This window comes from Silurus aristotelis (assembly GCF_946808225.1).
Source record: "Silurus aristotelis genome assembly, chromosome: 12".
Lineage (NCBI taxonomy): Eukaryota > Metazoa > Chordata > Actinopteri > Siluriformes > Siluridae > Silurus > Silurus aristotelis.
In genome coordinates this window covers 25,380,223-25,486,828 of record NC_139585.1, presented here as the reverse complement: position 1 = coordinate 25,486,828, position 106,606 = coordinate 25,380,223, and the positions used below count along the sequence as shown (strand labels likewise).

General features: G+C 38.1%; 5 protein-coding genes across 8 annotated transcripts; all 5 read left to right on the top strand.

Moving 5' to 3' along the window:
- The first annotated feature begins 5,618 nt into the window (after positions 1–5,618).
- On the top strand, positions 5,619–8,783 carry cd79b (CD79b molecule, immunoglobulin-associated beta). Its single transcript, XM_083557047.1, has 5 exons — positions 5,619–5,852; positions 6,261–6,575; positions 6,700–6,818; positions 8,173–8,226; positions 8,633–8,783. Exons 1-5 carry the CDS (start codon positions 5,777–5,779, stop codon positions 8,738–8,740), a joined length of 672 nt encoding a protein of 223 aa, XP_083413173.1. The 5' UTR covers positions 5,619–5,776; the 3' UTR covers positions 8,741–8,783.
- A 7,023-nt stretch (positions 8,784–15,806) lies between these two features.
- LOC310734931 (interferon a3-like) lies at positions 15,807–17,090 on the top strand (the record flags this gene model as incomplete). The annotated part of the gene is made up of 5 exons (XM_083557410.1): positions 15,807–15,938; positions 16,247–16,318; positions 16,418–16,564; positions 16,774–16,851; positions 16,974–17,090. 5 exons carry the CDS (start codon positions 15,807–15,809, stop codon positions 17,088–17,090), a joined length of 546 nt encoding a protein of 181 aa, XP_083413536.1.
- Positions 17,091–21,659: 4,569 nt separating this feature from the next.
- On the top strand, positions 21,660–32,394 carry LOC310734930 (interferon a3-like; the record flags this gene model as incomplete). The annotated part of the gene is made up of 8 exons (XM_083557409.1): positions 21,660–21,715; positions 24,617–24,821; positions 30,554–30,620; positions 31,205–31,326; positions 31,551–31,622; positions 31,722–31,868; positions 32,078–32,155; positions 32,278–32,394. 8 exons carry the CDS (start codon positions 21,660–21,662, stop codon positions 32,392–32,394), a joined length of 864 nt encoding a protein of 287 aa, XP_083413535.1.
- Positions 32,395–35,564: 3,170 nt separating this feature from the next.
- Positions 35,565–55,780, top strand: plekhm1 (pleckstrin homology domain containing, family M (with RUN domain) member 1). Of its 4 annotated transcripts, XR_014536119.1 has the most exons (14): positions 35,573–35,720; positions 37,926–38,016; positions 42,573–42,814; positions 43,983–44,501; positions 44,795–45,293; positions 45,422–45,587; positions 48,932–49,548; positions 49,641–49,899; positions 50,181–50,326; positions 50,654–50,847; positions 51,563–51,626; positions 53,460–53,617; positions 54,230–55,591; positions 55,632–55,780. XR_014536119.1 is itself a non-coding variant. In XM_083557084.1 (13 exons), the coding sequence occupies exons 2-13, from the start codon at positions 37,963–37,965 to the stop codon at positions 54,336–54,338; spliced, it is 3,027 nt and encodes a 1,008-aa protein (XP_083413210.1). In that variant the 5' UTR covers positions 35,565–36,329; positions 36,682–37,962; the 3' UTR covers positions 54,339–55,780. The 4 variants fall into 4 exon arrangements, 3 of the variants coding, with proteins under 3 accessions (XP_083413210.1, XP_083413211.1, XP_083413209.1); XM_083557084.1 differs by having other exon boundaries at positions 35,565–36,329; positions 36,682–38,016; positions 54,230–55,780; XM_083557085.1 differs by having other exon boundaries at positions 44,801–45,293; positions 54,230–55,780.
- A 2,051-nt stretch (positions 55,781–57,831) lies between these two features.
- arhgap27 (Rho GTPase activating protein 27) lies at positions 57,832–89,122 on the top strand. Its single transcript, XM_083557088.1, has 18 exons — positions 57,832–58,112; positions 61,181–62,095; positions 79,852–80,319; positions 80,752–80,976; positions 81,096–81,176; positions 82,602–82,709; positions 83,014–83,085; positions 86,549–86,616; positions 86,730–86,817; positions 86,926–87,027; positions 87,122–87,220; positions 87,356–87,458; positions 87,847–87,969; positions 88,048–88,146; positions 88,236–88,313; positions 88,397–88,525; positions 88,615–88,720; positions 88,883–89,122. Exons 2-18 carry the CDS (start codon positions 61,238–61,240, stop codon positions 89,055–89,057), a joined length of 2,982 nt encoding a protein of 993 aa, XP_083413214.1. The 5' UTR covers positions 57,832–58,112; positions 61,181–61,237; the 3' UTR covers positions 89,058–89,122.
- The last annotated feature ends 17,484 nt before the right edge of the window (positions 89,123–106,606 follow it).

Here is a 106,606-nt window from a genome sequence, read left to right as displayed (position 1 = left end):
GTACAAGGGGATTTAAATCTCAAACAAGATGTTTTTATTTGAAGAAACACCTTTAAAAATTTACAATGAAATAAATAAAATAAAAACACTACAGTCTATGACTTGACTCTAATGTGAGTTATGCACTTTCACAGCAAAAACTGTTATGATGTCATTGATATGATGTCATCTGTTATGATGTCATTTACAATACTGAGTGAAATCGTCACCAGGTTACGTATGTACAGCTGCTCTGACTTTCTCCACGGACTTGTCCTGTGGAGGTATGTATCCAGTGCTGGCACAGTCGATTTTTCTTTTCCCAGTTAGGGGATAGTAAAGGAGGAGGGCAGAATGCCTGCAAAACAACAGGTCATGAGGGGGCCGCAGGCATCTTAGGTAAATACCTAATACCTAATACCTAATACCTTAGGTTTGGGGTACAGGATAGCACTGGCCATGCCAGGGGGCAAACTCCAGGAGAGACGGGGCCACAGAAAAAGCCTGTAGGTCCCCAATCCTCTTAAGGGAGGGTATCTGGCTCAAAGGAGGGCTCAGATAGAGCCGCCAACACAACGGCAAGTCCCACACAGACACTCTGGAAACTTGTCATGAGGAGGTGTTTCCCCAGCAACTGACCTGCTGACAGGGTACAATAAGCCTCGATAGCAGACACGTAAATCTTCAGGGTCGACGGGGCCGACCCTGCGGCAAACTGTTCCTGCAGGAACTCCAGAACCGAACCAATCGGGCAGTTAACTGGGTCCAGCTGGTGGTGCTCACACCATGTAGTGAACAGATGCCATTTAGCAGCATACAACCTCCTTGTGAAGGGAACTCTGGAATAGAGAATGGTCTCAACTACAGTACCTCAGTAGAGAGACCAGCCACTAGGAACTGTGCCCTCTCAGGGGCCACAGCTTTCATAACTCTGGGCGGGGGTGAACCAGAGTTTCCCCTGCCTGTAAGAGGAGCTCCCTCCTGGGAGGAGGGACAGCAGGTCCGCAAACCAAGTTCTGCCCAGCGAGCTCCCTCCTGGCGGATTCTCTCCAGAACTCCCGGGAGAAGCGCAATGGGGGAAAGGTGTACAGACGTAGCCTTGGCCACATCTGCACCATGGCATCCAGCCCAGCGGGCAGGAATAAAGGGAGCCTGCGGGAGGGAAGGCTGCACTCTAAAGCACTCTTGTGGCAGAGCTAACAGCCTGGCCTCCCCCTCTGCCAGGATGTATATTCGGAGGGAGCCAGCGTCTTGCGCTTCTGGCGCTTTCAGAACAGCTGGAAAGATCGCCTGCAACTGTATTTGCTTCCAAAGCAGGCCCAGGTCCCCTTCATCCCCAGTGGGGATGAAACGAGCGACCCGGTGGAGGGAAACGGCGCTCTGTGAAAGAGCTAAGAGTCTGACCTCCTGGTGGTGCCAAGAAGGTACGGCCACCGCAAGTGTGAACTGCCCACCCTAAAGAAGGGTGCCCTGCACCACTGCACGTTTGTTCACGAAAAAGACCACCGTCAGATTGGCCGACCCCTTGGACTTGGGCTTAGAGTGTCGCCTAGGGCGTCGCCAGTGGGGTCTGGGTAGCAGCGCTCTGTTGCTGAGCAGCCCCCCATGAGAACGACAAAGAAAGTATCTCTAAAATGCCGTTGACTGTGCTTTCAACTCCTGAGACCTGTCGACTACCTCGCTTACAGCGTGTTGCCGAACAGGCCCGAAGTCACTACCGGGGCATTCAGCAGGAAAACCCTATCCCCATCAGGAATCTCTGACAGGGAGAGCCACAGAGGCCTTTTTGTGGCCACTTAGGCTGACATAGAGCGACCAACGGCCCGCGCCGTTTCCTTGGTGGCTCTAAGGGTTAGTTTGGCAGCACGCAGTTGAATCCCTCATCCAGCTCTCACAGCAGATCTGCCTGGTACGAGATCGACCTGGACTGCAACACACCCATAGTGTGAAGGCATCCCGTGACCTGACCTGCTGTCGCGTAGGCCCTGCCTTCCAAGGTCAAAGTGGCTCTCAACAACCTTGTAGGCAACACCGGGGCCTTCACCGATGCAACACCTGGGGAGAGATAGCCAGCAAGCGTCTCCTTATCCCTGGGCATATCCCCATAGCCGCACTCCTTAAACCCCACTACATTTGCGTATAGCAAATGCAGGGGAAGTGCACGTGGCACATATGGGGTCTCCCAAGACCGAGACACCTCGGTGTGCAGATCGGGGAAAAACGGTAGGCTCCGGGGCGGAGGCTGTGCTGCGGAACGCAGGAAACGCTCATCCAGCTTGTTGGGAACGCGTTGCTTCCGCTTCTCATCAGGCCAAACTATCTCTAGAATAGCGATGGCCTGTGTCACTCCCTTCAGGAGCTCCTCGAACAGCACAGGCTGTGTGGAGTCTGTGGGCCCGCTAGCATCCGAAAATTCTTCTTCCTTGGAGAAAGAGATTCGGAGCTCCGTGTCACATGCAACAGAAGAAAGGCACGCCTCAGTGAGAGCTTTCCCCAGGGTACGGGAGCTTGGCGTGGCAGGGGAGACTGGAGAGGACTCATCCGTCGGTCGGCCTGCAAGCCCCACAACCTTCAGCGCCGCTTCGCCTCGGCAAGAGCAGGACCTGAGTCACGAGGGAGATCACTCACCTCGAAGAGTGATCTTCGGGAGCGGAGTGTGGAGTGGAACTGAGTATGTTCCACTCCCAAACAAACTACACACACCTCATGTGTATCTCCCTGGTAATGAACCAGAGGCAAGGAGGGACACACATGCGGAAGTTTGTTTTAGCCGTGTTGCACAGTATCACACACAAATCGCTTACCTGAATAACAGAAGCTGATGTTGCTCCTATCGCACTCCCATTTTGTAGCTTCCAATGATGTCACGACTGCCTATTGGCCAGATTTTACACATGATTCAGAGCATGAATGATGCGGAGGCGTTCTCAAAGCGGTTTGATGCAGCTCAAGTTCCTGAAAGGAAACGCAAATGCAGAATCAGAATTCAGTATGCACATGCATTGAACAACTCAAAACACTTTGATTGGACACTGCATTCTCAACAACAGTGTGCGAGTGATTATTGTTGCTTTTGGTTTGTTCTCCTTCTATTAGTCAATCAGTACAGAAGTTTCGAGGGCATGTTTTTTTTCCCCCTTGCATTATTTTTATTTATTTATTTTTTTTACTCAATAATGGACATGATTTAAAATGTAACTTAGTATAATACTTCAAACAAAACATTCGTAAGTAAAAGTAAAATTACATATTTTAGGATTGTAAAAAATACCCCCAAAATGACTCCATTACAGTAAATGTATTTCTACTTTCCCCCTCTGTTTACCATGGTGTATCACTTCCACTTTGCTGAACCTTTACCTTCTGCCAACTCACACCTACCTACACAAACCGTATCTATTTTGGTACATCCAAGAAAGCAATGGAAATAAAATCATTCCTCCTCCGCTCATGAACTACATAAACCCTGCTGATTAATGTGAGAACACAGCAGCATGCAGATGTTCTCATTGCCGGCAGATAAACTTTACTGGCCTCTTCCTGTACTCTACAGAGCAGAGTTAACTCACAAGTCACGGATCCTTTGTATGCAATGCAGTTTATATTTGGGTAGTTGTAAAAAGGTCGGGTATTCACTTTATTGTACATAATGCATAATTCTGTAATGTAGAATTACATAACAGCATACTTCGACATTTAAAAAAATATAAATGGAAAAACTTTCCATTACACTCTTAGAAAAAATTATTCCTTGCTTATTGGTTCCATGTGAAAACTAAAAAAAGATATATTATATTATTTTGCATATACCATTAAGCTAGCAGTTTACCTTTCTATTTTTCTTGTATGAAGTAACAGACTGAAATGGCAAACTGGAATACAAACCACCATTCGGTTAGCTTTGTCATAAAGTTATTTCGGAACAGCACAAAACTCATATGAACAAATTTATCAGCATTAATTAACAGAATAAGTTGACGTAGCTCAAATATCCTAGAAATCAAGCAAAGCAGTCAATTAAAAATCATTACATAACTATAAGAAAATATGTCTACAATGTTCTATGTTTAGTTTAAGCATAGCTGCTTGCTACAATATTTCAACAGGAAATGTATTGAATATCAAAAATAAAAAGCTAATTATCTGAAACTACAATACGTATTGAATATATTATATATTATAACTTTTATTAATAAAAGTTTATGAGCAAACAGTTTATAAACAAGACTGCCACATAATTGCTAGAGTGAAAAGACTGGTGTGAATATTCCTATAATTAAATCTCCTTTTAATTTTTTTCCACACAACAGTCTTAGAATTTAATGAAGAAAAAACACCCAGTGAGCTGCTATTCTACTGACAGAACTTTCTTGTTAATATAAGAGGTTGATGTTGATAGTAAGTTATGTACAAGTCAGATAACCACTCTATAGCTTATAGCATTTAAGTGTGCTCAGGGTGCTCAGAGATTTAAACTCACAACCTTCTGATCAGCAGTCAAACATCTTAAACACTAGGCTACCACTTCTCCAGTTGTAGAAGATGTCGAACCTTGATGCAGATGGGCTCCACAACAACATAAGACAATATCAGGATCTGCTTCTGGAATGTTTTCTTAGTACACATGTAGCCTATTAACACCAAATCTGGTTAGAATGTCACAGTCAATTCAACTCAGTTCAGTTCAGTTCAGTTCAGTTTGTTTCCTATAGTGCTTTTAACAAAGCACCCAAAGCAGAGAAATATAAAAATGAATTATAAAATATGAATTTACCTGTTAATGCTTATAAGTGTATCCTTAATAAGCGATTCATAGGCTACTGTGTCAAGCAAAAACTCCCTGAGATGGTCTGAGGAAGAAACCTTGAGAGGATCCAGACTCAAAAGGGAACCGGTCGTCATCTGGGAGGCAACGACCATCCATTCAAAATACAGTAGTTCCATCATTGGTCAGTGATTGGTCCTTAAACGCAGAACTGTTCATGCAAGTTGCAGTCCTATGGGATTGTAGCAGACTGATGATATTAATTACAATCCACCACACAAATCGATTACAAAGACAGTTCATTGGTCAACCACAACCTATATGATAAACATTTTGAAGATGATTTATTATTTTTTTTTGGCCAGGTATACGCAAACTCTTACCAGTATAGTGTATCAGTAGCACTTTTTCCTTATTTCACTAATTAAGCTTCAACAACTATGCTTCGTAATTGTTGCATCTCTAATTCTCCCAGAGAGTGTGTTAATGCATTATTTGTACTTTTTTTTATTGAGGAACAATCTTTGAAAAATAAGGAATTAACCTCACTAGCCTTTTTACATAATATTCTTCATTTGAATACAGTGTAGATGCCAGAGAGAGTGGTATAACCCATGTGACTTGCAAAGAACTCAATGAACAAACAGAAAGATTTTTAAAGTATATCTCCAGTATACTGCATTAAAGATGTTTTCTATACAACTATTGTCTGTCCTGAAGAAAAGGCTTTTTTTCTAGGTCTATAATATGACATTTAATTTCCTTTGACCACTGCCAGTGTTATATTTTTTTTTCCAGATTATGACTAAGACCTTACGGCTGAATGGTTCCATTTGCATCATGCTCAGTTGTCTGAATCTAACGATGACTGCTTACTGATATCCACCCCTTTATAGTACAAGGAGGTCTGTACTGTACATGTATCTTGCTCTGTCTTTCTTTCTTCATCTCACACACACACACACAAAAACACATTCTATTCTGTATGAAATTCATCTTATACACCCAGCTGTGCATGTCTGAGTTTTCTGGATGACAGGTGGACTGGATGAGATCATGAACTGCGTACTCTTGGGTTATTTTCTGCTGCTGTGGGTGAACCTCTCGGGTAAGTGTGCAAATAAATGTCTATGAAAAGCTTAGTTTTTAACTGTGTTTTTTAAAAGCATCAAGTAAATCAAGTCATTTTGGTTGCATTTCGGTTTGGTGCAGTATTTGTCTTTACTTTATTATTAAGAGTTGTAGAAAGACAAAAATGTGTTTTGCATATAGTAGATGTGTTGTTTTCTCTCTTCTACTTCCTCTCCATCTGTGCACAAAAGAGGAAGTCAGAAAAATGCTTCAAAACATGGCTGTGTATCTTTCACCATTTCAGGAATATTGGTGTGGATTAAAAGAACGTGCGTTCTGTGTAATTCCATGTGAAATGAATTCCATTGACGTCCTCAAAATGCATACATTGAACCTCGTTAAGATGATGATACACCTTTTTTTTCTCCCTCTGTCTCAAATCCAGTCACGGCTGATTATCAAGTTAATCAGAAACCTAGGTTTTATGGCGTCAAAGTAGGAAAGATGGTGGTATTGACCTGCTCTGCGTCGGATCTCACCCTTGAGAAGTCAACAGTAAAGTGGTATAAGATCAAAAAATATGAAGAGGACAAACTGTACAGTGGCCTCAATAATACATTTCAGGATCCCAGAGTTAAGGAGAATACGAAAGAAATACAGGGGGAATTACTCTTTAAAATGGTTGAAGTAAAAGACAGCGGCATTTACTACTGCAAGATAAACGACCAATGGGGGCCGGGATCAGAGCTCCAAGTGATCAGTAAGTGTGTACTGTCATGATAAACCAAAAATACAATATATATATAAAATATCAGTTTTTTTTGTTAAAGATTATTTTCTAAGACAATTTTCTTTTTACACTGTTTTATTTTCGTCTCCATCAGGAGGAAACAAACCGGAAGTGATTGAATGGAGGAACTACAGGAAAGACATCATTATTATCCTCCAGGGTTTTCTCCTCGTATTGTGTATAATCCTTCCCAGAGTCTGGTATTACAGACTGGTAAGGGTCACACTAAAGCATACGCACACAAAAATCTTCTTGTGGACATCATCTCCACTATTTGTGTAAATGGAATGTTTGTTGAATGTTTGTTGAATTATTGATCATTGAATATATGTAATATAATTCACCTTCAGCATATTTTCTTTGTTCGTCTGGATTATTATTGTGACATATTCAATTGTCTTTCATAAGAAACATGGGCATCAAATATAAATATTTATACATTATAACTTTATAACCTTTTATATAGACTTTTAGCAGAGTCTTTTAAAATATGAATGGGTGTGCTTTTATATAAACATATATATGCATATATTTTTGTTGAGTTTTCAGTACAGTACATGTACAATTACCCTTGAAAAAGGACCCATCAAAAGGAGAGAGACAAAACCTCGCGATTTTTTGTTACTCGCAAGGGGTCATAGCACGTAACCCCCGTGAGTATCGAGGTTGCAAATTGTATATATACTCTGCAACCTCGATATATATATAAAAGTTTTAAAAGTACACCTGTTTTAAAAGACTCTGGTAAAAGTTAAAGAACTGGCTACACTTATTCACTCAAGTTAAAGTAAAGAAGTTTGGGCTCTGACATGTACGTAAGTAAAAAGTAGCCATTATCACTACCTGTTTTCATGTCACACTGGTAACTGGACCTCAGATCTGATTAATATATTAATATATTAATACCTTTATATTAATATATTAATATAAAGGTATTGCAAATTTTGAACTAATGAATGTATTCGGGCTTAACATCCACCATATAGAAATGCAGACCAGGTGATCAGGTGATCAGAAATGTCTCTGTTCTCAGTCATGTTTACATCGCTGACTCATTCTGTCTCAACCATGTTAGCTATACTTCTTGTTGCCTTGCTCGTTGTTAGTTTTGCAGGTTAGCCTACATCTGTGGTGCGTGATAGCCAGGAAATGATACACCAGTGATAGGTTGAAAAAGCCACACAATGAAAAGAAATAGGTCGATTAGCTAAAAACGACGGCGGAATGAGAAGAAAAAATATCGATCGTATCACCAGTTAGATTAAAAAAAAAATTTACAAGCCTGGTTTAAAAATGTAAGAAGTAGAAAGTACAGATATTTGTGTGAAAAGTACAAATTTGTGTAAAAGTAAACATTTGTCCAAAAAATAAATAGTGAAGTAAAGTACTGATACCAGAAAAATCTACATAAGTACATTAACAAAGTATTTGTACTTCGTTACTTCCCATCTCTGATATACACATGTGTATTGCATGTAAGGTCTGAATGTATATATACTTTACATGTGCCCTCTTTCTTTCTCTTTTTCATCTATCTTCTCTTTCTATATCTTTTTCTTTTTCTCAGGAGCAAAAAGAGGAGGCCATTTATGAAGAGCCTGAACATGATCACACATATGAGGTGCTGTCTTTAATCCCTATGTTAGAATTAGTGAGATGCAGTTAGATGTGTACTGAGAAGGGTGGAAAATAGCATTACACTTTTATAAATGCCAGCTCGCCATGGAGAGTTTATAAAGTTAGTTCGACATTCTGCAGTCACTGTAGCGTGTCTTACAGGAAAAGGAAGTGTTAAGTACTAAAAAAGAGAATACAGAATATAGGCTGCTATTCTTATTCATGCCCACCTTTTCAATTCTCTTCCACTATCACTCCATTGATGCTTATTCAAAATTTGTATTTTTGTTCATTACCATGATTCGTTTTTCATTGTCAATTTTTGTCTTCACTTTTTTCCATCTCGGTCTAACTTTTTCACTTTTGCTTGCCTCTCTCTCGGTCTTGCCTTCTTTCTCAACATCTCACAGGGTTTGGAGATCGAGCATTGCGGAGACCTCTATGAAGACCTAACTGCATTTTCTCAAAACCCTGATACCGAGGCATCCTGGGAGATTGAGTGCCCAGAACAGGAGTGATTGAAGTTGTGATGCAGAGAATCACATACATGATTCTATTGGAAAAAAAAAAAAAAAAAAAAAAAAAAAAATATATATATATATATATATATATATATATATATATATATATATATATATATATATATATATATATATATATATATATATATATATATATACACACACACACACACACACACACGTATATATATATATTTTTATATATATATATATATATATATATATATATATATATATATATATATATATATATATATATATATATATTACACAAAGTATTTTATTTTTGTACTGTACCTGTACTATGCTTAATATTTCTTTTACACCTTCTCTAAATAACAGTGTATATAATATAATCAGCCTTGTACTTCCTTACCTTTGTATTCTTTTCTTGAATTAAACAGTAAGACATGTTTCTTTTAATTTCCTAATTTTTCATTTGATGGTGCTGTGTATATGAAAACTGAAATTATTTTTTTCACCTTTTTTGTCATTTTAATGGAAATGGAAAGGACCTGAGATATGAGACTTGTTTCACCAGAATAAAGACATGTGGCTGTGTGTACTTTCATGTCATATCTATTTCTAAACATGTGACCAAGATGGTCAGGAGATTTTCCACAGCAACAGCTATTTATGTGTTTTAAAAATGCTTACTTCCATCTCTGCTCAGGTCACTACAATGTTAATGTACAGTGTATCAGTAAATGCAAAATGCATGCAGTTGTATAGCAACAATGTAACTGTGAGGGAGTGAATGATTATACATCCGAAGTTGCTAAGAAATGCTTTTAAATATATAGGTATTCATGAATCTTTAGTGCAGCAGGAATTTTTTTTACCTTTGTAGATACCTATATATACCTGAGCTAAGTGATAGGAACACTTATGTAAATGTGATATTTTATAACATGACAAAATTAGAAAAAGTGATAAATAAATAAAATATTAATGATAACAGTCTAAAGTCAAATGTGATTAAAAATATAAAGTAATAATTCAATTCAATTCATTTTATTTGTATAGCGCTTTTAACAATGAACATTGTCTCAAAGCAGCTTTACACAGATAATGTGGTGATTAAACGTAAATATGTTCTTTGTAAGTATGTTTGTCCCGGATGAGCAACTGTGGCTAGGAAAAACTCCCCGAGATGGCATAAGGAAGAAACCTTGAGAGGAACCAGATTAAAGAGGGAACCCATCCTCATCTGGGTTGCACCAAATGTCCATTTGAAGCAGATATACAATGCTGCGGGGTACAGTGATGATGATCAGAAGCAAACTGTATTCCTGAGTCAGTGTAGCAGACTGTTGACATTAACTACAGTCCAATCCATCCTTAAAGCACCCGTTCTACTCCGGAATTACATGGAACCACCCAAGGTGTTGATGAGAGACCGTCCCAAGCTGGACAGAAGTGTAAAGATCCACGGAGGGGAATAACTTTAACTATTTTACTTCTTAAAATGACATACTTTACTTTTCTAGCTGTGATGCAGTTAATGGTCTGTGCAAAAGCAGCCTCTGCAAATGTCTTTCCTGTATCTTTCTTATATATGCAAACTTTTTCATACATGAGAGCCACTCTTCAGTATTCAGTTCCACTTCTCCGTCCTGTGTTCAGCTTTTCAGTGCACTAAAAGATTGACAGTCAGCGGAGTGCCATCCAGTGGTCAAGTCTGCTGAACTACTTGGGTTTTTTGTTTTTGCTCAATGCTACTAAATGACAGTATATTTCAGAACTGTTTCTGAAAGACAATAATGTGCATTAATATGATTTATGTTAGGAGTTATACCTCAGCTGGTTAGAGTAAGAGCAAAGCATTAAAACATGTAAATGACTTGAGGCATTATTATTATTATTATTATTATTATTATTATTATTATTATTATTATTATTATTTATATTATTATTATTATTTTTATTATTATTATTATTAGTAGTAGTAGTATAATACCAAGAATATGCTTTCATATATATATATATATATATATATATATATATATATATATATATATATATATATATATATATATATATATATATATATATATATATATATATATGTTTATTTATGGAACTTACACAGTTTATTAAAATAAGTGAACAATTGTATTTATTTATTTTTTGTAATCGTGAAGTCCAAATTCAAAGTTTATTTTAATCTGTCACATATATATTTATACACAGTATGTATAATGCTTTTCACTTCTGCGTCGTTACATAAACTAGAACCAAAAAAATAAAAACTTAGGATAGTGGTGGTTCACTGGTTAAAGCTCTGGGATACTAATCATGAGATTGAGCTTTCAAGTCCTAGCACCATCAATCTGCCCCTATTGGGCCCTTGAAGCAGGTCACTTAACCCTATGTGCCCCAGAGGCATTAAACCATGGCTGACCTTCATATTAAGTTCTGTCTGTTAAATATTATGTTGATAATAAAGCTCATTTACTTTTTTTTATAAACCTTTTTGCTAACATTAATTGCAAAACTGGAGCAAAAGTATAAATTCCCTGCATAAATATTACTCCAGAGACATATTTGAATCATTTATGCAATTCAGGGTCCCTGAGAGTTTTCTCCTTTTACACACACAGTGAAAGTACCTTAACTCCAGGAAGAGCAACAGTCTATGGCTGTGGTCTTAGGACCAGTTCTTAATTAATATTATGCATTACAATATAGTAAGAAGTTTTATTTATTCCTTAATGTAGTTTACTGTTTTTAACCAGGTTGTTCAACAAGATTCTGGAAGGTGAGAGGATGCCTGAGGAATGAAAAAGGAGTGTGCTGGTACCAATCTTTAAGAATAAGGGAGATGTGCAGACCTGCAGTAACTACAGGGGAAATCAGTCACACCATGAAGTTATGGGAAAGAGTAGTGAAAGCCAGTCTCAGAGAAAAGGTTGAGAAGAGCCTGGAGGGGTGGAGGTACGCGCTGGAGAGAAGGGGAATGAAAGTCAGTAGGAGTAAGACAGAGTACATGTGTGTGAATGAGAGGAAGGCAGTGGAGTGGTTTGGTTGCAGGGAGAAGAGGTGGAGAAGGTGGAGGAGTTTAGGGTCAACAGTGCAAAGTAATGGAGAGTGTGTTAGAGAAGTGAAGAAAAGAGTGCAGGCAGGGTGGAGTGGGTGGAGAAGAGTGATAGCAGGAGTGATTTGTGACAGAAGAGTATCTGTGAGAGTGAAAGGGAAAGTTTATAGGACTGTGGTGAGACCTGAGATTTTGTACGGATTAGAGACAGTGGCATTGAGTAAAAGACAAGAGGTGGAGCTGGAGGTAGCGGAGCTGAAGATGTTGAGATTTTTCGTTGGGAGTGACGAGGGAGGGACATCGCATGTAGGACGTTTTGGAGACGAGATGAGGGAAGCGAGATTGAGATGGTTTGGGCATGTGCAGAGGAGGGACATGGGGTATATCGGTAGGAGAATGCTGAGGATGGAGCCACCAGGAAGGCGAAAATGAGGAAGATCAAGGAGGAGGTTTATGGATGTGGTGAGGGAAGACATGCAGGTATTTGGAGTGAAAGAGGCAGAAAGAGGACAGGAGGGTATGGAGGGTATGTGGCGACCCCTACTGGGAGAAGCCAAAAGAAGAAGAAAAAGTAGTTTACTGTTTAAATATTGCTATTTTTAATTAATTAATTAATTAACTTATCTCTATTCATTTTCTAAATGCAAACTGCTGATGATAAAACTGTAGGCATGACCAGATCGAATCTACGTCATAAAAAACGCACCCTTCCATTTAAGAAGTATTTGGAAGCAGTGTGACGCATTGTTCTCGGTCCTACTTCTCTATTCTTTTTTAGTATAGTAAGATCCAGTCACCTTTTTACCTTTGTGTGAGATTGGAGCTTGGAGGAAACTCCTACCAAAGAGTTGCCCTGAAACAGAAACAGAAAGAACACAAGCTTACCCACCGAATGTTACCCACCAAACTAAAAAAAGATATTCCTTTATTCGTCCCACAGTGGGGAAAGTTCTCTGTTGATGATCATGACGATGATGATGGACATCAAAGTGGTTTGCAGTTTACCAGTGAAGTCGGTGAAGCTTGCGCACAAGCAATCAAGGATTCGTAATTGATTTTCATTTTCTATCACAAAAAACTAACCTGGAATTCGGTCCACAAAATTCAACAAATGAAAAAATTCTATGTTACATCATCTCCTGGTTTAATGGCCCTTACACCTGATTTCACCTGACTGAGAAGGTCCTAATAATGCAGGGGCATTTATATATTTAACATATGCCACCGAACAATATATAATTTTAATATTTATGTATTACTATATTGATAATACAAATGAACAAATCAAATTGTATGTGTCACATACACTTTCATACAGAGTACGACGTGAAGTGACATGCTTTTTTACAACTGTCCAATACTGAAGAATGTACATGTAAATAGAAATAGAATATTAAAAGAATATTCTCTCCTGATCTTCAGTGGTGTATATATACATTTTTATTTATATAATATATTTATGCAATAATAATGCATTGTACAATAATATTGTAGACATCCAAATGATAAAGGAACACATATGGTATTATGTAGTAAACAAAATTTGTTAAATAACTCAGAATATGTTTTATATTTCCGATCGTCCATTTGTAGCTCTATCTATTTTTAATTCCAGCTTGGCAAACTCATTGTATTCTTTCATGAGTTTCACAAGGTAGTCATCTGGAATTTCAGTTCACAGGTGTGTTAAGAGTTCATTTGTGACATTTATTGTTTTCGTAAAGTGCTTTAGAGCATCAGCTGTCTTGTGCAGAGGAAAGAGTGAGCACAGAGTCTATGGTTCTATTAGTGCTACTAAACCTACTGTACAAATCCATATTATGGTAAGAAACACTCAGAAAGGATCCATCATTACTTTAATCAAGGTCAAGATCCCATGGTCTCTGCAGTGGTCAGTTCATCTGAGTCAGCTACCTTCCATGATATAAGTGGTGGGGTAAAATGTATCTGTAGCATATTAGTATTTTCAGTGTCTAGTGCTTTGTCAATTATCCTTAAAAAAAAAAACCCAAGAAAATAACAAACACTGCCACAATTTGACAAAAGCACAGATTTTGAAATAACACTGTCGTGAGTGTTTTACTTGTTTATGAAAAATGTGTAACGTTCATTGATTTGCCACTAAACTAAAAATTTCTTCAATAAGAATTTCTTTAAAAAGAAATACTTTAATAATTACAAAAAAAAGTTTAGTTAAGGCATTAAATAATGAGATATAGCCATCACATTTTATCAGGTGTAATCATTATGGACCCAAAAGATCATTCATATAAGTCAAAATGAAAACTTCTTCAAGAAGGTAATTTTCCATAAAAAAAAAAAAAAGACAGGTGAAGGACCACAAGGATCTTCACTCACTCTGCCTGAAGATCTGGAAATGTCCCTTAAACAAGGGTGACCCATAGTCCCCGCAATGGCCAGTACATCTAAGTGAGCTACATTCCAGGATATAAGTATTTAGGTAAAATGTTAGTAGCATGTTAGTATATACGTATATGTGTCCAGTGATTTATGTCAACATTTAAGAAAATTACGCACTGGCACAAAATTTACAAAATACAAAAAAAAAGATTTTGAAATGAAACTTTGTCATCAGTGTTTCACTTGTTTATTAGAACCGTGTTACTTTCATTACTATGACAATATTTGGACTGATCAGCTTTCCCATGAGAAAATTGCTGTTTCACATCCAGTGCATTTCTTGTGAAATTTGCTTCGCCAGTGGCTTTCATGCTTATACCTAAAAAACTGTACATCTGTTCAGAAACTGTATAAATAAAAGGATTAACCACATTCTAAACCTTTCGAAAATGAAATATGCATATGAGAATTTCACATGGCATCTGAAACCTGTAGAAACAGATGCATCAGGAAAATCTTGGTTAATGTAATTTGCTTAATGTAAAGGTTTTTAATCATATCACATAGAAAAATATCACATAGACTATTTTTCTTTTTACCATATTTTAAAAAATCTCGTAAATAATTAAATATAGTGGTGGCAGAAATTATTGACCGTTTTTCTGTTAGAAGACATGGACATTTTATTAAGACACATTGCATCATGGAATCTATTAATGATTAACAGATATGAAATGAACACCTGAGAGTCTCTAGCAGAAAGTTTCAAATGTCTGGATCTTCCAGCAGGACAATTATCCAAACCATACATCAAATACAACACAAAAATAATTGATTCTAGGAAAGGGAATAAATCTAGAAAAGAGCTGGAAAGATTTTATTCCATGAAAAACAGAACTCCAAAAGCGGGTTCATGATCTAATGAGAACTTCACCTTGCCGACTTGCTTCCGGTTTCAGCGTTTACCTTCACTAATAAACTGCAAACCACTTTAGTGTCCATCATCATCATCATCATCATCATTTCTGTGGGGTTTCACACCAGCTTTCTGTTTCTATTTCAGCACAACTTTTCATTTTCCTCCGCGCTCCGGGGGGAATCACACACACAGGTAAAAAAAAGTGACTGCATCCTACTGTACTAAATAGTATGGAAAAGTAGGACGCAGAACAAGGCATCACACTGCTTTCAAACACTGCTTAGTAAGGAAGGGTGCATTCCTTATGACGTACTCCGACTTGGTCACGCCCACAATTTCATCATCAGCAAATTGCGTTTAGAAAATGACACGCAAATAAATAAATAAACAAATGAACAATAGTTATATTTTAGACAATAAAATTCATTAGTAAAGAAATAACCTGAAATTATAAATTCTCATATTTACAACACTATATACATCACACACACACACACACACACACACACACACACACACACACACACACACACACACACACACCCTCAGGTATGCAGTATGCAGTTTTATTAACCAGAAAGTGACGAGCCAAAAATTTGCTTCATCAGATTCCCTTTTCATTGTTTGCATTGTCACTTTCTACTTGTTCCCTATAAATTAGAGTTTTAACAGAGCAGAAGATGGAGAGAGTAAAGTGTAGAACACTTCACAGTACAGGAAAGTAAAGTGTGTAAACGGGAAATACAATGTCTCTAGGTTTGGTGCAGCTTTGGCTCATCTTGAGTCTGTGCAGTTTGAGCTCAGGATTGAACTGCCGATGGATCAGTCTTAAATTCAAGCAGCACCACGAAACCAGTTTAACACTGCTTAGAGAAATGGTGAGATCTATCTATCTATCTATCTATCTATCTATCTATCTATCTATCTATCTATCTATCTATCTATCTATCTATCTATCTGTCTGTCTGTCTGTCTGTCTGTCTGTCTGTCTGTCTGTCTGTCTGTCTGTCTGTCTGTCTGTCTGTCTGTCTGTCTATCTATCTATCTATCTATCTATCTATCTATCTATCTATCTATCTATCTATCTATCTATCAGGTGGATATTTTGTTGGCTGCTACATCAATGCATGGTTTTTGTGTATAATGTGAAGTAACATTGGACTCCTTTGTGGTTTTGTTTCTACAGGGAGAGGAAAATAGCGTTAGCTCCATCCCGGATAACTGGCATCACTGGTTCTTGAACCACAGCTATTCTCAGGTATTAATGACGCTGTTCACACACAGAAATTGTTGTTCTGCTCCTGTAATACTGTATGTACTTTTCCTTCATTTTCATCTCCCTCCTTTTTTTAATCAGCCAGAGAAACAGATCTGGTTCATAATTCAGACTCTGGACGAAGTCTCTCGTTTATTGGAAGAGTCCGAGTCTGTCTCCTGGAACGAGGACAAACTGGACACTTTCTTACATATGCTGGATCTGCAGGCTAACGGACTACGCTCATGTGTGAGTGCTGCTTTTCTCAGTGATTAATTAAAATCTATCCATCGAGTGTGAAATAAATGGTTTGGCTTGTAGCTCATAATAAACACATAGAATCAAAATTCAATTTAAATCTATTCAATTATTTTTTTCCTCCTAAAACTGAATCTGTGTGATACACGATGCTTTTGAATCTAATGTATTTTTTTCTAAAACCCTGGATTTTTTTACAGCTCGAGCACAGGATGAAAAAGAGCAAAAGATTGCCCTTATACTTCAAACGACTACGAGATCTCAGCAAGAACAACAAGGTCAGCAATCATCTCCACATCCCTTCTTCATACACATGCTAACAGAAGCTGAAAGATATTTCATGTTGTGTTGATCCTCGATATGGCAGACATGCTAAAATATTGGAACTTTAATTTTACAGCAGGAGAAGAATGAGGCCTGGGAGACGATCAGAAAAGAGCTGCTTCAACTCTTTGGAATATTCGACTTTTTCCCTGCTGTCTCTGGGACTCAGCAATCAGTTAAAGTTGTCCAGTGATGACCGTAGAGAAAAGCTGCTGGCTGTTTTGAAAGACTCAAAATCAGAAACTGCTCAGATTTTGATTGAATTGGATTTTCCTGCACGTGTCGATCACTTTGAATTAAAATGCACTCAAAGGAGTTCAATTGTTGAATCATTCAGTGTTGCTTTTGTTCAAAATCATAGTAGTGAATTACATTTGTGTTTTAGATCACAATTTCAACTGTTACATGATGTTTACTCTTGTTATTTATTCAACTCTTTTATTTATTTATTTATTCAAGAATATTTTTGGAGTCTGTTAAATTATAAAACTGTGATTATGCTTTAGTTTTTTATTTCCTTTTGACTGTTGCTTTTAATATATTTGTGTATTTATTTTCAGATTTTTTTATATTCCTGCATCTGATATACAAAAATGCAATTCTTGTAAATGTGTAAAAGACGTGATATCAATATTGTGACACTTCCCCTGCTAGTGACAATAGAATTTTTAATTCTATTACAATTGTAACTTTTACATGAAGTTTACTTTTACAATTTATTTAATTATTTGGGTTTATTTTCATTTATTTTAAAGGTATCATAATATTTTGATTATGTGTTATTATTTTTTTAATTTACTTTGGAATGTTGATTTTAAAGGATTTGTGCATTTATTTTAAGAGATTGATTTATATTCCTGCACCTGAGATACAAAAATACAATTCTTGAAAATGTGTAAAAAAAAAAAAAAAAAAAGAAATACAATGTTGTGACACTTCCCCTGCTGTTGACAATAAAAACTCATATAAAACGCCAAAATCCATGTTACATTTTATTCATGTATCAGTAAATGCTGCATTTTATAATGATAAAGTTGGGAGTACAAAAATTTCCATGACACCACTGGCCATTTAGTACCATTTGTAAATATAATGATATTAATTAAAAGGATATTCTGTACACTCACCAATCATAATAATAGGAACACTTGCATGACTCTTTTATTCAAAGATTCATTCAGCCAATCATGTGACAGTAGCACTATCTATGGTAGCACAAAGCACAAACCCATTGGTCCCTGAATTGTCCTGTTCATCTGAGTCAACTACATTCCAGGATATAAGTATTTAGGTAAAAATGTGACTGTAGCATGTTAGTATTTACAGTGTTCAGTGCTTTATGTCATTTATGTCATCAAGATAATTACAAACACTTTTACAATTAGACAAAATGTGTGTTTTCTTTTTTTAATCAAGTCAAGTCAAGTGGCTTTTGTTGTCATTTATTTTTTTTTTTTTTTTTTATTCAACTTTTTTTTATTGTTCAACAGTCCAAACTTCAAAGTACATCAACACAGCATTCAATAGTTATCTTTGCTATTACACGTTCAGCCACTAGTCACTATCAGTGGAATACAATCATAATAAAAGCACACGGAAATTAAACAGTTGTTAATCAGTCCTACTTATTCAAACCATTTTTTTATGTTGCCAGAAATGATCCCATGTTTTCTTTATTACTCCCTCGCTATGCAGTTTCCCCAACATGCTCTCGTACAAAGCAATTTCAATCATCCCATCAATCCAATCTTTCAAGTCTGGGGTTTTGGGGCATTTCCAATTGGGTAAAATCATCCTGGCAGCTGTAATACAACCAATCTTAATTAGAGTAAACACATTCTTTGCTATGTTGGGTACCACTGATTTCTCTCCTAGAAGCCATAGTCTTGGTTCCATAGGTATGTTAGATCCAATCCACTCTTGCATTATTTCCAGATTTTTACACCAAAATGGGTGAACTAATGTACAGCCAATCGTTTTCATGGATATCTATGCCCAAATCCTTTTGCCAAATAGTTTTCAGGTTCTTACAGGTTCTTCTTCTTGCATTTACATTAAGCATTGATTTGTAACACATAGAAACTGAAGTGGCAACTGACGATAGGTATAAACAGGGTTATCACTTGTATTAGATTTGCTCTTGATACAGTGTCTAATCTGCAGATATTTCCAAAAATGTCCTTGGTCCCCAATGTTATATTTTTTCACCAATTCAGAGTATGACATAAAAATTCCATTTTCATACAGATCACCAATTACAGTTACCCCTTTAAGATGACATTGTTCCCAAAACACACTTGTTTTACCTATGCAAATTTCAGAATTCCTCCATTGTGATGCATACGACTGTCTATAATGTGATGTCTTGCACAGTTTATGATTTTTGCTCCAAACATGTCTTGAGTGCATTGTCACAGGATTCGAGTCCCATTGAGCTCCAGAGCATTGTAAAAGAACTTTAATGGGATGAAATGGTGAGGCCAGTTTCTGTTCTATCTTGATCCAGTCCAAATCAGAATCTGTCATTTTAATCCTCTGTCTTTTTCCTTCCCATAAAAAGTCCTTGATCATTTTGTCATACCTTTTTAAAGATAGGGTCTGAAATGTTTACAGGTATCATCATGGATATATAATTGAACTGTGAAGCTATAACCATTTTGACAATATTTACTTTACCCCACAAAACAGTTTCAGCTGTTCCCACTTGTTCATGTTGGTTTGTTTTATCTTTGACAGCAGTGGTTCATAATTCAAAATCATTATATCCTCCAAGTTCTGTGTTAGTTTAACCCCAAGGTATGTCATACCTTTTGGAATCCATTTAAAACCGAATTGGGTCACTGTATGGGAGTGACATGTTCTAGATATTGGCATAGCCTCAGATTTCTCCCAATTTATTTCGTATCCTGATCCTCTTGTATATAATTGAATAACACTTATTAATGGAGGTAGAGATTTGAGAGGATCATGAGATAACAACAAAATATCATCCGCATATAACATTAACTTGTGCTCTATCCCCTCCCCTCCCCCCCTCACTCCCGTAATGTTCGGGTCTGCCCTGAGCATAATGGCCAGAGGCTCTAAAACCATTGTGAATAATAACGGGGACAGTGGACATCCCTGACGAGTACCTCTTAAAATTGTCAAAAATTACGAAGTCATACCATTTGTCATCACTGCTGCTCTAGGATTCTTATATAATAAACTAACCCAGGACCAACTCCTTGTCTTGTAATAATGCAGTATTCAAACGTCATCTTCCCTTTCTACCCGCTTCTGTTTTTAGGGCTATATCCAATTCCACAGTTGCATGATCCGACAATACTATTGCTCCAATTTTACAGTTTACTACCTGATCAGTGATAGAATCTGAAAGTAAGAAGAAATCTATCCTAGAGTGAGATTTAATGGCAATGAAAATAGAAAGTATATTCTCTTTCTGTTGGATTGACCAGGCGCCAAATATCAATCAATCCAATATCCTCTGTTAGCATATGAAGATCCCTGATATTTACTCTTATCCAAAACCCCATCCATAACCTGATTAAAGTCCCCAGCCAAAATTATTTGCCCTCTTTGTCACCAAGAATCTTGTTTACTTTATTAACAAAACCCGGATCTGTCTTATTGGGGGTATATACATTGCATTGTATCACTCTTACTCCATTAATGAGGGTTTCTATACATATAATCCTCCCCACATAGTCTTTAGTTTCTGTTAACATTAAGAAATTCAGCCTCTTATGTATTAGGATCATTACTCCATTTTGTTTGCTCATAAATGATGAATAAAATACATGCCCCACCCAGTCTCGTTTGAATTTGAGTGCTTCGTTACCTGTTACATGACTTTCCAGCACAAAAGCAACATCTACCTGTTTATGTTTGAGATACGACAGAACTTTTTTTCTTTTCATTGGACTTCCACACCTGTTAATATTCCATGTTATAAACCTGATGTGACTACCTATGTACGATATAAATTAATCGCACGTCATCGTGCGTGTAACCAGATATGTTGGATGACTGCCCCCTATTGGGGAATGGTATACTAAACCGTGATGTACATTCATTCAAATTTAACAAACGATAGTTGAACATTTCAAACACCAAATCTCCCTTCAGCAAAATGCCATTGCTCATCAGAAAGTAACAAATTATCAAACCGTCTACCCAAAGCTTAACAACAAACAAAATTAAAAGAAGAGACAACAAAAAAAGAGCGGCCATATCAAACAACGAGGACTGTCCTAGTCCAAACACCTCAAGATTACGGTCAGTGAGGTGCCGAATCAGCTATCCGAATCAGCTGACGCTTCTCAGCATCCTCCGCGAAGCGGCGAATTCCCTCCATTTTCTGGCTAACTCTCTTGACATGTCGGGGAAGAAAATCCGATATCCCTCCCATTCGGTCATTCCCTTTTCTCTGGCCGCTTGCAATACCTTCTCCCTGGCTGACGAACGTAGATACTTGATCAAGACTATTCTCGGTGGCCGATCTGTACTGGGCCTGGTAGCGAAAGCGCGTTGTGCCCTCTCAATTTCGAAACTCTCCATCCGGATAGATACCCAGTCCTTCCAATAAGATTTTATAGACGCATTTGACCATTCCACCTGCCTCCAGCCCTTCTTTCAGACCGATCATCCTCACGTTGTTGCGGCGGCTTCTGTTTTCTAGATCTTCAATTTTGTTCCCCATAACTTCCACGCGTTTATCATGCCCTTATCGAGCTTCGAGGTGACGTCTTCCATATTAGAGATGCGGCCCTTCGCTTCGTCCAGCCTTTCTCGGATTGCATTCACCGAGTTTTTAGGGTCGGTAACAACCTCTTTGTTACAACCCGTCGCTACTCCTCGTAAAGTAGTGCTAATTTTGCTTATTTTGGATAATACGTTTTCCATCATTGAACCTTGTTCAGTCGGCTGAGGTGATGGCGACTTGTGTGCCGGCAAAGTCTGCCTGGTTGTCATGCGGCTCGTTGTTGTTCCCTTGAAATATTTAGATGTGGACGTCGACATTTGCGGTCCAGACCACTTTTTTTTGTTTCACAAGTGTTTAATCACCAGGGACATTATCTTTGAGAAATAAACATGGAGTAAATATGGTTGAATAAATTGAATATATTGGTGGGCCGATGGAGCTACACATCTATGCTGCCATCTTTCTCTGCGGTCCCACGCGACTCCCCTTTTGTCATTTCTACTATACACAGTGGTACACAATACACAGTAAAAAAGAGACAACGTCCCTCCAGAACCCTGGTGCTACACTAAACAACATAGAGCTACAAAACAACATAAAGCTACATCGAGTGCAACCCAGTGCAAACAGTGCAGACGAAAAACAGTACAGACAGACAACACAAGACAAAACACATAACCCAAGATATCACCGACCAGTAAAACCTACTGTTTACTCTGAATATACAGTAATGCGCAAAGAGAACTGTAAAAACTATACCCGGGAGTGAATATAAACAGACACAATGCAGTGCAAATAACAGCAGATAAACAGTGTAATTGCGGTCAAGTATAAATAATAATAAATAAATGATGGTGGAATGGATTGAGATGAGTAATGAGTGTTTGTTAAGCTTAGGTTGTACAGTTCGGTAACACACACTTGAGTGAGTGAGTGAGTGTGTGTGTGTGTGTGTGTGTGTGTGTGTGTGTGTGTGTGAGTTCCATTTCAGTTCTGTGTATTGAGGAGTCTGATGGCTTGTGGGAAAAAGCTGTTACACAGTCTGGATGTGAGGCCCGAATGCTTTGGAACCGCTTTCCTGATGGCAGGAGGGGAAAGAGTATGTGTGACGGGTGTTTGTGGTCGTCCACAATGCTGTGGGCTTTGCGGATGCAGCGTGTGGTGTACATGTCCATTATAAAGGGGAGAGAGACTCCGATGATCTTCTCGGCTGTCCTCACTATACTCTGTAGGGTCTTGCTATCCAAACGGTGCATTTCCCAAACCAGGCAGTAATGCAGCTGCTCAGGATGCCCTCAAAGGTCCCTCTGTAGAACATGGTCAGGATGGGGGGAGGGAGATGAGCTTTCCATAGCCTTCTCAGGAAGTAGAGACGATGCTGGGCTTTCTTGGTGATGGAGCTGGTGTTAAGTGACCAGGTGACGTTAATTACGCTATCGTCAGTGTTTCACTTGTTTATTAAAACTGTGTAACATTTATTAATATGCAAGAAAAATAAAAATAAAATTTTCCTCGGGCTCTTTTCATAATCAGGAAAAGTGTGAAAATTAAATATACATCAAAACAACATCCTTTAAAGGTTTCATAATGACAATATTCGTGTTGAGCAGCTTTTCCTGTAAGAAAATTGCTTCCTGACATTCAGTGCATTTCTGGTGAAATTTGCTTCACCACTTCCACCCAAAGACAAAACTGTGGATTTTATTTTGCTTATGACTGAGAAAACTGTACGTGTTCAGAAACTATAAATTTGGGGTTTAATCACATTCCAAAACTTTCAAAAACTTAAATATGCACATGAGAATTTCACATCGCATTTGAAACATGTAGGAACCGATGCATCAGGAAAACCTTGTTTAATATGCTTCATGTAAAGGATTTTAATCATAATATTCTGAAATAAGAATATCACTCAGACCATTTGACAAACATTATAAATTAATAATAAAGTGGGAATTTTATTTATTTATTTATTTATTTTACAAATTAAAAAAAATATATAAAACGTGATAATTCAATATGGTGGAGGCTCTTTAATGATACAGGACTCTATTAATGATTAACAGATATGAAATGAACACCTGAGAGTCTCTAGCAGAAAGTTTCAAATGTCTGGATCTTCCAGCAGGACAATGATCCAAACCATACATCAAATACAACACAAAAATAATTGATTCTAGAAAAGGAAATAAATCCAGAAAAGAGCTGGAAAGATTTGATTCCATGTCAAACAGAACTCCAAAAGCGGGTTCATGATCTAATGAGAACTTCACCTTGCCGACTTGCTTCCGGTTTCAGCGTTTACCTTCACTAATAAACTGCAAACCACTTTAGTGTCCATCATCATCATCATCATCATCATCATTTCTGTGGGGTTTCACACCAGCTTTCTGTTTCAATTTCAGCACAACTTTTCATTTTCCTCCGCGCTCCGGGGGGAATCACACACACAGGTAAAAAAAAGTGACTGCATCCTACTGTACTAAATAGTATGGAAAAGTAGGACGCAGAACAAGGCATCACACTGCTTTCAAACACTGCTTAGTAAGGAAGGGTGCATTCCTTATGACGTACTCCGACTTGGACACGCCCACAATTTCATCGTCAGCAATTTGCGTTTAGAAAATGACACGCAAATAAATAAATAAACAAATGAACAATAGTTATATTTTAGACAATAAAATTCATTAGTAAAGAAATAACCTGAAAATATAAATTCTCATATTTACATAACTTTATACATCACACACACACACACACACACACACACACACACACACACCCTCAGGTATGCAGTACTGCATAGTTACAGTGGTATTTGGTTTTATTAACCAGAAAGTGACGAGCCAAAAATTTGCTTCATGAGATTCCCTTTCCATTGTTTGCATTGTCACTTTCCACTTGTTCCCTATAAATCAGAGTTTTAACAGAGCACAAGATGGAGAAAGTAAAGTGTAGAACACTTCACAGTACAGGAAAGTAAAGTGTGTAAACAGGAAATACAATGTCTCTAGGTTTGGTGCAGCTTTGGCTCATCTTGAGTCTGTGCAGTTTGAGCTCAGGATTGAACTGCCAGAGAAACAGATCTGGTTCATAATTCAGACTCTGGACGAAATCTCTCGTTTATTGGAAGAGTCCGAGTCTGTCTCCTGGAACGAGGACAAACTGGACACTTTCTTACATATGCTGGATCTGCAGGCTAACGGACTACGCTCATGTGTGAGTGCTGCTTTTCTCAGTGATTAATTAAAATCTATCCATCGAGTGTGAAATAAATGGTTTGGCTTGTAGCTCATAATAAACACATAGAATCAAAATTCAATTTAAATCTTTTCAATTATTTTTTTCCTCCTAAAACTGAATCTGTGTGATACACGATGCTTTTGAATCTGATGTATTTTTTTTCTAAAACCCTAGATTTTTTTACAGCTCGAGCACAGGATGAAAAAGAGCAAAAGATTGCCCTTATACTTCAAACGACCAGAACAACACTGAATGATTCAACAATTGAACTCCTTTGAGTGCATTTTAATTCAAAGTGATCGACACGTGCAGGAAAATCCAATTCAATCAAAATCTGAGCAGTTTCTGATTTTGAGTTTTTCAAAACAGCCAGCAGCTTTTCTCTACGGTCATCACTGGACAACTTTAACTGATTGCTGAGTCCCAGAGACAGCAGGGAAAAAGTCGAATATTCCAAAGAGTTGAAGCAGCTCTTTTCTGATCGTCTCCCAGGCCTCATTCTTCTCCTGCTGTAAAATTAAAGTTCCAATATTTTAGCATGTCTGCCATATCGAGGATCAACACAACATGAAATATCTTTCTGATTCTGTCAGCATGTGTATGAAGAAGTGGATGTGGAGATGATTGCTGACCTTGTTGTTCTTGTGATATAAATATTGTGACACTTCCCCTGCTAGTGACAATAAAAATGTTTATTCTATCACAATTTTAACTTATACATGAAGATTACTTTTACTATTTATTTAATGATTTTTCTTTCAATAATTTTAAAGATGTCATAATATTTTGATTATGCGTTAATTTGATTTGATTTACTTTGGACTGTTGATTTTTAAGTATTTGTGCATTTATTTATTTTAAGAGATTGATTTATATTCCTGCACCTGAGATACAAAAATACAATTCTTGAAAATGTGTAAAAAAAAGAAAAGTGATACATTGTTGTGACACTTCCCCTGCTGTTGACAATAAAAAGTCAATTAAAACACCAAAATCCCTGATACATTTTATTTATGTATCAGTAAATGCTGCATTTTATAATGATAAATTGGGGGTACAAACATTTTTATGACACCACTGGCCATTTAGGACCATTTGTAAATATAATGATATTGATTAAAAGGATATACTGTACACTCACCAGTCATGATAATAGGAACACTTGCATGCCTACTCTTTTATTCAATTATCCATTCAGCCAATCATGTGACAGTAGCACTATCTATGGTAACACAAAGCACAAAACCATTGGTCCCTGCAATGGCCAGGTTATCTAAGTCAACTACTTTCCAGGATATAAGTATTTAGGTACAAATGTGACTGTAGCATGTTAGTATTTACAGTGTTCAGTGCTTTATGTCATTTACAGTGTTATGTGCTTTATGAACGGAGATCTTGAAGAGAGATTTCAGGATCCTGGTGGAGACAGTACGCAGCACAACGCCCACAACGAGGATCATAGTGTCAGGACCTCTTCCCACTTACCAGCGAGGGGCTGAGAAGTTTAGTAGACTTTTAGCACTAAATGAATGGTTACAGTCATGGTGTCGAGAGCACAAACTTCTCTTTGTTAATAACTGGAACTGTTTCTGGGAGCGTCCTAGGTTCTTCCGCCCTGATGGCCTGCACCCCAGCAGAGTTGGAGCAGCAGTGCTATCAGATAACATCTCTAGCTACAATTTGTAACGCCTCTCTTAATGTTAGTCAGAGATTAGGATTCAGTTTTAAATCATTTGAAGTGCTCGTTCTTAAAATTGTACTTTCAGACATACATAGAAAACTCGCTCTGGTCACCGTGTACAGACCCCCAGGGTCCTACGCTGATTTTCTTCAAGAGTTTGCTTGTTTTCTTTCAGACCTCTTGATTAATTTTGATAAAGTGCTGCTTGTAGGAGATTTTAATATTCACGTAGATGATGCAAATGATGCTCTAGGATTATCATTTGTCGACTTATTAAACTCTTTTAGGGTTAAGCAAAACGTCACCAGACCAACTCACCGTTTTAACCACACACTAAACTAGACTTAAAAATTTTCCCACGGAGCAGACGTCACTGATAAAGATATTTTACCTCAGAGTGATGACATCACAGACCATTATCTTATACTGTACACACTACCGGTAGAGCAGTTTAGCCGTGTTTCACCACGTTATCGACTTGGTAGGACTATTGTTCAGACCACTAAGGACAGATTCATAAATAACCTGCCTGATTTATCTGTTTCTCACTAAACCCATAACTGCTAATAATCTTGATGAAATGGCGAACAACATAGACCTTATCCTCACTAGCACATTAGACACTGTTGCCCCCATCCGGTTAATAAAGTTTAGAGAACAAGCACCTGCACCATGGTATAATAGTCATATGCATGTCCTCAAGAGAACAGCCTGTAATCTGGAGAGAAAATGGAGGAAAACATAATTGGAGGTATTTAGAATTGTGTATAAAGACAGTATGCTCAGCTACAGACAGGCGCTAAAAGCTGCTAGAGCTGAACACCTGAGTAAACTCATAGAAAATAACAAAAACAATCCCAGGTTCCTTTTTACTACAGTGGCTAAACTAACTACAAATCAGGGATCTGAAAAATGTGTTCCATCACAGTTTAGTAGTAAAGACTTTATGAATTTCTTCACTGGAAAAATAGATAACATTAGAAAAACAATTGTGGCAGTTCAACCTCTGAAACCATCTCCTGACACAGTGTTACCTTCAACTCCACAACTCCACGGTTTTACATGTATAGGACAGGAAGAGCTGTATGATGTTATTATCAAAGCTAAATCAACAACATGTCAGTTAGATCCGATTCCAACAAATCTACTAAAGGAAGTGTTATATGCAGCTGGTGAGCCTCTTCTGAATATTATTAACTCCTCACTATCTTTAGGTCATGTTCCTAAATCCCTCAAGTTAGCAGTTATTAAGCCCCTCATTAAAAAACCTAATCTGGATCCAACAACGCTATCGAATTACAGACCAATTTCAAATCTGCCATTTATGTCTAAGATTTTAGAAAAGATTGTCGCTGCCCAGTTATGTTCCCACTTGCAAGAGAACAATATCTTTGAAGAGTTTCAGTCAGGTTTTAGGCCCCATCATAGCACAAAAACTGCTCTAGTTAAAATCACTAATGACCTGTTTTTAGCTTTAGACCAAGGCTTCATCTCGCTGTTAGTTTTACTTGATCTTAGTGCTGCGCTCGACACTATAGATCATGATCTTCTCCTCGATCGCTTACAGAATTACATCGGCATTCAGGGACAGGCATTAAGCTGGTTTAAATCCTACCTGTCCGATCGTTACCATTTCGTAGATTTAAATAGAGAGCTATCCAGGCTAATGCTAGTGAACTATGGTTCAGTTCTAGGACCCCTGCTCTTCACAATATACATGCTTCCCTTATATATATTATAATATTATTAGAAGGCATGGAATAAGCTTCCATTGTTATGCTGATGATACCCAACTATATATCTCATCTAAACCAGGTGATACAGCTCAATTAACTCGGATAACAGAGTGTGTTAAGGAAATAAGAGATTGGATGACCCATAACTTTCTGCTATTAAATTCTGATAAGACGGAGAATTTGCTTATCGGCCCAAAAACTTGTATACAGAAGCTCCAGCATCTCAACCCGCATTAAGACAGATGTTCTGTTACTACTAGTTCAACAGTAAAAGACCTGGGAGTTATTTTAGACAGCAACTTGCCTTTTAAAAATCATATCAACCAAGTTACAAAAACAGCCTTCTTTCACCTTAAAAATATTTCTAAGCTAAGAAATATGTTGTCTATATCTGATGCAGAGAAGCTCGTGCATGCGTTCATGACCTCCAGAATAGACTATTGTAATGCATTACTAGGTGGATGTCCTGCGTCATTATTAAACAAGCTTCAGTTAGTTCACAATGCGGCAGCAAGAGTTCTTACAAGGTCAAGAAAATATGATCACATAACCCCAATCTTATTCCTGCACTGGCTTCCTGTTAAGTTTCGAGTAGACTACAAACTACTGCTACTCACTTATAAAGCACTAAATGGTTTGGCTCCCATGTATCTCTCCAGTCTTTTAACACGCTACAATCCGTCACGCTCCCAGAGATCTCAAAACTCTGGGCTTCTAGTAGTTCCTAGAATAGCAAAGTCCACTAAAGGTGGTAGAGCATTTTCACATTTAGCTCCCAAACTTTGGAATAGTCTTCCTGACAGTGTTCGGGGCTCAGACACACTCACCCATTTTAAGTGCAGATTAAAAACATATCTTTTAAGCAAAGCCTACACATAACATGCGTCTCACATCATAACCTTGTGCTCCAGAACATCTGATCAAACGCACATTATCAACTTGTGCTGTTAATATCATGAACAGCAGCTACGCTAATTCCTCTCCAGTGCTTCTCTTTCTCTCCCCAACCCGAGGCTTCCTGAGGTTTGGCCAGCTCCAGTCACGTCCCACCTCGTAAAAATTATGGACTTTAAAGAAGTAGATGCCGAAATCGCAAACATCCTGAACCATCTAGAGACGTACCAGTGACAATTGGATCCCACTACATGTGTGGAGTTTTGACATTGGACCTCCTGGAGTGTTTAAAGGCTCTGGCATGGAGAAGCTGTTGCTGGATCTGTAATGATCACAAATGTTAACCTCAGTAGCTCCTACTTTTATACCAAAGACTCTAGAAAGAACATTTACTTATAATCTTATACTCCAGTACTCATGTTAGTTCTTACTCTCCAGTGTTCTGTATTGTTGAAAAAATTTATGTTCAAACTCTTGATATCACCCAAATGAGGATGGGTTTCCCTTTTGAGTCTGGTTCCTCTCAAGGTTTCTTCCTCATAACCTCTACGGGAGTTTTTCCTTGCCACAGTCACCACGGCTGCTCATGAGGGATAAATGCACACCGTTCACCTTGACTGTTGATTTCTGTAAAGCTGCTTTGAGACAATGTCCTGACATTCCTGACATTCAGTGCATTTCTGGTGAAATTTGCTTCACCACTTCCACCCAAAGACAGAACTGTGGTTTTTATTTTGCTTATAACTAAAAAAAATTTACGTGTTCAGAAACTATAAATTTGGGGTTTAATCACATTCCAAAACATTCAAAAACTGAAATATGCACATGAGAATTTCACATCGCATGTGAAACTTGTAGAAACAGATGCATCAGGAAAACCTTGTTTAATATGCTTCATGGAAAGGATTTTAATCATAATATTCTGAAATAAGAATATCACTCAGACCATTTGACAAACATTATAAATTAATAATAAAGTGGGAATTTTATTTATTTATTTTACAAATTTAAAAAATGATCTAAATGTTGATAATTCAATATGGTGGAGGCTCTTTAATGATACAGGACTCTATTAATGATTAACGGATATGAAATGAACACCTGAGAGTCTCTAGCAGAAAGTTTCAAATGTCTGGATCTTCCAGCAGGACAATTATCCAAACCATACATCAAATACAACACCAAAACGGTTGACTCTAGAAAAGGGAATAAATCTAGAAAAGAGTTGGAAATATTTGATTCCATGTCAAACAGAACTCCAAAAGCGGGTTCATGATCTAATGAGAACTTCACCTTGCCGACTTGCTTCCGGTTTCAGCGTTTACCTGAACTAATAAACTGCAAACCACTTTAGTGTCCATCATCATCATCATCATTTCTGTGGGGTTTCACACCAGCTTTCTGTTTCTGTTTCAGCACAACTTTTCATTTTCCTCCGCGCTCCGGGGGGAATCACACACACAGGTAAAAAAGGTGACTGCATCCTACTGTACTAAATAGTATGGAAAAGTAGGACGCAGAACAAGGCATCACACTGCTTTCAAACACTGCTTAGTAAGGAAGGGTGCATTCCTTATGACGTACTCCGACTTGGTCACGCCCACAATTTCATCATCAAATGACACGCAAATAAATAAATAAACAAATGAACAATAGTTATATTTTAGACAATAAACTTCATTAGTATATACATTCATAACTATATACATCTCACACACACACACACACACACACACACACACACACACGCACGCACGCACGCACGCACGCACGCACGCACGCACGCACACACACACACACACACACACACACACACACACATCTCCTTAGGTATGCATAGTTACAGTGGTATTTGATTTTATTACCCAGAAAGTGACGAGCCAAAAATTTGCTTCATCAGATTCCCTTTCCATTGTGTGCATTGTCACTTTCCACTTGTTCCCTATAAATCAGAGTTTTAACAGAGCACAAGATGGAGAGAGTAAAGTGTAGAACACTTCACAGTACAGGAAAGTAAAGTGTGTAAACGGGAAATACAATGTCTCTAGGTTTTGTGCAGCTTTGGCTCATCTTGAGTCTGTGCAGTTTGAGCTCAGGATTGAACTGCCGATGGATCAGTCTTAAATTCAAGCAGCACCACGAAACCAGTTTAACACTGCTTAGAGAAATGGTGAGATCGATCGATCGATCGATCGATCGATCGATCTATCTATCTATCTATCTATCTATCTATCTATCTATCTATCTATCTATCTATCTATCTATCTATCTATCTATCTATCTATCTATCTATCTATCTATCAGGTGGATATTTTGTTTGCTGCTACATCAATCCATGGTTTTTGTGTATAATGTGAAGTAACATTGGACTCCTTTGTGGTTTTGTTTCTACAGGGAGAGGAAAATAGCGTTAGCTCCATCCCGGATAACTGGCATCACTGGTTCTTGAACCAGAGCTATTCTCAGGTATTAATGACGCTGTTCACACACAGAAATTGTTGTTCTGCTCCTGTAATACTGTATGTACTTTTCCTTCATTTTCATCTCCCTCCTTTTTTTAATCAGCCAGAGAAACAGATCTGGTTCATAGTTCAGACTCTGGACGAAGTCTCTCGTTTATTGGAAGAGTCCGAGTCTGTCTCCTGGAACGAGGACAAACTGGACACTTTCTTACATATGCTGGATCTGCAGGCTAACGGACTACGCTCATGTGTGAGTGCTGCTTTTCTCAGTGATAAATTAAAATCTATCCATCGAGTGTGAAATAAATGGTTTGGCTTGTAGCTCATAATAAACACATAGAATCAAAATTCAATTTAAATCTATTCAATTATTTTTTTCCTCCTAAAACTGAATCTGTGTGATACACGATGCTTTTGAATCTAATGTATTTTTTTTTAAAACACTGGATTTTTTTACAGCTCGAGCACAGGATGAAAAAGAGCAAAAGATTGCCCTTATACTTCAAACGACTACGAGATCTCAGCAAGAACAACAAGGTCAGCAATCATCTCCACATCCCTTCTTCATACACATGCTGACAGAAGCTGAAAGATATTTCATGTTGTGTTGATCCTCGATATGGCAGACATGCTAAAATATTGGAACTTTAATTTTACAGCAGGAGAAGAATGAGGCCTGGAAGACGATCAGAAAAGAGCTGCTTCAACTCTTTGGAATATTCGACTTTTTCCCTGCTGTCTCTGGGACTCAGCAATCAGTTAAAGTTGTCCAGTGATGACCGTAGAGAAAAGCTGCTGGCTGTTTTGAAAGACTCAAAATCAGAAACTGCTCAGCTTTTGATTGAATTGGATTTTCCTGCACGTGTCGATCACTTTGAATTAAAATGCACTCAAAGGAGTTCAATTGTTGAATCATTCAGTGTTGCTTTTGTTCAAAATCATAGTAGTGAATTACATTTGTGTTTTAGATCACAATTTCAACTGTTACATGATGTTTACTCTTGTTATTTATTCAACTCTTTTATTTATTTATTTAAGGATATTTTTAGAGTCTGTTAAATTATAAATCTGTGATTATGCTTTAGTTTTTTATTTACTTTTGACTGTTGCTTTTAATATATTTGTGTATTTATTTATAGATTTATTTATATTCCTGCATCTGATTTACAAAAATGCAATTCTTGATAACGTGTAAAAGACGTAAAAAGAGTGATATAAATATTGTGACACTTCCCCTGCTAGTGACAATAGAAATTTTAATTCTAGCACAATTTTAACTTTTAAATGATGTTTACTATTACTATTTATTTAATGATTTGTTTAAATTTATTTTAAAAGAATCACAATACTTTGATTATGAATTCGTTTTTTTATTTACTTTGGTAAATGTTGATTTTAAAGTATTTGTGCATTTATTTATTTTAAGAGATTGATTTATATTCCTGCACCTGAGATACAAAAATACAATTCTTGAAAATGTGTACAAAAAAAGTGATAAAAAATTGTGGCAAATCCCCTGCTTTTGAAAATAAAAATTCATTTGAAACACAAAAATCTCTGTTACATTTTATTCATGTATCGGTAAATATTGCATTTTATAATGATACATCTGGGAGTAGAGCAAAATCTAAAAGACTTCTTAATAGACATCGTCATCATCAGTATAAACTATTTTCTGTTGCTACAATCATTTCTACGACTGCAACTTTAAGAATAAGGGAGATGTGCAGACCTGCAGTAACTACAGGGGAATTAAGTTGATCAGTCACACCATGAAGTTATGGGAAAGAGTAGTGGAAGCCAGGCTGAGATAAGAGGTGACCATCTGTGAGCAACAGTATGGTTTTATGCCGAAGAAGAGCACCACAGATGCCTTATTTGCTTTGAGAATGTTGATGGCGAAGGATAGAGAAGGTCAGAAGTAGTTGCATTGTATGTTTGCGGATTTAGAGAAAGCGTATGACAGGGTGCCAAAAGAGGAGTTGTGGTATTATATGAGGAAGTCAGGTGTGTCAGAGAAGTATGTGAGGGTGGTGCAGGATATGTATGAGGACAGTGTGACAGCAATGAAGTGTGCAGTAGGAACGACAGACTGGTTCAAGGTAGAGGTTGGACTGCATTAAGGATCGGCTCTTAGCCCTTTCCTGTTTGCAGTGTGATGGACAGGTTGAAGGATGAGGTCAGACAGAAGTCTCCGTGGACTATGATGTTTGCGGATGATATTGTGATTTGTGGAGCAGTGCGGTTGCAGGCAGAAGAGGTGGAGAAGGTGGAGGAGTTCAGGTACCAGGGGTCCACAGTGCAAAGTAATGTGGAGTGTGTTAGAGAAGTGAAGAAAAGAGTGCGGGCAGGGTGGAGAAGAGTGACAGGAGTGATTTGTGAGTATCTGCAAGAGTGAAAGGGAAAGTTGTATGGTTTAGAGACAGTGGCATTGAGAAAAAGACAGGAGGTGGAGCTGAAGGTAGCAGAGCTGAAGATGTTGAGGTTTTCGTTGGGAGTGACGACGATGGACAGGATTAGAAATGAGTTTATTAGAGGGACAGCGCATGTAGGACGTTTTGGAGAGAAGGCAATGGAGGCGAGATTGAGATGGTTTGGACATGTTAAGAGGAGGGACATGGGGTATATCAGTAGGAGAATGCTGAGGATGAAGCCACCAGGAAGGAGGAAAAGAGGAAGATCAAGAAGGAGGTTTATGGATGTGGTGAGGAAAGACATGCAGGTACTTGGGTTAAAAGAGGCAGATGTGGAGGACAGGGGGTATGGAGACAGATGATCCGCTGTGGCGACCGCTATTGGGAGAAGCTGAAAGGAGTAGAAAAAGAAGATTTCTACAACTGCATTGTCCATTTAGGATCACTTCTGAATAGTGTCGTCTTTGTTACTTTGATTGAATTGCGAATGCTTTGGTACATTCATTTACTTGATTGTGTACAAGTGTCTGCTGTTCCCGACATTATCAGTTGTTTATGTAATTTTAATCAAAATAAATTATGCTGGTTTCACCTGAATGTTTCTCAACCCTCAAAACATCTCGGCATCAATTCATTGCATAAGTCGTTGACTGCAAAATGGTTAAACCAGTTGTCAACATCCGTCATCTAAAATTTTTAATTAAACTTATTTTTTTTGTGTAAATGTGTTGAATTGCTGAATTGTGCAGATGAATCTTGAATGTCACTGTGAAGGCGAGTGAATGGCATCAGATCGACCAATAATCAACCAGTTTTCTAAAACAGGTCGAAGGTGAATCCTGTGAACCTTCAGTTGGAGAGTGAATACAGACAGAGCAAAACAAAGAATTATACATTTTGAAAATGGATGAACAACTGAGAAACAAACAAACACTTGTATAATACAGTAATATTGTAAATCCTGTTTGGTCTCCTGCAATAAACAGAAATCAAAAATCCAATCAAATAAATGAATTTGTGCTGCTGAAAGTCATAGAAGCCAAACAGAAGACAAATATTCTGCATTTTCAGTGACTCTGATCCAAACCATAATTTATATCAAGAAATCCTGAAAAATGCATCATCATACTGACAACATGACTTAACATTTTGATGATTTTTATGTAGAGGACAGGGGAGTTTTGATGTAGAGAAGAAGAAGAAGAAGAAGAAGAAGAAGAAGAAGAAGAAGAAGAAGAGAAGAAAAAGTTGTTTAAAAAATGACTTTTCATTCTGATGGAAATGAGATTGACACATACTTACTTTTGAGGGCTTAACTGATGATTTTAAGAAAAGTTCAGGCTTTTGCAAGAAATCAATGTATTGTGCAGTTTGTACAAAGTGTTCCGAGAAATGTACTTACTGGTACGCAAATATTAAGGATCATTCTAGAAATGCTCCAAGGCAACCGAGAAAAACTGTAACTATGTACAATATGCGTGTGTGCGCGCGCCCGCGCAACTGTGGGCTGTTCTGCGATTGCGCAACAGGACCGCTAGTCAACAGGAAGCGCGTGATCGTTCCCATGATGCCTCGGCACAGGTCTCAGCTGAGCCGCGGACACATTCCGGCGGACTCGTGCTGGCGGTGTTAGCGCTCTGCTCGGCGTCTCGACACCACCGGAGGCGATGAAATCCTCCTCGAGCACGGTAAGGGGAAAAGTTTCATAGCGGTACACGACGCTCGGCGTGCACCCAGTCGGCGTGGACACGACCGCTCAGACTAGAACCAGGCAACAGGCGGATTTATACCCTCCAGGATACTGTCTTTACACTTGTAGCGCGTTGGTGATCTCATGAGCTTTCTCGTGTTCTGTAAGTTTACTAAGAGCACGTTATTGAGTCGGTGCAGTAGTCAGAACATCCTCAAACTGTGTTTCTCACACCTCATACTCATAATTAGTCAGGACATCCGTCACTTGGGTCACTTCTCTTAACTGTGTGGTTTGAGGAAGGATTATAATTCTGCCATTATTTCTGTATCTTGTTGCACAGCATTGTTTTTTTTCCGCATCCGTGTTTCCCTTATGCTCTTTCCGGCCTCCTGATTGGTTAACTGGTCTGTAGTCGTAATGTCTTAACCAATCCCAAAGCAGGAGGCGGGACATTTTCTGTCCAATCCTAGCACGAAAAAATAGACATATAGGTGAAACGATCTACTTAAATTTAAAAAACAAATTCAATTTGATTCCTTTGACATTTTGATATAAAACACCAAATCCATTTCGCTCCTATAATTATGAACAAATGAATCTCTTGGTGGTGGCTCCAGCGGTTAAGGCGCTGGGTTACCGACGGAAGGTCAGGGGTTCAAGCCCCGGTATCGCCAAGCTGCCACTCTTGGGCCCTTGAGCAAGGCCCTTAACCCTCTATGCTCCAGGGGACCCTTACGAGAAAATAAATCAAGGACCGTGACGTCGGAGCGACATGGGGCCGCCTTCCCGTGGGCTCACCACCTGCAGGAGAGACCGTAAGGGACCGGTGCTGAGAGGATTGGGCAGCAGTCGAAGGCGGGGGCCGTGACAGCCCGATCCCTGGACACGGAGAAGTTTCTGGGGAATCTGCTTAGACTGCTGCCCCCGCGACCCGAATTACGGATAAGCGGGAGAAGATGAAAAAAAAAGTCTCTATAAGAGCATTTCAGAATCAGGTTTATTGGCCAGGTGTGTTGACACACACAAGGAATTTGGTTCCAACCGTTAGTGACTCTCAAAGTGCAAACATAAATAAAAACTATACATTCAACTTAGACTATACAAGACAAAACAGACAATGTGAGACAATAAAGACAGTATGAGTATTAAATAGGGATACAGATTATATGACAGATCAGTAATGTTTATAAAGTGTGAATGCATGGTAGTGCATATGACAGTACTGTGCGTCAGGTATGATAGAGTTTACTATAGAACAGATTCAAGAAAAAGATGAGCAATTTTTTTTTTTTCTCAAACCCATCAAAAGGATAGGAAGACTCAAAAAACCAAAACAAACATTCGTTCATTTTGATAAACGAGGGGCAAAGAAGAGTCACTAAAATGATCCAATCTTCATATTTTAGTGACTCGTTTTTTTAATAGATAGAAACATGCATGAATAGATATATTTAGAGATGGAAACATGCAAGGATGGATGGATGGTTTTGTAGAAGAATTTATGTAAATTGGTGGTCGAATGCACTTCTACTCTGCAGTGGAGGTAGCTCGTCGTCTTCTTTTCTCTGGTTTAATTGTAACTTTTGATGGTTTTGGCTACGTGGACACATTTAAGTTTCTTGAATATTTTTTTTTTTCCGGATTGACTGACCTTCATTTTCTATTCATGTAAGGAAGTGAACTCTTAGACGTTCCTGTTCCTTGGACGTTTCTGGTTAGCGTAACTTGCACACAAAAAAAAAAAATATTGGCGGTACATGGTTTATACACAATGATATTGCAACATTTGTTCTTTATTCTTTTAGTGACTCTGTTCTTTAAATCTCATTCGTCAAAATGAAGAAATCTTTCATTTTAAGTCATTTAGTTCATTTTCTTCTTTTGAAATTGTTATAGGAACAAAATGGATTTGTGTTTTATATGTTTTTAACTAAAGCACCACTTCTGGTCCTGGGTTCAAATCCCAGCTGCCACTGCCAGGCCCTTAAGAAGGGCCTTTATCCCACAACTGCTCAGCTGTTTGTCTGATATAATGCATACGTTTGAAGTTGAACTTGAGTTGAGAAAACTCTCAGGAATTCCTGCTGATGAATCAACCGTACTTCCTTTTGCACAATAACTCATCCCCGTGATTCCATTTATTTCATATATGATCAGTCCAAGTGCAAAGATTTAACATTGTTCATTTCTGTCCCTGCAGTGTGTCAGATAGGAGTAAGAAGACCTTGAGAGGAGACATGCTCGCTACACAGCTAACTGACTCTGTTCCCGATGCTGAAAACGGCAAACAGGTTTGACATATAGTTATACCGCTGCTTGTTTCATTCCCGACAGTGATCCTCAGTATCAACTTTGGTCTAGTGACATGCTGGGGCATTGCTTTAGGAGGCCAAAGGTTCGTCTTGCTATGACAGGAGATAAGAATTCCACTTGTCTGCGGATGTCTGCTTTAATTGTACTGTTTGCAAGATACCGTTTTACAAGTGAGTGGTATTTGGTGAAGTGGCTGGAAACTTTGTAAAACTGCTTTGGGACAGGGTCTGGTGTTAAAGACGCTATATAAAATAAATGAACTGAATACATTTTATTACACACACACACACACACACACAGACACACACACATTGTGCCAGGGCTGCAACTAGCGATCATTTTGATAATCGGTAAATCAGCTGTTAAATTATATAAAACTAAAAATGTTGAACAAGATGTTTTGCTTATTATAACTATATACAACTGCAATTAAAACTATGTATAAAAGTGTACTTTAAAAAATGCAAAAGCCACGTATTGAGTTTTAACTTTATCTTCAATTTAGACATTTTAAAAACTTATTGTGTTTTTTTCTTTCTGTAAAACAAAAACAAAACCAAAAAACAGCATTTGAGTATGCAAGGTGAAGCAAACTGTGCAAGCATTATTTTTAATAATTGCAGATGGCAAGTTGACAAGCATGCCTAAAATAATAATATCAAATATAATACAACATTGTATTGGGTTTTGTTGAAAGAAATACACAGATGTTTTGTTCAGTTGTGAAGCTGTAAGCATCTAGAATATATAATTAATTGAATTTAGTATCATATTTAAATGATGCATGCATACATTGAATATTAAATGCAAGCATTTGAACGTAGTAAAGTATGTAAAAAGAGAATGGAGCCTAGAAATGCAGTAAACTAACAGGCTTGATAAAAAAAAAAAAAAAAAAAAAAAGTTTGTTGGTGTACAAATGCATAAGCATTCGCTGAAAACCGCAACATAGACTACAAATGGAATCGTTTACTTCTGCTGTTATTTGCTGCTTCCAGATTTAGTTTTCGTTCACACCGTTATAATCGAATCATCACTACGTCGCGAGTGAGGTGATAATGCAACCCGACGCTCTGCGAGTCACGACAGAACAGATCCAGTGCAATTGTCCAAAAGTTACAGTTTACACAATAACACTTCATTAAACTACACCATTTTTACATGATGAGGATTCTACAGTTTTTGCTCACCGTGCTGATGTTTCGATTTCATCCGTGCATTTCACGTGCTCGTGCATCACTGTGGTACTTCCATGCCACACAAGCACCACTTTGCATAACTTGTAGGTTAGTCTATTTTGTTGAGAATAATATAAAATATTACTATAAAAATAAATGCGCACGTGCCTTGAAAGACTTTTCCTGCTGTTGGTTGACCTGAACTCTCCGCCAGTGTTATGTGTTTGTGGGTTTCTTGGCTTTGTTCTGCCGAACAGTTGATCACCACAGCAGTTCGGACACCGACAAAGAGCTCGAGAGATCAACACTTGGTTTATTGAACATCTGGAGGCGAAACTTGTTCATTAACCACAGCAGTTTGAACGCTGCATCTCATCTCTCTACACTCTCACAGTAACTCTCACACAGACTCTACATTATTTATAATCTTAAATTTCCCTCCATATAATTGACTAGAATTTATTCAGCAATGTATTTTATTATTAGCATAGACATACAGAATTACCCCGGTTACCATAGCAACGACTCAAACAAAACGTTTTTGAGTTGCTCAAATCTCACCAAACACAAGATAAACATCATCCACGTATGAAGAAATGTTCCAGACCTTCCGCTAAGGAAGTAATTGTAGACATCCAGACTGTGATGACTTTACGGCTTCTCACGTGGTTTCGCTCTTGGTCTCAACCAGATAAAACACATCTGGATACGGCACTTTAGGTACAAGTGTAATGTTCGGAGTTAAAAGTTGTCGCCTAGTTAATTCTATGTTATTCTCTATTTTATTTTTTAAGCTTTTATTAAAAATGTTAAGTTCTCTTTTTAGCTCGACTTAAAAAGTTTAAGTTCAATTCTATAGCACTTTTTTTTTACAAAGGACATTGTCTCAAAGCAGCTTTACAGAACATAAGAATTATATACTTTTTTTTATTTTTATTTAATATAAGTAAATTATGTGTATTTATCCCTGATGAGCAGCCTGGGGTGACTGTGGCAAGGAAAAACTCCCTTAGGTGGTATGAGGAAGAAACCTTGAAAGAAACCAGACTCATTTGGGTGACATCAAGAGTGTGATCTAAAAAACGTGTTAGTAATTTTGTTTTGACATTAGTGAAGGGTCGCGTATGAACTAGTGATGGAAGATCGGACCATTTTATTGACTCATCAAAATGATCGAATCTTTTTTTGAGTTGTATAATTAATTTGATCAAAAATACAATAAAATGGTACATTTTCAGTGAGCAGATCCCCAATAAGTACTTTGACTTTAGTCCCAATAATAAAAAAAAAATTTATTATAATTTTATCGTATTATTATTATTTATTTTTTTTAATAAGCCTTGCTGTCCCTTCTAATCAGACCTCATACTAGATCTAGCCAACGTTTTGTAGGAATTTAAAATTATGACTGTAACCAGAGGATGAACTAATTAGATTTTGGAACTGATCCAAGCTGGGTCATGATCACAGCAACGGGAAAATGTCTGAAATAGACCTTTCATGGCTTTCTTTGAGTTCCATGTAAAATGTAATGGTAGTTATGGAATGCACATTTATAACAATGCCTTTTTTTTTTTTTTTTGTCTATGGGAAAATATTTCCAACTTCACACATACTTTACAAGTTTGTAGCAAAGATTGTGACACGCTGGATTAGTTGAGTCATGTGATTTGAGATTGTTGTCTGTGGCACTGTCTCCAGGACTGGTTAAGTGATTGTTTTGCTTATTTAGACCCGTATGGCAGTTTTGGTTTGCTAATGGTTAATCCTAGACTACATTTCTGTGGTATTATTAGCTTTCTATGTTTAGTCTTACAGAACCATGTGGGTGAAGTGTAAACTAATTGTAATATTGTGCTAATTTTCTTGCAAGATAGGAAACTAAATGAAAACAGTGCAACACATTATTGAACCAAATGCTATTCAGGTGAATTACATTATTAATAATGTGAATAAACAGTGACACATTGGTGGCAACACTCATAATAACATAATATTCTTTATTTCCTTCCGAGGTGTAAAATTAATCATCGGATGGCCAGTTTTTAATCCATTCGAAAGTAAAAACCAAAGAAAAATGTGCATTGTAGGCATAAATCTATTCAGCTTTTAACCACAACTCCCTGTCTTCAAAAGAGGTAAACATATTGATAACACAGTTTCTATCTTCTTTCATTTCTCTATGCACAAACAGTAAAAAGTTTTGTATAATAGTAAAAATAATTTATCTTTTAGAACCATCTCATATTTATGATGAAAGCCTGATGCATTTAGTAAGATTAGTGCATTATCCGGCTTTGATTGGGTTTGATCAAGGTTTTAAAAAAAAAAAAAAAAGCACATTGTATTTGTTACACACATTTATACAGAGTACGACATGTAGTAAAATGCTTTTTACGACTCACTAGACTTGTTCGTAGAAGAGTGTCAACACTGTTTGTGAATGTGTGACTCATTTTCCTTTTTTTCCTCTGGTGTCTTTCAAGTGCTCGGTTCAATATTTTGCCGCTTCTAAATGATAAGCATTTTAAAATGAGAGTCCATGCTAAGAGCAGTTTTTTTTTTACCTGTGTACCTTTTCTCCTATTTCTGCTGGCGATAATGCCACTTTTTATCGTGCTGACATTTCTACACTACCCTGCCCAACACTCTAAAGTTATGCTGCTATGTATGTGTAGACAGTCATCTGATATCAGGTGACATGTCACTGTCATGTTCATGCGTTATGGCCTTGACTGATAATTGCTTCCGCAATTTTAAATAAAATGCCTGCCTGGTTAAAATAAAATGTATAAAATGTATAAAAAATAAAATAGAAAAAATCTAAACAATTTAATACACTTTTTTAGTGTGTGTATATATATAATTCAATTGAGTGATTAAGTAGGCACAAATTAAATAAGATTTAATAAATGGAAACATGTAATTCTATTTTCTCATTTACATTTTAGCATACTTTAACAAAGGTCTGCATTTAAGAATACACAAGATAGATACTTATTGATTTATTTATTTTTAAATTAATTAATTTCTTCCATCCTTCATTCATGCGTTCACTCCCTCGATATGCAGAATTGTCAGGAATTTCAGAGCTGCAAAATAATCCATTTTTGCTAGACTGCCATAAAAACGTTGGCAATGACAGGAAGTAGCAGCGATTTCCCGCTTGTGCAGTACAAATCTTGTAGCCACAAACCGAGTAGCCACAGTGACAAAGTGCGATTTGAAGACTAAACAAACTTGCAGTCCGCCACTTAATATGGTCGTAGGGGAAATTATTTTTACTTAAATTAATTTGTAAAAATTTTTTGTGAATCCTTTGTCTAATAATCCTTGGCCCATGTCCTCCTCTGCAGTGGATTAAGGAGAAAATAGCGCAAACACTGAAGACATTGCAGAGGCGCTATGTGACCACAGACTCACTGGTGACCAGCGAGGAATCTGAGGCCAACCAGCTCTGCTGTGCTCTGGAAGCTATCTTCATCCACGGCCTCCGGAGTAAATTCATCCGCACAGAAGGAGCAGGGGCACGCAACCGCAAAGCAGGCCCGCTTCCTCAGCCCGTCTTCTGGAACCTACTTAAAGCCATCACTCACAGGTATGTCATACACATGCTTCTATGGATCTTGAGTGTAATATTGTGCTCATTTTCTTGCAAGATAGGAACTAAATGAGGGTATGAGGTGTAAAATTAATCATTGGATGTCCAGTTTGCTTCATACAGCACAGAAGTTTAAAGCTAATAGAACAAACTACTTTCAAACCAAGAAAGAATGAAATGGATTTTTTTAATCCATTCGAAAGTAAACACCAAAGTAAAATGTGCATTGTAAGCATAAATCTATTTAGCTTTTAACCACAACTCCCTGTCCAAGTAAACATATTGATAACACAGTTCCAATCTTCTTCCATTTATCTATGCACAAACAGTAAAAAGTTTTGTATAATAGTTAAAAAAAAAATTAGTTTTATTTATCTTGAATTTTTTAGAACCATCTCATATTTATGATAAACTTAAAAGCCTGATGCATCTAGTAAAATTAATGCATTTTCCGGCTTGGTGGAGGTTGGACTGCATCAAGGATGGGCTCTGAGCCCTTTCCTGTTTGCAGTGGTGATGGACAGGTTGACAGATGTGGTCAGACAGGAGTCTCCAGGAACTATGATGTTTGCGAATGATATTGTTATTTGTGGTGAGAGTAGGGAGCAGGTTGAGAAGAGCCTGTAGAGGTGGAGGTACGTGTTGGAGAGATATTGAGATATTGATAACACAGTTTCTATCTTCTTCCATTTCTCTATACACAAACAGTAAAAAGTTTGTATAATAGTAAAAATATTAGTTTTATTTATCTTGAATTTTTTTTTTTTAGGACCATCTCATATTTATAATAAACTTGAAAGCCTGATGCATTTAGTAAGATTAGTGCATTTTCCGGCTTTGATTAGGTTTGATCAAGGATTAAAAAAAATAATAATAATAAATCTAAAGCAAATTGTATTTGTCACATCCACATTCATACAGAGTACGACATGTAGTAAAATGCTTTTTACGACCATCCAACATGTAAATAGAATATAAAAATTGAATAAATAAAAATTAAAAGTCGAAAATTGGAAATAAAGGCATCAAGTGTAACCATAAGGTATAAATATAAGGATATAAAATGCTAACATATACAATAAATTAATTATGATTCCGCCTAGCTTGATTTATTCCTAGACATTTGACTTTTTTTGCCTTGCAACTTTGTTTTTTTTTTTTTTAGAAATGTGATTATGGAGCTAGAAGGCCTGAGCTTCATTAACTCTGACGTAGGCCGGTGCAGGGCATGGGTACGTTTGGCGCTGAACGATGGTCTTTTGGAATGCTACCTTACTTCACTTCTCCGTGAGAGCACCCAACTCGGGATCCACTACCAGCCTGGAGCCCTGCTCCTCGACCCTGAGGAGCGGGAGGTGCTGCTCAGCCTTCTGCAGGGCCTGGCTTCACTTGCTTTCCAGCTCTCGTACAAATCAGCAGTACTCAACGAGTGGACCACGACCCCGCTGGCACTTGCTGGTCTGTGTCCTCCACTGCCTACTGAAGACTGCCCTCCGTCTTCACGCCGAGAATCCTGTGATACAGCATCCCTGTCCTCTGGATCCGGGGGCTCGGGGCGAGGTCAGGAGGGCAGAACTTCCTCAGACCTCAGCCTGGACAATGTGTCCTGCCATCTCTCTTCCAGCTTCGGCTCAGAACGAGGAAGCTGCTGCGGCAAAACTGAGAACAATAGTGCTCTTGATGAGTGAGTATGCCATAGCAATATAGGGATACAAATGTGTAGATTTCTTCTAATGCTGTAAACGAGGTGGTATGAAAAAGTCTCAAGACTAGCTCTGTCTCTGACATGTAGTCAGAATAGTACCAGTGCCTGACTAATGAAGGTCGGTGCTTCCTGTGACTGTGCGTTCATCCTTGTGCTGCCATCTCTCGGTGTGTTACAAAATTAGTCTGGAAACTTTTTGATACCACCTCGTATTGTTTATTGTATATTATGCATCAAGTTTTGTCAGTTGTCTAAAATGTTTTTGTCTCTAGTTCTAGAATAAGTAGCCCCTCCATCCAGGATATAATAAAAAACCCCGATGTGCCAAGCCCTGCTACAGACAGCATGACGGAATCCTCCACACACAGCAGTAGCGACGAAGACTTCTCTAACCAACAGGATATACAACAAACCCTTGACCCCTTCACAGAGTCATCAGTACCCAACGAGCTCCCTGTTGTTTTAAAAGAAGAGCCCTTAGGACAGGAATCAGAAGAGGAACAAGCAGAGCCTGTCAACATTCATGTAGATACAAGACAAATCACAGTAAAAGATCCTGAGCAGGACCAAGACTTTCCTGACACTTCCTTCGATGCCAACAGCTCTATAATAACCTGTCAGTTGACCTCCAACTCACTGAATTCCAACCCTCCTTCCTCATCGATTTCTATTGAGGTGGAGCTGCAAAAAAACTCAAATAATGAATCTTTACACCAAACATTTAACGGTTTGAGCAGGAAAACATCCACAGGCCCTGTCCATTCTCACCATGTAGGTGTCTCATTATCTAATCTGCTTAATTATCCTTATATACAAATTCTGCTTATTATCAACAATACATTTTTGTAATTAAATGTAATTAAATGCATGGTAATAAACATTTCAATGACATTTTTTAGAAATCCAAATCCTGGATCTCCGAGGAGGATATTTATAAGCCAGATAATTATGCAAATCCTGAAGAGCCTGATGTTGTAAAATCCACCCAAATGAACGGGGGATCTCCTGTTGCTGAACCTGAAGCTCACCTGTCTCCACCAAGCGTGGTTCGCCGTAGACAAATTGGTACACATTGACATTATATATTACATTTATGATTTTCACTAACAATACAATTATTCCAAAGATGAATCTCCACTGTATTCTTGTAAACAGCAAGTGCCCCGAGTACAAAAAAAGAAACAAAGCAAAAGCTTTATAGTGTTTCTTCTGGCAGACCCTTTTAACCTTTTAATTGCATTCGTTTCTTCACTATTGCAACAACGTTTGTCAGTGTTTCTTTTGTTTCTTTTTATTGATGTTTTACATAATATAAGAACAATTTATTTCTTCATTCATACATGTATATGTATGTGTGTGTGTGTGTGTGTGTGTGTGTGTGTGTATGTGTGTGTGTGTGTGTGTAGTGTTGTGTTAGTTACTAAAAAAGAGTAACTAGTTACAGTTACTCGTTTTACTCAATTACTTTGTTGATTACTTACACCAAAAAGTAATCCCTTTAATGCCCTTTTGTGTGTTATGGTCTACAAACACAAAACTGACTTAAACACAGAGTAATTTTTAAACACTATTTTATTTAAGTCAGACCAGCACAAAATGAATATATATCACAAGGATTTCTGAAATAAATAACAAAACAAGCTGAATAATATATTCACAATCAAAAACTAAAGTGGCTTCTGCATCATAAAAGCTGTTGTGTTGAGCTCTTAAACATGTTCCTTTCACAGCTTAAGTATAAAAACTATCAACAATGTAGAACAGAACACTGGGTTGTTTATCGCAGTAGATACGACCTTCAAACCAGAAAGAGACTTACATTTGACTAAAAAGTTTTTGTATTTATGCTCAACTAAAGTGAAATAATGAGCATATTTCCACTTTGAGAAACTCGTCTTGCTCTCGACTCGACTCGACATTACTGCCGAGACCTGTTGGTCGATGAAAGAAATTGATTCCTCGTGCTGTGCGTCAGGTGCCGAAGCGTTAGGGGTTGCAGAAGTGGAATGCCCGTTTGTCAGTGCTCAGACAATACACAGTGTCAGGGTTAATATTTTGTAACATGTTCACTTAAGGTGTACTCACTTTTGTTGCCATCTTTTTTTTGACAATATCAGCTGTATGCTGAGTTATTTTCAGAAGACAGTAAAATTTGTACTGCTATACAAGCTGCACATTGACTCCTCTTAAATATATTTTAAATAAATGTTTTCATTTCTATCGCATTGTCCCTTGAGAAGATATACTAAAAGGGTTGCTGAAATGTGAGGGGTTTACTAACTTTTGTGAGATAGTGTGTGTGTGTGTGTATATGTGTATGTGTGTGTGTATATATATATATATATATATATATATATATATATATATATATAATAAAATTATTTCATCATTACAGATATCTGCATTTAAGAAACAAGATATTTATTTATTCAGTTTATTTATCATTTGTCCTGTGGATTTTAAATAATTTCATGATTTATTTATTAATTCATTCATTTATTCACTCCCTCGATATGCACAATTGTCATGATTTTTTTCTTTTAATCGGAAGCTGTACATATAAAATGCAAAAGAATCCATATCGCTAGGCTGTCGTAAAAACACAATGACAGAAATTGACAGCGAATTTGCCACTTTCTGTAGTAAAAATCATATTTCCGACTAGGCTCAAAATGTAAGGCAGAGATCAAACAAACTTCCAGTCCGACATTTATTATGTTCGAACTTAGATAATAACTGTTTTGCTCATCAAACAAGGACAAAAGCTCTGTACTAAAAGTCGTGTATCACAAAAATTTGGTATGAATATGTGTACCATTACACCCCTGGTGTATATAAAAATGTAAATTGAGTTTTTATGTTTAGTGAAAATGTTGCTAATTTGTCTGGTGTTTGATAATTGCATGTTGTAGAGTATCATCATGTTTCTAATCTGTTTTACACATTTTTAATATTCCTCGCTTTTGTATTCTCAAATGTTCATGTGTTGCACTTGGCCTTTGTGCCTCCACACCATAGAAACAGGAAGTGGATACCAACAACAAAAATTCGAAATCCTGGGATGATCTTAAACCAGTTAAATATGTAAATCAGTTAAATATGTTAACGAAAGTGCAACATAATAAAGAAATTGTAAGGATTAGTTAGGGGGGGCCAGTAATTGAGCCGTGGGATTGTTAAAATGTATTTCTGATAAGTATTTGTTAGAATTCTTATACCTCAATTAAAAGTCTAATTATTTCCCATTTCTTTTGTTGCTAATTAACGATATTGCTGTTTTTTTTAAACAGAATTGCTAATAATTCAGAATTTGGTCAAAACTAAACAAAACAAAAAAAAACAAATAAAAACTGCACATATTATTATATTATGTAGTGTCAGTAATACAGAGTATTACTGACACTGTGGAACAAAATGTCACACTGATATGGACAAGTAGGAACTGCTTCCACTAATGAGAATGCAAATGCGGTGTGACTTCCTCTGTGTGACTTTAATCATGTGTCTGAGTAGGGAAGTGGTTCAGGCTCAGACTTGAACTCATACACATTTTTTTTAGCTGTCTGTAACCACTTTTAGCAGCATTAGGAATAGATGAGCCAGGGAGTGTCTGTGCTCGTGTTAGGACAAACCTCACGATAAGCACAATTTGTGCACATGTACCTCTCTCAGACCAGCGATTTGTGTTATATGGTGGTATAGTGTATTGATGTTTCCTGTTGTCAGGCTTCTATTTAAACTCTGGCCTCCTCTGCTCTTCCTGTTAACTTTATTGTTGGAGGTTTAACAAATCATTTTGTTCAGTATGGTGACTGCTGCAAAGCTGCTCAGAAAAAAAATGCACAGTTATCTATACTAAGTAGATATCTCGTAAAGTATGCAGATGATACTACTTTAATCAGCCTTTTACATAATGGGGAGGAAGAATATGGGATGGAAGGGAGGTATGAACCGGTATAAGAAAGAAGCTTAAATAGAGAATCTATTTCTTAAGGAAATGACTTTATTGATATATTATGGGATTTTATGGCATTTAGCAACTTGATTTGCTGACACGGAAATGTTTTTGAAGCTCAAAGCAGGTCACTGGGGCAGGTGGTAACAATAGCAAGTTAGAAAGTAGAGTAGAGACTGTGTGCGTGTGCACGTGCGTGTATACATTATATACTTTTGAAATGCCATTGGAAACGTATTAGTGTGCACATGGCCTTAAAGTTGGCAGTTTGGATGGAATACAGACGTGGAGCACTTCATATGTTTTGGAATTTAAGATTTAAAGCAACTCGTTTACTTGCAAATATTGTGTCTATTCCTTTTTAACCTAGTTGCTCTGGCGTTTAAAAAATACTATACATACAGAACTCCAGGATAACCCAATTTGTTAAAAACTCTTGTTCACTTTGTCTTAGGCTTATCCAACCCATTTCGAGGCCTTCTAAAGCTGGGCCAGCTGGAGCGGCGCGGCCCCATGGGTCTGTGGCGTACATGCTACTGCGAGTTGTCGCCGTTTGAGCTGCGCCTGTACTCTGACGACGAAGAGCGAAATATCTGCGAAAATCGCTCACTTCTGCGCTGCGAGGACGTGCACCTGGGCTCAGAGGGCCGCTTCCATCTGGAATTCTCCGGGAAGAGGCTCCAGCTGCGGGCGTCCTGCAAGGCGGAGGCTGAGGACTGGGTGGATCGCATTTTCGAGGCTGTGCGCAACGTGCGGCACCAACCGCAGGACGATTGGGACGACCTCTCGCCCTCCGTCATGCCCGTCTCGGTACCCCCTGAGCCAGCTAACCTGCCCGAGACGGACTGGAGCAGGCCATGTGAGCCGGAACCAGATGCCATAAAGGAGGCTGTGGTACTCTTGAGCTGGGAGGCCCAAGGATGGCGTTTAATGGTGCTTTCTCTCTCACTGGAGGCTCTTCAAGGTTTTTCAGTGCAAAATGACTGCAAGACGCGTCTTTTTACATATGCAATCGATGCCGTGAGAGATGTGGTGCCTGCTGTGGCACTCGGTGGCCCCGCCTTTTTTAAGGTAATCTTGGCATTTTGACCATGCAAACAAGTTTGAGCTCGCATGGCTTCTTTTTAGGCTAATTTTGAGCGCTTTTTTTTTTTTGTTTTTAGATTTTGACAGCAAAAGAGACACTAACAGCAAAGGCAGAGAATGGCGAGGAGGCACGTATCTGGAGGTGCCTCATCCGTAAGACGCTGGATTCCTACCTGGACGAGGAGAATGAGACTGGAGGTGAAATGTCATCCCTTAATGGAGGCAACGTCCACAGACTTGTTCATCACAGGCTGAAAGGGGATGCTGTTCTACTGCCCTATCTGACAGTGGTCCCTAAAGAAAAAGGGCTAAATTCACAGAACTTTAAATGTGCAGGTAAGAAAATGACTCCAGAAAGCCAGCCTCATGATGTAGTTTACATATGGCTGCCTTCATAGCATTTTAGGCAGCTTTGTGGTGGAACATTTATGCTAGTTTAATTTTGTGATGCCATTGCGTAACCTAGCAAAAATACTTTTACTTTTGGTTTAAGTGTTTCTGCTGAAAATCTCAAACTGGGAAGGAGCTCTTTAGTTGGCTATATGTTTGTATGTTTGCAGATAGACCTGATTTCTGATGAATGTGATCTCTTTGTGTGTTTGTGCTCACATCTCTAGGCTGTTTTAGGCAGATTGGTGTATCCTTGGGACGAGCTAGGCTGTGCGAGTTCTCGGCTCAATACTACTGTGATACCTGTCACCAAGGTGACACCACCATCATTCCCTCTCGCATGGTGCACAACTGGGATCTCGTGGCACGTGAGGTAATCGCTGTTGCTATGCTTTAACACTACTTCTTCTTTCGGTTGCTCACATTAGAGGTCACCACAGCAGATCTGTATGCTTATCTGCTTCTTTCAAACCAACTATCTTTTTTACTCATATTGAATGTCCATCCTCTTCCCTTATATTGAATATTCATCCTTGTTCCCTAAAATTGAATGCCCATCTTAGTTACTCATAATGAATGTCTGTTCTCGTCCTTTATATGCTTTAAGACAATACTATTATTATTATTATTTTTATTATTATTATTATTATTAAACTTTTTCTTTCACTGTTTCTGTGTTTGCGTGTGCGCGTGCTTGCAGGTCTCCAGGCAGGCCATGAAGCTGCTGGCTGAAATTGAGCAGGAGCCCTTGCTAAATCTCGACCTCTTAAACCCCAACCTGTTTGAGCACAGTGAAACCATGGCGACCGTGCAAGGCTTCAGACAGAGACTCCGCCTCCTCGGAGATTACCTGCTCATCTGTCGGAGCGGAATCCGGAAAAAAGTCGAGGCCAGGTGCGCACGTTTTTGTGCGTGTTTGCGCGCTATTAATGAATGTATTCACATTGTAATCCTGTGATCATCATCATCAACAATTAAACATTTCTACGTTTTGGAATCTCTGTAACAATCTAGCCAAAATGTATCGCTTTGTGCAACTGTGCACTTTTAAACGCCTGTGAGTTCCCTATATTGTCTGCGTTGACCTCTCTTGAGGTAATTAGGAATAAACCATTTCTGAGCCATTCCATTACAGGAAAATTACCAACAATGGGCTGCTCTGATGCAGTTCTGAAGCTGATTATTTTTCAAATCACGATCCAAAAGTTTTATTCCTCGTATGCCACATTTAAAATAACTGTATTTATGTAATACACGTTATAATAAAAAAAAAAAGATCCTTTTTCAGGCATCAGTTGCGCTATAGATATAATTTTAGATCTTTTAGGCACTACATTTATACAACTTCATAACCTCTTCATCTCTATACAGCTGCTTTAAAACAATGACCATTTTTAAAAGTGCTCTACAAATAAAACGGAATTGAACTGCGTTGTTTCAATGAGCTGTCCGCTGTGCTGAAATCTTTCAGTGCTGAGTTCGTGATTGCTTACTTACATCTGGACCGATGGGGGGCAGAAATTAGAAAATATAGAGAAAACACTCTACTGACGTTATTAATCACGTTACGTTTGTAATTATAAAGCTCAGCTAGCTCCTTTCCTTGCAGGTTGCAGCAGAGAACATACCTATTGGAATCAAGTCATATGTATAGCGTGCTGGACTTCAGGCAGGTAAGGTTTTCTATTAATTTCAAAGCAGTATTATACATGGCTGGTTCATAATATGTTTACACTAAGAATGGTAAGATTCACAAATTTGCATGTGATGCATCGATAAAAAAAAAAATGGTGCAAGAGATACCAATTGGCATTTGTTTCACAACCTTTTTTTTTTTTTTTATATATTTGAAACAAGCGATTTGTTTTTATATAATTATTAGTAGACGCGCTATACTTTTTATTTTTTTAGAAAGTGACCAATATTTTCTATGTAGATTGATTTATCCTCGTTTGATTTATCCTCGTTTGACTCTCAGCACCACTGCTGCTACGTTAATATGACGCATAATTTATAGTTGCATCTTCCTGGAGACCGAACAGGAAAAAAACGGCTGGTTTTATTACATTTTGTATTTTTATTTATTTTTTCTCTTTGCACTACAACGGCCTATTTGGGAAAGGGCCATGCACTAGAAGTCACAGGGACTTTAGTAAATTAATGATTTTCTGTCTGCATGAACCAAAGAAATGAGAATAAAAAGTACCATATCTGTATACGTATTGCGTAGAATCCAATCGAAATTGACTATAGAAATGAAACTTGGATATATTTTAGCATAGTCAATGTGCAGCCATTATTGTCAAAACAGCTGGCAACAAAAGTGAGTACACCCAAAGTGATAACAGCTGTATTTCATTTAACAATGCAAAGCCACATGTCCTATTCATCATGTTCATGTTTTTGACCATACAAATTGGTGTATCTTGTATTAGAGCAGTTAAAATGTAACTATTAAAATTTAAATTCTCTCATACTGACCACTGTATGTTCAACATGGTAAAGACTCTCTGAGGATTTGAAAATTAGAATTCTTGCTCTTAACAAAGATGGCCTAGGCTATAAGAAGGTCTGTAACACCCTGAAACTGAGTTACAGTACAGTGGCCAGGGTCATAAAATGGTTTTAACAGACGGGTTCCACTAGAAACAGGCTTCACAAGGGTCGATCAAAGAAGTTGATTCCTCTTGCCGAGCATCAGTTGCTGAAGCTGGCTTCAAAAAAACCGATGCATGAGTGCTGCCAGCATTGCTTTAGAAGTTGCAGAAGGGGAAGGTCCGCTTCTCAGTGCTCAGACCATATGCTGCACACTGCAACATGTCGGTTTGCATGGCTGTTGTGCCAGAAGGAAGCCTCTTCTGAAGCTGGCTCACCAGAAAGCCCACAAAACTGCCCAAGACCATAAATTACTGAAACCATGTCCTGTGGTCTGATGATAAACTTGTTTGGCTCAGATGGTTTCCAGCATGTGTGGTGTCGCCCTGGTGAGGAGTACCATGAAAATTGTCTCTTGTCCACAGTCAAGCATAGTGGTGGTAACATCATGGTCTTTTCCAACATAATTACAACCCCGAACACACTGCCAAGATAACCACTGCCTTGCTGAGGAAGGTTAAGGTGGTAGAGTGGCCAATTATGTCTCCAGAATTAAAACCTATTACTCACCTGTGGGGCGGAAGGTGAAGATTCGCCACATGTCTAACATCCAGCAGCTCCGTGATGTCATTATGGAGGAGTGCAAGAGGATCTCAGCAACAACCTGTGCAGCTCTGGTGAATTCCATGCCCAGGAGGATTAAGGCAGTGCTAGATAACAATGGTGCTTACACAAAATATTGACACTTGGGACAAAGTTTTGACATGGTCACTTAGGTTGTACTCACTTTTGTTGCCAGATATTTTTTAAATAATATAGTATCTACAGCACTATAGATAAAAGCCCTCTAGAACCTCATTTCACCGATAACAGCTCTTCAATCTCTCACAACTTCTTCTCTTTTCACACAGATAGCGGACAGCCAGTATGAGTCTTTCCTGCAGAGTCTCATCCAGTTCTCTTGCAACCACGTGCATCATTGTGACCTTTGCACTCAGCGAGGCTTCATCTGCCAGATCTGCAATACAGACGAAATCATTTTCCCTTTCCAGTTCGACACCACCTTCAGGTATGCGCAAAAATGCACCGACTTGGCGCAATCATGCAGGGAGAAGCCTCACCTTCCCCTTTCAGTTCTGAATCCAGTGAAATGCGAATGTTTCACTTTGAGCCACAGATTGTGTAACCGGTCACAGGATTTTAAAGGCAATGTGAATGCATTGAAGCCAATAATGAAACTAATATGAATTATAATTACACACCGACATAAGTGCAAAATTGTGCCAATCTCGTAAAAAAAAAATGGGATTCGGTCCTTTGCTTTTGTGACCATGTAGTCGAAGTAGTCGGCAAGATTCGAACATCGAGACCCCAATGGATTTTTTGTTCATTGCCTTAACCACAATCAGTATTGGATGGTTTGTTGATCATGGCTGCAATAGAGCTAAACATTGCTACCCAATGAATTAGATTCTTTTAGTCTTTTCAAAATTCTTCAAACTACATATACTGTATATTCAACAGTTGACTATGGGCAAGACTTCTGATTCTATATTCTTAAGACTATTCCGATTCCACTATGGTAAATCCTTAGTCAGGGGGGACACCCCTAATATATCTTATGATATGGATTTGTGTTTCCCTTTTGTTAATTTTTTTTCTTTATTTTGCTCTCTCTCAGGTGTAAGGTGTGCAAAGCTGTTTTCCACTCCACCTGTAAAGACCAGAATGATCCTTGTCCTCGTTGTGAACGTCTACAGAGATATAAAGAGCGAGAACTTCTTGAATAATGCATGGGTTTCTTCCCAAGCACCTCCTCCAGCTCTTGTGTAATTGCCTCAATGGCAGTCTGTTCCTCCTGACAGACTAGCTGTGACAAGAGCTCAACCTGTTCATGGAGCTTAATGATGATATATTTATTTACACTTCCTTAAGTGCACTTATTTGTACATATGTATGTACAGATGGACCATACATGTGTTTTGCCAAGCAAACCGTATGAGAGTTTGAGGACCAGACTCTGAATTTGCACAGAAAAAAACAATTAATGGCTCTACCTTTATGATCTTCATAGCCATTAAATATGTCAGTATGACAAGACATGTACTGGATATATACATTTATTTTCTATTATTTAGACACATTCTTGAGGATTATAGAAATCTTGTAAAATGGCCCTTTTTTTTGCGCTTATGCTTCTATTTTATGGTTTTTTTGTTTTTGTTTTTTACTTTCACGAAACAGAGGTCACAGTGTTTTGCCTATGAGTATATGAGCCCTGTTATTTTATGGCTACACAAAGCATAGTTTTATAGTATGTGAATAAGGGTTTATTCTGATACAACAGCAAAGGAGGAGCTTTCTACTCTTATTTCGATTAATTTATTCAAAGAACGTTTTTAAATCTCATCTTTTAGTGTTTATAATTTACTGCGTAATGCTGATTGTATGACATTTTAATTCTTCTTATTATTTTTTACTCCTTCTGCCAAAAAACATTCTACGAATTCTATGAATGTTAACACTTTATACAGCCACGTAATCATTCTTTTTAAGGATTGTGATTTAATCGTCATCGCCAAGTAATTAAAATGATGCACTTCAATCAGGATGTAATGATTAAACGGTCATGTCGAATTAGCCGAACCTGAATCATGATTGGATCTAATATACTTGTGCAGTGCACTACAGAGGGTGTAAAGACCATTAGTTCCATGTAGCACACTGAAATCATGTATAAAATGAAACTATTCAAGGTTTAGTCTTTGTTTGTTAGTTTCCATCATGATTTAGTTGTCAAATTAATCACGATTTATAAGTGCTGTTTTCACAAGTTTGTTCAGTGCATCTCACTAGTGTGGGCAAATTAAGTTGGATCAATTCTGATGTGTTTGGAAAAATGTGGCCCACACAAATGTCTTAACTTTACAGGACAGTCTAACACTCTGTCTAAGTTTTTATTTAATTATTTTACATAAATAAAAATGTTTTTTAAACATAACTATGCCAGGAAAATGAGGGGTGCTGCCCCCTTCTGGTTTGGGCTACAGTATCCGAGGCAGTGCATTATGCTTTGCCTGTAGCAGAATTGAATATACCGTTCACATACACATTCTTTTTTGGTTTATGTAGTTCTTATACAAATTCTGTATTCTCAATTCTTCGACTGGTGCTTTTTTTTTTTTTTTTAACTATTGCCTTATTTCATCATTAAACAATGTATATAATAAAAGAGTATTTCTTTTTTTATTGTGGATAAAAGGCTTTGTTTGTTAGCACTGCATGACATTATCTGTATACATAGTACATTGCAAAGCCAAAAACATCAGTAGCAGCCATTCTAAATTTGTGTACAAATTGTGGCTTTAAAATGCAATATTTGTGAGATTTGTGCGGATTTGAAGGTGAGAGTGATTTAAATAATTATACAATGAACTATCCAGCTAATTTTACAAACTCATAACCACTGCTGAATCTAACAAACTACATTCAGACCAAGATAACAGTTAAGTATAAGACTTGTAATATAACATTATAAACTATGCACTGGACCTGAAGATTATACAATATAATATCAGGAGTGTTGAGATTCATTAAATGTGTATCCAAAAGTGTGGTCCAGTCTGTAATACATGATCAGCAGTGAGTGAAATGGTTAGGAATTAAAAGTAGATACATGACGAATAATGATATATTGGAGATGCTAATGAAAATAATGATATAAAAATGTATTCTTAATTATTATTTTTAACACATCACAAATAAAATGAACTCAATAAGCTTCACTGAAATAAGACTAAGTAAGTAATAATGAAGTTCAACCGGACAGGTAAAAATTATATTACTCTGATTTATTGTGCACATTCATTTTCTCCCGCTTATCCGTAATTCGGGTCGCGGGGGCAGCAGTCTAAGCAGGCCCCCGCCTTCGACTGCTGCCCAATCCTCACATCACTGTCCCTTACGGTCCCTCCTGCAGGTGGTGAGCCCACGGGAAGGCGGCCCCACGTCACTCTGACGTCACGGACCTTGATATTTCCCTCGTAAGGGACCCACGGAGCATAGAGGGTTAAGGGCCTTGCTCAAGGGCCCAAGAGTGGCAGCCTGGCGATACCAGGGCTTGAACCACAGACCTTCCGATCGGCAACCCAGCGCCTTAACCGCTGAAGCCACCACTCCCCCTTGTGCACATTCATTTAGTAGTTTATCATTAATTTTATTATATAAATTCTTTTATTTATATTGTGTTCTAAAAAGATGTCAGGTCACGACTTGTTCTTCCAGTTCAGCGCATAATCCCAGCTTTCTTTTGCTTCTCTTCTTACAGCTCAATATTTCCAATATAATTATAAATCACATATTTATATTAATGTTGTTGTTCTGTTTTATGTAGGAACTTGTGTAATAAACATGCCACACATTTGAAATTTATAATAAGTAAATAAAAATGTCATATTAAAAGAAGTCCAACATCTTATCCACTGAGGAACCACTTCCCTATGGAAGGCCTAAGAGGCCATGCTAAATTTTTTTCTTGCTTATTTTCTCCGGATGTATCAGTACTTCATTTTTCTATGTATTCGACACAAAAACATCTTCATCGCAGCATCATGGACAATAACCATAAACATTTGTGGCAGAGGGTGCATGGATGAGACCCTGGACGAGACCCTGCCCACTGAGATCATCATGATCATCAACTTTTATGGCAAGATCATGAGAAAATTAAGATGTGATAACGCATTTGTTATGGGGAGAAATGTGTTGTGATTAAGATCAAACAACTCTTGTTATGTCGAGATCACGAGAAAACAAGTAAGCAAAAAAAAATCCATTATAATGCATGATGTCATAGGACTTAGGTCATTTCCACATGGTGCAATGACAAAATACAATTCTATCCCATGACCTGTTCTTCAGAACATATTCATAGCAATTGTTTTGTGACGTCATTTGTTGTTCTCTACCCTGAAAAACGGTGCTATTGGGTCAGAACCACATATTTGTTTCCTTAAATGTAGAAACATATGATTGTACACAAACACAAGCTTTTTGAAGAAAACTTCTAATGACGTGTAACCAGATGTTGCTAACTGACCCAGAGGTTACTAAGTCAAGTGCCTCAGTTAAGAGGAACCCAAAGAACCTGTTTTTATTCTTGTGTCATTTATGTTTTTGCCTGCTGGTAGCTTTTCAAGAACAAGTCATTCCACTGCTGCTTGTCTACTGATCTGATCTTTTCACTTACAATGCTTCTGCTCGCTCTTCCTCTCCTGCCACAGGTCTCTCACATAGATTAGAAAGTGCACCGAGAACTAAACGTGTCTGGCAGGCATCTCTGTGATCACAGTTAACACGCCCTTCACACACTTGTACACGCACACGCACACACACCCGCACGCTCGCGCACACTGCATGCATCCGCCCGCATACAACACGCGTCTTGCGCGCATTGTAAATTCAGCTCTGTTTTCTGGAATTCGACTTCTCATAAAGTGAGGACATGCCACCTGTCTCTATGTTGGTCTGTCTGCGTGAAGAATCTTGCTGTCTGCTCACAGTAGGTAAGCTTGGATCATCTAACATCACAATATTTATTTGCACACTTTCACACTTTGATCTGAAACACTTACAGTACCATCTCTATCTCTTTAACTCTGTATATATATATATATATATATATATATATATATATATATATATATATATATATATATATATATATATATATTTATATATATATATATATATATATATATATATATATATATATATATATATATATATTTATTTATTTATTTATATATATATATATATATATATATATATATATATATATATATATATATATATATATATATATATATATATATATGTATATATATATTCATTTATATATTTATTCACACAGAGATCTGTTTTTCCTTGCAAATATGCCATGTTATATATATATATTTTAAAATAATCCTTTAATTGATAATATATAATTTCATTAATAACATTTATGCAAATGCAATTAGGAAATGTCATTGAAATATTAACGAAAACCGAAAAACCTTTAATCCCTTCATTGTTTTTGTTTTGCCTTGCTTGTTTGTCACATTTCTGGCATATGTGCCATGCCACTCCTGGGAAAACACCTCTTTGTGACATCATTTTCTAGACAGACACTCCTGGGTAACTTATTCACAAGTGTAATCCGCTGAATTCATATAAAATTACAAATGACCTTTCTGTGCTTTCTATTATATTGTTATAACATTTGCAATAACTATTTGTTAATTTCTTTATTTGGTTTCTACTCTGCAACATACTACTGTTTATTTCTAGCTTATTAAAAAAATATATACCTTATTTACTATTCACTTAAATAATAATTCACGTAAACAGCAGTAATGAAATAGTTCAAATCAGTTGATTGAGTTGTTCCAGCATTTCCTGTCGTGTATATTACCAAGCTCATGCATTAAGTGTCGTCAATCAAATAAACTCATTCTGCAAGCGCAAAGAGACAGCAGTGCAATCTTTTTCGAATAGTCGTTTCATGAGAAACTAGGGTTTCTGTACATCATGCACACTGTTGTTACAAGCACACAGCTGAACGCCTTCCTGTTCTGTGGCTTGTGACTTCATTTCCCCTCTTGTCAAAGTGTCTTTCCTTTCTGAGTTTGTCCTGCATCACACGAACACACACACACACACACACACACACACACACACACACACACACAAACACACACACACACACACACACACACACACACACACACACACACACACACACACACCTAAATATTTCAGTTAGTAATAAATTAAGTGTAAGTAGCGGGGCTACATAATGTATATATATATATATATATATATATATATATATATATATATATATATATATATATATAGAGAGAGAGAGAGAGAGAGAGGGAGAGAGAGAGAGAAGGACTTCAAATAGAAATGCATTTAATATCCACCAATATTTATATATATATATATATATATATATATATATATATATATATATATATATATATGTGGAGCAAGAGAAAAAGAGGTATTCATATATAGATTTGTAACAGCGATGTATTAACATTTTTATTAATATATGAGCAATATTTTTTTTATGACAATATGTATACAATTCTTTAAAAAGGAACTGTTTGTAATGTAAATTCAGTTTTAGCCAGTGGCTTTGTATGACTGCAAAATGAAAACTTCTATTTTTGTGTCAGGAAAACCAGCTCTTCGTGTTTGCAGGTGATTCAGTTCTGTTGTTCAGCCTTTGTGCATCACATATCTGGCCACACCCTTTCCTCACAGCACTTGAAATAGAAACGGCAGAAGTAGGGTTTTTGTTCCTCTTGTTTATCCACATTCCTCTTTTCAAAAATAGGATGTGGTGTTCTGGAGAGGTATGATAAATGTGGTTAAGAATGTATTTGGTGAAGAAATCATTTGTTGGATTATTTGTACTCAAAAGCAAGACTGATTGGTTACATGATCCTTGAAAGGTTAAACTTATAAAATGTAAGTCACATTACTTGTATATTGTATATTCTGATCAAACTTTATCTCTTTCTTTAATCGCAACTCAATCGCATATTTTTATCTGTTCTACATGTACTTGTACGTTATTATTAGTGAAACCAAACTCAACATAGCGCATAAATGACAAAATATACTTGTAAAGATTTTAAAGTAATTATGGTGTTTTAAATTATGTAAATCATCAGGACACCAAACTGAACCTTTGCTATGTTTACACATGGACGGTTTTAATTGCCAGATGTGTGCACCATGGTATTTTTTTGGTATAGGGATATAAGTTTCTGATCCATCATCACAACAGATAGCGGTAATGCTCTACGTAAGAATGTGAACCTACAATGAAGAAGTCAAAGGAGACGAAAAAATTCATGGCAGTTTTTGTTGCTTAAGTTAAGACTTGGTATCAGTAAAACGAGTTTAGTGATTACACATTTGTTCTGATGGAGTTTATGATTTCTTTTTTTATATCTAAATAAAGAAAGGACGCGTGAATAAACGTGTGTTGCGTTGAAGGTTTTAATTTCACTTCTTTTATATTTATTTATGTATATTTATTTATAAAAATAGTCAAACAAACATGCGTTAATCGCGTGCTAATAAAATTATTCATTCATTCATTCTCTCCCGCAATTCGGGTCGCGGGGGCTGCAGTCTAAGCAGGCCCCCGCCTTCGACTACTGCCCAAGCCTCACAGCACCGTCCCTTACGGTCCCTCCTGCAGGTGGTGAGCCCACGGGAAGGCGGCCCCATGTCACGGACCTTGATATTTCCCTCATAAGGGACCCCCGGAGCATAGAGGGTTAAGGGCCTTGTTTAAGGGCCCAAGAGTGGCAGCTTGGCGATACCGGGGCTTGAACCCCAGACCTTCCGATCGGCAACCCAGCGCCTTAACCGCTGGAGCCACCACTCCCCCTCAAAAATTAGTGCTATTAAAATTCATTTGTATTATTAATAATGTGTTAATTTTGACAGCCCATTGTGGTTTTAGTTAGCATTTATGATTCAGACTTATTCACAGCGTGTAATAATAAATTAATTAAATATCTTATTACCTCCTTTAAACATCACAATTTGCATTCTTGCCTTCCAGTTCCAATGATTATCCACCGTACACCCTGACGCTGTGCAAACTGAGACCCGGGAAACGATGTCAGTCCAGCAGGTGGTACTGGTGAACTTTCAGTACGAATACACAACACGTGATGGCAGCCATGTGTCCATCAAGCCCAATGAACGCTACGTACTTATGGCCAAGACCAATGACCACTGGTGGCATGTTCGCAAAGATGAGACGGCCAAGCCTTTCTTTATCCCAGCCAAATATGTCACATTGTTGCCCTCTGGGAATGAGGCTCTTCAACTTTCAAGTGTACAGGATGGCCAGGATAATCCAAAACCGTATTCTGAAACAGCACCCCCTTTGGAGTCTGTGGTGGAAAACATTGAAGAGCAAAAATCCATCAAGCATTCAACAGCTGATAAAAAGGATGATCACAGGATCTCCACGTTTGTCATTCCAACAGATCAGTCCAAAATCAAATCCTCTGAAAATGAGCCATGGGAGAGTAAACCTGAGAATTGTAACTTGTACAAGGATGGAATCCAGACGAACATTTTCCAAGATGGTTTAACAAATTTCTATTCTCCATTTCAAGAAAAAAATACATACGCTGTGTCCCAAAAACATATCCCAACTACTAACTTGCGAACAGTATCTGAGCCCAGTGAAATACAGTCAAATGAAAATGAATTCAATGATGACATTCGGATGCTCATAAGGGCTGGCTGGGACCCAAAGATATGGGAAATCAAGCATGATCATGTGTATGATTCTGCAGATTTATTAAAGGATTCAGTATCTCAGGATAATAATGTCACTGAGAAGAAAGTAGAGGTCAAGTTGGGGCCAGCCTCTCCAGTTTCTCCTTTGTCTACGTTCCCTAAATCGTTTATGCAGCAGAGTCCTTGTTCTCCCACTGACCCATCATGTGTATTCACTGACAAGGTACAGTATATCATTTATTTACACCTCCTTTTAAAATGAAAAGAACAGTCTATCTATTACATACTGTTCAGGTCTGACAATGCTACAACCCTGAACTGCAAAACTCTTTGATTTGTTTTCTAACCATTATAACATTTTATTAAAAATTTTTCCAACAGATCTTTTAGAGATAACGTTTTCAAGAAATTGGACCTGATCATTTCATTAAAAAAAAGGGATTCACATCTCTAAGCATAGCCAATGATATGATAATTTAAAGATACAAGTCAAGTCAAAAGGCTTTTATTGTCATTTCAACCATATAAAGCTGATGCAATAAATATGTAAACACAGTGAAATATGACAACGTTCCTCCACAATCCTGGTGCTACATAAAACAACATAGAGCGACATCACACAACATAGAGCTACATAACCGAACACAGAGCTAACGACTAAATTAAGTGTCCTAGCCACATAAAGTGCATCGTGTGCAACCTAGTGCAAACAGTGCAAAAACAAAGACAGTGCAGACAAACAACACAAGACAGCGTGGGACAGATACACGAAACACAAAACCTACTGTATTATATACAGTACAATGTGCAAAAGAGAGAACTATAAACAAGAGTGTACTTGTAAACATGAACACAATGTTGTGCATAAACGGCAATAGCAGCAATCAGGAGGTGCATGTACACAGTATAATATGATTCATATAATATAGTATTAGTGGTGCTGAGGACATGGATGTGTATGAAGTGAAGTGAAATGATTATTGAGTGTGTGTTGAGTTTTGGTTGTAACAGATTAGAAACACACAGTTGAGTGTGTGTGTGTGTGTGTGTGTGTGTGTGTGTGTGTGTGTGTGTGTGTGTGTGTGTGTGTGAGTACAGTTCAGTTCTGTATGGTGAGAAGCCTGATGGCTTGAGGGAAAAAAAACAACTGTTGCATAGTCTGGATGTGAGGCCCGAATGCTTCGGTGCCTCTTTCCTGATGGTAGAAGGGTGAAGTGTATGATGGAGGGGTGTGTGTGGTCGTCCAAAATGCTGTTGGCTTTGCAGATTCAGATGTGTTGTGTAAATGTCCGTGATAAAGGGGAGAGAGACTCTGATGAGCTTCTCAGCTGTCCTTTGTAGGGTCTTGTTATCCGAGACTGTGCAGTTCGCAAACCAGGCAGTGATGCAGCTGTTCAGGATGCTTTCGATGGTCCTTCTATAGAACATAGTTAGGCTTTTCTCAGCCTTCTCAGGAAGATGGTACTATGACTGTGGCAATCTTTCCTGCTTCATGCTGATTTATAATTTACATTTTCTGCTCTAAAGTGATGGCTTTCCTCTTCTTTTTTTCATTACAAGCAAGAGACCTACTTTGGCGCTTGGAAGACACGCTTATATATATATATATATATATATATATATATATATATATATATATATATATATATATATATATATATATATATATATATAAATCGTAAGTAAAACCATAGTAACTCTGGGACCATCTGTATATATATATATATATATATACACAAACAATGATTTTCCAGGACCCTATCACTACACAAAACAACATAGAGCTACATAACAGAACACAGGTCATAAAGTGCAAAAGACAACATGAGACAGTGTAGGCCAGATAAACAAAACACAAAATAGCGCTGAGCAATAAACCTACTGTATTGTGTTATACAGTACAATGTGCAAAAGAGAACTTTATACAAGTACACTCTTGTGTTCTCAAGTAACTTTAAGTTATTTTGTGTTATGTAGCTCTATGTTGTTTTATGTAGTGCCAGGGTCCTGGAACAACTTTGTCTCTTTCTTGTTCTCTGTCTCTCTCTCTGTCTCTGTCTCTCTCTCTCTCTCTCTCTCTCTCTCTCTCTCTCTCTCTCTCTCTCTCTCTCTCTCTTTATATATATAGCAGTCATGTAGATGTGCAAAACAGCATGTAAACAGTTATACAGTTTTAATCAAATAAAAATGGGTGGTGCTAAAGACATGGATGTGTGAAACGAAACGAGTATGAGTGTGTATTTGAGTTCAGATTTGTAGCAGTAACACCCAGTTGAGTGCGTTTACACCCAGTTGAGTGCGTGTGTGCATATAAGTTTCAGTTCCAGATCAGTTCTGTGTGTTGTGAGTTTCCAAACCAGGCAGTGATGCAGATGTTCAAGATGCTCTCAATGGACTTAGACTTATGTATATGCAATTGTGATACTCAAATCTGCCCAGAGCTTTTTAGTAATTCTTAAAAAAAAAACATAAATCTATAAAAAGCAATGAATGTGACACTTGTTTGAGTTAGCAAAGTTCCTATACCGATTAATTAAATGATTAAATGTTACATGGTGTTCCTGAAAAATATTGAGTATTTGGTGACGTCTCCTTATTTGCAAGGTCCCAATGATCAAATGCCTAGTCTACAAAAAAGGCCTTAGACTGGTGTATTGTCTTGAGTGATCTGCATGTAAATGAGATGCATGTCTTTTACTCTGGCTTGGTTACACTCTTTCTATGAAACAGACCCTGTAGAAGATTCTACGGTTGTTGAATATATGAATTTATCTATATTAGTTGGTTAACATTGGTTTATACAGTTTCATACCCAATATCTGGTGGTTAGATTTTCTTTCTGTAACTATAAAAACTATATTAAAACCCATCCTGCATTTATAGGGTATTAAATCAAGATAGAACTGGCTTTTTTTTGTGAAATGATTTAGGAGTCACTTTTGGGGGTGCAGCAAAAATTTCAACGTGTTAAACTTGTGACAGTGCCCCTGGAGCTGAGCGTGGTCATTCTGGATGCTTCCACTAGGGGGCAAAATAGATCAATAAATGCAGGAATAAAAAGTTATTGAATGAATGACATAATGAGATGTTAGATTTCATTAGCTAAAAAAGTTATATATGATTCTAAAAAGTGTATTTTCTAATGAATTCACTGCATTTCAAAAGGTGAACTTTGTAGGTAAGATGATGCAGGCTTAAAAAAAAAACACAATTTGGAAACTTCTTGGTAATAAATTCAAGTGGGTTTCTGTATTAAATACTGGTGGAAGAGTAAATCATTAGGTAGGTTTGGTTTTAGTTTTTTTTTCTCTTCCTGGATTGAACCAAACAGTCCACACACACACACACACTGCGTTTGTGCCCAGGTGATGAAGGGGTTAAGTTCATGCGCTCCTGGTGCGCAACACTCCCTGCTGATCAGCTTCCCAAACCCGACTACCTGTTTTCCACACATAGCATCAGCATAAGAGCATCTGTCTGTCGTCTTAAAAGGATTGCAGTCGAAGAATAATCATTGTTGCAAGGAGAGGAAAGGAAGGGAGAGGAAGAAAACAAACACCTGTTGCACGGTAGGCGTTTGGCACTTTCTCTGCTCTAAAAGATGGGAAGCGAATCCAGGTGAATCAGGAAACGCCTTTTGGTTTTCATTTGGTTCTCTTTCTTTCAGGCCCTGAAACTCCAAAAAGGTTTCGTGGCAGCAAAATGAGTTCTTCTTCGCGTTTAAATCACTTTTGAGTTGAGTATGTATCGCGGGCACACACACACACACACACACACACACACACACACACACACACACACACACACACACATATATATATATATATATATATATATATATATATATACATACACACACAAACAAACAAACAAACAACTACATGATTATACTACCTGACGCACAAGTAGTAGCTATGCGATGATGTGGTTTAATGCTGTATTCTGATGTAGATGAGCATTTATGACGTCATAATACTCCCGGCGATGAATACAGCCTGTTTGTTTTAGTGTTAGTTATAGCTTTTTTTTTTCTTCACAATTTTGACTTTGACAGCAAAACCTTAATTCCCATCATTTCATGGATATAAATAAAGAGAAGTGGAAAAAAGGGACAGCGTTAAACCTCACCCTAGCTATTTTAAAGAGAAGAAAAAAAAAGATCTCAAGGCCCCTCTTTTGGAAGTCTGCCACTGAAGTTCTCCATGGTCTCCATGGCAATTGGAGGTCCAAATATGGCACAGTCCAAGTGCATCGGGCTTCAGGCCAGCGTATGCTAATGTAGGCTTTTGGTTTAGTCCATACCGGAACCTGTGTTTGACTCATGTCTTGTGTGTTTTGTGTGTTGCTTTTGGGAGGTTCTGCCCTACATAATGCACACAAAACATCTGTGACTTCATTGTGCGTGACTCTGTGATTCACGGGAATGCATGTGATATGTGTGAAGGCATAAATGATTAGGGAGTTCATAGAAAGATACAGTATATGTGATTTAAAATAAAGCATATACACCTTTTGGTTGTACAGATGGTTTTTGGTGTGTCAAGCAGGTTAGACATTATGGCATTGTAATTTCTATGTACTTTTGCAATAATGCAGCGTATGGATATGCTGTATGATGTATTCTAAATGACTATGACATGGCTTTTACATTTTATAATGCAAAAGATTTTGTTAAGTTTGTTCTAAATATTAATATATGAAATTCAGAGTCACTAGAACCAGGATCCTGACCTAACAATGACATGAAGGAATGACACATTTGACCCTTAAGTTCATTCTTTTTAACAGGGAAATTCGTTTTACTCGACTTCAACACTAAGATCACTCATAGCCATGTGGAAAAGGGAAGATAGAGTGAAGGCTTTGTGCCATGAGCTGAACACTTATGTAACCCTTCGATTTGTGGGTGAGAGATCTATGTGTAAATACAGTAAGGCTGACAGTATGTTTTACAAAGTGAAATGGTGTGATTTTGGGAGTTTGCACTAATGCTGTTTTTGATATGCCGCAACAGTCCGGCATATTTTTAGCACTTCAGCTTTTCACAGAGTCAAGTTAGTTTCATAACATGACTGCAAGATTAACATATCGGAAATGTGATTGCGTCCATTAGGAAACTGCCAACCCTAAACCTGTAAACTGTTCATGGTTTCTGTAAAATGTTTGCACATTCTTGTGAATTCCTGAAAAATAATGCTTGCATGTTAATTCAGATCACAGTATCCAGAAGGACCTTCTATCTTGAATGCACTTGAGAACATTTTATGATGGCATGATGTGCCAATTTGTTCTATGAAGGTAGAATTTGCACACAGCTGTCTGAGTGCATCTGAAGCTTCTGCAACGTGGAGTGTTAGAAATGTGGCAGAACTGCTCCGACTGGTACTGTGTGTGCGTATGTGTGTGTTTGTGTGTATAAGTATAGTCTGCATGTGTGTGTACATCGGAGGTATAGCTTTTGTTTACACATTGGATAATTGATGTCGATTATTACTAGGTAGAATTCTGTACAAAGCACTTTCAATGTCAATTCCATGTTTAATTGTTAGTCAAAAACTCTTTCAGCAAAACTACTGGTTTTATTATAAGTTAAATTTGTAGTTTTAATAGTGCATTTAAATCTTAAATAAGAATCTTACATAAAATTTCACCTATGGTTTATTTGAGTTATCTGAAGCCTACAGTTTTGCACCACCCTACAGTTCAGACTTCTCCTAAACAAACATTGAAGATGTTGAAGAACAGGCAGTAATTTGTTTTGTATCTAAATGTCACACGGAGAAATGTGACCATGCCAAAAAGGTGACAGGAATTGAATAACACATTTAAAAAGTGCTCAGGGGCACAGTTGTCTAAATGTTTTCCTGATTTTCAATTCCTGGAATATTTTCCCTGCCTGTGTTTAGATCCTAAACAAAAGAAAAATGTATGTGCTGCTGAACAATTGGAATGTTTCATTGCACCTGTGTTGTATTTCAATTCAAAGTTAACAACTAGCAATGGGTCCTTTATGAATTATTTGTTTATTTTGAACAAGTCTTAAATGTGACACAGAAGAACGAGTTGTCTAAAAAAGTGATTTGTTTGTTTTTCTTTTGGAAGCGCATAAGCAAAGCATCAGAAAACCTCTGTAGGTTATGTACAGGAAACAGTATTGAGTAGTTTATCTTTTGACTCTTCTAGTCCGAGTCGTTCGTTCTTTTGTCAGGTGAAGCCTATAGATGCTATGCAGTTATATGTACATACAGTATATACATTCTTGGAACTATAGTCAAAGTTGGGGTATGTAGACATGTTGCGGAGGATTGCCCAGGTTTGGGAGCATGGTGAGGCTGGGATTCAAACTTGTTTGAGTCAAAGAATGCCGTGATCACTAAGCTACCACTAGGATTATAGATCATACCATTATAAATGACTAGTAGGTGTGGTCAATGGGTGGAAGTGCTTATGTCACACGGAGCCTTTGCTGTTTTATTTAGCTACTGACTTTTGTCTAGACTGGGTGGATTTGTACTTAAAGTTCACTGTTTCTCATGCAAGTGGTTTGTGACCTTTTCCCTGGATTTCAGGCATAATGTGGTGTACAAATCCTGTTGTCATTCATGCATGGTGATAAAGGGCCAAGTAAGGAGTGTGTTTTGGGTAATGGTAAATAAGTCCAGGGCTAAAACTCGAGTAATTTAATTATTTTTTTATTTCTCATAATTCCAGCTTTATTTCTCACAATTCCGACTTTATTTATCATAATTCTGACTTTAATTCTTTCGAATCCGACCTTTTTTTAGCCAATTCGCCACACGATGTAGTGTCAGAAAACGTTACACTTTGGAAACCCAATAGAATTGCATGGTATCAAACTAAGCCATGGAGAGAACCCTGTCCACCAATCAGCTGGCCTTGTTCATACATCAACAGTCTCAAACTTCAGGCCGACAACATGGTTACCGGTGAATGCATCAGAAATTTGGGATGTTTACAATAAATATAGTAAGAATTGCGAGAAATAAAATCAGAATAACGAGAAATAAATTCTGCACAAAAAAAGTTTTTTTCTCGCAATTCCGAGTAATTTTTTTCTCACAAGGAGAAAATTCAGGCCAAAGAAAACTTAATTTCAAACAAAAAATTAAGAAAACACTGTATGGTGCATTTACCCTTTTTGAAATCATTGAAATTGATTTTTATAATTCTATTTATAGTTGTTTATTTATATTTTTTTTATTTGTGTATTTGCTCTTAATGTAATAAAGCAATTAATTCAATTCAATTCAATTCATTTTTATTTGTATAGCGCTTTTAACAATGAACATTGTCTTAAAGCAGCTTTACACAGATAATGCGGTGATTAAAAATGAATATGTTCATGAGTAAGTTTGTCCCTGATGAGCAAGCCGGTGGCGACTGGCGACTGTGGCAAGGAAAAACTCCCCGAGATGGCATAAGGAAGAAACCTTGAGAGGAACCAGACTCAAGAGGGAACCCATCCTCATCTGGGTTACACCGAATGTCCATTTGTGGCGGGTATACAATGTTGCGGGGTGCAGTGATGATGATCAAAAGCGAAGTGTATTTCTGAGTCAGTGTAGGAGACTGTTGACATCAGTGTAGGAGACTGTTGACATCCAATCCAGGCAGGCCTGGATGAAGTGGGAAGATCCACGGGGGGGAGAGGGGCAGGAACAGTGGTCACTGGAGCCTCAGGAGCATGTTTAACTCGACCGAGAGAGAGAGAGAGAGAGAGAGAGAGAGAGAGAGAGAAGAGGGTGACAGGAAGAGAAGGATATGGATTATTAAGTGTACCTATTGTTGCATGAGAGTTAAAGTCACTGTGCAGTTTGGACTCCGGCAAGACTCGCTATAGCAGCATAACTAAAAGGGAGAACCAGAAGGCAACACAGACATGAGGGATCTCTGGGATAAGAGACGGCCCACCACACCACCATCAACAAACCTGAGTGAACACGTGAATGTGAGGGGACGACAGCGTACAAATATCCCAGTTCACCAAACACTCTATATCAATGTTCCCTCCAGATCTGAGCCTTTACCTGAGAAAAAATCTACTGATTAAAGGCTTGACTGAATAAATATGTTTTCAACCTCGACTTGAACACTGAGACTGTGTCTGAGTCCCGAACACTGATAGGAAGGCTGTTCCATAACTGCGGGGCTTTATAAGAGAAAGATCTGCCCCCTGCTGTAATCTTCATTATTGGAGGAACCAACAGATAGCCTGCACCTTTTGATCTAAGTAGGCGTGGAGGATCATACTGGTACAGAAGTTCACTCAGATACGGTGGTGCGAGACCATTAAGTGCTTTATATGTCAGTAGTAAAATTTTATAATCAATGCGAGATTTGATTGGGAGCCAGTGTAGACTGATTAATACAGGGGTGATGTGGTCATATTTCCTAGATCTAGTGAGGACTCTTGCTGCTGCATTCTGAACTAACTGAAGCTTATTTATGCACCTACTCGCACACCCAGACAGTAAAGCGTTACAGTAGTCTAATCTAGAAGTAACAAAAGCATGAACTAGTTTTTCTGCATCCTGTAACGACATCATATTTCTAATTTTAGCAATATTTCTAAGGTGAAAGAAGGCGATCCTGGTAATATTATTCACGTGAGCCTCAAAGGAAAGACTCGAGTCAATAATCACACCAAGGTCTTTGACTGCTGTACACGCTGAAACAGAAACACCATCCAGAGATGTTAGGTAATCGGAAAGTTTGCTTCTAGCTGCATGTGGTCCTAGTAAAAGTACTTCCGTCTTATCTGAGTTTAGCAGAAGAAAGTTATCGAGCATCCACTGTCTAATGTCCTTTACACATTTTTTAACATTGTTAAGCTGATCTCTCTCATCTGGCTTTGCTGAAATATATAGCTGTGTATCATCAGCATAGCAATGGAATCTAATACCATGTTTATGAATAATTTCTCCAAGAGGCAGCATATATAAAGAGAAAAGCAGAGGGCCTAAGACAGATCCTTGAGGAACACCAAACTTTACCTCAGAGAGTGTGGAGAACTCACCATTAACATCAACAAACTGATAGCGATCAGTCAAATAAGACCTGAGCCAAGAGAGAGCCGTTCCCTTTATTCCAACAACGTTCTCAAGTCTAGCAAGTAGTATAGTGTGATCAATGGTGTCAAAAGCTGCACTAAGGTCGAGCAAAACAAGTAAGGAGACAAAACCCTGATCAGAGGCCAATAACAGGTCATTTACCACCTTAACTAGCGCCGTCTCTGTGCTATGATGAGGCCGAAATCCTGACTGATACATTTCAAAAATATTATTCATAAGTAGGTGTGAGCATAACTGCTGTGCTACAACCTTTTCCAAAATTTTGGCTATGAAGGGGAGATTTGATATTGGTCTGTAGTTGGACAGCTGACATGGGTCAAGGTCAGGTTTCTTAATTAGGGGGTGGATAACTGCCAGTTTGAAGGATTTTGGTACAAAACCAGTGCTAATGGAAGAGTTTATTATTTTTAAAACAGGTTCAATTACCTCTGGAATGATCTGTTTAAAGAAACTTGTAGGCAAGGGATCGAGAATGCAGGTTGATGATTTTGATGAGGAAATTAATGAAATTAAGTCATTCTCGTGAATAGGAGTAAAACTTTGTAATTGATTGTCTGTTATAATTACACTGCTGTCTACAGGGTTACTTGTAAAATAATTTGGCTTTATATTAACCGTCTGGATTTTTTGCCTGATGTTTTCAATTTTATTATTAAAAAAGTTCATGAAATCATTAGTACCTAATGATGGTGTGCATGTGAGTGCAGTGCTTTTATTCCCTGTTAATTTTGCTACCGTGCTGAATAAAAATCTAGGATTATGCTTGTTATTTTCTATGAGGGTGGAGAAATATGCTGATCTAGCAGCACTAAGAGATTTTCTATAAATTAGGAGGCTCCCCTTCCATGCTATTTGAAATACTGTTAATTTTGTTTGACGCCATTTACGTTCTAATTTTCGAGTGGTCTGTTTTAAGGTGCGTGTATGATCATTATACCACTGTGCTAATTTTTTCTCCCTGATCATTTTGGTCTTAAGGGGAGCTACATCATCTAGGGTATAACGTAATGTTGATTCTAGGTGTTTAGTGGCCCAGTCGAGCTCTGCAGGGTCAGACGGAGATCTATCTAATATCGTAATTTCTGGAAGATTGTTAATAAAACGCGCTGTTGTAGCTGACGTGAAAGTACGCTTAACACGATAACGTGGTGAAGTAGTAATGCAATGACTGAGGCAGATTTTAAACGAGATGAGATAATGGTCTGAAATAGCTTCAGACTGTGGAATTATGACTACGTTTTTTATTTTTAATCCAAATGTTAACAACAAATCGAGAGTGTGTCCACCACTATGAGTGGGTCCTATAACATTCTGATTAATTCCAACTGAATCTAGAATGGACACAACTGCTGCTCTTAAGGAGTCTTCCTGATGATCAAAATGAATGTTAAAATCACCAACAATTAATGCTTTGTCTAGAGAAGTAACTAAATTTGTGATGAAATCTGCAAATTCTATGAGAAAATCAGAGTAGGGCCCTGGGGGTCTATAAATAATAATGAGTGGAATTGTCTGACTGGACCTGCTTTCAGACACTGAATATTTTATGCTGGTGTAAAGAACTTCAAATGTTTTACATTTGTGTTTAGTCTTTTGTGTGACGCTTAGATTATTAATTAAATGCATTAAATTGGTTTAGTTTTTGCAGATATTCTTGTATGCAATTTTAGCAATAACAATGTATATTATTCTAAAAAGTAAACAAATTACATGTTCATTTCAGGAGACCCGTCTTATTTTCTATTGTATATTTAGTATTGCTCTTTAATAAAAAAAAAGTACCTTAAGTATTCTAATCCAATTATTTTCTAAAATAATCGATAGCTGCAGCCCTAAATAAGTCATATTACCATTCGGACCGAATGTGAAACACCGCTAAAGATTGTGATTGTCATTTAAGATGCACAAACAGCATGCTCACATGGTTAATACATTTATCAAGAAATAACCAGTTCCCATTGTGTTGATGTGTAATGTATTGAGCTGCCAAATGGAAACTATGAGCAATGATCATAAAGACATGTCTGTCTTTAATTCTGTAGGTCTTATCAAATAATTTGAATGTAGTGCCAATATTTGAGTTAAACTAAAGAACAAAAAATCTTAAGAGTTATGTTTATGTGCAGTGTATCAGCTGACTGATTGTATTAGTTGTATTGCCAGCCTTTTTTTTTTGGGTGACTCCTCATCTCTGCTGCTGAATTCTCAACTATAATAGGTAGCAGTGATTATGCTGTGTGATTTGGATTATGGTTTACAGTTTAATCACATTATCCTGAGCATGTCTGCATTTTTTTAATGTTGAGATTCTTTGCCGTAAACATAGATATGTTCGGTTGGGTATGGTTTCGAATTGAGTGCGAAATTGCTGTAAACAATGCGGTCGCCATGTATGTTGAATGTGCTTACGTAATATCCGTTTCCAGTTCCTGTGTGCTCGCTTCCTTGTTTCAGATGGTACTTGGTGGGTTTGAGTTGACCCACCCTGTGTGTCCTGTATAGCTGTGCTATTCAAAACAGGCTGTGATGTCAGCCATACTGTAGGAGAAATATTTTACATACTCTGTTTGACACACGTTCTTCTCACGAGTCCATTCTGATTTGCATTTCAGGAAATATTCACTTCTGACAGAATGTAGATTCTGACAGAATCAAAGGTCAGATAGAGTTTGGACACAGGTTTCTGTTCTCATTTGAAATTTCATCTTATGCCTTTGAGGAATTTTGCCAAAAGTAAACTTAAATCCCATGTAGACAGGGCACATTTCTATCTCCTGATTGATAATACAGACTCCTTTTATACCCATGGCAGACATCACTGTATAAATTATTCTATTATGCCTCATGCACATGCAGTGCTCTAAATCAGATCTTTAGCATTCTGTGAGTTAATCCAGATTCCAGGCCATGCTTGATGATATAACATTGGGGGGGGGGGGGGGGGGGAAGAGAGTTTAGGCTCAATAGTGCTTCTGTGCAAGAAAGAAAAACTGGGTAAATGTGTGTGGTGTGATTGGGTCCTTGTTTGCCCTGTCAGGCCCTATTCCATTTAAACAAGTAATTCGATTGAGTAAGAAGTTGCATGCTTTTTTAAATTAGTCTGTAGTTCATTTTTAACAATTTTTAATTCTTTGTCATATATCAGAATAAAAGCATGAAAGTTTTTTAAATTATTTTACTTAATCAGATTTTTATGGGTTTGTCAGTTTTTTTTCTACTTCTATTTGTTAAATTATATCTTTTTTTTTTTTTTAGTTCTCAGTGTGTACATCAGAGCATTCCAAACATTTTTCTATGAAGAACCAAAAACAGACTTGATTAAGGGCAGTGGAGCCGAATCAACCTTGCATTATTCCAAATATTATATTATAATTTTAGTTCCCATAATTCCTCTGATTTATCATTTATAATATTTAAAAATGATTAAATAGAAAATACGATCTGCTTAGCTAATCTAATCTTATTATTATTATTATTATTATTATTATTATTATTATATTTAAAAAATGTTTCAGTTAAATGAGAAACAATACAATTTATAGTACAGAACAGTTCAGTGCCTTCTACATTGGGGAGGTTGTAGCTTAGTGGTTAAGGTATTAGACTTTGGCTTGGAAGGTCAAGAGTTCAAGCTGCCCCCTTTGGGCCCCTGGGCAGGGTCCTTATCCCTTCAGATGCTTAGTTGTATGAATTAGATAAAATGTACTGCAAGTCGCTCTGGAGAAGGGTGTCTGCCAAATATTGTAAATTTATATAGCTAATATGAAACATGAAACAGGTTCTTGTTTTTCCAAATTATATTTTGTCTCCTTTTTTTTCTTTCCTCTATGGCATGGCGGGACAAATCAAAGGTCAGTGTAGACCAAAAGACCTGGCCTTTATCAGCTGTCAGTTGGCGGTGGTCTCATGTAACTGCAGTGCAATGCATACAGCCGAACCTATACAGGGTAAAGGGTATCAGATAATGTTTATGTTCATTGAGCATTTAGATGGGAAAATTGTTTATCTATGCTTGTGCCCATTGAATGTGTGTCGGTTCAAGACAGGCTGGTTGGAGTATTTTAGAAACTGCTGATCCTTTCACACACATTTTCGCATATACAGAATGGGCTGAAATCCATCAAGGCGTCTATGTGTGTTTATATGTGTGAATGCATTTATACAGTGATGGTGTATTAATAATGTTCATCTTTGTATTATGTACTTTTAGTACATTTTGTAGTACATTTTAAAACTAGATGCATCTTGAGAACTCCATTAACTTCATTAAGCAGATCTCCTGAGGTTCAACTGGCAGTTTTAAAAATGTGCTTGTACAGTATTACACATATTCTTATCCGGTAGGTAAAATTACTGCGACTTACTTAAACAAAAAAACGAACTACTGATTAAAGTAATCTACAAAAGGACAATTTTTTTTTTAAGTTGCTGTATGCCGAATCCTTGAGCCACCGTAGGACACGAATTTGTTTAACTGAATATGCAAGGGAGGATGTTCAGTTGTCTTGGTATCAGAAGCACTGAACTCAATGGAAGTGAGGTCATGTAGGATGAGGCTATCGAGCTGAAGATTTGAATAACAAACTAGATATACACAAGGAAGCCATTTTTTTTTACCCACACCTGGCTGATGCACAGAGGCATGATTTTAAAGCAAATTCAACACACAGGGGAAAAAAAACTATATACAATAAAAGTATCATTGTGCTTCTTGAACAGAATAAAATAAAAATAAATAAAAGTAATAATAAAGTATACACCTGAATAAAATGGGAAAGTGGTAATAAATTAATGAGTATGATTTTGACAGTTTGCACAAATGCTACCATTTACAGTTCTGGTTGATGCTAAACTGCATTTCATTCATGTGTACCTATCGCTTCTTCGAGTTATCTATCTATCTATTAGCATGTCACCATTTTTCATTAGCTATGGGGAAGATTGCCATGGAACCAACAGAGGCAAATTTAAATACAGCTAATATAGAACAAGTCGAGCACTTGGCTATTTTTTAGCATCATCTTCCTGGTAACAACCTGCTCTGCTGCAAAGGAAGTGTGTGCCTGTGTTGTGTGTGTTGGGTACACCCACGCAGACATTTTCACCCTCAGAGCTAATAGAAGGAAACTGTTTAGCAATGTGCACTCTTTATCCTGACTATTGTTTCTTCTTTGACCATTTACATGCATACGCATATCAACGTGGAATCTTTCAGTATTAGCTATAAACTGTCTCATGTCAGTTCCAAAATTTTACATGGAAAAGTTGGCAGGTATTGTTCAATATTATACAGTAATGTTAACTGATTTTATTTTTTTTACTAAAGCATGCAATTCAAAGCACAATAAACAAAATATTTCGCATTCGACAAACATTTTAACAGTAAAGAGCATTTGATAAATCACTGAGAGGGTCTAAGGAAATAGAAGTGTGAAATTCAAAGATGTTGAGGTGAATATTTAAGTACTGTGTATTAGCAGGGCCCTGCTGACTTGTAGACTGAGTGCGAGTACGAAAATGCAACACTAAACGTAATTTGCATCTCTGTAGGCAGGCATTCTCTTCCGATCCCAGGATGCTTTCTTTAGCACTGACAGGAAGAGAGTGTCTAATAACATTCCTCTACCCTGGTTTATCAATATATATGTATATATATAGTTGTTTCGTTCGTTCAGCTTAGTTTACCAAAGTTCACCCATTCCTCTAACACTGCCTCATCTCTCACTTTCTCGCTCTGTCTCACTCTCGCAGTTTTCCCCCTCCCCCACGTAACACAGAGCAAGCACTTCTCTTTTCCTCTGTCTGCCGAAAGACCGAACACGCAGCGTTCTGAAGATGCTAGTGTTTTAATATTTGTTGATTACATGGTTGCTCTGGATCCCCTCGCTGTCCTGGTACAAGCCATCAGGAGCTTTGCCTCGTGACAGTTTACAGCTTTCAGAACAGAACCATGGTGGATTGTTACTCCAAGGTTCGGCTGAATTGCCGTCCCAAAACCGCAATGGCCTTCTCTCTGCATCCCCAGGTAGGCTTGAATTTCCAGAAGACGACCCGATTGTTCTATTTAGGTACACATATGAGCTGCATTGGGTCAAGGATCGAACTAAATACAAGATGCTGTTATAAGAGAGAGTTTTCCTTAGCGTTTTTAAAACCACAGTTTTAAGAAAACTGCTTGTGTATACACACACAGACACGCTTCATTAAAGGTCAGGTTCATTGTAATCACACTGTTAACAGAACGGTGTTGTCTATAGCCTAATATTGAAAAGTGTGTTGAAATTAGGGCTTGTTTATGCAGTTCATGGCAAGTCTATACTCTTCCTGTTGCAGAAAACGCCTAGGTGTGATATCCCCAAAGTGTTAAAAGTGCTTATGGTAGAAATGAGTAAGATTCATTCGAGAGTCTTGTGTGTTTGTCCTATAAAACTATAAAACACTTTTCATTCAACGGCACATAAAGTGTATAGTAGCCAAGGGCTAATGCTGTTATACTGTTTTGTCTGCTTTATTCAAAGTGTACACTGAGCATTAATGTGTGTGTTATAGAAAGAAAGAGACCCAAAGTTTACCCCAGTTGCTTGACACAAAACGATATGATATATATTTGTGTCCCACCAGTCTTATTCCCCCAATCTGCCATTCTTCTTCACTATCTAACTCCCTGCCACCTCTTATGCTCTTATTAATTTGCTTGTTCTTCTGTCTCTCATTCTGTTAGCCTACTTCTAAAGTGACATATGCAGGGTATATCCATGTCTCTGTTGGCTCAACACATTCAGCTCATCTAATTTTATCCTCAAAAAGGTGGCACGCATTCTGGGAATTCAATATGTCCCCTAAGAACTTATTTTCTCGTACTCTCTCTCTCTTTCTCTCTCTCTTTTTGTCCTATCTCTTTCCTGCATTCATCTTTTGGATACAATTATTATACTGTATACAGTAGCCTGATGAGGAGAGATCACATGAGAAACATCTCAGCTCAAGTTTATTGGAATAACTCCAGAAAATATTTTACACACACACACACACACACACACACACACACACACACACACACACACACACACACACACACATTCTGCAGTGTTGCATTGTTCCACATAATTCTGTAAACGTCCATGTGCATTAGTGGACATCTATACAAACCTCTAAGATAATGGCCATTTGATAGACTTAAACTTTCTCATTGATCGATAAATGTTTGTTTAAATTAGAATTTTTTTATGTTTGACCAGATTCATATCCCACACCTGTCCTGGAACAAGCATTTATGGTATTATCGCTGGGGGAAGTGTAGATAGAATTTCACTGTGCTGTAAAGTACACATGACAAGAATTAAAACAGTTTTCATTCTTAATTAAATTGCAATATAAAATGCTGTGTGCAGAAATCCACTAAATACCAAAGGCCTCATAACTAACTTCTTCTTTCCTTCTTTCTCTTCTTTGTCTCTGTCTCTGTCTCTGTCTCTGTCTCTCTCTCTCTCTCTCTCTCTCTCTCTCTCTCTCTCTCTCTCTCTCTCTCTCTCTCTCTCTCTCTATATATATATATATATATATATATATATATATATATAAACTCTTTCAGAAATTCCCACACAAAAGAGTTGTTTGGCCCCGGAAATCTCTCTTAGGGATAGAGGTGAGCTGAGAAATAAATCAGCCTAAGACATTGGGTTTAAGGTATAATTCCTAATGTCTTGCCGGGCTCGCATTTATTTTTTTGTGAGACTAAATAATTTGTATATTCCAAAGATGTTAAATGTTCGTCTAATGCTGCTCTCAGACCCAAAATACCAATTTCAAAGTGTTGGACATTGATGGGAAACCGGCATTAAGACTATTGCTATTAAAACAAGATGCCCTGTGAGTATAACATATAAGCATTTAAGCCATTTTGTGATATAGGGCTGAGTGGAGCAACTTTTTATATAGACTATGGTTCTCCCTGAACAAAGTTCTTGGCTATTGACACGCTGTTTTAATGAGCTATTTGTTTTTCTGACAACTGACCCAGAGTATGTGAATTTTTGGTATTGTTGTTTTGGCACAAAAACATAGAAATGAGGCTCCAAATGAAATAAAAGCCAGAATTTGATCACGCAATATAAATAAATGTTGATTTAAGCAACTTTTTGTTAAAAATCTATCATTTACAGGTACTTGGGTACTTGTGATTAAAAGATACGGGTTGTTTCATTTAAAAGGATGCATTTACAACATAAAAATTACATCCAAGTCTAGAAAAAATATGCACAATTGAATACAATACTGATCCAGTGTTCCAGAGTCTAGTGTCTGCACTATTACAAAAAATAAGCTCAGATGAGAATAAGTGTGTGTGTGTGTGTTTTTTTTTTTTTTTTTACGCAAACATACGATATACAATTGACCTTAATTCCTGGGAAATCCCTCCCTGTAAACTAAGAACTTTTTTAAGGAAATTAAGCGCGTAATTTTACACTTTCTTTCTATGCTATTGCCATGTGATGTGTCATAAACCTTGTATTATATTATAACTGGTAAAGTATGGGTCTCTGGACTGGTTCTTTTATTTGCACTGTGTATCTGTGTCGAAACATGTGGCTGTCCCTGAATAGGACATGCGAGTAGGTTGTGGTGGTTTTATTCTCAGCGTGTTTTATTTCCTCTGTTTAGAGGAAGAGACTTTTTTTTTTTTAGCATACATCATTTGACTAAACAAACATTGTTACCTCAAAGCTTGAACACAGGAAAGAAAATAGTGGTGTGGGTGCCTTTGTTTGTATCTTGCAAAATGGCATGAAGCACTGTATTTGTTCTAAGCAGTGACATATTTGCAAAAAGAATTGTGAGACTGACATATTAAAATATGGTTTTTCACTCATTGATTCATGTCTGCCAGGTTGAGGATGATGACTTAACGGCTGTGTATGTGAACCTGCCCAGGGCACGTCAGAGCATCGGCAGCTTGCCTTCCGCTTCTGCTTGGGGCATTTCAGAATCTCCTGAACTCCATGACAGTCTCCTTCTAGGCTCTAAGGGATGGGAGATCCACACTGACGAGGACAGTGGAAAAGAGTATTACTATCACCCTAGCACAGGCCGTAGCACCTGGGATTATCCACTTAGCCCATCAATGGAGTCTGAAGTGGGTACTAAGGAGTTTCCTGTCTCCCCAAATCTATCCCTTTCTCCAGCCTGTTTACCCACAGATGGAGCAAGATGGAGCTCGGACTGGGAGAAGGTGCTGGACGAGAAAAGTGGTAGACACTATTTTTTTAACCCTATCTCTGGACAGAGTTCCTGGGACCCACCAGATGACCTGATGACTCCTCCTCTGTCTGGCAACAATCTTAAAGGAGGAGCACGGGTAGAGGAAGCACACACAGATATTGAAACTCTACTCAAATCTTTTTCAGGCCATGCATAAGCTACTGGAGCATAAAATGAAATGTTTTGAAGCCCTAGTTAAGCACTGTCAGGCTAATTTTTAGCACGTCAGCAAATAAATATTGAAACAGGATTTGAAATCTAGAAACCAATAAAATACATGGAGTATCGTTCAAACTATTTGCATTTAGTTACAGCTCAAATTTGTATATTTAAGAAAACGCTAAAGCAAAAACGATTGGCCTATGATAATAATATTGCTTTGATATGAGCTTAATCTGGTAAAAAAAAAAATGGGTTTATAATAAAACTCGAACTAACATTTACTTGGACTCACTATCTAATATCCCAGTCTTTGACTACTGACAATGCTTTATATTTCTATACCTTTCTACATCTGATCCGTTATTAGCCTCCTCTCCCCGAGGAAGATTACCCTGCTGTAGAAGATTTTCCTGCAACTTTCAGCCAAGAGGAGGGTTTCTCTTCTGCCGGTTCTTCAGAATACTCGTTGGCCCATGTGAAAAAAACTTTAATTCCCAGAGCATGTCTAGACCGCAGTGCTCCTGCAGGCTGGACACTGAACGTTCACCCTGATGGAGTCTGGGTCTTCACCAATGACCAAACACAGGAGCAGGTAGTGCATGCTTAGGCTTTTATAATAAATTGTACACACCCATGTCTGACATAAGCATTTTCTTTCTAAATTTTTATATTTGCATAACATAATGATAACATTAATCTTTGTATGAACAGTGGATCAAGTCCTTGGATGATCGGGGACAGACATACTACTACCTGAAAGATGGCTCCAAATCTGAGTGGAACTTACCTGAAGTAAGTGAAAACTTTTATCATAAAATTAATGGCAGTTTTTTAATACTTTCATTACTGTTTGTTTCATGTCTATATTTATATTCAAATGTATTAAGATAAATTTAAGTAGTCAAACTTCACCTGGGTGACTGAGGGGTTTCTGGGACCTCACCTGTGCACAAAACATTATGAATTAACACAGCTGAAATATTATACAGGTAGTCGTCGACTTAAGACCTATGCAACTTACGACCACAATCAAAATGGTGTAGAGATGATACAAATGGCATAAAATGAACAAAGAAAATTATGATCTATACAGTATAACAATAATGAAAGAAAATTATTATAAAATACTACTTAAAGATTTTTAGAACCTCATTTTACAGTACTGTACATATAGCCTACTCTACTCAAATCGTGTTACGACCGGTCTGTCAGAACCAACCGTGGTCGTAAGTCGACGACTACCTGTAGTTAACATTAAAGCTTTAAACATAAATATTCTGTAGTTTTAATTTTAGCAGCATTGTCACACAGGTTAAGTATTTATTTAATTAAATTAAGCAAAAATTACTTGTTTTAATTAAAACTATCCATTAAATCTATTAAAAAAAATGGCTGCGGACACAACTTTGTCCCTCACAAAATTCATTCAAAAGCTTTTAGTGAAAAAGAGTAGTCAAAATACAATACTGTGAATAAAACATGTAGATAAGCAGAAAGCTTAACATGCAAGTACAGAAGGCTAATGATCTGGGTATGAATTACCAAAAATACGCCAAATGCAACCAGTAATTGGTTGTTTAATAACTTATATAGATAATTTTTTTAAAGTATACACAATATGATGATCAAAACTGGACTGAATTGAATTTACAACACATTTACAGAAATTAGGAGACAGTCTTATTCGAAGCAACATACAACTGAGTGGTTGAAGGTTAAGGGCTTTGCTCAAGGGCCTAGCAATGGCAGCTTGGTGGTGCTGGGATTTGAACTTGTGACTTTCCGATCTAGAGCCCAATGCCTTAACCACAGAGCTTCCACCTCCCTTTCCCCATTTGTGAATAATTGCATGAATGTGGGTGTGCATGGTGCATTGCAGAAATCTGGCATCTTATTCGAGGTGATCGCTGCCTCTTGACCAGTTTTCCCAGGATATCTACCTAAAGCAGTTACATAAGGTGGACAAATGATTATATTAGATACTCTCGCTGTATTGTCTTTTAATCCTAACATTGGGATGTGATCTAACCCATTCTTACCAAACACCTCTGATGCAGCACGGCAAATTTTAAAAAAGGATTTGCTCATTGACTCTTCAATTAATGGTTATAATCATGTTTTATTTTCTATTAGGCAGAAGTATCAATGCAGTGTAAATTTCATTCTGTTTCCTTTATCTTCAAATGATTGCAATAAAATCCTTTCTCTCCCTCTTAGCTTTCTACAGGTTTGAGACAGTGCCAACTGGGAAATGGCATGACAGGGGAGCAGGATGGATTTGGAATGATGAGAACCTGGAGGAATAGCACTGGATCTCAGGATGAGGTGCTCACACACAACATACACACACACACACACACACACACAAAAACTTATTTTACACAATATAGGCTTCAGCTGTGTGAATAAGCAGTTTGATATTTTAAGCAAAGATCAACTAAGATTAGTTTCCCTAAATTAGCATTTCTTGTTTAGTTTTTTTGTAAACCAAGATATAATGAAAGGAAAGAAAGAAATGTATTAAACAAGTTTTTAATACACTGATTTTAATTGCGCTTCACATTTTGAGTAACACTAGATGTGAGTAAATCAACAAACAATTTTGTAACTGGCTTTTTCTCCATGACAGAAACTTCCTTCAAGTCATCACAGGAATGCTTCAGATAGTGATATGTCCGGTTCCCCAGAAATTCTGCATAATGTAAGTGACTGACCTGACATTAGGGTTGTACGATATGTATATCGTCTACGATAATATCGTAATTGTTGTTTTAATGCTATGCGATTATCAAATCTATATATATAAAAAAAAAAAACCCACACACCTGCATGGATACATTACGTGGTAAAATGTAGTAGGTTAGAGACATGCGCATTTAGAGTGCGTTCTTTCACTGCATGATTCAGTACATTAATATCATTTTATATAGTTTTTTTATATTTTAATATTTAATATTTTATTTATAATATATTATAAAATTGATATCACATTATATTATAAAATACTGATTTCATTTGCTCTCTTGAAAATTAAAAATAAATAGATAAATAAATATTTATGTTCAGCATGCAATGCGTGTGTGTATATATATATATATATATATATATATATATATAGTGAGGAAAATAAGTATTTGAACACCCTGCTATTTTGCAGGGGTCTGAAATTGTCATCGTAGGTGCATGTCCACTGTGAGAGACATAATCTAAAAAAAAAATAAAATCCAGAAATCACAATATATGATTTAAAACTATTTATTTGTATGATACAGCTGCAAATAAGTATTTGAACACCTGTCTATCAGCTAGAATTCTGACCCTCTAAGACCTGTTAGTCTGCCTTTAAAATGTCCAACTCCACTACATTTATTATCCTAAATTAGATGCACCTGTTTGAGGTCGTTAGCTGCATAAAGACACCTGTCCACCCCATACAATCAGTAAGAATCCAACTACTACCATGGCCAAGACCAAAGAGCTGTCCAAAGACACTAGAGACAAAATTGTACACCTCCACAAGGCTGGAAAGGGCTACGGGGAAATTGCCAAGCAGCTTGGTGAAAAAAGGTCCACTGTTGGAGCAATCATTAGAAAATGGAAGAAGCTAAACATGACTGTCAATCTTCCTCGGACTGGGGCTCCATGAAAGCTCTCACCTCGTGGGGTCTCAATGATCCTAAGGAAGGTGAGAAATCAGCCCAGAACTACACGGGAGGAGCTGGTCAATGACCTGAAAAGAGCTGGGACCACCATTTCCAAGGTTACTGTTGGTAATACACTAAGACGTCATGGTTTGAAATCATGCATGGCACAGAAGGTTCCCCTGCTTAAACCAGCACATGTCCAGGCACGTCTTAAGTTTGCCAATGACCATTTGGATGATCCAGAGGAGTCATGGGAGAAAGTCATGTGGTCAGATGAGACCAAAATAGAACTTTTGGGTCATAATTCCACTAAACGTGTTTGGAGAAAGAAGAATGATGAGTACCATCCCAAGAACACCATACCTACTGTGAAGCATGGGGGTGGTAGTATCATGCTTTGGGGTGTTTTTCTGCACATGGAACAGGGCGACTGCACTGTATTAAGGAGAGGATGACCGGGGCCATGTATTGCGAGATTTTGGGGAACAACCTCCTTCACTCAGTTAGAGCATTGAAGATGGGTCGAGGCTGGGTCTTCCAACATGACAATGACCCGAAGCACACAGCCAGGATAACCAAGGAGTGGCTCTGTAAGAAGCATATCAAGGTTTTGGCGTGGCCTAGCCAGTCTCCAGACCTAAACCCAATAGAGAATCTCTGGAAGTATATATGAGAAAAATAAGTATTTGAACACCCTGCTATTTTGCAAGTTCTCCCACTTAGAAATAATGGAGGGGTCTGAAATTGTCATCGTAGGTGCATGTCCACTTGAGAGACATAATCTAAAAAAAAAATCCAGAAATCACAATGTATGATTTTTAAGTACATTTAAGACATTTTTAACCTGTAGTGACAGGTTGAAAATGTCAGTTTGGACCTTTGCCAGGTGTCCAGCACATGCTCTGAGAACACGTCCCGGTATGCTGTCCGGACCAGATGCCTTGCGTGCCTCACTTTGCTAAATGCTGAATAGACGTCCATTGTTGAGAGTGAAAGTTGACTGCGAGCCGAAGCAGAGTCAGCGATTGAGGTGAAATGTCCTATGCCTTGATCGAAACAAGCAAATAAGTGATTAAGCTCGTTTGGCAGGGAGGCACGGCTGGTTGGTTGAGATCGTGGTGTCGGTTTGTAGTCTGTGCAATGACTGTAAAAGGTAAAAATCAATCAATTTAAACTTATTGGAAAAGATGAATCTGTTACTGCTGTGAACTGACCACCACACAGAATATAAGTCCTTTGTCTATGGTCATCCTTAAGGTACCAGCACAATAACAGTCAGCAAAATATATTGTTACTGATAAAATAAAAAAATCGTGATATTATTTTTTTTTGTCTATTTAGCAAATCCCTGCCTGAATTTGACATCCTCTTTTACATGCACTTGAATAATGTTTAACAATACGCAAAGAGAGTGTAGATTTATCTGCATCTAGTTAGTGGTGTGTCGAAGAAAAGGAGTAAATGAAACAACAGTTGTGAAGACTATTACACCAGCACAATAGTGGATGATAGCTCAGTGGTTATGGCATTGGATCAGAAGGTTATGAATTCAAAACCCCACCAAGCTGCCATCAGTGGACCCGTGTGCAAGGCCCTGAACTGTTCCATTTCTCAGTTGTATAAATATAATTGATGTGTAACTCAAACTGAGTTGCAAGGGCAAAGGAGTGTTGCAGTGAATGTCAGAACAGGTGGAATGTTTTTGAATCTCCTTTACTGTCATGGATTTATGTAATGTGTTTTTTTTTTTTAACAAGAAAGATTTAATGTAGGAAATGGTGGTATTAAAAAGCTAAATGTCGCCATCTACAGGCATTAGACTATAGGAGTTGGACCTTTGAAGCTGGAGAAGAAAATCAAGTGTTGAATATTAGTTTGAGTTGCTCATTGAATTGGAACTATTTAATGCACACAATATCCAATATACTGATTTTAAAATATTTTGATTTACTTTGTAACTGTGAATCCAACAAATGTAAAATGTGATTTATAGTATTTTATATGAATAAAATAGAAAATTTAACTTTTGAAGTTTATTTGTAACTGTATCTGTAAAAAAACTATGAATTGCAATTGCATGCAAGTAACAATATCACCAACGCCAAAATCCTCTATCCACCGAATCCTCTGATCAGCAAATTTTCAACTTTTTCCAGTGTTATATTTTGTTACCTTATATTGCGATACATTGTGTTTATTTGCAACAATATGCTATAATAATTACCATGCACTCTTATACCAACATTTAGTATAGCTGGTAAGGGTTTATTTTAGAAGAGATTTTTACAGAGTACTATAAATCATCCAGAACAGTGTTTGCTGTCTTTTAATACAGTGTAACAGTAAACCAGGTTGCCATTTTTGCAGAAATGCGCAAGAAATACACAAACATTATGAAATAAAAGAGATTATTATTAAATGGATTAACCATATATTGTTGACAAATCTGCATGAACCTGCCTTGAAATAAAAATACATCATATTTTCTATAATCTTCATATTTATATTTTCCTCTTTTAGGTGTCAAATTTGGAGAAAGCTGGAATCCTCAACAAGACCAAGATATCCGAGAACGGGAAAAAAGTACGGTAAGGACATAAGTTGTTTACATAAATGTGATTTTTACAAACGTGTTTATTACAAATAATTATCTTTGAGATTTTTGTTAGACAAAGCTTACTCATCATTATTGTTTCCACAGAAAAAATTGGGCTCAGTCATGGACTGTTCTTCATGGAGGGGTTCTAACTTTCCACAAGGATCCGAGGTCCAACCAGACAGGAACATCAGTAAGTACATGAATAGCTGCCACAGCTAAATGCCAATGACAGAATTTATTTGTATTTTTTTTTTTTACCTAGAGTACTTCTTAAACCAATTAATTTCTTTTTACACAGAACAAGACCAATCAGATTGTTCCAGAATTCACTGTGGATTTGAAAGGCGCAACAATTGCATGGGCTGCAAAGGATAAGTCCAGCAAAAAAAATGTGGTTGAGGTATACAAATAAGGAAAACAGATATATTGTTATGATCAATTGGATAAAATGTTTAAAATAATTGTAATTTCTTTTGATTAATTTAATTATTTAGCTAAAAAGTCGGGCTGGAGCAGAATATCTGATTCAGTATGACACTGATAGCATCATCACCGACTGGCACAAAGCAATAACAGACACCATACGGCAACTTGTAAGTCAGACTAATGAGAGAATTTAGAGAATTTGCATTTTTATAATAAAGCAATATCTTTACTAGCTTTTTTCTAGTGCAATATTTAATACTTAACGCGTGAAGTTGAAATCTGTTTATTTTTCTGTATCACAGGACATGGAGCAGCATTCAGATGATGAGGAGGAAGTCAGTGAAAAGTCTCCTAGCACAGAAAAGGAAGACAAATCAAGTGTAGACAAACGAAGGATGAGTAACGGTAAGACAGGGTAGAGATTCTGAAGAGTTTTTATGTCCCAACTTTTTATCAGGGATGTTGTAATCTGTTTATTTTCACTTATATATATATATATATATATATATATATATATATATATATATATATATATATATATATATATATATATATATATATATATATATATATATACTTTTAAATGCAATATATGCAAATAAAATCAGGTTGCGAAAATTATCAGGCTTGTAAATTGTGGTAATTTTATTCAAAGCTGTGTACATTTTAAACCTTTATCCTAAAAAATATCCATGCATAAATCATTAATTAAGCATACAGCATAAAATAAAAATTATTATGAACTGCACACCTGCTTATTTAATATACGTTTTCTCTCTTTGTCCATTAACAGTTAGGCAGCTTTCAAACAGTTCCACGTCTGAGGCAGACCACAAGAAGGTCCGCAACAAGCTCCGCAAATTTCTCCTCAAGAGACCTACTTTGCAGTCAGTCAAGGAAAAAGGCTATATTAGAGGTGAAATGAATATCTTAGGATATAATTTTTTTTAATGTAAAAAAATCTAAAATATATAAGTTCTTTTCTGTTTGACAGAAAATGTGTTTGGCTGTCATCTGCAAAATCTCTGCGCCCAGGAGAAGTCTACAGTGCCTGGCTTTGTGACAAAGTGCATCAGGACAGTAGAGAATAGGGGTACAATGTTGTAAAATTCTATAAAATATTAGATGCAATTTTCTTACATTTAAAAATTGAGAGTGACACTGACTATTTTTGTTTACCAGGTTTGGGGGTTGATGGAATCTACAGAGTTAGTGGAAACTTAGCTGTTATTCAGAAGCTACGTTTTAAGGCTGATCATGGTAATATATTTAATTTCAATACAGTGTTCTCTTGTGATGTATATGTCATTTATTTAATCACAAATTTTTTTGTACATTAACAGAGAATCTAGATCTGGAGGATGGCCCCTGGGACATCCATGTAATTACAGGAGCCTTGAAGCTCTTTTTCAGAGAACTGCAAGAGCCCTTGTTCCCTTACAGTCATTTTAACAGCTTTGTCCAAGGCATCAGTGAGTAGCTTTGATATTGGTGTGATTATTCTTTTTTTGATGTTTATTGCAGGCTTAATATGTTTTGTGTTTTTTTTTATTTGCTGTAGAAATTCCAGATTACAACACCAGAGTGGTGTATATACGTGATCTTGTGAAATCTTTGCCACCAAACAATCATGACACAATGGAGGCACTCTTTAGCCATTTAAGGAAGTATGTATTTTTATTTTTAAAATTAATAAGCCTTGAAATGTGGTTCTGTTTGTTGCAGTTAAATTAAAGATTTAAAGATGCCTACACAATTGTCATTGTTTGTATATTGTTTTTGAAGAAAATCTTTCTGCATCACTTCCCTGTATTTTTTTCTATTTTCAGAGTTATCGAGCATGGAGATCAGAACCGGATGACTTTGCAGAATGTGGCTATAGTCTTCGGCCCAACATTGCTCAAGCCTGAAATAGAGTCAGCAAACATAACTGCATATATGGTCTTCCAGAACCAGATCATTGAGTTTATCCTCAGTGAATTTGAAACAATCTTTCACATGTGAACACCTAAAAAAAAAAAAAATAAATAAATAAATAAAAGGCTGCCCCAGTGGTCATACAAAAAAAATCAAAGAACAGGTTAATTTTTGATAAACTTCTGAACAAAGAAAAAAGTCAATAGAGGTCAGCTGTAATTATATATAATTTTTTTTGCTCTGAGCCATGTTAGTATTTTGGGCAAAGTATTTCTTTAAAGTAGTTAGTACTATTCGTCATTGCCTATATAGTTGTAATTGACTTAAATGATGTAGAGAACATCAGCCCTGAGACAATGGTGGAAAAAATATAATATAAAATTAACATTAACACTCAAATTAGAATTATTTATTACTGAATTTTCATGTAGTTCTGGTGATGACCACTTACCTCAGGCACATTCAAATAATATTTTCATAAAATAAATTGTGTTGTGGATATAACACTGCTTAAGTGTTATATGTAGCCTTGATATGGAAAGCTGGTTAACTGTCAACTTTATTCTGCATGTGGTTAAAAATCATATATCACAATGTAAAATACGCTTTAGAGACAAGCATTAATTTCTAGCATTTTAGCTGAGGGTTGTTTTTTGTCTGTTTTATGTCGTCATTTGTATTTTAATACTGCCATCTATACTCATCTAAAATATTAAAATAAATAAGGGACAGTAGATTACTTGTACAGATGTTAGCTATATAGTTATATATTTATTAATACAAAGGAAAAGTTTCACTCTGTAAATTCTATTTGCACATAGTTTATTCCTGAAAAAAATAATAAAGACCATAGTTGTAAAGATTTGTAAAGAATTAATATTTTATAAACAAGTCATATGTTTGTGTGTTTTAATGGTGTACATAGAAAAGGCATATTTATGCTACACATTGATTATAAAGGACTTTAATAAAGTAACTGTTTTACAAGCCATGGTATGTCATTTAATTTCCATTGTAATTATTTACAAAGTGTATTAAAATTATTTTTCAAAGTGTATTAAATTACAGTAACCCTTTGCATAGTACTAGAGACAATGTAAGTGTTGTGGGGTGTTCGCTAGTGATATGGCTCAATGCAGAATAGCTCATCCTTGTCCATTCAAGCCCACATTTTGCATAGCAAAAGATGTACATTGATGCTTATGCACAAGATTTATAATTGGTATTCTTCACGTGTGCTGTAAATCAGAATCAGAAAAAGCTTTATTACCAAGTATATTTGCACTTACAAGGAATTTTTTTTTTAAGTAAGATGAAAAAAAAAAAAAAAGGAAAATAAATAAGAAAAGTTATTGCAATTTTTTATAAAAATTGAATTATATTTAAAATAAAAAATTATAAAGAAAATAGAGTATTATTGCACAGAAAAGTCCAGATTTAGATTAGTAAAAAGTGGTATTTCGTAAATCTTTTATTTAATTGCACAATGGGGAGAGCATTTAAGTGTATTATCCAAGTGTGTTATAGCTTGATTAAACTAATGATTTGAAGCCGCTGTAAATGTGAAATTAAATATTACTGTATACAATTAACAATAGTATGTAAATTATATTACAAAATTCTATTAATTCTTTTCTTATTTTTCACAAAAATCAGAAATCAGTGGCACAATTGGACAGTTTTTATAAATTGATTCATAAATCAATGTATAATGTGACAATATAATGTGCACTTTAAATGTGACAAATTTGGATCAGCTTCAATGAATAAGTCTTGTTCACATGGTGATTTTAAAGTAAAAATTCACTGTGTTAAATTTCGAAAATATCACCTTTAACCTGGAAAAAAAAATGTAAATGTCAGTAAAATGTTAAATGAAATAGTATTTACATTTCCCAAAGAAAATAGTGCTGGCTGAACAAAAGTCATCATGTACATCAGTATCAGTGGAAATCATGTAAATCAGTTTTCCTGGTTAAGATGAGAATTTTGATATGTTACACATTATTTTCTGTGGTGATGGGCCAATGATATCAGATAACAGCTAGCAATTAACTCTCCCTACCATGCACTTAATGTCACATGATCATGTTGGTAGAGTGTTGCAATCTGGCATATTTCATTGGTTAATAGCTTTGTTACTGTACATCATGTATCATTAATATGATACCCAGAAAACAATCCTCTCTGCTTTGCTGAGCATTTTGTTATGAAGCTTGTCCACTTTGTCACAAATTTTGTTTACTATATATTGGTTAACAAACATCTGACATCATGTGATGTTACTCTATTAAACAGCAATAAAAACACCCCACTGTCCTCAGTAATTTGACATGTCACTCATGGTATATGATATCACTGGAAGGCACTGCTCACCTAACCTGTAATTTCTCATGGTTAAGTGTAGGCACTTTTATCTTCCCAGAGAATTCACATCGACAGTAGTTACCAAGCTTGCCATGAAAGAACTACATTCAGAAATTAGCAGACAATACATCCAGGCTGCATTTTATTTTTGTGGGTTACTTTACCCACACCAACTTGAAGACAGTCCTCCAAGATTCCACCAGCATGTACCTGCAGCACCAGAGGAAATTAAACCCTGGACTATGTTTACACCAACATACCTGGTGATTGCAGAGCTAGCCCCATTGACCACCTGGGACTATTAAAAACTTTCTTTCAGCTTCTCCCATTAGGGGTCGCCAAAGCGGATCATCCGTATTCATGATCCGCATGTTATATTTGGAACATGTTTTTATGCTGGATTCTACGGTGGCCGAGAAGTGCAAAACACATTAACAAATCCAAAAACAAATGAACAAATCCAAAAACAAATGAACAAATCCAAAAACAAATGAACAAATCCGAAAACACATTAACAAATCCGAAAACAAATTAACAAATCCAAAAACAAAATAACAAATCCGAAAACAAATTAACAAATTCAAAAACACATTAACAAATCCAAAAACACAACGACAAAATTCAGACAAACCGGAAAAGGTAGGTATAGTTTGTGAATGGAAACTTGATGAGTTTGTTTCAGTGAAACAACGATGAGTTAGCCTAGAGGGAGGAGGTGAACCACCTTGCTGCATGGTACACTGACAACAACCTGATGCTTAACACCAAGAAGATTAAGGAGCTTATCATAGACTTGACTCATCTTAGAAAGGCGGCACACACGCCTATCCATATCAATTGAGCAGTGAAAGACCATGTCACCAAATCCCTGGGGATTCACATCTCTGAGGACATCTCCTGGACAAAAAAACATCTCTGGTGAACTTCTGGGAGCATCCTGACCAGCTATATTACAGTCTGGTATTGAGACTGATCTATGTCACAATAAAAGTGCTGCAGAGGGTGGTGAAAACTGCCCAATGCATTGTGGGAACTTCACTTTCAAAGACTGAGATCATTTACTGAAAACACAGTCTCAGAAAACAGCTGACAACTTAACAAAGGACAATTACTGACACCCTGCACATGGGCTACAACTGTTGCATTTCTTGTGTCAAGCCACTTCTAAACCAGAGACAATGTCAGGGGTGTCTTACCTGGGCAAGGACAAAAAGAACTGGACTGTTGCTCAGTGGGCCAAAGTCATCTTTTCAGATGAAAGAATTTTGCATTTCATTTAGAAATCAAGGTCCCAGAGTCTGAAGGAAGAGAGGCACAGAATCCAAGTTGCTTGAGGTCTAGTGTAAAGTTTGCACAGTCAGTGGTGGTTTGGGGAGTCATGTCATCTGCTGGTGTTGGTACACTGTGTTTTATCAGGTCCAAGGTCAGCACAGCCATCTACCAGGAAGTTTTAGAGCACTTCATGCTTCCCTCTGCTGACCAGCTTTATGGAGATGCTGATTTTAATTTCCAACAGGACTTGGCACCTGCCCACATTTTAAGGACCATGGTATCCATGTGCTTGATTGGCCAGGAAACTCGCCTAAACTAAACCCCATGGAGAATATATGGGGTATTGTAAAGAGGAAGATATCAGTCAAGTCAAGTCAGGTTAAGTCAAGAAGCTTTTATTGTCATTTTAACCATATATAGCTGATGCAGTACACAGCTAAATGAAACAACGTTCCTCCAGAACCCTGGAGCTTTATTTAACAACATCAAGTTACATAACAGAAAACATAGTGCTAAGGACTAGTAAGTGTCCTCGCCACATAAAAGGCATTGTGTGTAACCTGGTGGAAACAGTGCAAGATAGACAGTGCAAAGACAACACAAGACAGTGTAGGACAAATACACAAAACACAAAATAGTGCCACCAGTAAACCTACTGTATATTACACAGTGCAGTGTCTAAGAGAGCGCACCCCACACACCCCTCACACAAACTCTTCACCCTCCTACCATCAGGAAAGCGGTTCCAAGCATTCAGGCCTCCACATCAGGCATCTCAACACAGAAGTGATGCAGCTGCTCGGGATGCTCTCAATAGTCCCTCTGTTGAGCGTGGTCAGGAAGGGGGGAGGGATATGGGCTTTCCTCAACCTTCTCAGGAAGTGGAGATGCTGCTGGGCTTTCTTTGTGATGGAGCTAGTGTTGAGCGACCAAGTGAAGTTCTCTGCCAGCTAAACAACAAGGAATTTGGTGCTCTTGATGATCTCCACAGAGGATCCATCGATGATCAGTGGAGATTGGTCACTTTGTGTTCTCCTGAAGTCTACAAGCATCTTGCAAACATTTGTCAATGTTCAGAGACAGGTTGTTGGCTCTACACTAGGCTGTTACCTGGTGCACCTCCTCTCTGTATGCTGACTCACTGTTCTTGTTGATGAGACCCACCACAGTTTGTGAACTTAATGATGTGATTCGAGCTGTGCATTGCTACACAGTCGTGAATCAGCAGAGTGAACAGCAGTGGACTGAGCACACAGCCTTGTGGGGCCCCAGTGCTCAGTGTGGTGGTGCTGGAGCTGCTGTTTCTGATCCGGACTGACTGAGGTCTCCCATTCAGGAAGTCCAGGATCCAGTTACAGAGGGAGGTGTTCAGGCCCAGTAAGCTCAGCTTCTTGATCAGATGCTAAGGGTTAATTGTGTTGAATGCTGACCTGAAATCTATGAATAAGTCCTTATTGTTCGGTGGGTGAGGGCCAGATGAAGGGTTGTGGAGATAGCATTATCCATGTAACGGTTTGGATGATACATAAACTGCATGTGAGTCCAGTGAGGGTGAAAGCTGGGTCTTGATGTGCCTCATGATAAGCCTCTTAAAGCACTTAATCACGATGGGTGTGTGTGCGATGGGACAATAGTCATTGAGGCAGGAGACTGTAGACTTCTTCAGGCAAGGGGACAATGGTCGTCGTTTTGAGGCATGTAGGAACAACAGCGCTGCTCAGGGAGATGTTGAAGATGTTGGTAAACACATCCGCTAGCTGTTCTGCACATTCCCTGAGCACTCTGCCAGAAATGTTGTCTGGTCCAGCAGACTACTGTGGGTTAACTCTGCATAGAGTTTTCGCTCATTTCAGCTGTGGTTAGATAGAGCACCTGGTCACTGGGAGGAGGGGTGGTCTTCCTCGCCACCTTGAACGGGGCGTAGAAGTCAATCAATGCATCTGGGAGGGAGGCGTCACAGTCACAAGCAGGTGAAGTTGTATTGTAGTTTGTGATTGCCTGGATGCCCAGTCACATGCGCCGGGTGTCTCTGACTGTCCTGAAAGTGGCCGTGGATTCTCTTTCTGTGCTCTGAAGGTGGAGTCTCTGGATTTTAGCAGCAGCCATCAATGGCTTCTGGTTGGAGCGTGTGGTGATGGTCTTGGAGATGGTCACGTCATCGATGCACTTGCCAATGTAGCTAGTCACTGTCGATGTGTTCTTCTCCAAGTTGATAAAATCGCCATTGTTAGAGGCCTTCAATTCAATTCAATTCATTTTTATTTGTATAGTGCTTTTAACAATGAACATTGTCTCAAAGCAGCTTTACACAGATAATGCGGTGATTAAAAATGAATATGTTCTTTATGAGTAAGTTTGTCCCTGATGAGCAAGCCAGTGGCGACTGTGGCAAGGAAAAACTCCCCGAGATGGCATAAGGAAGAAACCTTGAGAGGAACCAGACTCAAGAGGGAACCCATCCTCATCTGGGTTACACCGAATGTCCATTTGTGGCAGGTATACAATGTTGCGGGGTACAGTGATGATGATCAAAAGCGAACTGTATTCCTGAGTCAGTGTAGGAGACTGTTGACATCAACTACAGTCCAATCCATCCTCAAAGCTTCCGTTCTTACTCCGGAATTTCAGAGTTTCGGAGAACTTCAGAGTTTCAGGCCTCCCTGAACATGTCCCAGTCAGTGCATTTAAAGCTGTCCTGGAGAGCAGACATGGATCCTGCTGACCAGGTTTTCACTTGCTTCAAACTAGTCTTGAATGCCTGTTGAGCTGGGATCAGCATAACAGAGATGTGATCTGAGTAACCGAGGTGGGAGCGGGGAACCAGACCCAACAATTTAGAAGAGCTGAATGCCGCTATCAGAGAAACCTGGGCTTCCATAACATGTCAGCAGCGTCACAGAACGATCACCCCCATGCCACACCCCATGCTTCAGTAATTCATGCAAAAGGAACCCCGACTAAGTATTGAGTTCTGTACATGTTCATACTTTTTAGTAGTCCAACATTTCTGTGTTTAAAATCTTTCTTTCTTTCTTCCTTTTTTTTTGTACTGGTCTTAAGCAATATTAAAATTTTTTGAGATTTTGGGTTTTTTATCAGCTGTAAGCCATAATCATCAAAATAAAAAATAAATAAACACTTAAAATATATCGGTCTGTGTATGATAAATCACTCTCTCTCTCTCTCTCTCTCTCTCTCTCTCTCTCTCTATATATATATATATATATATATATATATATATATATATATATATATATATATATATATTACGGCTTGCTCATCAGGGACAAACGCACACCATTCACCTTCACTGTTGTTTTCTGTAAAGCTGCTTTGAGACAATGTCTGTTGTGAAAAGCGCTATACAAATAAACTTGACTTGACTTGACTTGATATATATATATATATATATATATATATATATATATATATATATATATATATATATATATATATATCAGTTATATTTTTTGTACTGAATTATTAATTTACTGAAATACACCTATATGAAGAACACCAAACCTTTACATAGTGTAGTGTACCAAGTGTAGATAACTATTTATATCTACAATTAATACTTAGTCGGTTTTAGGAAGTAACTAGGTTTTTAATTAAATTAGCATATTCTACAAGGAAATCTGAATAGGTCCCTGTAGTTCTGTGATGTGACTGACTGGCCAAAGCCCTGAACAGCGCCATCATCAGTTCTATTTGCTGACATTCTTTTAGCTATACTGTTCGTTTGTACTCACCCAGCAGCTCTGTGATGCCTGCCAAAATTGGCTGCTGGATTAAGAGTACATCACAGGTGCAGGAGGGAAGCCTCGGCTAATCTGCTTGTATGGCCTAGTCTTTGCATTTGCATTTGTTCTCTTTGTATAAATCTATGACACTACAGCAACAATGGTAAGACTGTCAGTACTGAAGTACTGTCCTATTCAGCCATCTTGTGGTTTTGTAGGCCTGTTGGGGTGGGTGTGAAATAAAAATTATTTATATATTTTTGAAAAGTGAATCAGAAGTAGAACACACAATAAATCAAATCTACTATCCAACATTTTTGAAGTGTCAGGGTTTTTTATTTAAAAGGTGGTTGTGTGACTTAATATCTTTTAATATTAAGAAATAATTTGAAAAGGTTAGCATAAACATGCTGAAATTTAAAGACTTGGGACCAGGCTACTACCCCTGCTGATTTTGTAAATTTACACTCTTACAAAGAAATTAAACATCGAGAATATTCATGGTAGGTTTATTTTAACAGAAAGTGAAATAATAGAAAAAAAAACTAAAAGAAATAATAAATAAATATTATATATAAATTATTTTGTATTTGATCAAATGAAATAATGATTTGATCCCCTACCAAATTAGCAAGAATTCTGACTCTCACATACCCAATTTAATAGTTTCCCTTTAAAAAGGAACTCCTAATATTAACTTTTTAAGTGTACAAATGAACCCATCCCAGATTTAACCTCTCCCATTTAAACCTCTCCACCACCATGGGAAAGACCAAAGAGCTGTTAAAGGACATCAGGGACAAAATGCTGCAATGATGGAATAGGCTAAAAGACCATTAGGTTGTTACCTAGGCCAAATGTTTTTGGTCATTGTCATGCTTGAAGACCCATCCACGACCCATCTTCAGTGTTCTAGCTAATGCCAGAAGGTTCACGTTCTTGTGTTCAAGATTCTCATCCCTTTTCCAAATGTACAGTGAAAAACTGTCTGTGGACAGACAAATCAAAAATTTTTATTTCTTTTTGGAAACCATGGACACTGTGTCTTTCGGACTAAAGGGGAGAGTGACTATCCGGCTTGTATTCATCACTCAATAAACTGCATCTCTGATGGTATAATAAGAGATGCATTTTTTACAATAGCATGACTTCATAGTAGAAGAATCTGAACTGTCTGCAGGAAAGACCACTCACCATTTCAAAACATGGAATCATGATACAGTAAAACCCCGTTGTACGAGAGTAATTCGTTCTTGAAAATTGCTCGTAGGTCCATATGCTCGTACGTTCAAACTGATTTTCCCCATAAGAATGAATGTAAAAGTGATTTAATCCGTTCCGAGATCTCATTCGATCGCTTATTTCTGCACTTAAAAAGTATTTGTAGCCTATTTTAACAAACAAATACACCGCAAATTACCGTAATGTAAACATAATTTAACACTTACTCATGTGATAGTGGTTGATTGTGAGTGTAATTTTGCGAGCGAGTTTGCTCGTATCTCCGTTTGCTCGTACTATAGGTTGCTTGTACAACGGGGTTTTACTGTACAAAAATTTTACAGAGGACATCCAGAAATGCTGAGCAGCTGGAATTCTGTATCTTTATGACCTACCTCTTCAGGAAATACTTAAATTAGCACTTTCCAAGTTTGCTTTATAAAAATTAAGAGTTATAGTCCGATTTATATTAAGTTTGTAATCTAGCGTACCAGTGTAGATTTATTCATTGCTTGAGACTCAAAGTAATTTTGTATGTTGCTCTGGACAAGGGTGTCTGCTAAATGCTGCAAATGTAAATGTAGTATAAATCTATCTGTCAGGGAGCACCCTGCTTCTTCTCCGGTGCATGCCCCGCCCGTCCGAGCTCCTCGCCATCATACTGATTCCACACACCTGTCCCTCGTTACACACACAGCACATGAGCACTCCACTTGCTCCACTCCAGCGTCCGTTATTGTCTCTGTTGGACTCTGCGTGTATGCTCTACGACAGTTTATTCATTAAACTCTGTTTGCTGGTGACTTGGCTTCCGCCTCGTTTACTCCCGCCTAACAGAATAACGGACCGAAAGAAATGTAAAGAAAGAAAACAAGTGAGAGGATCTACCCATCGCTTACCTCGCAATGGAGGAACAACCCCGCGCGGCATCCGATTCGATTCGGGACCTCATCGCCGCGCTCCGAGCAGCTTTCCTGTTCGCAGCGTCTCGGCAAACCCCCCACGCGTTTACGGGCAGTCCCATGGCGCTCCCGGCAGCATTCTCCGGAGAAGCGTCTGAATGCCGCGGCTTCCTGCTCCAGGTGAACTTGTATATCGAAATGCAACCACAGCGATTTCCCACCGAAAGGTCAAAGGTGGCTTTTTTCATCTCCCTCCTCTCCGCCGGCCCAGTTACACACTCCTATGCTTAGTTTACTGCGCACTTCCTGGAAGTTTTTTTGCGCCACCTCACAGTAGTCTTCATCTCCCAGGCCTGCCTCGACCGATTACGCCTCCCCCGAGAGACGGGCACCCAGGACCCAGCGGTTCAGACAATCCAGGGACGGCCGATGGGTGAGGGGTGGGTAAAGTACTGCATGCCGGTGGTAATGCTACAAGTGGGGCTGTTTCATTGAGAGGAGATCCGGTTCCTGGTCCTGGAGAGTTCCACAGTCAGTGTGATCGTGGGGAGACCATGGTTACAGAAGCACGCGCCGAGGTGTTCCTGGGACCCCTGTGACATCCTGGAGTGGAGTCCCCACTGTAAAGAGCACTGTCTCTTCCAACTTCCAATGCGGGTCCCAGGGGCGGTGATAGGCGCCACCCGGGTGGAGGAGGCCACAACCAAGATGCAGGTGGGGATCCCAAAGGAGTACCGGTCGTTTGAGGGTGTGTTCAGTGCGCAGGCTGCCACCCGTCTCCCCCCTCATTAACCTTGGGACTGCTGCATTGACCTGCTCCCTGGTGCGAAGCTACCCAAGGGCCGTGTATACCTGCTGTCCGCTCCTGATCACCGGGCGATGGAGGAATACGTGCAGCAGGTTTTCCATCAGGGGTTCATCATGCACTCATCCTCCCCAGCAGCGTCGAGCTTCTTCTTCATGGGAAAGAAGGATGGAGGTCTGCGCCCCTGTATCGACTACAGACAGCTAAACTCGCAGATTGCTCCTCTTCCGTTCCCCCTCCCGCTCGTGCCCGCTGCTCTGGAGGACCTGAGGGAGGCGCGGGTTTTCACCAAGCTCGACCTCCGGAGCGCTTACAACCTGGTGCACATCAGGAGGGGAGACGAGTGGAAGACGGCCTTCATCACACCCTCAGGGCACTATGAGTACCGGGTCATGCCGTATGGCCTCTCTATCTCTCCAGCTGTCTTTCAGGGGTTCATGAACGAAGTACTTCGGCCCTACCTCCAGAGATTCGTCATGGCCTACATAGACGATATCTTGATCTACTCACGAGATCTGGAGGAACACCAAAGACACGTGCGTGCCGTCCTGAAAGTGCTTCATTCTCACCGGCTCTACCTGAACCTCTCGAAGCGCGAGTTCCACCGCCCAACGATCCACTTCCTAGGTTACATCATCAGTGCGGAGGGGATCCAGATGGACCAGAGGAAGGTTAAGGCGGTGAGGGAATGGCCCATCCCTAAGTCAATCAAGGAGCTTCAGCGTTTCCTGAGGTTCGCAAACTTCTATCGCAGGTTCATCCAGGGTTACAGCAGGATCACCCCCCCTCTCACCTCGCTCCTCAGGGGTAAGGCCCGAACCCTGAGGTGGAACAAGGAGGTTTAGGAGGCCTTCCACGAGCTCTGCCGTCGGTTCTGTATCGCCCCAGTCCTGCGTCACCCCGACCCCCGGAAGCCTTTCGTTGGTCGAAGTTGACGCCTCTTCGACCGGGGTAGGGGCTACTCTCTCCCAGCGGTCGGGAACACCTCCCCAGCTCCACCTGTGTGCCTTCTTCTCACATAAGCTCTCCGCCGCCGAACAGAACTATGACATCAGCAACCACGAGCTCCTGGCCATCAAGCTGGCTTTGGATGAGTGAAGACACTGGCTGAAAGGAGCTGAGCACCCGTTCACAGTGGTCACTGACCACAAGAACCTACAGTACCTCTGGGAGGCTCGGCGGCTCAACCCCCGACAGGCACGCTGGGCTCTCTTCTTCACCCGGTTCCGGTTCCACATCACCTACCGAGCCGGTGCGCTGAACGGCAAGGCCGACGCCCTGTCCCGGATGTACGGACCGGACAAACCTTGCGACCCAGAGCCCATCCTGCCTCCAGCACTCATCCTGGGGCCTATCGTCTGGGATATTGACCGGGAAATACGCACCGCAGCATGACAAGAGGCCGCTCCTGCAGGATGCCCAGAGGGGCGTACCTTCGTCCCGGCCTCCTGCCGGCACAGGCTCATCAGGTCGGTCCACGAGGGACCGGCCACAGGCCAACAACGGACGGTCCAGCCAGGTCAACGACGTGTCCTACCGGCTCGAACTGCCGCCGAGGTACCGCATTCACCCTACCTTCCATGTGTCCTTGCTCAAACCTTGTGCCTCTCCTGTCTCTCACCCCCCGGTGGCCCCGCTGCACCTGCCCAGCCAGAGGTCGTGGACCAGCCCAGTGTCTATGTGGTGAGGGAGGTTCTGGATTCCAGACGGCGCCGGGGTCACCTCGAATACCTGGTGGACTGGAAGGGGTATGGACCGGAGGAGCGGTCATGGGTGGTCAGGCGGGACGTGCTGGATCCTGCGCTGCTGGCGGAGTTCCATGCCTTGCATTCACGCTGCCCAGCACCCCGGACAAGTCAGGGCGTCTGGTGCCGCCCCTGGGGAAGGGGGTGGTGTTAGGGAGCACCCTGCTTCTTCTCCAGTGCGCGCCCTGCCCGTCCGGAGCTCCTCGCCATCATACTGATTCCACACACCTGTCCCTCGTTACACACACAGCACAAAGCACTCCACTCGCTCCACTCCAGCGTCCGTTATTGTCTCTGTTGGACTCTGCGTGTATGCTCTACGACAGTTTATTCATTAAACTCTGTTTGCTGGTGACTCTGCTTCCATCTCATTCACTCCCGCCTAACAGTATCAGACACATATGGGACAACATTCCTTTCCCTAAACATCAGAAACTTGTCTCCTCCCCTGAAGTGAGTTAATGTCAGGAAAGCAGCTGGCCCTGATGGTATTGCAGGTCACATTTAGAGCTGCAGCTTGCTGGAGTTGGACTTGCATTTTTGATGAATCACTTGCAACTATGTTGTCCCTTATTTTTTTTTAAATGTTTTAAATTAATCCTGAGGCCAAAAATAACAAACCCTTGCCTAAATGATCGCCTCATTGCCTTCACTTTGCTGTTTATAAAAGTTTTTGAAAGGCTCATAAAAACATAATCTGCTCCTCCATTCCCATTACCACAGACCCTCCCCAGTCCCCCTATCATCTTAATAGGTCTATTGAGGATACCACTTCTCATGTCCTGCTCTTCTCTCTCACCCACATCAAGAACAATAAAATATATTATGAGAGGCTGCTCTTCATTGACTATAGCTCAGCTTTCAATGCAATATATGCCAACAAACTGACCTCCAATCTCAGATGAATGCTACCCTCTGCGACTGAGTTCTACTTCCTCACAAACAGACCCCAGGTAGTTCACCTCCAACTACATTATTCTTAGTATTGGAGGCCCTCAAAGCTGTGTCCTGAGACTTCTGCTCTACTCTCTCTACACCAGGGGTGGGCAATTCATTTTTACAAGGGGCCACATGAGGAACATGAATTGTGTCAGAGGGCCACACCAACGATAATATTTTAGGCATGCACCGAAATGAAAATTCTTGGCCGAAACCAAAAACCAAAAATAAGGAAACCAAGGCCAAAACCGAAAACCGAAACACAGAAAGAAAAGATAATGTCAATTATTAGAACCATTGCATTTATGGCTATGAGTGTGTACTAACCTCACTAAAATCAATGCATTGCAATTCAAGGAATAAATCAATTACAAAAGTTTTGTATTTATTATTATATATTATTGTTATTTATTTGTTACCAGTATATAGTTATACTATATATATTTAGTATTTCTACTGCATTGTTCTTAAAAATCTGTTTTGCTTATTAATTGTTTATTAAAAATATTTAGAGTTTTAGATTTGTGTTGAGTGTCTTTTGCCTTTTCTGTTAGCAGTACTTAAAAAAAAAAAAAGTTCACTTTACCCTAAAAAACTTTGGAAACTGATTGCACATAGTTTTTTATGTTGTCATTACTTAAAATAGAATATTAACTTAATATAGTAAGCTTACTTAATTTTTTTCTGTAATATTAATAAGTATTATATATTAAATATTAATAAACATTTAGAAGTATATTAACTTACATTTACTCATTATACTTACTTGATATTTATTAAAATTTTGTATTTTCATCCGTAGGGAAATTTTGTTGGTTGCTCTGTTCAGTGTAACTTGCAAAATAGTCCAACCAATTTGAAAGAAAATATCAGGAGTTTATTGGTAGATTCCCCACTTCAACTATGAGCTGGAAAAGGGACTGAAGAATTGTTAGATTTTTATCATGCCCAAACGAAACTTAATTCTTGGAGAGGTTTTTCATACGATCTGCTATGCCCGTGGTGTCTTTCTGATATCAGGGAAGAAGAAATACTCAGAATGCATGTTCTTCCTCTTCTGTTTATTGTAGACACAGAACGTATATATACACATACAGAGAAAAGGCTGTCCTAAACTTGTTTCCTGTTTAGACAAGAGGATATACTAGCCGGAGATGTGTGAGCCCAGATAAGACTCCCTGTTTACCTTACAGACTAACATCGTAAATATTCTATAGACACTGAACAAAGGGATGTGTGTGAGATAGTGTGAGAAACATCTTAACACTAACAATGGCCACTTTAAATCATTTATGATTTAGCATCACACACCAAAACATAAGATGTTCATCCTTGGAACAGAATCGGTGACAAACTGCAAATGAAAAGATAAAGACAAACAAAAACATACAGATTCCATTTCATTCTTTCCCAACATGCATATAATCCTTCATAATCACCACTTCAATCGAGGCCTTTATGGCCTGTCTTACCATCGTCATCAAACATGGCAACATACAAAGTAGAATTCCAACAATCAATACAAGAATCAATCCTAAAACAAAATAGTGTTCAACACTCATAAACAAACTCTTAATCTTCTCAAAAAAACTTTGTTCAGCAGTTGTTTCACGTTCTCCAAGACATCATGAGACATTTATTTCTCAGTGCTTGTTCAATTTGTCTATTAGCAGTATTATAAGGTATACGTAACAGTCTACTCCCTGAATAATATGTTCAAGAGAATAAGAAAAATTTGGAGTCTAGTTACAACTATGCACATATAGTTATAGAATTTAGACCTAGAGCAGGTATCAGGGTAAGCTAAACTAAACAGTCAAGTGAGTCAGATCTTCACCCTGGAGGAGGCCCCCTTTCTACTATAAAGAAAGGATCTTTCCGTGGGCTCTCAACTGTTTCAGCCCTGAATACTCACTTAGGTAGGCTTCTTAGGCCAACAGACCAATTAGTGCATAGAATAAGTGGGTGCTGTTTTAATCCTGCTTGCATGTATCCACTGTGGCTGATAATCAGTCAGAACTCCAGTTCTGGTTACAGCTAGAACAGTCACTGGACCCAGATACTTCGGCTCAACGACCTTGGTAGGCTTCAGACTTCTTATCAGGACCTGCTGATTAGGCACAAAAGGATGTGTTGGCTTATCTGTGGGCAGAGGAAGAGTTAGTGAGACATCAGCACTGATAGAATTCATTTTCTCAACCAGGGCAGAAACGTAGTCGTCCACCATCACTTCCAGGTTACCCAAAGAAGAAATGCCAGTGCGTCCCCTGACCCATGGGGTCGGGAAAGGTTAGAACATAAAACTTTCAAAGGTTAGTTTTGTTAAAGATGGGGTCATTCTCATTTCTGTGAGTACTACCGGGAGAACAACAGTCCAATTTCGGCCTGTTTCAATGCAGGCTTTAGTAACACGTTCCTTAATGGTTCTGTTTGTTCTCTCTACCATTTCAGCTGACTGTGGGTAATAGGGAATATTAAAATACTAAGCTTTTAGCCAAAAGTTGTGTTACTTTCAAAGCAAAAGGTGTGCCATTGTCACTTTCAATCACACTAGGAATACCAAACCTAGAGATGATCTCTTTTGTTAATATTTTGACAACCGTTTTAGCGTTCTCTGTCACACATGCAAATGCTTCTGGCCACTTACTGAATCTGTCAACTATAACCAACAGGTATCCTAAATTTCCTACAGGTGGCATATGTGTAACTATGGCCACTTTGGCAGGGAGTTGAACAGCTTTTAAAAAGTCCCCTATGAGATTAAAATGTGCTATGGGCTTTCCATCAGCTGTTTGACATGCTCTTGTAAGTGCAACCAACTCTGCAGCTTATGCTGATGTGTATGGTAATGAATTATCTTCAACTATTACATCAGGTAATCTTACATATCCACATAAATACACATCATCAGAAGGTTTTGAACATGAACCATCTACATATAAGCAATCCCCCACTTCCAGGGCCGTATCTAAAAGATCGGGCCTACAAGAGGTCTCTTGTTTAATGTCTTTAAGGCAATCATGTGTGCCATCAAAACCATCTAAGTCAATATCGTCTAGCAGATCACGCAGAGCTACTACAGCTGAATGCGGCTGAGAAGAAGGCTTAATAGTTAAGTTTTCCGTTGCCAAGAGTGTGGTTTCATAACCAGATCTACGTTGTGCTGTCATATGTTGTGTAAAATAGCTGATGTTACCTGATGTATGGTGTACAGTATCAAAGGATGTGACAGCACCATTTTCTGAGCATCCCGGACCATCAGAGCCGCAGCAGCCAAGAGGGCAACCCTTGTGCTATGTTGTCTAAAGATTTGGAAAGATACGCAACAGGGCGATATCTGTCACCGTGTTCCTGGGCTAGGATCCCCGCAGCCATACCACCACGTTCATGCACATAGAGGTGAAAATGTTTAGTATAACTTGGAAGACCTAGAGCTGGAGCAGACTGTATAGCATTCTTGAGGGCAGCAAAACTGTCAGTCATCTCATGAGTCCACAGAATAAGATGTGATGGAGGAGCTTTGTGATCAATAGCACTACGCAAAACTTTATCATGCTGTGCGCAGTCAGGGATCCATGCTCAGCAGTAGTTCACCAGTCCCAAGAAGCTCTGCACAGTCTGAGGTTTTGAAAACCTAGTCACAAACTGTACTCGGTCCTGCGATATCTTACGTTGGCCTTCTGAAATCACATGGCCCAGATATAAGACCTTTCTCTTCACCCACTCTAGTTTCTGGTGTGAAGCTTAAAATCCAGCCTGAGCCAGGACATTGCAGACGACCACTGATGCCGTGTGGCAGTCCTGCTCAGTTAGCCCTGTGACGAGGATGTCATCTGCGTATTGAAGGATGCAGGTTGTTTCTGGCAGGTGGATATCAGCCAAAGTTCTGTGCACTACAGCAGAGAATACGGCTGGCGAGTCAACAAAGCCCTGAGGAAGACGGGTCCAGGTGAAGTGACGTCCCCTATAGGTAAACACGAAAAGCGTCTGCGTCTCTGAGGCCAAAGGGACATTAAAAAAAGCAGTACAAAGATCAATCACAGTAAAATATCTGTGAGTTGCGGGTATAGAGTTAACAATGGTAGCTGCATCGGGCACCAAAGAAGCTAACGGAATAACTATTTTATTAATCTCACGTAAATCTTGTGTTAGTCTCCAGCATTTTTTATCTGCCTTCAAGACGGGATTAATCGGTGTGTTATACGGTGAATGTGTCTCGATCAAAACACCTTGTGACAATAAATTGTCAATAACTGGAGCAATGCCAACATTCTTCTCTTTCGACAATGGATATTGTTTAACAAAAATCGGATGGTGTGTTTTCATAAATGCATGATACGGTTTTACCTGAATTAAACCTGCCTCATCTTTGAGAGAGGCCCATAATCTAGGGTTAACTTCACCTAAATCTGGTTCATCAGGCAGGACCTCTGTGGCTCGTTTGAGAGCATGAGGACAGAAGAAAAAGACAGTGAAACATTTGTTTTAAAAAAACAGAATTTCCATTCCCATTTTGTGCATAATATCTCTTCCTAAAAGGTTTAAAGGTAAGTTTGCAATTATTGTAAAGCTATGATAAAAATTTGTACCAGTCGGTGTTACTACAGGCAAAAGGTGAGTTACAGGACATAAAATTGGAAAT

Excerpts from the sequence above, each read along its gene's own strand:
- cd79b (XM_083557047.1), top strand. The coding sequence starts at position 5,777 with ATGACAGGTGGACTGGATGAGATCATGAACTGCGTACTCTTGGGTTAT. Across the intron at positions 5,853-6,260 it reads GCTGTGGGTGAACCTCTCGG|TCACGGCTGATTATCAAGTT; the intron begins GTAAGTGTGCAA and ends TCTCAAATCCAG. Across the intron at positions 6,576-6,699 it reads ATCAGAGCTCCAAGTGATCA|GAGGAAACAAACCGGAAGTG; the intron begins GTAAGTGTGTAC and ends CGTCTCCATCAG.
- plekhm1 (XM_083557084.1), top strand. The coding sequence starts at position 37,963 with ATGCTCGCTACACAGCTAACTGACTCTGTTCCCGATGCTGAAAACGGC. Across the intron at positions 42,815-43,982 it reads CTTAAAGCCATCACTCACAG|AAATGTGATTATGGAGCTAG; the intron begins GTATGTCATACA and ends TTTTTTTTTTAG. Across the intron at positions 50,327-50,653 it reads GGGATCTCGTGGCACGTGAG|GTCTCCAGGCAGGCCATGAA; the intron begins GTAATCGCTGTT and ends GCGTGCTTGCAG.
- arhgap27 (XM_083557088.1), top strand. The coding sequence starts at position 61,238 with ATGTCAGTCCAGCAGGTGGTACTGGTGAACTTTCAGTACGAATACACA. Across the intron at positions 87,028-87,121 it reads GCAAAAAAAATGTGGTTGAG|CTAAAAAGTCGGGCTGGAGC; the intron begins GTATACAAATAA and ends TTAATTATTTAG. Across the intron at positions 88,526-88,614 it reads CAGCTTTGTCCAAGGCATCA|AAATTCCAGATTACAACACC; the intron begins GTGAGTAGCTTT and ends TATTTGCTGTAG.